This window comes from Strongylocentrotus purpuratus, unplaced genomic scaffold (genome assembly GCF_000002235.5).
Source record: "Strongylocentrotus purpuratus isolate Spur 01 unplaced genomic scaffold, Spur_5.0 spur5_scaffold_10, whole genome shotgun sequence".
NCBI lineage: Eukaryota > Metazoa > Echinodermata > Echinoidea > Camarodonta > Strongylocentrotidae > Strongylocentrotus > Strongylocentrotus purpuratus.
Window position 1 is genome coordinate 2,461,919 of NW_022145595.1, and position 109,430 is coordinate 2,571,348.

Genomic DNA, 109,430 nt, shown 5'->3' on the forward strand with positions numbered 1-109,430 from the left:
GAAGAATAAATATATGGAGTCAAATGAGCATTCGATTAGTGATAGAAGATAGGGTGATGAGTTTTGCCAGTGTAAATATGACAGTGAAAGCAAAAGAGGATAGTAGACACTCGGGGACAAAGAGGGAGAGAGGGTTGAAGTGAGAGATAGATAGAAATAGATAGAGGGGTGAAGAGAGTCAGACAGACAAAACAATTAGAAGGGGAGAGAGAGCGAGAGAGAGAGAGAGGAAAAAAATGAATACAGAGAGATGGAGAGGTGTGGAGAGAGAGAGAGAGAGAGACAGTCAGACAGACAAGAGAATGAGAGAGAGAGAGAGAGAGAGAGAGAGAGGGATAGAAAGTGTTGCAATGTTGAGGATCATAGTAATAGAGAGAGATTGAAAAAGAATTCAGACTTATACAACACACTTATGAGCGATTCCTATTTGCATAAAGATTAAAATGAAGTCCTGAACATTTTAACTTGATATTAAGCAAGCATGAATTATAAATTTTATGAGATACATGTGTAATAATGAGCTACAAGCAACAATCTGTCTCTCCTCTCTCTCTCTCTCTCTCTCTCTCTCTTCTCTTTCTCTCTTTTCTTCATTTTCTCTTTGCATTTCTTCCCCTCTTTTCTCCCTTTCCCTTTTTTTTTTTGGGGGGGGGGGGGGGGGGGAGGATTTCCGAATCCATGTACAATATAGTCTCGCTGGGAATTCCCACGCTATATTAATTTTGCTGGCACTTTGATCGTGTTATCCATGCGTATCAAAAATTAATGTTCTACACTATACTTCCACACATCATGATAGCATACATTCAGCCATACATTAAACAGTGCTAAAAATACAGTGTTACATTCTCAACAACGTAACTTTGTCGAGAACAGCACGAACAGACATTGCATGATGGCCAACAGTTTCAGATCTGGACTGTCTAAAAAGGTAAAAAATAATGCGTGTTTGTTTTTCACCGACATAGTTTGGTTAGTTGGCCTTTGAGTTTCTTATTATTATTTATTATTTATTATTTTCTTGATATTAGTGGTGGTTATTTTGTATTTTTTACCTGACTGCTAAGAAAGCATAAAATGCTTGGTAGTATTAAAGCAACCAGAGGACCGACGGCTTTAAGTACTCTCCGGTGAACCTGGTTATGAGGATTAATGCCTTATACCAAAGGGCACTAGCGCATTGACTTGGTTTCGAACCCTGGTCGCCGGATTACGAGACCACTGATCTACCGACTGAGCTATCGCGCCTCCACTATTGATAATGTCTGGACTTTTAAAATGTTGATTGGTATTGGTATTGGTATTTCACTGTTGATAGTAAATGCCCGCAAACGATGGACCTTTGGTCAAACACTGCACGATTTTGAGAGACAGAAGAAGAACAAAATCAAGTTTGTATGTTTTGTAGGCTAACATAAAATTACGTATAGGCCTACTGTATACATTATATATACAGTATATATCAATTTCTATGTATTATTCATACAAGTCGTAAGGAAGTAACAAGTAACCTGTTAAACATAGTTGGCAGCCCTCGTGGAAATAAATACAATGCTTAGAACGGTATTAGAACACCAACACCAGACACAGTGCTGACACTATGCAAGAATCCACCATCATTATCATCACCATTAAAAAGGATTATCCTACTCCCAGTAGTGGACCCAGGGGCATCGACCATAGGGGACACGTGTAGCCCCCCCCCCCCTCCCCTCCCCTACACACAAGCACACATAGATTAAGGGAAAGGGAGGGGGAAATGGCACCGCTAGCTGTTGACAATCTTTGTGCTGTTGTATTTTTGTTTGGGGCTTGTCAGTTTTCATTACAAATTTCGGACTTACGTCTTTTTTTTCCGGCAACAGCTCCCATTGGTAGGACAGGTGCTTCTTGATGATCTACGCTTCGCGTCAAAAGCAACCAAGGACTCCATTAAGGCTGCCGTTGTAGCATTGTTAGAAAAACGTGCCAAACCTTACAAGAATGCGGATCCCAAAGACATGGTCAGTTAAATAAGATTTGTATATCAATAGGTTTTTCAAATGTTTCTACCATACAATCGTTTTGTAAAGAAAAAATTTAGAAGGGATTCGTCTTCTCCATAGTCGGGAGAGATACAGATTTATAAACCTTGATAAGAATAATTCATGCCGTTCTATAGCAGATACTAGATGTTCTTTCATAGCACTTTAGATTCCATTACCGTAATAGCTTTATCTCAGGCACCCGTTGCGCTCAGTATAAATTCAAGGAATAAATCTTACCATATACTCACTACACCTGTGTCGAGTATGGCAGGCATAGATTATGTATTGTCAGGTGACGTTAGTGCTGTGGCAGAGATTTGAACCTCGTACCTTGTGGTTCACAATCTGGAAACTTATCCACTAGACCACCACATAATCTCTACATTTACTATCATGTACATGTCTGTAGGGGGGAGACTGGAGTTAGCACTGTCTAAACGATCCACACAGTAAATGCATTATTTCCTTCAGAATACGACTTTGCAGAAGAGCATGAATACTGAGTACTTAGGAGATCATGATGCTGCATTCGTAGATATGGTTCTTCAAGACCTTGATAAGATTCTTGATGTAAGAGACAGAGACGAGTGTGAGATCTTGATCACCAAACCTGACTTCCAAGAAATGACAGATGAATCTAAAATACCAGGCTATCGAGGAGTCATCCATCAGGTGAGGATAATTTCATCATGTTCGTATTGGTATCAAAGCAGTTATAGGTAAGCATAGCGTGACAAAAAAAACCATACAACTAGACGCAATTTGGCAGCGTGCATAACATGGGGTCCCTCCTGCCAGACGTGTAGCTCCCCACCCCCCCCCCCCCCCTCCGGAAAAAGCACAAGAAGAACAAACAAAAAAGAGATGGAAAAAAGGGGGGAAAGAGTGAATTTTTGTGAGTAAAAGGAGAAAGAAAAAAGATAATTAAACAACGATAGAAGAGAGGTGCGAGAGCATGAGGAATTGCATTTCTTTTAAAAGAACAATGGGATAACAACCAGGGGCGTCGCTAAAGGGGAGGGTGTGGGTGCGCGATACCCCCCCCCCCCCACCTGTCAGGATATTGTCGGTAAAATTGCGCTGCTGTCGGGAAAAATAAGAGGGGGAGAGGAAAAATGAGAGGGAAAAGAAAAGAAGGAAAAAAAAGGAAAAGAAAAGGGAAAGAAAGTAAAGAGAAGAGAAGAAAAGAAAGAAAGAAAGAGAAAAAAGAAAAAGAGGACGGAAAGGAAAGAAAGGAAATGGGAAAAGGAAACAAAAGAAACAGGGGATGAAAGAGAAGAGAGAGAGAGAGAGGAGTAAGAGCCTGAGAGAAGAGGGGTGGGAGTAAGAGAGAGAGGGGGATGTTGGATAGGGCAAAAAAGATAGGCATAGATAATAAGTTGCTGTGTCGGGTCCGCTGTGTCGGTATTATTACTCGATCCCCGTGCAGAAGTTTGTAGTTGGGGTTGCCATGTCGGCTTTATACTCATTAGGAAGCTTCGGAATTTCGGTGTTTTTTTTCTTCAATGTTGAGAGCCCGATCACTTGTGTCTTGAGGTGATTATTCAATATCCGACCTTTTTCGGTGCGTGGCGTTCGTTTCGTAACGAAGACCGTCGATTTTCTTGCAAAGTACGTCCGAGAGTCTCATACCGTCCTCCTTAAGCTCACCAAGAGTGGACTGGTCGGAGTGGGTGGTTCGGGCAGATGCATCAGCTGATACAGCAGTCTGTGTAGTAGCTCGGGTGTCAGCAGCATGGTGATAATTGTAGGTCGATTCAAGTCTTTCGAAAATACAGCTAAATCTCATGAAAATGCGCATGGAAAGATGTCCAATTTATACAATTATAATGTTCGCATGTACTATGTAGATTGACGTAATTAACCCGCTTATGTATCAGTTGTATGGAGAAAAGTGTGAAATTAATTGGCACCAGCCTTGATCTGTCAGAAAACACGTGTTTACCCAACGGCGTCCATGTAAGTTCAGATGTATACACTATGAATATGAAGGACAAAGAAAGCAGACACAATATACAGTTCCTCAGGTAGACAAAGGAACATCCCTTCACTGCTATTATGTAAAAATGTGTAGAACAGGTGTCACATGCATATTCACCTGTTCTACACATTTTTACATTATAGCAGTGAAGGGATGTTCCTATGTCTACCTGGAACTGAATATTTTGTCCGCTTCCTTTGTCCGTCATATTCATTGTGATATTACGCGACTGAAAGGTACACGCATGCAAGAATGTAAGCAAAGATTTGCCTAGTAGAGGTATAATGACTGCTATGAGAGAGTTGTTTTTATACGCTCAAGGGGACGTTACATCCTGTTATAACCCGAGGCAGGATGTAACGTCTCCGAGAGCCTATAAAAAAAATATGCCTCGAAGCAGTCATTATATCTTTTATACACCGAATTGACACAACAATCTACCAAGAATTCTTACCTTATCATTTTCTTGAGTAAAGATTGGTTAAAACATCACAGAAAATCTGAGACACTGTCTGTTAATCTTCGCTGGAAAGATGACTGAATCTTACAGTCATTTGGGAATCGCAGACAAAAAGCACTCTAGCGCTCGCACAAAGAAATTTTCAACACGTAAACCAATGGGGATCGCAGCATGAGGGCAATTTTGAAAAGACTATGGACCGGTAGGTGGGTATGAGGACACTTTTAAAAAGACTGTTGACTGGTAGGCGGGTATGAGGGCACTTTTTAAAAGACTATTGACTGGTAGGCGGGCATGGCTAAAATCACGACTCCAATTTCGACCAAACAGATGGCTAGATTTCTAAAGTGTGGTATATAATTTGAGTTAATGTACAAAGATGAGTAATTTGAGTGCATAATATGAGAAAGTTGGTTCATGGTTTATACAAAGTCATGTTTGATACATATTGATAGTTTATAGATGGTTAAGTTATAAAGATACATGCTGTAAGTATGAGCAGAAGTGATTTAAGAAGGATACAAAGGGTGTATGTCAGAAGTCTGACTTAGTTCAATTAAGCATGGTTACAGATATAGTTAGAATTGTATTTAGTTTATTTGCAGTACAAGTTAATGAGTGAGATTAGGAAAAGAGTTAAAGCAAAGGCTTAAACAAGGGGTTAACATTAATGAGAACACGTGAGGTGCATATTATTGATAAGAGTCACTAGGTTTTCTTTAATATCTGTATTCATGAACAGCTGACTTATGATCCGCTTGATCTATTTCAATTATACAGTTTTTAAGGAGCATTTTTGAGCAACGAGCAAATTGGAACGATAAAGAAACGACCAATGACAAATTCAGATATGCCTCAGCTACAATGATGGCATGCAACCCACTATCAACTGTCTTATGTGAGGAACTAGTGAGGAAGCCACACGAGAGAACTGCGATACGCAACGCTATTTCTCAAATCATTCTGGATGTTCTGAAGACAGGGCACTCTGGACTAAAGGTCATAAGTCATTTGAATTGCAGTACCGATATGTTGCCGATAAGTAGAGATGAAATCTGTAAATGTAACATACTTTATTAAATAGTATCTGTGAGAATAATTTGTCAAGGTTATACTTTGAGATAAGCTTAATTTTATTAATCGTACAGCGCCTAGGGCAAAGAATACAGGGGCTTCGGTAGAAGGGGAGAGGGGGTGTATAACTTTCCATGTTCCTTGCAAAGTGAAGGTCCCATATACGGATACACAGTCATTATTAAATTTGTAAGAGTGCAATCGATTTACGGAAATAAGGCCACCCCTCTATTTTGCCTAAACGTGTGTTTTTGTTTGTTGGTTATTCCGTAAATTAGTCATGATTTGATTATCATGATATTTAAGGGAAACTTCACAGCATACTAAATTTTAGCATTTCGCCGGTCACTGTAATCCGTAATCTGTAAATTTGGGGTTGATGCTACGTTTAGAATAAAACATCATGACTTGGTATTCTGGAAGGCTCTTTAAACTAAATTTAATATGTGATAAACACATGTGGGTTAGTTTTACTAACTCATTTTATTTTAAATAGGTAAACTTTGATTCCATGAAAAAGGGGGCTTTTGGGAGAGTTTTGGAAAACACCCGTCCTGAATGTTGGTAAATATTGTCCAAAATCTTAATAAGCATTTCATAAATATATCGATGGTTATTTATTTGTTAGATTTATTTTCGTTGTTTTTATATTTTGTCTAGGGTACCGATGTTTCATCGTATACAAGTGAAGTGGTAGACGACAGGATTTCCATACTTGTTGCTTTCTGGAACAGTAAGATAGTAAAGCTAGTTAATGTCGATGACGCCAACAATCGCATCAAGAAGTGTTTATTTCCTCTCAAACCAAAAAATATCAACAAGGCAAGTGAATTAAAAATATCTTTTAAATATACGTTTATTTTTATTTTTCATTTTCAGACACAAAGCATATTTACGGGAGTTCTTTACCAAATTGAATCCCTGGATTGGACAACATCAATTGTTATTTTGAAATAATAGATTTAAAAGGAAATTACAGAAATTTCTCTTATTTTCTGAATATTACCATATTAGTTATTTTGTTTGTTTCTAAACGTCTTTTTCCTTTTCATATATGGTTCTATTTTTAATTGCATATTTCAATTTCTGTTTCCATATTTATATAACCAAAAAGTTTAAATAACATTTCCTCTTACATTATTTTGAGCACTTTCTACTTTAATATAAGAGGACCGTCTTGGTATTTTACGATAAGTTCATAAGGTTCATAAGGTTCATCGTTATTGTCCATTAAACAATGGAAATTCATCGTGTTACATGGTATTGCGAAACACATATATTTATCATAATACACTCATACAAAAATCTTTTTTTGGGGGGGGGGGAATTGATTCCATGCATACTTATTTGCACCTGTCCCATCAAAATTACATTTCAAATGCTATTTTAACTTTATGATTGCTGCTTCTTTTTATTTTTGTCACAGAGGTAAGATTCAGATCCAGTGGTATAAACTCGGCAAGAAGACAAAACTGTATATATTCAACTATATGGCATTTCACCGTTGAGGGCATTATGATGATTCAACGTTGGAATACACATGTTACACTATGAATATGACTGACAAAGAAAACGGACAAAATATACAGTTCCTCAGGTAGACAAAGGAACATCCCTTCACTGCTATTATGTAAAAATGTGTAGAACAGGTGTCACATGCATATTCACCTTTTTACATAATAGCAGTGAAGGAATGTTCCTTTGTCTACCTGAGGAACTGTATATTTTGTCCGCTTTCTTTGTCCGTCATGTTCATAGTGTTACTTTCTTTTGTTATTTCGTTTATTTAAGTTCTCTTCACCTGGCCAAACACAACAACTACCAGTCTCGTACCTGTTTTTTTACACAGTCCTTCATCAAAAGCTAAGAAAATTGCAATACAATCATTTTCCTGTACAGAATTAAGAGGAGAGGACGTCGACAGTTGCGTTTGATCGATTAAAACTTCAAAAATGATTATTATCTGTGTCAAGACATTATGTATGGAAATTATTTCTTTAATTATTTGTATATGATATATGGATATACTGTATATGATGGAATTTATTTTGAAAATAAAGAACCCTTGGAAGGGGGGGGGGGAATTCTTCCTTATTTTTCAGGTTTTGCTCAAATATTCACCGATCTGCCTCGTTATTGTAATGTTTCTGTGTTTGCTGAAACCAACCTCATATTTAAATCACGGTTTTCACACTGTGTTAGATAATTTTTTATTAAATAAACGAAATTTTCTTTATGCAATTAATAATAATAAATTGGATAGGTGTATTTATGGATCTGTCAATTTAAAGGCTTTTGACATAGTTGGTCATGAAATATTATTATCAAAATTACATTATTATGGAATTAGAGGAGTGCCCTTACAATGGTTTAAAAGTTATCTTAACAATAGGGTCCAATATGTAATGTATAACAATAATCGTTCGGATGTATCTTGTATTACTCACGGTGTACCCCAAGGGTCAATCCTTGGCCCCCTATTATGTTTGCAATATATAAATGACATTAAGAAAGCTTCTGATGATTTTGAATATATATTATGTATGCAGATAATACTACTTTAATTTATACGCACCCAAATATTGTTCATTTAGAAAGTAATATCAATGATGAATTCGAAAGATTTCTTTATGGTTTAAATCAAATATACTATTGATAAACCTTAGTAAAAGAAATTATGTAACATTCCATAATAAGACGTGGAAAATAGCCAATACACTAAGTGGTCTCATTCTCAAAATTGATGAAATTAGATTGAAACTGTTAATTTTCTTGGTGTACTTATAAGTAGTAAATGCGTTGGGATACATAACAGGTACAGTTTCTAAATGTATTGGTATACTCTGTAGATTGAAAGATACAATTCCTGCATCCTCTTTGATACTGTTATATAATGCATTTATGATGTCACATTTAAATTATTGTATTGTTGTATGGAGTAATAGTAATCACACAAGATTGAATAAATCATTTAAACTACAAAAGAAGTCCCTCAGGATATGCTTAGGCTGTCATTATCGTACTCACTCTGCCCCATTGTTTTGAAATTGAAAACACTGAATATATTTGACTTGTATTTTTATTCAATTGCCGCAAAATATTTCGAGAATGTTCACTTTAAATAATAATGTTCATTATAATACTCGTGGGCGAGACTCGTTTCATTCTTGACCAGTAAAGACAAATATATATTTGAAATCTGTAAGAAACAACTCTATTCCTAATATCCTCATGCAAGTCTTTAACATTATTGAAAAGAAACTTGAAGCAGCATCTTATATCTAAAATATCAATGATTCTTGTACCAATAACTACATTATACAACGTTAGCTAATAACTGTTTTCAAACTTTTGTAAGGATTAATTCCATTTGTATTACCTGCCATGAACGATGTCTCTGTCATGTGTTGTCATGTATGTGTCTTTTTTCAGTTTTGTTTGTATAAGTAAATATCTTAACTAATCTACGGGAAACTATGCCTCCACAAGGCCGTTTAGCCTTTTTTGTTAATTCCCTATTTTCATTCTCTTATATATTGCAAATGGTTATTATTGTATATATCTTAGTCTTGTTTTTATTGAAAATGGAAATGAAAAAAAAACACGAATTGAATTGAAAAGATTCTTACTGCAAGAAATGGACGATGTAGTGACTCAAGTGAATACAAAGATAATGACTTTAATTGAATCTCATTGCCAAAAATTTATGATTGATATTGAAAGTTTAACTCAACACAATCTTGCATGATTGTGCTCCATATCAGAGGAGATGGTTTGACAGAAGAGTGCTTTGGTAGTTTAATAAAGAGAGCCATTCCTTTAATTCAGAAAAGTAAGCTACTATTAAATACAGGTGAGTATTGCTAAAGTGATACCTGTTGAATGTTGAGGAGTTTCATTTTCTGTATATTTGATATCATGTTATATTTTCATATGTTGCACAGAAACTCGTATGATATTGTTTGGCTTCTGCTTACCCTCTTAGATAGTGTCGGGTACTTGAAATGCAATTACATTGTGGGAAAAGACTGTCTGGAAGCTATTTCATGGGAAAGGTTAAAAGGTTCATGATCAGGCGCGGATCCAGGATTTCTTAGAGGGGAGGGGGGGGGGGCACAATTTTTTTTTTTTGCTCCCGCAAATTTGAAAATCGCGCCGTCCGAAAATTCGCTAAGTGGGGGGGGGGGGGGGGGGGGGGGGGGGGGGGGGGGGGGGGGGGTGGGGGGGGGGGGGGGGGGGTAGGAAGCACTATTTTTTTTTTGGGGGGGGGGGGGCTACCGAAAATTTGAAAATCGCGCCGGCCGCCTGTGTGCACACAGAAATGTGTGCATGGAACCAATCACACATGACAAGCAAGTTTGGTCCATGCAAACTCAGATATTTCTCGTCATATCCTGAATATGAGAGCATTTGAAGAACAATATTTTTTATTGATATAGGAACAAAGAAAAAGCTTAATAATTATTATTCAATATCTACCAGAACGCAAGTTACTCTCTACAGAATTTTGAAGAAATGAATAGGTGAAATTTTTAGTAAAATAATAATCTTCATGTAAGAATGTTGCCATTTTGTAATAAGCTGAGGTCACATTTTCATTTTCATCTACAGTAGAATCGGTTGTAAAACAAGCAAATTTTCGTCTGAAATTTTTGTACAGATATCAAAGTTGTATGGATTTAAAAGCAAGACGTATACTCTGTTTTGCTCTCATTCAATGTTTATTTGACTATGCTAATCATACATAGTATAGTAACAGTGGGTAGGTAGTATTGGAATTCGTTTATTACATTGCCATAACACATTGGAATTATACCTTCCTTAATTGATATAAAGGAAATAGAAAACTCGACTCATTTTAAGAGGAAATTAAAGGAATACCTAACACTTGAGAGTCAGAGGAGAGAAGCGAATGACATGGTATATGATTGAAATAGCCCGAATACAGATTTTTTTTCTTCTTCTGCCGGTTCATACTTTTTAATTTTGTATATACTTATGTTTGTGTACGTTATAGAAATTCAACATATTCATCATTATTATCCTCTTCTTCTTCCTCCTCCTCCTCCTCCTCCCCCTCCTTTTTTATTCTTCCATCTTTTTCTTCTTGAAGTTATTATCATTTCTATCATCAGTTTAATGTTATTATCATCATTATTTTTGTTATAGTACTTAATCTTTGTCATTATGATCTCACTATTACATGTTATTACCTATTTTGATTCGTGTAATTTTGATGTTTGCTTTTACTTTTGTACAAAACCTGTAATTTAGAGCCGCGATTTTATTTTTATTTCAATAAACCATTACTACTTATAAACCATTACTACTACATTCTATTTAATAATTGTTTGTTCTTCTTATTTGTTTTTAAATATTACTATTTTAACTTATTCATTTTGTACATGTATGTCGGGGACCCCACTGGAAATAAGCTCTCGAGCTTTCGTTGGGTTATCCTGTTCAAGCTGACTTAATTTTGATCTGTTATTGATCTGTTATTCTCAATCAATGAATCAATCTATAGAAAATGTCCTACATGTAATACTTTACAAGTAATTATTGAACTAATTGTGTGTAAAGTGAACACTGTCTATGTCATTGATATTTTGAAAATCACATGGTCTGTATTATTTTATTACAATGGGGCATGGATTATAATGCATATCTTGGGAATAAGCGTATACAAAGGGGGTAGGTTATTAGTATTAGTGCATGTATAGGTATGATATAACATGGAGGCTATTCGTGAGTTGTGCTTTTTTCTTCGTTGTTTAACAGAGATTATGTCTTTTAGCATTTGTAGAAACTTTTGGATTCGTATGATATAATTTAAAAATACCTAATAAATTTGTCTTTAAAATCTATTTCATGATGAAGAGTAAGTTGTTTTCTGTCCAATGATACCCGTGTTTTGAAAAAGTGCAGTCAAAATTACCCTGTACCAAGTTTGGGCAGATGCACAGAATGTTGGTCAGGCAACATTTATGTTTAACTGTAGTATTACATCATCTAAAAAGTTAAAGTCTGCTTTATGATTCAGTGCTTCATCATTTAAAGTGATCCAATGTATCTAAGCTTTCAAAAGACATAGTTTCAATCGACAGGATAAACTAAGATTATTTTAAACAGCTTACTAACATCTTGTCTCATTAGCTTAGATCTCTCTCAGGCTGTTCTCTTGTCCATTGCATCATTTCACATGCAAAAGATGTGTAAGGTGCATAAAGTTTTTGTTTCGAACTGCTCATGAAAACTCACAGTTTTTACTAACCTCGAGTATTTAGTACAGTCAAGAGAGAAACATTGTTGATAAAGATATTGACAGTTAGACTTTCATGAAAACATAAATGATCATAACAAGAGAATATCATAAATAGTGCTTGTAAATGACCATTTTCTTAAAGCTTATCTGCCATAGTTTACAGGAGGGATTAGAGCGCCCTGCAAGGTCACTGGACAGGTGGTTATCTCATCAACTCAGCTCTCAGTTAACATAAGAAAAAGAGGATCATGGGGGACCAATGGTCACCGATTAGGCATTGTTTGTTATATAGAGGGCGCAAGTAGCTACAAGTAGTGCAGTGGGCCTTTAAGCCCGACTTGATATTGTCACCTTTTCTCTTTAAAATCACAAAATCAATGCGAATATGTCAGCAATTGTTTTGAGACTCAAATAACAGTGCATAAAAAGGCTTTTTATCTACTTTCACTGCTTCAGCCTAAACTTGGTACAATAGGATTTTAACAATATTTTTTTTTAATGGCAGCTGCTCAGTCATGTGTGGCAGCAGAGTTATGAATAAGGTATCATTAAACAGGATATTAGTCATTCTTTAAAATGAAATATAATTGAAGGTCACACAGATTATAATTCTTAAATAAGAATCTGCCGAAGTTGGATATAATTATTGATACGCACTGTATAAATGGAGTTAATGGTGTTGGTGCTACGATGTACGCATTAAATTGGTGGGAGGCTGGATGGAGTAGATAGCTTGAATGAGAAAGATTGTCTCTGACTGATTTTTTTCTTCTTCTGAATAAACTTTGCATAATATCAATAGATTCATATCTTGAAGTCATTTATAGTTCCCTATAATCTTTCACTAATAGGCTGCTGCAATGCTGGAGCGAAAAATAATGAATGATAGTTTTACGAAATGGCGCATATAATAATTACGAAAATGATCGGTAATGGTGCTGATACACAATTATTATAACTCCCTTGGTCCGTTGCATTGCACAGCACAAGTTGAGCGATGTGGATGACGTATCATGACTTTATAGACTACGTCTATTCACTGGCGCGCCGGGAGCAGTTTGGGATTGGGGGGGGGGGGGCAAACATTCCAAGGGCAGTGGCGTAATGAACTAAAATATTATTATATTATATGCAGGCCCCACAGAAAGTTTTTCAAAGTGGAGTATTAACGATCAGGTAGAGCCCCGTGAAGCTCAGGCAAGGGTATTAGGTATTCAATTACGGTCAGATGAGCATCCAGGGGCCGCTATTAAGGGTCCTTGATGGGATCCAGGGGGCAGATCCCCCGGAAGCTCAGGGGTTTAAGTATTTAATTACGGTCAGATGAGCATCCAGGGGCCCTATTTAGGGCCCTTGATGGGGTCCAGGGGGCAGAGCCCCGTGAAGCTCAGCGGTTTTAGGTATTTAATTAGGGTCAGATGAGCATCCAGGGGCCCTATTTAGGACCCTTGATGGGTTCCAGGGGTTGGGGTCCCCGTAAGCTCATTGGTTATAGGCATTTAATTACGGTCAGATGAGCATATTTTGTTACCTCATTTGTAATATTGGCAGGTCACTTATTTTTGTTCTCTCTCTCTTTCTTTCTTTTTCTCTCTAACATACTTTTTCGAAAAAGTAAGGGGGCTCGAGCCCCCGAGCCCCGTCGTTCTGCAGGCCCTGACATGAAGGCTTCTAAATAAGCATATTTTTCGCCTGACTGTAAATTTGGGAATTTCTAATTTTCCAACAACCGCATAATAGTCCGGCAGCCAAATCCAGATTATTGGCCTAACCTTGTTTTGTGGTCTATAGTTTTTTTTTCAATGGATTTTGATTGCTTAGACCTTCTATTTCAAGAATCCGATTGCTGACACTCTGTCAGCCTTGAGCAATTTAAGATATATGACGTCATACAAAATGGCCGCCAAAGTACATGATTTTCCTTTAAAAATGAATAATAAATATATAATAAGGATTTTTTCTTCAATTTTTGGCAGCCAAATGTCTGTATCTCTCTAGGACCATCACTAAAAATATGTTTCGTGGTGTTGCATGGCCAGAGATGACCAGCTTATTTGCATATTTTGAAATAGCGCCCTCTATAAACATATTAATTTGAATAAAATATGTGTGCCAGCCAAATGCCAATTTCTTAAATCTATGTCACGTTGAAATCATATTAAATGCTTTTTTGGGGAAACAATTGCAGTTGTGCTGCATTAATCTTTCATCGTGTTTGGTACAAATTTAGATAGGGTAGGTGTGGGGAATGGAAGACCCTTAAGCACATTTGCATAATTTACATAAACATGAACAATGTTACACATACAGACATTTTTGCTTTCTCTTTAGTATTTTTTTCTCTTTATTTGGTAACGAAATTGTGGTGATGATGTAACTGATTAATAAGATAACAATGATTAATGACGTCATCACCAAAGGTCTCTCATTACCTACATGTGTAGGTAATAAGGGACAGTTACAAATCAAGACATTTTAAATACAATTTGAATGAAAATGGGATTGTTATAGTTAGTTCAAACACTTTTTGAATGATATACATGCAGCCAATGAACTTACTATAATTTTGAAACGATTTTAAAATAATGGGGCCCAAAATATTTCTGTAGTTTTTTGTTAACCGTAATAAAGGTGCTCTCAAATATGTTAAAATACTTTCAGAATAATTTTCTGGCAATATGACTTTTACATTTATCAAACTCACAGCATAGAAACAACTTCTTAAAATTAAATGCATTCAAATTAGAATGGTGACACGTACAACCAAATATGTTTCATGATAGTGCCTTTCAACATGAAATGAACAACTGGGGAGAAGTAGGCCCCCATCTTGGATCTGGTGTCCCCCATTACCTACACACATTTCTGATCAGACACCATTTATAATGTGAATCGAAACACCCATTCACAACACACAGTGGCCATAAACTTTCTGTGATGGTTGGCACATTTCATAAACTTCCTTTTAAAACTATTTTTTTAAGGGCCACCCCTAAATATCTGCATACACCACAACATTCAGTGAAAATTGTGTTTTTATATCAGAGCAAAATTTTACGATTAAAATTGCTTATCTTGGTCAATTTTGCCAATTTTCTCGTAAAGAGAACGCACTGTATAGTCTTCGAAATTGGATATATGCAGTAGTGTTGTTGAAGGCCACATATGTCGCTATATCAATATTGGATCCAACACGGACAGACAGTGATGGGTTCAAGCTTGGTGGTCTCCAATTCCCTACACCTACCCTACATATGTCAAGAAAAAAATGGCTATGAAAGAATTTATTTTTCCACAAATCGGTGAGAAGTGGTTTTTACGGCACACATTATTATTCAATTAATAGGCTTTGTTTAGACCAGCATTGCTCCAACGTCAGTGAATGTGGATAAAGCAGTTGACATCTATAACACAGATGCATGATTTTCAAAAGAAATTACCTTGTGGATTCTATGTCACAATTTCCAAGAATGTTCAAATTACCGTGGCAGGCATGAAGAAGTCAATGTTGGGGTACGAAAGTCTATGAAAAGTTGATCTACTCCAGAGTAATAGGACTGCAGACAAGTTCAAGAGAGGTCAATGTCAAGGACATTTTGTCATAAGAGCTTTCACCAGTCCCAACAGCACTTTTTGATGATTCTGGAAACGAGCACTCCCATGTCAAAGACGGACTAGAATTTGACAAAAGTTGAGATGTCAGCCAGGCATGAGACACTGGAACAACCTTGTACAGTCATTGATGGTTGTGCTCTGCTGTGAATGAAAATCTGATGATGTTTGCTTGGTGTTTGACAGATCCGAGAGTATTTAGAGGTCATAACGGGTCGAGAGTCTTCCAACTGAGTCCCGCGTCACTGCTGCCCTCCAAGAAACTATCTCTTACTGTTCGTCGTCGTCGTCGTTGTCATATAGATCATGGCTCACCCTTGTGACCCGTTTGATGAGACCTTTTGATCGGCATCTGTCTCCTGCAATCCGGTAGAGTGTCTTTAGTATTTAGAGGGTGGCTAGTGATTTCCCTAAGGTCGTCAGTCCATCTGAGCTTGAGTCTTCCTTTGTTACGTGTTTCTTCAAAGGTACCTTGAATGATAATTTGTCAAGGTTGTCTCCTGATCTTCTGCTAACGTGACCAAACTATTGTAGCTTGTACTTGTCAATCCTGGTAGCAAGTGGCGGTTGATCTTCGATGATGGACATTGTGTACATTGGTGTTGTAATCTCTTCATGATATCCCAAGTAGCTTCCTACAACACCACATTTCAAAGGCAGATTGCCGAGCTTCCACCCTCCTTGACAATCATTGACCCAAGAACATTATATAAACTTGTCCACTTGATCAACTTCTTCTCCATCAACCACCATGCTCTGTTGCATGTAGTTAATTTCCACCAATCATGATCTTGGTCTTTTTCACATTGAGGTAGGGTCCAAATTATTCACTTGCATCCTTTACTCTTTTTTAAGGAGTTCTAGTAGTTCTTCTGATGTTCTTGTTATAAGTGTTGTCAGTGGCATACTGAGCAAAAACACTTGGAGGGGCAGAAAAACAATCTGCATCACCACCACTCATACATGTTACATGCAGGCCCCGCGGAACTTTTTTTTTAAAGCGGGGTGGGGGGGGCTGAAGTATTTACGATCAGGAAGAGAGGAGCGCAAATTGGCGTGGTGTTCAAGGGGCACAGCCCCCGGAAGCTCAAGGGTTTCAGGCATTTATTAACTGTAAGATGAACATATTTTGATACCTCATTTCACCTCGGGTCACTTTCTTTCTTTCTTTCTTTCTAGTTCTCTTTAACATACTTTATACAAAAAGTGAGGGGGCTCGAGTCCCCTGAGCCCCGCTGTTCTGCGGACCCTGACATGTAGGCTTTTAAATAAGCATATTTTTTGCTTGACTGTGGATTTACTAAAAAGTGAGAAAAAACCCAGGAAAATCATGTCATTTCAGCAACATTTGTAAATCACTGGTATCGAATATATAAAAAAAAACAGTTTGAATTTTGTTTGGGGGTTCAACTGTCCCCAACCCCCCCCCCCCCATACCCTTCCCCATTAATACGCCAGAGAGTGTTGTATTGTCGGCGTATCTTAGGTTGGTGATCGTTCGTCCACCAACAGAAACTTGACCATAAAATGCCTTTCTCATGATGAATTCAGCATAGATGTTGAAAATTTATGGTGATAGGTTGCAGCCTTGACGGACAACTTGACCAATAGTGAACCTTTCGGTGTCGCCATTCTCTGCTCTTACTGTTGCTTCTTGGTATTGGTAGAGCGACTGGATGAGTTGAATTATATGTGCTGGAAAGCCCATCTAGCTCATAATCTTCCATAGGCGTTTATGTTGTACGCAGTCAAAAGCTTTGGAAAGATCAATAAAGCTAGGGAGAGAAGTTGTTGAAACGTGTCTCTAGTGTTGCTAACTTCACTATCTTTTCATGACAACAAACTACAGTTGATCGACATCATAATTATATGCGCGAGTCTGCAGGATGATTGGGTGCTCAGAAATAGGCAAAAGCACAAGCAGGCCTTTACCGTCAAGATGAGGTTCTTGTTGAAGTGATTCCAGGCAGTGATGTCATGCCAAGGAAAGGTCTGTCCACAACATAGTTATGATGAAGCAGGCAACATCAAAGAACAGCAAGCGATTGGAATTGATGCTAATGAGAAGATGTATGTTAGGGTCCTAGTGGATGACACAGACGTCTACGTACTACTTTTGCATCATTATCTACATGACGGACTTATAAACGCCAATTACCATGGAGACGACCCTTCACAAATCGAACTGTTATTGATGTTCCTGCCAATGTAGACAAGTTAGGAGATATCATTCCATCGATGTTGGCAGGACATGCGTTGACGGGATGCGACACTCTTGGGCATACTTTGGCATTGGATAGGGTACAATGCTGAAAGTGATGAAGCAGAAGATTCGACTCCCTTAGGACTGAGTTGGCAATGCTGATGCAGCATGGTCATAATTATGTCATCACTCAACCTACTCAATGCTTTGCTTCATGTTATGGACAGTCAACAACCAACTGAATGTCAGAGGCTCGTATCAACGTGTGGCTATCAAGGGTCCGAAGACTAGGAGCTCCAAATACCCCCAAACCTTGCCTCACTACCTCAAACTACTGAAGCGTTTGTAGAAAATGTTAAGAGAACTCATTTGCAAACATGCGTGTGGAAGCACGCATTACAGTCACGACCTTACTTTGCAGAATTAAGTGTTAAATGACACCCTCTTCCACATGGAATATTTTAGGGTTCCCAACACTTTAGAGAGCTTTTAAACAAATTTCAAGATTTTGAAGCAAACTTATAAACGGATATAGTCCTGTATCGTAGTGGTAGTTCGTAATTTTTAGGTTAATTTAAAAGAATCTAGTACCTTAGAATACAAATCTAGTTTCTTACGCTGTCACTGAAAATGGGCATTTATCACCATATGCCACCTCATATCTATGGGACAGAGAGCATAAAATTCAACCGTGTTTTGTTCGAGTATCAAATTACAAAATAAAAATAAATGTGCAGCACAATCTTTACTCACTGTATTCAGTGCATCTGACTCATGACATAATGATAATCTCATGTTAGAAATTGGTATTTGGCCATCATTTTGACCTATGCAAGTTAATGTGTCTATAGAGGGCGCCATTCCGAATTATGCAAATTTGCATATCATTTGTGATCATACAGCATTGCAATTTTTATTTAGTGATGATTCTAGAAAAAAATTAAGATATTTGACTGCCATTTAATGTAGTAAAATGCTGTTAAAACTTTTTATATCATTAATTTTGGTTAAAAAGGGGATTTTGGCGGCCATTTTGTATGACGTCACATATCTCAAATTGCTCAATGCTGACAGAGTGTCAGCAATCGAATTCTTCAAATTGATGGTCTAAGGAACTATAATCCGAAGAAAAAAAAACTATAGACCCTAAAACAAGGTATATCGAGATGGCTGCCGGACTATAAAAAGGTATGATTTACAAAATAGATGAGAAAAAAAAAATAACAGGCATTTCAGCAACACTTTTTCCGGGGGTAAGTTGTCCTCGGGGTATATGGTTGTACTTGGGGGTATTTTTCTGGGGTAGGGGGTAATCAGGGGCGGCCGAGCGACTTCCAAAGCGGGGGGGGGGCACCAAGAAAAAAGGGCACTTTCTGGGAAAAGGGCACCTACAAAGGGAAATCTCAACGCCTTACAAGATATTGTTTAAGCATCATGCTTTGCACTTGGGTTTGACTGTCTAAAATAATTGGTTGCGAACGAGCGAAGCGAGCAAGGAAAAAGAATAAGATGTGTGAGGTGGCAGTGCGAAAAATACATCTTATAAAGAGGAAAAACCCCAATCCTAATAGGGTTATAAGCACATTCTCATAACAGAAGACTGAAAAGACCTTTGATAAGTAACATAATATAATTTTTTATCATCTATAGATGCGTGAGAGCGTAGCGAGCTAGCTTTGGGGGAAATTACTGTTAGTCGCTTGAAATTAGCTAGGGCGCGTTTAATGATGAGGGGAAAAGGGGACACTTATCAGGAAAGAAAAGAGCATGTGCCAAAGTACAACGAGTAATTATCAGAGGTGAAAATGGGGCACTTCTTACACCCTCAAATAGAGGCACTCACCAGGGATAAAAAAAAGTCAGTCATCAGATTTTGATAGGGGCATTTATAAGAGGTGAAAGGGGGCACTTATCACACCTTAAAAGGGGCGATGCTCAGATATGAAAGGGGGCACTTATGTGAATGAAAAAGGGACACCTATAATAAAAGGAAAATGTTAATTAATTGAAAGAAAATGGGCACCGATCAGCTTTTAAAGGCGCTTTTATCGGAGGTGAGGGGGCACTGATCTGAAGTGAAAAGGAGTAACTTCTCGTACCTGAAAAGGGTCATTTACTAGAGAAGGGGCACTTATGAGAAGGGGAAGGTGTTCTTTTTTTAATGGGCATTTTTCATTAGGAAAAATATAAGGTGCGCTTATCCGAGTTGAAATGGGGGTGGTTATTAAAAGGGGAAGGGGCACTTCTTACAAAGGAAAAGGGGTACTTGTCAAAGTAAAAGAGGCACCTCTCAGATTTAAATAGGACAATTATCAGAGGTGACGGGGGCACTTATCAAAAGTGAAAAGAGGCACTTCGGCGTACCTAACTATATAGGGGCACTTACTAGAGATTAAACAGGGAACTTATGAGAATGGAAATGGACACTTCTTGCAAAGGAAAATGGGAACTTGTCGAAGGAAATGGGCACGTAGGTGTCCCAATAAAAAGGGCACTTATCAGAGTTGAAAAGGGAAGGGGCACTTTTACAAATAGGGGCTCTTCTCAAAGTAAAAGGGGCACTAAAATCCTATGTAAAAAGGGGTACTTCCTAAAAAGATAAAGGGGCACTTTCCTATGTACAAAAAGGGGCACTTTTCGGGTGCTTGAAAAAGTGGGGGGGGGGGGCATGTCCCGTTGGTATAATTGCCGGGGTATACGTGATTGTCCAGGGGTAGGCCTAATTGGCCTAGAACCGTGGAAATTCATGGTTGACATGAAATAAAAGATCCAGCTAGGCCCGGTGGATGTGTGATGTGTGCGATCGGCACTGAAGTAGGCCCAGGCGCGTACGCAGGGGGGGGGGGGGGGGTTTGGGGGTTAAACCCCCCCCCTTTGGAAATTTTTTGTGTGTAAACCCCCCTAAAAAAAACCTAAAACCCCCCCCCCCCCCCCCCCCCCCCCCCCCCCCCTTTTGGATTTTTTTTTTTTTTTTTTTTTTTTTTTTTTTTAATTATTAAAAAAAAAAAAAAAAAAAAAAATTATTCCCATGGCCGACCTAAAAAAGGTGACCTTACCCCCCCCCCCAACGGAGCAAAATGTCAAATTTCCAAATTTCGAGACCAAAAAAAAAAAAAAAAAAGTGTCCTCTTAGCCCCCCCCCCCCCCCCCCCCCCCCCCCCCCCCCCCCCCCCCCCCCCCCCCCGCTTATTCAGCGGCTGGCTGAGTCGTTGCGAAATTTTCGGACCGATTTATAAATGTTAAAACCCCCCCCCTTGAAAAAATCCTGCGTACGCGCCTGAGTAGGCCTATAACTTCTTTAGAATGGTACATTAATTGCAATACACATACGAAAATACATTTGTATTGCATTACATTAATTAATTCTAAAGTAGACTACTAATTAAAACAACACTTTATAAAGAAATGCTTTACAATTACGCCTACAGCCTAAAACCGAAACTTGTTAACCAAGGTCGAGTCTTCTATATATTGCTTTATATGTTCGTTTGACGACATGATCAACATGTACTCTTTTTTATTTATAGGCATGACTTTGTTTTGGTTTTGACTTTTTGGTCTCTTTTCAGATGTAATTATTCATTCCTGCGATATAGCTTGCTTTTACTTTACCGTTTAGACGTTTTTGAGCTTGATGCTGGCGATTTGAATTTTTTAGCTCTTGAGTAGAGACTAATACGTGCACCCACTGTGTTATGATTGCAACATGGCCTGTAACGAGAGCTCGAGAGCAGACGAACTATATAGATTAATATATAATAATGTGTTTTTTAAGCATGTATTTAACGGCCTGGGTAAATTGGTCGAATCAGACGGTGATTGTGCAAGGCTTGGAAGGTCGAAGGAGGCACATAGGATCTGTCATCCATATTTCATGTAAGTCTATTGAAAATTATTGAATGCTTTCTGAGTGGAGGCTGAGCTCTGAGCTAACTCCAGGGAGCTCCGATGCTGACGCCAAAGGCGTCGGAGCTCCAGAGCTCAGAGCTCGTACTACGGTACTTACTAGTATATGAAAACGATTCAAACAGCGGGTTGTATGTTGGCCGTTGGGTCACATTTTTTCGAAATGTAAAGAGGTAGTAATTACATTTTTGACTTAGAGTCTACAATGTTTTGGGGCATCTTTCCATCTTTCCAACCATTTGAAATTATAATTGAAGAAGTCTTTGGAAAAAGCGTGATTCTTATTCTGGGTGGGGGCGAAACGCGAGGGAGGAGGGTTGGCAGGTTTATTAACATAAATGTCATTATGTCAAGACATTTTTCAGACTTAAACGATTCAAACAGCGGGTTGGCCATTGAGTCACATTTTTTCAAAATGTAAAGAGGTACCGGTAGTAATTACAATTTTGACTTAGAGTCTACAATGTTTTGGGGCATCTTTCCATCTTTCCAACCATTTGAAATTATAATTGAAGAAGTCTTTGGAAAAAGCGTGATTCTTATTCTGGGTGGGGGCGAAACGCGAGGGAGGAGGGTTGGCAGGTTTATTAACATAAATGTCATTATGTCAAGACATTTTTCAGACTTAAACGATTCAAACAGCGGGTTGGCCATTGAGTCACATTTTTTCAAAATGTAAAGAGGTACCGGTAGTAATTACAATTTTGACTTAGAGTCTACAATGTTTTGGGGCATCTTTCCAACCATTTGAAATTATAATTGAAAATCAAAAATGAAAAGAGGCACTTCTAGTACTTAAAGGTACTTAGTAACATTGTGATGGTTGATTTCACAAATCTGTTGAACCAGGATGCAAAACACGTAAAATTATGTTTGTATGTAGGGATTATCCAACTACGATGCCCCAAATTTAAAATTAATTCATGCAATATGAAGATTTTTAACAAAGTTCAACAGGTTTTCGAACGGGCGTCGATGTGCGGCGCTTCTGAATCTAAATTCTCCCAACCATTTTTTGAATTTTACCAACCGTTTTTCCATGAAAAAAAAAACATAAAAACAGGCTATAAAAAATCTGTCAACACTTAAATGTCTGGAATAAAATGTAGAGCCATTTTATTGCTTTGTGAGATTCCATTCACCTAAAATGTAATTAAATTGTTATTATATAGTTGGGAGAATTAAGGAATCGATCGGATCAGTTTTCCCAATTTGTACCATGAATAATGGTCCGTGTTCGCTCAAATTTTCAGATTATCTTTAATTGTACATCTAGCATTGAAGTCACTGCCTTAGCACCACTATCTCTCATCTGAACAATGTTACAAAGTCCCTTTAACTATAGGGGCACTTACTAGAGATTAAACAGGGCACTTATGAGAATGGAAATGGACACTTCTTGCAAAGGAAAAAGGGAACTTGTCGAAGGAAAGGGGCACGTGTCCCAATAAAAAGGGCATTTATCAGAGTTGCAAAGGGGAAGGGGCACTTTTACAAATAGGGGCTCTTGTCAAAGTAAAAGGGGCACTATTCCTATGTAAAAAGGGGTACTTTCTAAAAAAGATAAAGGGGCACTTTCCTATGTACAAAGAGGCACATTTCGGGTGCTTGAAAAAGTGGGGGGGCATGCCCCCCCCCCCCCCCCCCTGGGAAGGCCGCCTCTGGGGGTAATTTTCCCGTTGGTATAATTGCCGGGGTATACGTGATTGTCCAGGGGTAGGCCAAATTGGTCTTAGAACCGTGGAAATTCATAGCTGACATGAAATAAAAGATCCAGGCCCGGTGGATTTGTGATGTGTCCGATCGGCACTGAAGCCCGCCCACCCCCCCCCCCCCGTTCCGAGAACGGACGGACCCCATGAGTGTTACCAAAATGTCCGGTAAAAGGGTAGCCCTACTTTACGTGCGACAAAGTCTGGCCCGAGAATTGTAAAAAAGGGGGTGTATTAACTTTTCACCCGGAGATTTCTTTAAAAAGGGGGTGTTTTCTTTTTCTTTCTCTTATCTCTTTGGACTCCTGAGAAATTATTCCGAATTTAGGGGGTACATTGAGCATTTTTCTGGATTTAGGGGGGTCTCCAAGGCAGGAAAAGCCCCGAAAATCCCGCGAAAGGGGGGTTCGGAAGTGTTGGCAGTCCTCAGATAGGGGGTGCTTTCAAAAAGAGGGAACAAGCATATGCGTACCTAGACCGAAAGCTTCAGTCTCTCTAATCGTCGGTTGTTCCACTGAGACTACGTCTGGCTCCACTAGACCTCCGATTATATGGGGAATGTCAACAAATGTCAGTTTTATTAAAGAAATGACCCATATCAGACGGTTATTTCTGTCTTTTTCCAAAGACTTCTTCAATTATAATTTCAAATGGTTGGAAAGATGGAAAGAAGTAGGCCTAATATAACTTCTTTAGAATTGTACATTATTGCAATATATTACTTAATTGTTTTACTAGATCGAAAATACATTTCTATTGCATTACACTAATTCTAAAGTACTAATTAAAACAACACTTTATAAAGAAATGCTTTACAATACGCCTACAGCCTAAAATCCAAACTTGATAACCAAGGCCGAGTCATCTATATATTGCCTTTATATCTTCGTTTGACGACATGATTAGCACGTACTTTTTCATAGCGCATGACTTTGTTTTAGTTTTGACTTCTTGGTCTCTTTTCAGATGTAATTATTCATTCCTGTGATATAGCTTGCTTTTACTTTACCGGCTAGATGTTTTTGTGCTTGATACTGGCGATTTGAATTATTTTAGCTCTCGAGTAGAGACTAAACAATGACATCATTGCCTAATACGTGCACCCACTGTGTTATGATTGCAACATGGCCTGTAACGAGAGCAGACGAACTATATATAATGATGTGTTTTTTAAGCATGTATTTAATGGCCTGGGTAAATTGGTCGAATCAGACGGTGATTGTGCAAGGCTTGGAAGGTTGAAGGAGGCACATAGGATCTGTCATCCATATTTCATGTAAGTCTATTGAAAATTATTGAATGCTTTCTGAGCGGAGGCTGAGCTCTGACTAGTCTGAGCTAACTCCAGGGAGCTCAGAGCTTGTACTACGGTACTACTAAGTATATGAAAACGATTCAAACAGCAGGTTGTATGTTGGCCGTTGGGTCACATTTTTTTCGAAATGTAAAGAGGTAGTAATTACAATTTTGACTTAGAGTCTACAATGTTTTGGGGCATCTTTCCATCTTTCCAACCATTTGAAATTATAATTTGAAGAAGTCTTCGGAAAAAGAGGGTGATTCATATTCTTTGAGGGGGGGGGGGGGACGAAACGCGAGGGAGGAGGGTTGGCAGGTTTATTAACATAAATGTCATTATGTCAAGATTTTTTTCAGACTTAAACGATTCAAACAGCGGGTTGGCCATTGAGTCACATTTTTTCAAAATGTAAAGAGGTACCGGTAGTAATTACAATTTTGACTTAGAGTCTACAATGTTTTGGGGCATCTATATCTTTCCATCTTTCCAACCATTTGAAATTATAATTTGAAGAAGTCTTTGGAAAAATGGTGATTCATATTCTTGGGGGGGGGGGGGACGATTGGCAGGGTTATGAATATAAATGTCAAGACATTTTTCAGACTTAACCTCCCGATTTAATTGTTCTGAATCTACCAAGTCAAGTGTACATAAAGCTATGGTCACAAATCAGAGCAGCGACCGACCGATCAGTAGCCTGCTCGGTCGCTGCTGGAATTAGGCATCGCCCAGCGATTACGTCGGTGCCCGGTCAGCGACCGCCCAGGCACCGAGCGTATTTTGGGCGGCGACTGGAAAGTGAGCAGGTGCCACCCAAATTTTAACTCCGCGCTAAAACTTCAGCGGCGACCGAGCGATGCCCTAAAAACGAGCGGTGCCTGGGCGGCCGCCGCTCGGTGGCCGGGCAGCCGCCGGACAGAATTGGTTAAAAACTCGCCGCTCGGCCGCCGACCAGGCTACTTTTGGGTTATGTGACCATAGCATTAGATTCAGTATTTCCAGTCAATGTACTGAATTCTCTCATCCCATAGGTACACCTGGCATGGGGAGTGTTTCACAAATATAAGATCCGACTTAAAGTTGAACTTAGATATGGCAGGCCATTCATGCCACTATTTGCTCTCACCATTATGATCTTTAGAAGAAAAAAATTCCCTTCAATAATGAATTATCAAAAAATATAAATTCTGTAGATTTGTGACCATGATTTGTACGTCCCTTGAGAGACAAGTGCCAGTAAATAGTGAGAGCAAATGGTGGCATGAACGACCTGCCATAGTTACATGTAAGTCCAACTTAAAGTTGATCTTAGTCTTTGTGAAACACTCCCCAGGGTTTCTTAGGAAATGGGTTAACTTGCTTATCATGGGTTAAAGTTTATAGGCCTCTTCATAATATATTTCTTTTTTTATTACACAGTACAACAGAAGATCAGCCAAGATGGCAGCAAGCCTCGGGAGAAAGAAGTGCATGACTCGCAGTGGGAAGACCCTGCGATACATCCAAAGGCAAGCTACCTGGGGCAATATGTCTGCCTTCAAAGGGCAGTATGCCATCCTCAAAGTGAAGAATGGATTATTCAATGCCAGCCATTCAATGGATTTTGAGGAGATTGTTCAAGATGGTGGATTGATGTCAAATTCAGGTGCGTAGTATTTCTGGGGTCTTTTCAATTTTGTAGGTTATTCCTGTTTATTAAATTTGTGGGTTTTCCTTTTGTCATCCTTGAAATTCTTCTTCCTCTCCTTCTTCTTCTTCTTCTTCTTTTTTTCTTCTTCTTCTTCTTCTTCTTCTTCTTCTTCTTCTTCTTCTTCTTCTTCTTCTTCTTCAAGATAATCTGCCTCCTTCAATACTGAAGATTCTTGCAGATGCCATATACTCGGCCTGGTTGGGGTATGCAGGTGGACCATTACACTACTCTTATACAAATAGTACAATGGGTTCTTAACGTGCAAGGGTGGTGACTCTCCTGAACACGGTGGGGCTCCATTTAACATCCTATCCGAGGGACAGAGTGTTTTCCACTTGACATAACCTGCATCTATGAAGAAGGGAAGGGCACGTTAACACACAACGCCTGGGTGGGAGTCGAACCCGGGATCTTTGCTTCGACAGGCAGACGCTTTACCGACTGAGCCAACTCGCCTCCTATTGCCTGAGCTTCAGTGCTAAATTTGTTACCCGTTATATAATTAAGTCTTTGAAAATGAAAATCACCCCTCTCATTTATGTGTTCTCAGAAATTGGTCGTCTTAATAGAGAGCTGGTCCTGTACTCTTTAAATAAGAAAAAGAGATGGTTGTTACCAGCCATGATTGCTGAGGGCATTGCTGACAGGGAATTCCACAAAGACTGTGATTACCAAGTCGTCATGGTGGAGCGGGAGATACCCAGCTTCAAGAATAACATTGGAAGCGAGTTTATCGAATGTTTTCAAAATACATGGAAGCCATCCTGTAAAGCTGTTCATCGGTCAAACCCTGCAGGAAGCAGCTGTAGGAGGGCCAGGAAGAACTGCTCTTACCAGGAAGATCTTCTATCCAACCCAGAGGCTGTTCGTAATCGCAGAGAGGAAAAGGCAGAGCGAAGAAGGGAGAGGGCGAGGACGGGAAAGAGGATTGCCATCCCCACGCTTGGTAACAGAGGTGCAGAACATGTGCCTAGGTTACCGGAGCTACGATATGAGGTGCTTCGTCCAACTCCCCTGCATCATTGTATCATGCAGTCAAAGTATAGACATTTTGATGAAGAGTGGGATAAGATTATTAAGAGACATTCAGCAGGTAAATCTGATTATTAATCCAAGTTGTGACTGACATCCCTTAAAGGTAATACAAAGTTTTGGGAAATTTTGAAAATTGGGTGGATAGTGAATCTTTACCATTTTGATATATTTGGATGCCCCTGTAGATGTATTATAAGCACTAAAAAAAATTAGCCCAAAAAACCTTTCTGTTTTCGAGAAAAATTGAATATAGCGCCTATGGTCGTACAATGGTAGCTGCGATCATGAAAATCTCAGAATATGTAGTTGGGAACATAATTTCCAAACAGGTCGATTTTAGTCAAAAAACATTGTTTCATAGCTAAATTAATATCTTGACCTTGAGAGGGGGCTATACAACATAAAGAGTTTATTATTTATAATTTCATAACTTTAGACTCGATTTCACCCGCGACAACGATCAATGTATATTGTAGGAACGCATATGCTTCCAATATGCTAATTTGAACCAAATTCATGACCCCATACCAAAACTTTGATATGAAGGTACATGGTATCAAAACACAGCCTAAGATCAATTTCCGAGTATGTAGTTCAAAGGTCATAGCTCATTAAATATGCAAATCTGGTTTCCGATCCATAACTTTAGTATAGTTTGACGGATTTTAATGAAATTTGATATGAAGGTTTGTGGTATCAAAACACAGCCTAAGTTCAATTTTGAAGTATGTAGGTCAAAGGTCATAGCTCATTAAATATGTGAATATGGTTTCCCTTCGATAACTTGAATAATGTTTGACGAATTTTCATGAAATTTAATATGAAGGTACATGGTTTCAAAATACATGTACAGCCTAAGTTCGATTTCTGAGTATGTAGGTCAAAGGTGAAAGGTCATAGCTCATTAAATATGCAGAAACACCTAATGTGAAAATGTGGTTAACTTCCTTGCTAGTAATATAATAGCATAGTCCGATGGAGGTAACTTGTTCTGACGTATATAGGCCATTTGTACCCTGCGAGGGGATGCTACGCTTTGCGTTGACTTGTTTGTCAATTATTTTTTCTGAGAACTTAATGGAGAAAAGCTTTAAGATATTGAATTTGAAAGCAGAAAACACTATGTAACTCTGTATTGCATGTCATGATTTGTTTACAGTATTATATTACAGATAAATTAAAGATCTGTCATCACTTTCAATTACTTTGTCTTGCAACCTTAGAAATGATGAAGCCACTGGTATATATATGTATACAGACCTGCCAACCAGTACGATTTAGTCGTATTTAGTACGATTTTTAGAAGCAAATAAGACAGTACGATTTTCCTTAATAAAATACGATTTTCAAAAAAAAAAAGAAAAAAAAGAAAAATGATTTTTTTTTTTTTTTTTTTTTTTTTTTTTTTTTTAATAATTTTTTTAAAATTAATATTTTGTGTGTGCGTCCGCCATTTTCAATGGCAAAATGTCCATTCTGTCCTGTAAAGTATCCTACAAGCATCTCACACTGACAATTTGGGGATGTTCATTGGTTCATCGAACACGCCAGTCATGACGAAATCATGCATATTCAACCAATGATCAATACAAAAATTCTTCCTGTAGGTAGAAACTGTAAGAGGCATTGAACCGCGTAACAATCCGTGTTTATTTTCAAGAATACAACTTTTGTCAGTAAAATACAACTTTTGGGATTACAGAATACAGTTTTTGAATTCCAGAGGTTGGCAGGTCTGTGTATAGGGTTACATGAAAAACATGCCCTTCTATTATTATCATTATTATTATTATTATTATTGTAACTGTTGTCGATCACGAAAACCCAATAAATTCAGTCAGACACAAGCTTTTACGGGAGTTGTCAATCTTTATTTTACGTCTCCGTATCCATCCGTGTAACTCCGTGAAAACTGTATGACAAAGACAAAAATTGCAAGCATAATAAGTAAATATGCAAATGAATCTAACCACAACTGCAATGCTTCAATACGTTATCAAATAAGGAAATGAGCATTTATATCGATTACAGCTTCGATCGATCACAGAATCATCTACGCAAAATAATCTTGGCTATAAACCCTTGCCAATCGTTATAATCATTATGTCATACAATTTATAAGGCTTCCATGGCTCCTTGTAACTTGACAGCCTAACTAAATTGAATCAACTCCAATGACGAAAGAATAATGACTTTTCATTGCCCCACATATGCCTTTCTATGTAAGTAGAAAGTGTAGATCCTTCCAGACCCTTCCTTGTAAACTTCATTTATCTTTGTCCTAAATTACCCTAATACAAGTACTTTCATAACTATGATAAATGAAACCTGTCTCATACAGTCATAAGTCATATATATCAGTCATTACTCTTCACTTTATCCAATATTTCATAAATGAATTTACCGTTCTACGTAAATTCCTACACAGTCGCACATTACACGTGTACATGAACGTATCGCTACATACAGCCAGACTTGGCTTTATATCCAAATTAATCTTCATAATCCTTTACATAACAGCACTTAATTGCAAGCAAACATCATATATATAAATATACTGACCTCTGTGCCCTTTTGTGAACTGAATATCCCTCAGAATACGATTTTTGACAAATCAAAACATTCGGTAACAAACAAACTCAGCTTGCTCCATCGAACCAAAAATCAGCTGCCACTAGAGGGCGACAAATTTCTGAGCAAGTCAACGTCATCTACATGGCTCCTTTAAATCAGTTGAAAAACTGAAACTAATTTACCCTCTATAGGTATTTCTTTGCCAGTTATTAACCGAAAAATTCCACAGAGATCAAAAAGTTGTACAGTACGTACTTCACATTATATACATGCATGATATTACATCAAGCCAAAGTATGCAAATTAATATATGGAATATCATTCAACAAGTAAATTTTCACATTTTAGTAAAAATAACAAGGTTCTGACCACTGGTCTGGAATATCAGATGGAATGTAATCTATGTCACCAATTATCAAGAAATAACATGTAAGTATTAAATTCCTATCAAACCGTTTTAAATGAGCACAAGCACATTTACAAATTCTTAGAGATCCGAACTGGTGTAAATTCACTGATTGCCCTGTAGTCATGAAAAAAACTATGACTTCCTTATACACACAAGTGAACATTGAAAATGACAAAAACAACTTATTGACCAATTGTCATTTTCATAGGCCAAAAAAACAAAACACTTGAATTCTTCTGATTTCTGGACACTATACCGGTACTCCTTTCAAATCAAATTGAAATACTCAAAAGTTAGCATCAACCTGCATAAATAATTTGCCGTTGACTTGACCGGGTATGACAAACTTACTGAATGCAAACTATCCAGAAATTCTACTCCTTCAGTGCGCAGAAGAATTTACAACTCTAAACCATGACAAATAATTGCATTCCCGATTGATTCTGAAATCAAAATCATACTAAGGGTTTCTTCAAAGCAATACATTTCTAGTCTTTACTTTCAGACTTCTTGTCAAGCCTAAACTGAAATAAAAAATTTCCAGTTACCGTAATTCAAAACCAGACAAAAAACAATATCATGCATAAATTAGTCTTAGTCTTTCCTACAGACCCTTCATGCAAAATGGACCATTTTTAAAGTCAGGCCCAACATTGCGCATAGCTTAATTTTGGATGTCAGACACAAATCGTACCAAACCCTAGTCTTTAAATTAAGACCCAGATCAAAGTAAAAAGTACTAGTCTCTCAATTCAGTCTCAAATGTACAAGAAATTAGTCTTTGAGTTCAGACCCAAAGAAAATGTGAGTCTCTAGTCTCTGAGTTCAGACCTTCATTTGGTCCAGTTCAAATAAATTCAGGAGTTCATGTATCATTTTTTAATGTCTCAATGTCATCTTCATCCATATATGATACAAACATGACTTCAGGTCATAAATTTCCTTTAAACGAGTGAAATTAAAAATAATCTTCGCAAAGTTACGCTATGGCTCCTTGTCCGGGAATTACTCCTGGTCTTCCTGTGGGACAAGTAATATTAGTTTATGAATCGGACGCTCAAGGTAAGAACATGGGGTAGTTCGCTTTCCTACTGCATTCAGTTTCTGTTCACCCATTGCGATCTTAACCTTACGAACATGCTTATCATCCGAGGGATAAGTTTCCGTAATCCTACCCATTGGCCATGCGTTTCTAGGAGCATTGTTATCCTTAACAACGACCACATCTCCGACTCTCAGATTTCGTTGTGGAGCAGTCCATTTCTGTCTCGTTTGCAGGTTGTGAAGGAACTCTTTCCTCCAACGGCTCCAGAATTCATTGAGTAGATGTTGAACCCTTCTCCATCGTCTCCTGGAATACAGGTCAACCCGCTGGAAGCATCCCGGGGGAGGAAGAATGATGCAAGTCTTCATAGTTAAGAGATGATTCGGGGTCAGCGGTACAGGATACATAGGGTCACTCAGATTGTCCGTCGTCAGTGGTCTGCTGTTGACAATTGCAGCTGCTTCATACATCAGAGTGCGTAGAGACTCGTCATCTAGTTGTCTTCCAGAATGATGCAGCAACGTATCCAGCACAGTGCGAACGGATCTGATCAGTCTTTCCCACGCTCCCCCCATATGGCTTGCAGAGGGAACGTTGAATTTGAACTCAACATAGTCACATCCATCATTCAGTAGAATGTTCTGGACCTTGGCATGGTCCATTTCCTTCCAGGCTCTCTGAAATTCAGATGCAGCTCCTACAAAGTTTGTGCCTCTGTCGCATCTCAGTTGGCGTACTGGACCTCTAATGGCTACGAAACGTCGATATGCCTGGATGAATGAGTCTGTGTTCATGCTGTTGAGGGTTTCAATATGCACAGCTCTGGATGCCATGCATGTAAATAAAAGTCCATATCTCTTTAATTCCTTCCTACCCTCCTTTATCAACCAAGGTCCAAAACAATCCATTCCAGAAAATGTGAATGGTGATTCTGGTGTGAGTCTGTCAGTGGGTAGATCGGACATCTTCTGAGTCAAAGTAGGACGGCGCAGTCTATTGCAGATGACGCATGAACGTATATACTTTGACACTCTACTGCTACCTCCAATTAACCAGAATCCATTTTGCCTGATCTGGTTAAGTGTCATACCCCTTCCTTGGTGTGCAGTCTGCTCATGACAATGACGTATTATGAGTTCAGTCATGTGATGTTTCCGAGGAAGGATTACTGGATGCTTCATCTCATATGGCTCATCGCATTTACGAATGCGTCCTCCAATTCGCAGGATTCCCTGGTCATCTAAGAAGGGGTCGAGCTGATGGAGTCGACTGCTTCTTTTCATCTGACGAGTTTTCTTTCTGTTAGTCAAGTCATTTCCTCTCTGAATGGTAGTTAGGGTCTGGATTTCATCTGGAAAGGCTTCCCTCTGTACCATTCTCACTATCTCTATTTCGGCCTTCTGCAGGTATTCTAGATTGATGCTCTTCTCCTCAGAAAGTTTGCACTGTCTTCTGGTACGTTTCTTATGGCAACGTTGTCTCAGGCAAGAGATAAATAGCAAACAATTAGCAACTGCTCTCTTAGCCTTGTTCCAAGTCGAAAATCGATTCAGTCTACTGGAATCAAGGCTATGCGTACTGGTCTGAGAAGTATGAACCTGAGATTTCTTCAACTCAGGATCGTCATCTTCTATGTCGAACATCTCTCCTTCATTGGACTCATTGGAAAACGTCTCCTTCCACAGAAACTCAGGACCGTGTAGCCACTTGGAATCTCTTAACTGGGGTACAAGCAGACCTCTCGAGCCTTCATCAGCAGGATTCTCCTTTGATTCCACATGTCTCCATTGTGATGCAGAGGAGTGACGTCGAATCTGATGAACTCTGTTTGCCACAAAGACATGGAAACGTTTCTCTGAGTTCTTGATATACCCAAGAACTACATTGCTGTCAGTCCAGAATGTATGCGTAGCCTCATCAAGTCGTAGTTCTGCATCCAAGAAGGTTTTGACCTTAACAGCAATGACTGCTGCTGTCAATTCTAAACGGGGAATTGTTACCAGTTTCAGCGGTGCTACTCTAGCCTTTCCAACGACGAGGGAGCAATGAACTCGTCCTTCAGCATTAGTGACTCTCAGATAAGTACACTGTCCATATCCACTGGTGCTTGCATCAGCAAAATGATGATATTCTACTGACTTCACCTCTCCAAATTCAGTTGGTTTGTAGCATCTGTTGATTGATATGGTGGGGAGTATAAGCAAGTCAGTTCTCCATCTATCCCATCGTTCCCTCAAATGGTCAGGAAGAGGGTCATCCCAGTCCTTTGATGAGTTGCATAGCTCCTGTAGAATTCGTTTGCCTGTCAAGACGACTGGAGCTATCAGACCCAATGGGTCATATATGGACATTACTGTAGACAATACTCCTCGACGGGTGAGAGGTTTATCTTGAAGGGTGAGTCTGAAATTGAATGTGTCTGACTCAACGCACCACTGGACACCAAGAGCCCTCTCAATGGGTAAGTCGTCACTTTGAATGTTGATTTCTCTCACATTCTTGGCTCTGTCTTTCTCTGGTACAGAATTCAGCACATCTCTGTCGTTGGATACAAACTTGTGCATGTGTAAGCCACCCTTTTCACACAGCAGCCTGGTTCTGGTGATCAATTGTATCACTTCTTGAGCTGTAGACATCGACTTGAGTCCATCATCAACGTAGAAGTCTCTATGAATGAAATTCTTGACGTCCTCTCCAAATTCAGCGGCATTATCTGTCGCTAGTTGTCGCAGCCCAAAGTTAGCACACCCAGGTGATGACCCAGCTCCAAAGAGATGCACTGTCATGCGGTACACACTTGGATCCTCTTCAAGGTTTCCACCTTTCCACCACAGGAATCTTAGATAGTCTCTATCTTCTTCGTTCACCTTGAACTGATGAAACATTTCTTGTATATCGCATATGAATGCAATATTCTCAAGTCGAAATCGACATAGCACCCCGGTGAGCTTGTTTGTGAGGTCCGGCCCAGTGAGTAGGTGACTGTTCAAAGAATGACTTCTGTATTGTGCACTGCCGTCAAATACAACTCTTAACTTGTTGGGTTGCACTACACCATGATGTGGTATGTACCAGGTAGCACCCACAGTATCAGTCATTGGAGCAGTCTCGGCATATCCTTTGTTGATAAGCGTCTCCATCACTTCTGTATACTTCCTTTGGTATTCTATGTTGTGTCTGAACTTCTTCTCCAGATGTACAAGTCTCGACCATGCTTGGGCTTTGTTGTTCGGGAGTTGAGGTCTTTCATCCTTAAAAGGAAGCGGCATCTCATAGTGACCATCACTCATGTGTATTCCTTTATTCATGATGTCAAGGAATTTGATGTCATTCTGGGAGAAAGCCGTCCCTTCTACACTTGTATCAGTGAAGTCAGCTTCCATTATACTCTTCACTAGTAAGGGTGTGATCTCTTCCTTGGTTGTCACCCTTTCAGAAAGGAAGACTTCCTTTCTGTCTATCACCAATGTCTCTGGAATTTCTCTTGTCATCAACCGGTGACTGATGCCAATACGGTCGTCATTCTTGCGGTTGTAGTCACTACGTATTGTTCCTACAATACTCCATCCAAGGTCGGTTCGTATGCCATATGGTCCATTGTTGAATGGTGCAGGAATCACATCTCTCGGCAACAAGGCTCTCGCACAGTCATAACCAATCAATAGGCCTATGTCACAATCTTGTAGTGGAATGAGCTTGCTGCTAAGATCACGCAGGTGAGGAATGGACTTAGCAGTCTCTGGAGTTGGTACATGTGTCCGGTCAGCCGGCATGATGTCACGTGTGTAAGTCGGTGGTAAAATTAATTTGTCCTTGCCATCATGTGCGCGTACACGCAGTCCATACACACGTTCACTGTTTATTCGTTGGTCCTTCATGGATAGCGTGGATAGCTGTAAGTTGACCTTAGTCCCATGTAGCCCCATTTCGTCCTTGATGGATGTGAGTAGGAAAGTTGTATCTGACTGAGTATCCAGCAGGGCGTATGTCAAAGTTTCACCAACACTGTCCTTATGTGACAACCATACAGGAACAATCATCGAGCTTTTGAGTGTTTCTTGTCCATTACTTTTCCTTGCAATGTGTGAGCTTGATGACCTCACTTCATCTTGGGTTGTATCTTGATTTGAAGGTTGAGCGTTAACCCTCACCCAGTCTTTAACATGGAGTGCTGTTGGGTGTCTCCTTTTACACTCCTTACAAGTGCTTCTCTTCTTGCACTCGTTTGATCGATGACCAACCTTTAGACACCCATAGCACAAGCCCTTTTCAACGATAAATTTCTTCTTCTCTGCCATCTCCCATGCTGAAAAGGTATGGCACTCTTCCAAGGAGTGTGGCTTCTTGCAGACCAAGCAGGATACAGTCTTTCTATCACCCATTCCTTTCTGATTCCTACTGCTAGTAGCATCAGTTGCTAATGTTCTGACTTCTGATACTGCTGCCTTTCCTCTCTCGTATCTTGATTCCCTCAATCCATAAACAGAGGTGATGGGACAACAAGCAATCTTTGACTCCTCCTCGATGAAACGTGCAAACAGCTTGAAAGGAGGAAAGCTGCCATTGCTGTCTGCCCATTGATAAGCCTTCCTGGACCAGCGTACAACTAACCATTCAGGTAACTTGGTCAGGATCTTACGAATTTCACAGTCGTCATTCAGATGATGAAGGTTCTGAATTTTGTCCATTGCTGTAACACACTGCCGTAGGAAATCAGAGAACTTCCTCAAACCAGGTGCATCCTTTGTGGCTATTCGAGGCCATCTCTCCATCTTGTCTCGAAAGGCTTTAGCTATGACAAAGGAATTTCCGTACCGTTCTTCCAAAGCCTTTCTGGCATCATGATATGCTGTTTCGTTGTCGATCAGAGCATATCCCTTTACTAGCTCTAGGGGTTGACCCTTCAGGTACTTTTCAAGGTAGAAGAACCTGTCCATAGGCGTGATGCCACTGCGATCAATTAGAACGTCGAAGGCGTGTTTCCAACCTGGATACAAGAGGGGATTGCCATCAAATGAAGTCGGTTCAGGTAGAGGCAATCGTGAGGCTCTCAACTGTTCTGCAAAGAGACTCAAAGGGTCAATGGGTGAAGTCTCATGAACAGGCGGATCAACAAGTGATGGTGGATCAACAGGTGATGGTTCATCGAAAGTGACTGCTTGCCTCAAAGATGCATCATCGCTCTTTTCATCTTCCTTTAGAACAATCATTCTGTCAAGAGTGCTTTTCATGATTGAACTGTGTTCTTTCTCAACTTCCTCTAATTTGTCCTCACTATCATCAGCTATCTCGGAGGACAATCGTAACTCTGTGAGGTTCTCCTGCCCATTGATGACAGTGTCCATCAGTACTTGTAACCCATCTCGAAGAGCCTTGACATCAGAAAAACCAACATCATCTATTAGTGCAGCTCTTAGCTTGTTGGCCTTACGTCGCCAGGAGGTCACACTGCTTCTGAAGTTCTTAGTCTTCAGATCGAGCTGGTATTCGATGCTCCTTTCTGTGGAGACTGACTGTCGCTTCTGCGGAGCAGGTTGTTCTTCAGTCATGATTAACAGGTGTCTCTGTAGCTTCCCAGTCTCGGCAGAAACAAGGAATCTTCTGGTAGGGATTCACTGTGGAAGAGTTTTCACTGTAACTGTTGTCGATCACGAAAACCCAATAAATTCAGTCAGACACAAGCTTTTACGGGAGTTGTCAATCTTTATTTTACGTCTCCGTATCCATCCGTGTAACTCCGTGAAAACTGTATGACAAAGACAAAAATTGCAAGCATAATAAGTAAATATGCAAATGAATCTAACCACAACTGCAATGCTTCAATACGTTATCAAATAAGGAAATGAGCATTTATATCGATTACAGCTTCGATCGATCACAGAATCATCTACGCAAAATAATCTTGGCTATAAACCCTTGCCAATCGTTATAATCATTATGTCATACAATTTATAAGGCTTCCATGGCTCCTTGTAACTTGACAGCCTAACTAAATTGAATCAACTCCAATGACGAAAGAATAATGACTTTTCATTGCCCCACATATGCCTTTCTATGTAAGTAGAAAGTGTAGATCCTTCCAGACCCTTCCTTGTAAACTTCATTTATCTTTGTCCTAAATTACCCTAATACAAGTACTTTCATAACTATGATAAATGAAACCTGTCTCATACAGTCATAAGTCATATATATCAGTCATTACTCTTCACTTTATCCAATATTTCATAAATGAATTTACCGTTCTACGTAAATTCCTACACAGTCGCACATTACACGTGTACATGAACGTATCGCTACATACAGCCAGACTTGGCTTTATATCCAAATTAATCTTCATAATCCTTTACATAACAGCACTTAATTGCAAGCAAACATCATATATATAAATATACTGACCTCTGTGCCCTTTTGTGAACTGAATATCCCTCAGAATACGATTTTTGACAAATCAAAACATTCGGTAACAAACAAACTCAGCTTGCTCCATCGAACCAAAAATCAGCTGCCACTAGAGGGCGACAAATTTCTGAGCAAGTCAACGTCATCTACAATTATTATCAACCTATGGGATAATGGGAACCAAGTGAATCCTGTGTAAAGTCTGTGGGTATATAAGAATTCAGTAGTCGATGGGTAAAATGGCCTGTGATATATTTTTGATTTAATTTGTTATCTAAATTACAGGTCGCCTGAAAAATGATTCCCACATTAAGTGTCAACTGGATACTGACCTCTATGAAGGTATCCACTTAGATTTTGATGTGGATGAGGAGTGGCCCATTTATACTGTTCCTGGTGGTGATGATTGGGTAAAACATCTTGAAGACAGTGCTCCGTTTGACCTTTGTTCGTTTATCACTTCAAGTCAACGGACAAAACCTTGCAAGAGAAATGGGCAGGAGACATTTGAGAAGGATGTAGCCAAGGACAAGGCAGAGTGCTTCACTGCATTGGCATCCCCAACAAGGAAGCGTTACGGCAAGGGCTGTGCAATCCATCGGCCTGACCTTGCGACCCTTGAACCTGAAACGGCGGAGTCCAAGTCGGACTTCAGTTATGTCGACACTATGGACAGCGGTTTTGAATCCAGTGGGTCATCTACAGTTGAGGATGACCACAGGGTGTCTTGGCTGGACCTAGGCAGTGTGGCCAAAGAAGCTGTCCATCCTGACAGACTGAGGATGGACTTTGGGCATGATTATGTAGATGGACGCTCTGTACCTAGGAGGTTTTCTATCAAGATGAAAGCAGTTTCAGCCAGTCAGGTTCCTGTATGTGCATCAGCTGTGTGTGCTGTAGAAGATGCTGGACACAATCCAGAAATGGTGAACATACGGTGAGTTTACCTGCGATATTCATTTAATGTTGTATCATGTCTGATAAGTATATCAATGAAGTGTATAACATCACTGATTTCATTATGATGAATCAGCAGCTTCATATTGGTTGTTCAGAGTACTTGTGAATTGGCTAGATTTGAGAATTTTTGTTTGAAATCAAACAAGAAAATGAGATCAATGTTCATGACAGGATAAAAAAAAAGGTTGAGAATCATTTCCTGAACTTGTTGAAGACCTGTCTCAGTTATTAACACATCCTATTAACCTCTGTTATGAATACTCTGTCAAGCAGTTACATACTGAACGAATTTACATTAAACAGAGTTACAAGGTCAATGCCAAACTCTCTGATGAACTATTGTACATTAAGTCTATAGGAGCTAAAGCTAGGGTAATAATTTCTAAAGCTCTTTGGAAGTGCATAGAGGTGTTATTTCATAACGTATTATGCACTATACAAGAACTGAATATTGTTGTTATTATTATTAACTTTCTTAAATTATAAATCCACATTTTTATTGTAAGGGAGAAGAGAACAAACAACAATATTGAAGTTTAATATGATTAAATTTTGGCAGGTTGAGGTGTTGCAGTGGTGACTCCCCAGTACAAGATCTACATCTAGTCATCAGAGAAGGCATCTCGACTCCTCCTCTAGACATCCTGTCCCTCGTAGACAAGCTGAAAGAGATTCTTTCTCATCATGCCAGGTTAGTGTGGTTTTACATTGATGGCATTGAGAGAGAAAGACAGATCATCTAGGCAAGCTTTAAAGACAGGGGGTGGTATTCTCATAAGTTAACCCGGGACTAAGTCTAGACTAAACAAGAATTTTAGTTCACACTTCTATGGAATGCTAGGTGTTATCTTCCTCCTTCAATATTCATGACACAAATAATCTACCAAAGACTTTGTTAAGATTCAGTTCATACTCATATTATCTTTCCTTCCCATTTCATTGCAAAATTAATTTTTTGGACACTTTTCATTGAAGGACTAAAATAATCTGTACAGGGTAAATGAGTTTGCAACAGGCACTCCATAATAGTGTGGACTAACTTAGTACGCGCTAACTTAGTACACGCTACCCCGGGAGGGATAGTAGTAGCCATAGCCTATTGAGAGGGATAGCTGTGACACGTGCACACGTACAAGATCAAAGGTCAATAAATGGAGCTCTAAATAGTTCTCCCCCCCCCCCCCTGGAGATTGTATGTGAGAGGGAACTATTTGAAGCTCCATGAATTGACTTTTAGATCAGGGTGCCTGTGCCTGTGCCTGTGTCACAACTATCTCTCTAACTATGCTATGGTAGTAGCCAGTTTTTTTTTTTTTTTTTTTTTTGGGGGGGGGAAGGGGACTTGACCACAGAATATACATGTAACTTGACTAATTATAAAGGGTGGAAGCGAATAAGCAAATAAGAAGAAAGTAAGGTAGGCTTTAAGAGAGAGAGAGAGAGAGACAGAGAGAGTTTGATGAAGAAACATAGGAGGGATTTCTTTGATGTATAACGTGTTTTTTTCTTCTCCTGAAGCGTATATAGTGGTACTGCAAAATATTCAGTAAATAATTAAATGAGCAACAAGACAATGTCCAATTAAAAATATATAAATGATTTAGAAATTCAGCAAATATAGCCACACAGTGTGCTAAGCACAATGCACTAATATATATATGTAAATTATATTTTTCTCTCTTTCCCTTTTACTCTCCACTTTCAAGAAAGGAGTGTCTTTCCTTTTCTCTTTGTTTTCATTTTTCTTTAAATTACAAATGAAAGGGTTGTAAAGATAATGTAATGGTACATGTTTATTGAAAAGATAAGTAACAAAATAATGAGATGTATTTAACTTTTCATTTTGTAATGTATAGTTGCCAGGAGATATTGGAATCTAACGTTTGTAAATCCAGGAGACCGGAAGTCACGCTGGAGACTGTGCAAAGCATGATGGGATGGACTTTCACATATGACACTCCTGAACATGTCAAAGCTCAGTTAGATGATGCGGAGGCTGGATATGAACAGGTATAAACCCATTACCAAGGTCCTAATGGTCAAATTAATTATAATCGGTTGTCATGTGAATTAGTACTTCACATTCTAGTTGGATTGTATTTTTACATTGCGGTTAAATCAGTCAAATTTAGATGTGCCAGTAGGCCCGTGCACACATAACAATTAGTGCGATTTGGATCACAATATAAAGATGGATTTTTTTTTGCGTCCATGCACACATGTCAATAAATAGTGCGAATTGGATCGCGATGCAAAGATTTAATTTTTTTTGCCGACCAATCACACGCGGACAATTCTCGCTCGAGGACAAGAATGTCCAAACTGCACATGCTTGAATCACAACGATGTACGCGTGCTTGCATTCCTGGGATTTAAATCAATCACTTTTTATGCCTCCGCCACCGAAGGTGGTGCCGGAGGCATCATGTTTTCGGGTTGTCCGTCCGTACGTCCGTACGTCCGTCCCGTTTGACGGTTATCACAATATCTCAAGAACCATTTAAGATTTAAACTTAAGACTCGGGAATAGTATTTATCACCATAGGAAGACGATCTGATAAGATTTTGGAGTACGTAGGTCAAAGGTCACAGGTCACAGGTGTCAACTTATGAAATTCCTTGTATTGAGTTTGTTAGAGCGATATCTCAAGAACCATTTGAGATTTAAACTTCAAACTTAAGGATAGTATGTATCACCATAGGAAGACGATCTGATTAGATTTTGGAGCACGTATGTCAAAGGTCAAGGGTCACAGAGGTCAACTTATGAAATTCCATACATTGAGATTGTTATCATGATATCTCAAGAACCACTGGAGATTTAAACTTCAAACTTAGTGATAGTGTGTATCACTATAGGAAAACAATCTGATTACATTTTGGAGCACGTAGGTCAAAGGTCAAGGGTCATAGAGGTCAACTTATGAAATTCCATACATTGAGATTGTTATCATGATATCTCAAGAACCACTGGAGATGTAAAATCTTCAAACTTAAGGATAGTATGTATCACCATAGGAAGACGATCTGATTAGATTTTGGAGCACGTAGGTCAAAGGTCAAGGGTCACAGAGGTCAACTTATGAAATTCCATACATTGAGATCGTTATCGCGATATCTCAAGAACCACTGGAGAATTTTCACTTCAAACTTAATGATAGTATGTATCACCATATCATAATATCTCAAGAACCACTGGAGATTTAAACTTCAAACTTAATGATAGTGTGTATCACCATAGGAAGACAATCTGATTAGATTTTGGAGCACGTAGGCCAAAGGTCAAGGGTCACAGAGGTCAACTTATGAAATTCCATACATTGAGATTGTTATCATGATATCTCAAGAACCACTGGAGATTTAAACTTCAAACTTAGTGATAGTGTGTATCACTATAGGAAAACAATCTGATTACATTTTGGAGCACGTAGGTCAAAGGTCAAGGGTCATAGAGGTCAACTTATGAAATTCCATACATTGAGATTGTTATCATGATATCTCAAGAACCACTGGAGATGTAAAATCTTCAAACTTAAGGATAGTATGTATCACCATAGGAAGACGATCTGATTAGATTTTGGAGCACGTAGGTCAAAGGTCAAGGGTCACAGAGGTCAACTTATGAAATTCCATACATTGAGATCGTTATCGCGATATCTCAAGAACCACTGGAGAATTTTCACTTCAAACTTAATGATAGTATGTATCACCATATCATAATATCTCAAGAACCACTGGAGATTTAAACTTCAAACTTAATGATAGTGTGTATCACCATAGGAAGACAATCTGATTAGATTTTGGAGCACGTAGGCCAAAGGTCAAGGGTCACAGAGGTCAACTTATGAAATTCCATACATTGAGATTGTTATCATGATATCTCAAGAACCACTGGAGATTTAAACTTCAAACTTAGTGATAGTGTGTATCACTATAGGAAAACAATCTGATTACATTTTGGAGCACGTAGGTCAAAGGTCAAGGGTCATAGAGGTCAACTTATGAAATTCCATACATTGAGATTGTTATCATGATATCTCAAGAACCACTGGAGATGTAAAATCTTCAAACTTAAGGATAGTATGTATCACCATAGGAAGACGATCTGATTAGATTTTGGAGCACGTAGGTCAAAGGTCAAGGGTCATAGAGGTCAACTCATGAAATTCCATACATTGAGATTGTTATCATGATATCTCAAGAACCACTGGAGATGTAAAAACTTCAAACTTAAGGATAGTATGTATCACCATAGGAAGACGATCTGATTAGATTTTGGAGCACGTAGGTCACAGGTCAAGGGTCACAGAGGTCAACTTATGAAATTCCTTGTATTGAGTTTGTTAGCGCGATATCTCAAGAACCATTTGAGATTTAAACTTCAAACTTAAGGATAGTATGTATCACCATAGGAAGACGATCTGATTAGATTTTGGAGCACGTATGTCAAAGGTCAAGGGTCACAGAGGTCAACTTATGAAATTCCATACATTGAGATCGTTATCGCGATATCTCAAGAACCACTGGAGAATTTTCACTTCAAACTTAATGATAGTATGTATCACCATATCATAATATCTCAAGAACCACTGGAGATTTAAACTTCAAACTTAATGATAGTGTGTATCACCATAGGAAGACAATCTGATTAGATTTTGGAGCACGTAGGCCAAAGGTCAAGGGTCACAGAGGTCAACTTATGAAATTCCATACATTGAGATTGTTATCATGATATCTCAAGAACCACTGGAGATTTAAACTCCAAACTTGATGATAGTACATGTATGTATCACCATAGGAAGACAATCTGATTAGATTTTGGAGCACGTAGGTCACAGGTCAAGGGTCACAGAGGTCAACTTATGAAATTCCTTGTATTGAGTTTGTTAGCGCGATATCTCAAGAACCATTTGAGATTTAAACTTCAAACTTAAGGATAGTATGTATCACCATAGGAAGACGATCTGATTAGATTTTGGAGCACGTATGTCAAAGGTCAAGGGTCACAGAGGTCAACTTATGAAATTCCATACATTGAGATTGTTATCATGATATCTCAAGAACCACTGGAGATTTAAACTTCAAACTTAGTGATAGTGTGTATCACTATAGGAAAACAATCTGATTACATTTTGGAGCACGTAGGTCAAAGGTCAAGGGTCATAGAGGTCAACTCATGAAATTCCATACATTGAGATTGTTATCATGATATCTCAAGAACCACTGGAGATGTAAAAACTTCAAACTTAAGGATAGTATGTATCACCATAGGAAGACGATCTGATTAGATTTTGGAGCACGTAGGTCAAAGGTCAAGGGTCACAGAGGTCAACTTATGAAATTCCATACATTGAGATCGTTATCGCGATATCTCAAGAACCACTGGAGAATTTTCACTTCAAACTTAATGATAGTATGTATCACCATATCATAATATCTCAAGAACCACTGGAGATTTAAACTTCAATCTTAATGATAGTGTGTATCACCATAGGAAGACAATCTGATTAGATTTTGGAGCACGTAGGTCACAGGTCAAGGGTCACAGAGGTCAACTTATGAAATTCCTTGTATTGAGTTTGTTAGCGCGATATCTCAAGAACCATTTGAGATTTAAACTTCAAACTTAAGGATAGTATGTATCACCATAGGAAGACGATCTGATTAGATTTTGGAGCACGTATGTCAAAGGTCAAGGGTCACAGAGGTCAACTTATGAAATTCCATACATTGAGATCGTTATCATGATATCTCAAGAACCACTGGAGATTTAAACTTCAAACTTAGTGATAGTGTGTATCACTATAGGAAAACAATCTGATTACATTTTGGAGCACGTAGGTCAAAGGTCAAGGGTCATAGAGGTCAACTTATGAAATTCCATACATTGAGATTGTTATCATGATATCTCAAGAACCACTGGAGATGTAAAAACTTCAAACTTAAGGATAGTATGTATCATCATATCATAATATCTCAAGAACCACTGGAGATTTAAACTTCAAACTTAATGATAGTGTGTATCACCATAGGAAGACAATCTGATTAGATTTTGGAGCACGTAGGTCAAAGGTCAAGGGTCACAGAGGTCAACTTATGAAATTCCATACATTGAGATTGTTATCATGATATCTCAAGAACCACTGGAGATGTAAAAACTTCAAACTTAAGGATAGTACATGTATGTATCACCATAGGAAGACAATCTGATTAGATTTTGGAGCACGTAGGTCACAGGTCAAGGGTCACAGAGGTCAACTTATGAAATTCCATACATTGAGATCGTTATCGCGATATCTCAAGAACCACTGGAGAATTTTCACTTCAAACTTAATGATAGTATGTATCACCATAGGAAGACGATCTGTTTAGATTTTGGAGCACGTAGGTCAAGGGTCACAGAGGTCAACTTGTGAAATTCCATGTCTTGAGCTCGTTTTCGCGATATCTCAAGAACCATTTGAGATTTTAAACTTCAAACTTAAGGATAGTATATATATCACCATAGGAAAACGATCAGATTAGATTTTGAAGTACATGTATGTCAAAGGTCATAGAGGTCAACTTGAAAAATTCAGACTACATGTATAGGACTTGTCATGATATGTCAAGAACCACTTGAAATATGTTCCGTTACTTAACCCTTACTTAACTGGGCTATTTTGAGCACCTCCCTGACTGGGGGGGGGGGGGGGGAGGGGCCGATTGCCTTGAAATTTGGCACGCGTCTTGAGAAATTGCGCAAAGGAAGAGACCTCACTATTATTTTGCTGAAAATTGCTTATTTTATCAATTATGCTAATTTATGCAAATCAAATTCATGAATAATGATTTTTATTAACAATTACATAAATAAGCTTTTACAGAGTTGATTTTGTGGCAAAAAGTTTCTAAAAAGCCTATCGGGCATTATCACATAAAAAAATTGTCCATGTCTATTTCAATTCTTATGTATTTCATTGTTTTATGAACTTCTTTTGTATTCTATTGTTATTAATTCTTAATCTTATGTATTGTATTGTTTTAGGACTTCTGATACTTGAGGTTATTACGTATCAATATTTTGCTTGAATAAATGATAACGAAACTCTAAAGAGTAAAATTATGCTGATTTATAGACCAAACTAGAAACTTCACTTTGCCATTCATTTTGTACACAAAATGACAAATTTCTCAATTTTCGGCTTGACCTTAGGTCACAATAGGTCAAGTAACTCTCTAGCTGAATGTCTGATTTTCAAAAACTTGGTGTCAAAAGATCCGTAAGACTTGAAAGAAAAAACTCATGAAGCAGCATCGCCGAAAACATGGCGGTTCATGCGCAACAAAATTTGTTTGGGTGGGGGGGGGGCCTCCGAGCTCCCTCCTCCCTCCCCCCCCCCCCCCCCAGTTAAGTAAGGGTTAAAAACTTTTTTATTTATCCTGATTTTCTCGATTTTCCCGATTTCCCTCTTATTATCTCTATTCTTCCCTATTTTTCCCCAATTTTCCCCCAATTTTTCCACTTTTGTCCCAATTTTCTTACTCGAAAGGGGGGGAATGTTGTAAGATGCCATTTTCACCCCGCGAATACTCTTTTTTCTTTTTTTTTACTCAAGGGGGGCGTGGTTGAGGGGAAAACAAAAACCAATTTTTTTTTAGTGCTCACTATCACCCCTGATGTATATGTATCTTGCAGAGCCAATGAACTGATTCGATTTTAGGGTCATCAGGTCAAAGGTCATGGGGCTCATTATGTATGCCTATAAATAGCTTGGGAGTGCATTATCATTGAAACCGACAGATGGATTACAATCAAACTTGAATTTTAAAAATTGCTCTATGGCGGAGGCATGCATTTTCGACTGCGCGCGGTCAAAATTCCATCTAGTTTATTCTTAGTACCATTCACACACACAGCGCCCGGCAAACTATCGCGATTATTCTGAAAAATAGTAAGACTTACTGCGAATCGCGAAGATTAGTAAAATTATTCTATCCACACACGCAAAAAGACAATTTTCAGATCACGATTTCTGTAGGTGTGAACTTCCCTAATTCATTCATGAAATTGTTTAACAGGTGAAATTTACATTTTTACCAGTACACTACACACACAAATACAATCTTTTATGATAACAAAGACATAACATACGGATACCACCTCTAACACGTAGAGGTGACATGGATACATGGTTTGAGTCTTGCCGCGGCTCTAATGTTATTTGGCAAGGCATTAATCTACATTTGCCAGTCTATACCCAGGTGATGTAAATGGGTACTTGGTAAGATGAAATTCCTTGATTGCCAGAGCACTAGCCTATTAGGGTAGGTTGACTAATGCCAGCTAACTAATAGGACATCGCTTACAAACATTAGTATAAAGTGCTATATCAATGTCAATACTATTATTATTATTATCATTATATTTTTACTTCTGCAAGCACGGATATCTTTAGAAGCAGCTGACGTGGGCAAAGCGCTAGTGCTACATTAAAAATTTATAAAGGCAAAGAAAATACAGTCAACCCTGTCTATAGCGACAGCCCGAGAGAAACACAAAACGTGGTCTTTATAGACAGGTTCCTTTAGTACATGTTTCAATGAGAAACCATTTTCAAGGAAAACAAAATAGGTGGTCTTTGTATTTAGGTTACTATTACCGAATTATGTTTAAATCATTGAATTACTTTTCAATGCCCTCTTAAGCATCTAAATGGGACCCCTGATTTCTCTGAATCGGAGATCAGCCTTGAGGGTGAGGACAGCTGTGGAATCTGCTTGGAGAGTCTAGCGCCCTCTGGTGATGAAGGTGAAGAGAAGGGGACTGCCCTGCATGGATGTAGCCATTTGTTCTGCAATGCATGCTGGGTACATCATGTAACCAGCAGGGTGCTGATGGGCGAGACCATCATCCATTGTCCAGTAAGTAATCTTTTTGTGCATGACTTTGGCTATTGAAGGGGAATCATAACATTTACAGCAAGTTTCTTGGAGTATGCGTGGACAAATCATCGAAAAATGTTATTTAACAATTTGAGAAACGTGGTGAAAGTAATGTGACGAAAATGTGTCTTTCGAAAAGAAGGAAAATGTATTACTTTTCTTTAATAGATCAGACCAGGTAATGAAACTCCCCAGTGAAGCAGGACTACAGTATTTCATTGAGAGCTGCAGTCTTCGTTTGTATGTCTTTGATTCTTAAAAAGGCATCACTACCTTTACCTGTGTAGTTCCTCGATCGTCATGATTTGATGAGGCTAAAGCTTAAAGGGATCCGGTAACTTTGTCTCAGATTCTGAAACAAAATCCTGGATTTAGCTCATGCTGCAATGATAATTATAAACCTTTAGGTCAATCAGGAACTCCTTGACTTTTACAAGCCGACAGCCTGTCTGATTATCAAGATGTTTATGATTTGAAATCGAAACCAACTTTCACGTTTGCCAAACGGTTTTCATTACACTACAGTCTATAGGGGAAAACAAGTATGGTAAAACCAGTCACTCAAAGATTTTTACTCTTTTTGAGTCACTTCTTGATCATTTTGAAGCGCAATTTTTTGATGGCTTCCATATTACACCATATCACAGACACTAGTGGCACGTAGGGCCATGCATCTCATATTTAACATTGTTAATGATGCCTTTAAGGTCCTTATGTCACTGTGAAACTGTGTGATGAGTGAAAATGAAGCAGTCTACAAGGACTTTTATCCAGTATGTAATATATTATATTCACTCCATCTTTTAGAACAGCATGTTGACAGTAGTTCATTTGTTAATGGTCATGTAAATGTAAATGCTAGATTTGTCAATGTTTCCCCCCATTTATTCTTGAAGGCATTCCAATGTGAATCCATGATTGACAAGACCACTCTACTGTCCGTCTTGCCTGATGCTCTCACCCACATCCATCTTACCCGTCTCCATGACAACCGCATCAACGGTCATCCCCAATGGAAATGGTGTCCCAATCCTAAATGCGGCCGGCTGGTCCAGGTCAAGGAGAAGGATCAGTCCAAGACCGGGTCCAAGACCGGTCTGGAATCAGGACCAGAGGCTTCTGAGAGGTTACTGGGGGTTCCTGTCCCCTGTGAGTGTGGTGTGATGTGGTGCTCCGAGTGCCAGAAGGCTGCTCACTGGCCGGCTACCTGTAAGGAAGCAGAGCAGCACATCCAGCATATAAAAGACACTGGTGAATAATACATGTTTAGGTCTACCATGCTTTCTGGTTTTGTGTTAGTCAAAAGATGCATGGCCCTTTGTGAATTGGTAGCTTCATCAATTTTAAATATATTTTAAATCTATCTTTTGCTCTAAATCCTTGGAAATAGAGGATAAATAGTCTAGTTTTCTTGGCAATACAATTAAAAGTGAGGAGCAAATAGACCAAAATTATATGTTACGCTTCTAAAAAAATGACCAGGGTTGCAGTCAAGTTACGCCATAACAGTAATGTCCATTCTCCACCAAGGTAGTATAGCTTATAGGAAGACCAGTGTGTTGGTTCAGTCAGTAGAGCATCCGCCTCACAACCGGGAGGTCGTGGGTTCAAACCCCGGCCGCGTCATATACCAAAAGACGTTAAAAGATGGGAGTTGCTGCTACCTTGTTTGGCGTTCAACATTAAAGGGATAGAGCAACATCGATCTGGCGCTGCTCAGTACGTGGCTGCCGGGCAAAAAGAATTTCCATTTTGGGTTTAATAAAAAATTTGGAGTGGACTTTAAAAGATTATTATGCCTTCGTTACGAAGTAGCCGGAGGCATTATGTTTTCGGGTTGTCCGTCCGTCCGTCCGTACGTCCCGTTCTCGTGATCGCGTTATCTGAAGAACCAATTGATGGATTCCTGCCAAACTTTGGTCATGTATGTATCTTGCAGAGCCGATAAACTGATTAGATTTTGAGGTCACGAGGTCAAAGGTCAAAGGTCACAGGGCTCATTATGTATGCAAAAACAGCTCGTGATCGCGTTATCTCAAGAACCGATTGATGGATTCCTGCCAAACTTTGGTCATGTATGTATCTTGCAGAGCCGATGAACTGATTAGATTTTGGGGTCACGAGGTCAAAGGTCAAAGGTCACAAGGCTCATTATGTATGCAAAAACAGCTCGTGATCGCGTTATCTCAAGAACCGATTGATGGATTCCTGCCAAACTTAGGTCATGTATGTTACTTGCAGAGCCGATGAACTGATTAGATTTTGGGGTCACGAGGTCAAAGGTCAAAGGTCATGCGGCTCATTATGTATGCAAAAAATAGCTTGTGAACGCATTATCATTAGAACAGATAGATGGATTCCTGCCAAACTTAGATCATGTATGTATCTTGCAGAGCCAATGAACTGAGTACATTTTAGGGTCATGAGGTCAAAGATCAAAGGGTCATATATGTATATGAGAAATTGCTTTTTGGTTTGTAAACTTGCTCTATGACGGAGGCATCATTTTCGACTGCGCGCAGTCGAAGTTCCATCTAGTTATTATTATTATTATTATTATTTATGTATTTCTTGTATGCTCTCAGCACCTTAGGGCATCTCAGCTAAAGCAATGCCATCATAATTACATTACTACACATGTATATAGGTACCTTGAGCATCCCCTGGGATAGATTAGTGCACAGTTTAAAAGAGTCCACATATTTCTTTATTTCTTGTAGGTGTTGATAATGAAAAATCCGAGAGAATCACATCCGTAAAGGTCAAACGGTGCCCTTCCTGTCGTAACCCCATGGAGAAGAAAGGCGGCTGCAATTCGATGTACTGTATCTGTGGCTTCAACTTCTGTTGGGAATGCTTAGCGGCATGGCAGGACCATGACCTCTCTCTTTGGAATTTTAAGTGCCCTCAGAAGCAGGAGAATCTCGAGGTAGGTTTCTTTGAAAGATGATATTACTGCAAACGCTGCTTTTTTTGCGCGTTAAATTTTTCACGCTGAGCGACCCCAAAACATAATCGCTGGTCCTTAAATTTGCGTTGCACCAAATTCAGCCCGTTCAAATCACGCGTAAGAAGTCTTGTTTATATTTTAGCGGGTTCAAAAATTTGCGGACACCGACTTTAGCGCGAAATCCGTGAAAATTAATGTACCGCAAATATTTCCACGTTTACAGTGCCTCATTATCAACGGGGTCATACACGATTGTTAATCAAGTATAAAGATTACCCCTTTTTGCTTAAAACAGGTACAAATTGAACATGAATATACCCCAAAACAAATACATGTAGTATCCCATTTTGCAGACTTTGCTTCATGTCATTTAAGTCGAAGCTAGGTTTCTCTTTGAAATATGTGACTCTGTTTCGTGAACTTTCTTGCTCTTTAAAACAAAAAGTGCCTTTTATAAATTCAAATCTGCAAACATCTCTGTAAAACACCCTTTTTGCTAAATTTCTATCCTTTGTACATAAAGTTAACATGAACTTATACCATCATGCTTTTACGGTTCAATGACACATGCTCCTGCGATAACTACTCTGCAGCAATGTCCTACATGAACCAAATTACTCCTAACTGAAACCCAAGTTTAAGCACTATACCTGACCCTAACCCTTAGCCTGAAGTTTTGACAAAATATAGCCTGTGGCAGATGTTGCCAGAGCGAATGTTGGGGCATCATTTTTATTTCCACAGTGGGTTAGGACGTATCCCGTCCATCATTAGAAGAAAAAAAAATGAGAAAAGCTTTATCGGCTAAATTTTTACATGATTACCAGAAATTATTGTATTATGGGAGGCATATATCCAAATGAAAATAACATAAAGCAATCTCAAATGGTCCAACTGTAAATTCACTGACTAAACACGTCTGCGATTGAATTGGGGAGATTATTCCAGAAACGACGAAATGTATATCAGCAAGAGTATCAACTCGTGATCAAATACAAGGACATGTTCCATTTGACGTCATAGCCAAACGTCATAAAAGGTAAAGACCAGTATTGGAAACGCCCCAATTTCAAAAAAATAAATGGAAGCTCTTATTACCAATCGTGTGAAAGAGTATGTTTTGACTAATACATGATGATAACAAATTTGCCAGGAAATCGCTACTAATTGATATATTTGGTAAATGAATTTATCTATTGGTGTGTGAGAGATAAACGCACGTGTCGCGCACGTGTGCGTAGTCCCATATACATCTTTCTGTGTAAAGTGCTCGTAACTTTACGAAGACTGGGCCAAATTTCTTATCATTTTGATGATTCCAGAACCTTGCAGTTCACACCAATACTTATATGCTAGATGATCAACCTTTTCTGATCGATTCCACAACGTTTCTTTCACAATGCAATCACATAGCCATAACTGGCCTTTATCTTTAAGCTGTCCCTTTGGAAATAATATTTAATTTTGTATTTCTTTTAGACTGTGTTACTGTCATCAAGGAGAAATCAATCCGTCTTCTTCACTGAGCTTGCCATTGAGAATCATAAGATGAGGAGTCATAAGGTCATCGTGAAGCACCACCAGCAAGCTGAGGAGCTCGCACGGAGAATGGTAGGTAGTCTAGTTTGTGAATCATAAGATCATCACCAAGCACCACCAGCGAGCTGAGGAGCTCGCACGGAGAATGGTAGGTAGTCTAGTTTGAGAATCATAAGATCATCACCAAGCACCACCAGCGAGCTGAGAAGCTCGCACGGAGAATGGTAGGTAGTCTAGTTTGAGAATCATAAGATCATCACGAAGCACCACCAGCGAGCTGAGAAGCTCGCACGGAGAATGGTAGGTAGTCTAGTTTGAGAATCATAAGATCATCACAAAGCACCATCAGCAAGCTCAGAAGCTCGCACGGAGAATGGTAGGTAGTCTAGTTTGAGAATCATAAGATCATCACAAAGCACCATCAGCAAGCTCAGAAGCTCGCACGGAGAATGGTAGGTAGTCTAGTTTGAGAATCATAAGATCATCACAAAGCACCATCAGCAAGCTCAGAAGCTCGCACGGAGAATGGTAGGTAGTCTAGTTTGAGAATCATAAGATCATCACGAAGCACCACCAGCAAGCTCAGAAACTCGCACGGAGAATGGTAGGTAGTCTAGTTTGAGAATCATAAGATCATCACGAAGCACTATCAGCAAGCTGAGAAGCTTGCACGGAGAATGGTAGGTAGTCTAGTTTGAGAATCATAAGATCATCACGAAGCACCACCAGCAAGCTCAGAAGCTCGCACGGAGAATGGTAGGTAGTCTAGTTTGTGCTCTTCGTTTTGAAGAAGAGAAGTTTCTTGCCTTAAATCCAACAGTTTTTATTAGGGCAAAGATTTTTCAAGTGCTTACAGCAAAAATTAAGAATAAAAATCCTTATAGCCCTTCCAAGACAACATGAAAATAGTTTAAAGTAAATAACAAGGTGCATTGCCTTTGAAAAGCTTTACAGCTCAAAGAAATATCTTGGTGAAAAGTTGGGAGTACGTCACAATTAAGTAAACAAAATGCACTTTACTGAAAATGCGGAGAATCACCTGCAAAGTAACCAACATATTCCTGCAGGTATTTAGCCCGATAGTAAGGGATGGAACTTGAGCTAGGGACCGGCTACCCATTGGAGAAGGGTGGGTGAAGGATGAAGAGGGAGAGTGTGAGAGAGAGAGAATGCAGAGTAGAGGAATAGAGAGAACACAAATACTGTGAGATACAGGTTAGCGCTCTGTATAAGGGGCCTCTCGCATAAAAGATATAATTGCCACAAGCCTTATATAATCATATATTTTAGGGTAGGGATACCCTGGTTTCATGCTATAGGATTTTTCCTATGTAAGAATCTCAATGTACCACTATATCTTTGATCACTCAGGGGCTGATCAAAGAATTTGAAAGGAGAACATGATTTCTTCTACCCATTGGGTCTTAACAGTTGTGGGGGGGGGGGGGGTGGAGGCGGCACAGGCCAGTTGATGTGGTCCCACCCCATGATCTGCCAGTAGCCATTATCATAGTTCATCTCAACGTTGTCTTCCTGCAGTTCTTTGTACCCGAGACTGCTTCTCAACTGCCTGATGATGATCTACTCCCACAAAGTACCTGGGATCATCAAGATACAATTCCTTGGAGCTATTCCTTCAGCCAGACTGACCAATCACGGCTGACTACATTGGTTGCTACGGCAACCAAGATGGCCGCCTTTGCAGCAGAGGTAAGCAAGGCATGCCCCTTTATTATTATTGATGATAATCATGATAATACAATATATTGATAGTCAACCTGTTTGAAACCACTCCTATATACTACCCATTCTCTCCAACCGGCGCTATAGTTCTCCTTAGAGCTATAAGCTAAGAAAGATAACGAACAGACTTTTTTAAGACTACCAAAACTCCTTTTCAGGAATACACACACTCAATAAAGAAAGATTACTGAGAGTCCTTTCCAGGTCTCCCCAATATATCCTCCCCCCCCCCCCCTCCCTCTCACACATGGTGCAACCGCAAGCCTACTGTACATCTACATCACCATGCAAGCCAATACAAATATAAAGCAGCATCTAAAATCTAGCATGTTCTCTATGATTAAACTGCTACTGGTATATATATACTTCAGCATTCACATACACTGTAAAATTATTTACAGAACAACACTGTTGTAAGGTATAAAAGTGATGATAATGGGTTTGAAATTATTCTAGAGATGGGTTTTCATAATGAGCCTCGTATTTTTACTTCCATCTGGACCTATTTTTGCAAGTTCAAAACTGTACTACATGTTTTACATGCAGGGAAAAAAAAGTATTTTTTTGGGGTCCACGTTTTGTCTTGTTTTTACTTTGATAACCTCTTCGACCCATAGCATTTTATAGTTTCCGAATGAATCATATTTTCCTCCTCAAATTGGCAGCGTTTATATGTCGCAGGTTTTTTACCACTCGTAGTTTAGAGAAGAAAAAAAAGGGTGTTTATTAAATGAAACAGTGTGAATGAATTTTTGGTTTGAATCAACCAGAAATGTTTAATTTTTACCAGAAAATGATGACTCAAAATTTTGCTCTGCATTGCCAATTTAAAGACTTCAATGATTATTTTCAAATAAATTACTCTCGTGAATCACAGTGTGGTTCACAAGAGTAATAAGAAAATAAGCGTTTCCCTTACCGAACTGAAGGCCTTCGCTAAGCAGTCGCATAAGCAGTCACAAGCAGTCGATATAAGCAGTCGCAAGCCTTCATTTGCAACATGCATGTCAATGTATTGCTGCAAGCCTTCGAAGGCTTGTAAGCAGTCGATAGGCCTTCCCACAGCCAAGTTAATATGCAAATTAGCTTCGACTGCTTATAATGAAGCTCTAAATAAGCAGTCGACTGCTTATAATGAAGCTCTAAATAAGCAGTCGACTGCTTATAATAAAGCTCTAAATAAGCAGTCGACTGCTTATAATGAAGCTCTATATAAGCAGTCGTGTTTAAACCTTCCTAAGCCTTCGAAGGCTTATAAGCAGTCCGTAGGCCTTCCCACAGCCAAGTTAATATGCAAATTAGCTAAGCCTTCATCATTGACTGCTTATACCTTCGTCGTTGAATCACCTAAACCTTCGTTGTCGACTGCTTATCCCCTAAACCTTCGAGCGTTGTCCACTGGGTACAAACCTTCGACTGCCTATATTACCTAAACCTTCCGTCATCAACTGCAGCTGCGCTAATTTGCTCAAATATATTTGTGAACAAGTATTTACAAAATCAATGACCATGCAATTTCCTAATCTGTACAGAAAGCAAACTCAATTTCGTATTGTGTAATTGTATTACTCACCTTCTGGACAAAATGAAGATGTTTAAAGTAGCTCCAGCAGCTAGCAGCAGGCGCGGATCCAGGATTTCTTAGGGGAGGGGGCCCAACTTTTTTTTTATTTGCTCCCGAAAATTTGAAAATCGCGCCGGCCGAAAAGTCGCTCAGGGGGGGGGGGGGGGGGGGAGGGGGGGGGGGGGGGGGGGGGGAGGGGGGTGGGGGGGGGGGTACAGAGCACATTTTTTTTTTTTTTTTTTTTTTTTTGCTCCCGAAAATTTGAAAAACGCGCCGGCCAAAAATTCGCTCAGTGGGGGGGGGGTAGTGAGCACATTTTTTTTTTTTTTTGATCCTCAAAAAAATTTCAATTTGCACCCCCCCTTGAGCGCCAGGGGGGGGCCCAACCCCCCAAAAAGGTAAAAATCACGTGATTTTACATGATTTTTTTTCTCAAGGGGGGGGGGGGGGCCAGGGCCCCCCGGGCCCCCCCCCCCCTGGATCCGCCACTGGCTAGCAGTCCAGTGCAAAGCAAAGTTGATCGTATTTCTCCAACACAAGAGTGCTTGTGTGGGACTGTAATCTTGGTAACAAAATTCGATCCTTTCTCATTTTGTTAAATTCTTGCTCTAGAATACTCTCAAAATTCTTCTTTCCTGGTGTAAATAATCTACCCCTTATTCCCTATACTGTGGGTTTTACAGGAAGACAAATCTGGCGAAATTGCAAAGTAATGATTGAAATATGCGCCGTTCAGCTCAGCTCAGAGTCTCAGTGAAGATTTGAATTTGAAAATTACCGGTTGGCCTATTCGCCTTCTACCACTAGATGGCAGCACACATTTGGAAAAATGAAGGCCTTCGCGGTCTTCTTTAAAAGTGACTGCTTATCTTTGAAGGCTTATTTTCAGCGACTGCTTATCTTGAAGGCTTATTTTCTACTGACTGCTTAATAAGCAGTCAACATTTTTGGACTGCTTATATGAAAGTCTTTGAAGGCTTAGCTCTCGCAAACTAATGAGCAGTCGAAGACTAAAACAAGCCTTCGAAGGCTTATGAAGTCTTTGAAGGCTTTGTGAAGGCTTAGCGAAGGCTTATCGAAGGCTTATTAAGCAGTTTTCTTTGGTAAGGGTTACCACACAATGGACTGCAACAGAAATGGACTCTAATTTCCCAGTGATTGTTGTACTTTCGACTCATGTACCATTTGTAATTTAGAGCATTCTAGATCAAAAGATAAAAATTATTTAAAAAATCTTTTAATTGTGAAAAGGTGACACTAAACCAAATGGTTTAATCCCGTTTAGGTCCGCATGCTTCTAGAGTATGTGAGCATCCTCATCGGACTAATGCCAAGGAAACAAAGGATGAAGAAGGGCTGGAAGATCATGATCCTCAGACTCATGTTCATTGCAAACAGGATGGAAGAAGTAAGTAGAACCCAGCCAGGTCCTAGTCTATCAAACGGTCTTGGTCCGGGGGTGGCGTCGCTCAATGTTGACTTTGTGTACTTTGTCTTAGAAAGAAGGGCTGATTTATGGGAATTTTTGCCAAACTTTTAATGTTCAGAGATTTAAGATTTTACTAATATTTTATCCCATATGCATATCTGTGTTTATGCTTTTTGGTGATATGCAGGGCTCAAATTAATTTTTTGTCCACGGGGGCTCTTCCCCCCCAAAAAGAGCCCCCATGAGCCTTCTCACAGGGGCTCTTTTAGTACTGACGGGGGCTCTTGTTTATACAAATATCCATACAAGCTACATAGCTGTTACTGACTTTCATCCCCTGATGACATTCTCTCTCGATTTTTTTCCCGTTCTGCACATTATTTCCTCCTCATTATTCGGAGCAACCTTTACATTCTTTCTTTACTGAGCCACGTAGCGGCGAGGGCGATTTTGTGTGTGTGCTATTTTGGACAGATGCGGATCCATGGACCCCCCCCCCCCCCCCCCCCAGCCTCACGAACCGGTAAAAAATAGGATAGTAATGTACATTTTACCTTAAGAAATAAAATAGAAAACGCCCCCCCCCCTGACCTGCCAGTAACACAAATGCGGCATCAAAATATTTGTGCTTCTCTGACCGTAATTAAATGCCTAAAACCTCTGAACCCCCCCCCCCCCCACCAATTTACGCTCGCTACCCTCTACCTGATCGTAAATACTTTAGACCCCCATTTTGATAAACGTTCCGCGGGGCCTGTGTATAATATATAGGCATACAACACTGATCTTTATGATGTCTTTAACGTGGCTTATCTTCTTCTCCCCTTTCAAACGAGAAAGAAAACAAGGTCATTAAAAGGGATTAAGCGACAAATAATGATTGTGATTCAAATTGTGCGAATATTTGTTTGAATAAGCACTGCTATTCACCCGAATCTTCTTTGTAAAAACGACTTTTACAAATCTCTGCCATGCTTACTGAGTTGAGACGTTCCATTCAATGTAAAATACTCATTAAAGAATACATTTCTCCTAATCTGAAAGTGATCTTACAACACACTAGTGGCAGATTTGCATGGCTGTGATTTGTAAAAGTCGTTTTTTAAAGAAGATTCTGGTGAAAAGCATTGCTTATTCAAAAAAATCCTTGCAACAATTTGAATCACAATGATTATTTGTCGTATGATCCTTTTATTAAATAACCTTGTTTTCTTTTTTGTTTGCAGGGGGAGAAGAAGCTATGTCACGTTAAGAAATCATAGAGATCAGTTGTATTATGCGTATATACATATGATACCAGAACAAAATATTGATTATCAGAATGTCATTTTGGAATACCTCTATACAAATACTTTAGCTCGTATCAGTATTAGTATGAGCCAATATAAAGCTATTATTCTTTATTCAGTTCAGTATAATGATTTTCCTCAAGTATAGTTTTGCTATTTTTTTAGGGTTGAGACGCTAAGAAATGGTTTCAAATGTACATTACACAAACCCTGATCCATTGCAAAATGATGGTGGTTCCCTCTCTCTCTCTTTATTTTAATCATGCATTATCAACTACATTATAAAGCAGCAACCAAAAACTTAGGGTTATCTGAGATAGGTGAAAGTAAGAGTTAAAAAGAAAGTCATGCTAATACGGCGCTTCACCCCCCCCCCCCCCCTTGAAAAAATAAAATAGATTAGTAGTCCTCCTCTCCAGCATCCCCCCGCTTTAATATTCACTGGCCGGCTGAGTCGGCCAAAAATGTTCCCAAAAAACTGGACCCCCCGAAACAAATATATGTGCATTTATCCAGCCCCCTCACATGTGACGTCCTTTTAAGCACTGGCAGTGCCTTAAAAGGAGGTCACACGTTGCAGTCCACATTCTCATCGTGCAAATCTAAAAGTCCCTAATATTGATTTACTGGTCGTGGTTCATTATTTGCTGGTCATTTAAAATTACCAGATTTTAGCGGGTTTACGCTTTCACAACGAAAAACTTCTCCATGACCATGTTTCTGCCCTTGCGCGATCGCCTCCAGCTCCAGCAGACATGGCGCGGCAGCGTGCACATGTACCTAATGGCGCAGTAGGCCTATAACCACTGCTGACGGCGGCACTGCACTGCAAGCTGAATCGGTAATAATTAATAGGCCTACTCATAGAACGGGAAGTTCCGTTTCATTGGTTTAAGGTTTGAAAATTGAAACTAATTTTATTCCTGTTCACCATTCTTGTTATAGCTCCTGGAGAGTCATCATGGCAAGTCAGCCGGGTTTGTATGGAGGAGTCTTATGGCACTGCTTCACCAGGGTCAACTCTGTCTGAGGGACATCACGAGGACAGTACCACTCCTGCACAAGGGACTTGAGAATGTCAAGGGTCAAGGGTAAAAGGACACTGTTGGAGGAGACAAGCACTGTTTCACCAGGGTCACCTCTGCCTGAGGGACATCACAAGGACAGTACCACTCCTGCACAAGGGACTTCAGAATGTCAAGGGTCAAGGGTCAAAGGACACCATTGGAGGAGACAAGCACTGCTTCACCAGGGTCACCTCTGCCTGAGGAACATCACAAGGACAGTACCACTCCTGCAAAGGGACTTCAGAATGTCAAGGGTCAAGGTTCAAAGGAAACCATTGAAGGAGACAAGCACTGCTTCACCAAGGTCACCTCTGCCTGAGGGACATCACAAGGACAGTACCACTCCTGCACAAGGGACTTCAGAATGTCAAGGGTCAAGGGTCAAAGGACACCATTGGAGGAGACAAGCACTGCTTCACCAGGGTCATCTCTGCCTGAGGAACACCACAAGGACAGTACCACTCCTGCACAAGGGACTTCAGTATGTCAAGGGTCAAGGGTCAAAGGACACCATTGGAGGAGACAAGCACTGATTCACCAGGGTCACCTCTGCCTGAGGGACATCACAAGGACAGTACCACTCCTGCATGAGGGACTTCAGAATGCCAAGGGTCAAGGGTCAAAGGACACCATTGGAGGAGACAAGCACTGATTCACCAGGGTCACCTCTGCCTGAGGAACACCACAAGGACAGTACCACTCCTGCACAAGGGACTTCAGTATGTCAAGGGTCAAGGGTCAAAGGACACCATTGGAGGAGACAAGCACTGATTCACCAGGGTCACCTCTGCCCGAGGGACATCACAAGGACAGTACCACTCCTGCATGAGGGACTTCAGAATGCCAAGGGTCAAGGGTCAAAGGACACCATTGGAGGAGACAAGCACTGATTCACCAGGGTCACCTCTGCCTGAGGGACATCACAAGGACAGTACCACTCCTGCACGAGGGACTTCAGAATGTCAACGGTCAAGGGTCAAAGGACACCATTGGAGGAGACAAGCACTGCTTCACCAGGGTCAACTCTGTCTGAGGGACATCACAAGGACAGTACCACTCCTGCACGAGGGACTTCAGAATGCCAAGGGTCAAGGGTCAAAGGACACCATTGGAGGAGACAAGCACTGCTTCACCAGGGTCAACTCTGTCTGAGGGACATCACAAGGACAGTACCACTCCTGCACAGGGACTTCAGAATGTCAAGGGTCAAAGGACACCATTGGAGGAGACAAGCACTGCTTCACCAGGGTCAACTCTGTCTGAGGGACATCACAAGGACAGTACCACTCCTGCATGAGGGACTTCAGAATGTCAAGGGTCAAGGGTCAAAGGACACCATTGGAGGAGACAAGCACTGCTTCACCAGGGTCAACTCTGTCTGAGGGACATCACAAGGACAGTACCACTCCTGCACAAGGGACTTCAGAATGTCAAGGGTCAAAGGACACCGTTGGAGGAGACAAGCAGAAGTCTGGACCATCATTGGTGTAAACAAAAGAGCATTTCAGAAGGAATTCAATGAGGACAGTACACAAAGAGAAATGCTTATCCTGATCCAAAGACTTTTGGAGATCAATTGATGAATTTCAAAGGACAATGTGCGAGCCATTACAAAAATTAATATTTTTTGTCAATCCATTTTGGAAGAACTTGAAAGAAAGTACTGTTCCTACATCTAGAACAGGGACTCTAGTAATGTCTTTAGGATGGAGGAGAAGTCTATAAAGACAACATCTTCTTGCCACCATGGAAATGGTTCAGTGAGGACACCATGAAGACAGAGCCATTCTTTTGCCAGAGACTTAAGGATATCATGGGTCAAAGGTCGATGATTGAGTAATGTATAAAGCACATGTATAGACTCTAGACTAATATTACGATGAACTGTTTCTTGTCAATAGAACTCAAAAGGAAAATCTGTTGCTTCTATGTGGCCTGACAATGTGTAGTCAAAATTCAATATGCTTATAAAGCAAATATGACACTTCCTTTTCAATTCTTGCCTGAAGGAGTACTTTAAACTATTTGCTGCAAAGACTGGATGTAGTAGGGTTGAACATGTGCAATCGGGATATGATGCACAAGTCTGTTCTTAAATTCATGTCTTTCAGTATTCTATATTTGTGTAGTTAAGAACTTACGTGTATGTGTTAAAAATGGACTTTAAATTACATGAAAGGTATTACAAAGTTTTGGTATGGGGTCATGAATTCGGTTCAAATAAACATATTTGAAGCAAATGCGATCGTACAATATTCAGTGATCATTGTCACGGTTGAAATCGAGACTAAAGTGATGAAATTGTAAATATTAGACTCTTTTCGTTTTATAGCTCCCTCTCAAGGTCAAGATATTAATTTAGCTATGAAACAATGTTTTTTGAATAAAATTGACCGATTAGCTATTCCTGTTTGAAAATTATATATCCCAACTACATATTCTGAGATTTTCATGATCGCAGCTACCGTTGTGTGGCCGTATTAGGCGCTATTTGAAAATTATTGAAATTTACCGGGTTTGATATTCAATTTTTCTCGGAAGCAAAAGTGTTTTAGGGGCTAATTTTTTTAGTGCATATAATACATCCACAGGGGCATCCAAATATTTCAAAATGGTAAAGAATCTTTATCCAGCCAATTTTCAAAAGTTCCCAAACCTTTGTACATGTATTACCTTTAACAAACTAGTTTTGATAAGTGTTAAGATTTTGCCAAGAACATGTGGTATGGAAATTATTAGTGTAATTGGTGATTGTATCAAAGAAACCCATTACATATTAGGCCCTGTCTACAGTCCAGCTATCCCTAAATGGTTAAAGCTGAGTTTCATTTTTGAACAATATCCTGATCACATATATAATTTGTTTTCACATATGTGATATAAGTCTTTTTTCCTTCAAAGTACATGCATCTTTATAGCTAATCTTGAGCTCTGGTATGGTAATCGTATTTTGAGAGAAAATTGCTATGATTTATTCTGGATTGTTTCCTGCAGTAGATTGGTTGTTTGCTCCAGTGAAACAAAAATAAATGCGGACAAACTTACTGGGAATCATCTTCGATGGCACGTCCCTGTTTTTCAGTACATTTTTGGCGAATTTAGGGCTGATTTTAACATTTTTGGGGGGGACGGGGGGGGGGGGGCACGTGCCTCCCCCCCCCCCCCCCCCCCCCCCCCCCCCCCTCTGGATCCGCCACTGATATTGGTATCAGTGTATGTGATAAACATTTCTTGTGAAAGTTTAATGACTGATCATCCAGCACTATAATGCAACTCTTTAAAAATATACACTGCAACAACTCTACATGTATATTTAAAACGAATCAGACACTGCACTTCAGATATGCAGATAGACCTATATCTTTATGTATGATATTTATTTTAATAAAATAAATTTTATTTTGCAAAAAATTATTTTTGTTTCTGGTTTTGATATGTTTTGTTAAAAACTGTATAACTTTCCTTAGGAGGCCATAGATCATTAATGTTGCCTTACAGCGTAAATAATAAATTTTACCCCAGGGTTGACGTGTCTTCAGTGGCATTTTAAATCAACTATGATTATTATTTTAATTTTAACCCATAGCAGTACAGTGTCTCCTCAGGGCGTTTCTTCTTCTTCTCCTTCTTCTTCTTCTCCTTCTTCTTCTCCTTCTTCTTCTTCTTCTTCTTCTTCTTCTTTTCTTCTTCTTCTTCTCCTTCTCCTTCTCCTTCTCCTTCTCCTTCTTCTTCTTCTTCATTCTTCTTCTTCTTCTTTTTCTTCTTCTTCTTCTTCTTCGTTTTTTCTGGTCTTTTATATTTTCCCGTTTCTATATGGGTAACTTGTTATTAGAAGTTTGTATTTTTTCCTTTCAGATAATCAACAAAACCAAAAAAAATGTGAAATATATTTCTCCAATAACCAGCCGCGGTATTAACAACCAGGTATAACTTCTTTAGAATTGTAAATCATTGCAATAATCATTACTTAATTGTTAGATCGAAAATACATTTCTATTGCATTACACTAATTCTAAAGTACTAATTAAAACAACACTTTATAAAGAAATGCTTTACAATTACGCCTACAGCCTAAAACCCAAACTTGATAACCAAGGTCGAGTCTTCGTTTGACTACATGATCAGCATGCACTTTTTCATAGCGCATGATGACTTAATTTGTTTTGGTTTTGACTTCTTGGTCTCTTTTCAGATGTAATTATTCATTCCTGCGATATAGCTTCCTTTTATTTTTTCCGGCTAGATGATTTTGTGCTTGACACTGGCGATTTAAATTATTTTAGCTCTTGAGTAGAGACTAAACAATGACATCATTGCCTAATACGTGCACCCACTGTGTTATGATTGCAACATGGCCTGTAACGAGAGCAGACGAACTATATATAATGATGTGTTTTTTAAGCATGTATTTAACGGCCTGGGTAAATTGGTCGAATCAGACGGTGATTGTGCAAGGCTTGGAAGGTCGAAGGAGGCACATAGGATCTGTCATCCATATTTCATGTAAGTCTATTGAAAATTATTGAATGCTTTCTGAGTGGAGGCTGCAGCTCTGAGCTAACTCCAGGGAGCTCCGACGCCGACGCCAAAGGCGTCGGAGCTCCAGAGCTCAGAGCTCTATGAAAACGATTCAAACAGCGGGTTGTACCTTGGCCATTGCATGGGTCACATTTTTTCGAAATGTAAAGAGGTAGTAATTACAATTTTGACTTAGAGTCTACAATGTTTTGGGGCATCTTTCCATCTTTCCAACCATTTGAAATTATAATTGAAGAAGTCTTTGGAAAAAGGGTGATTCATATATTCTTTGAGGGGGGGGGGGGACGAAATGCGAGGGATGAGGGTTGGCAGGGTTATGAATATAAATGTCAAGACATTTTTCAGACTTAACCTCTCGATTTAATTGTTCTGAATCTACCAAGTCAAGTGTACATAAGATTCAGTATTTCCAGTCAATGCATGTACTGAATTCTCTCATCCCATAGGTACACCTGGCATGGGAAGTGTTTCACAAATGTAAGATCCGACTTAAAGTTGGACTTTATAAATATGGCAGGCCATTCATGCCACTATTTGCTCTCACCATTATGATCTTTAGAAGAAAAAAATATAAATTCTGTAGATTTGTGACCATGATTTATACGTCCCTTGAGAGACAAGTGCCAGTAAATAGTGAGAGCAAATGGTGGCATGAACGACCTGCCATAGTTACATGTAAGTCCAACTTAAAGTTGATCTTAGTCTTTATGAAGCACTCCCAAAGGTTCTCTTAGGCAATGGGTTAACTTGCTTATCATGGGTTAAAGTTTATAGGCCTCTTCATAATATATTTCTTTTTATTACACAGTACAACAGAAGATCAGCCAAGATGGCAGCAAGCCTCGGGAGAAAGAAGTGCATGACTCGCAGTGGGAAGACCCTGCGATACATCCAAAGTCAAGCTACCTGTGGCAATATGTCTGCCTTCAATGGGCAGTATGCCATCGTCAAAGCGAAGACTGGATTATTCAATGCCAGCCATTCAATGGATTTTGAGGAGATTGTTCAAGATGGTGGATTGGAGTCTAATTCAGGTGCGTATTATTTCTGGGGTCTTTTCATTTTTTAAAGTTATTCCTGTTTATTAAATTTGTGGGTTTTCCTTTTGTCATCCTTGAAATTCTTCTTCTTCTTCTTCAAGATAATCTGCCTCCTTCAATACTGAAGATTCTTGCAGATGCCGTATACTCGGCCTGGTTGGGGTATGCAGGTGGACCATTACACCGGGGTTTCCTTCTACTCTCATACAAATAGTGCAATGGGTTCTTAACGTGCAAGGGTGGTGACTCTCCTGTACACGGGGCCTCCATTTAACATCCTATCCGAGGGATGGAGTGTTTTCCTCTTGACATAACCTGCATCTATGAACAAGGGAAGGGGCCCATTAACACACAACGCTGGCTTCAGTCATCCGCCTGGGTGGGAGTCGAACCCGGGATCTTTGGACGCTTTACCATCTGAGCCAACTCGCCTCCTATTGCCTGAGCTTCAGTGTTAAATTTGTTACCCGTTATATAATTAAGTCTTTGAAAATGAAAATCACCCATATTTCTCACTTATGTGTTCTCAGATATTGGTGATTTTTATATAGAGCCGGTCCTGTACTCTTTGAATAAGAAAAAGAGATGGTTGTTACCAGCCATGATTGCTGAGGGCATTGCTGACAGGGAATTCCACAAGGACTGTGATTACCAAGTCATCATGGTGGAGCGGGAGATACCCTGCTCCAAGGACAGTTGCAAGTTGGTCAGATGTCATCACAAGAGAGGAAAGCCATCCTGTAAAGCTGTTCATCGGTCAAACACTGAAGGAAGCAGCTGTAGGAGGGCCAGGTCGAACTGCTCTTACCAGGAAGATCTTCTATCCAACCCAGAGGCTGTTCGTAATCGCAGAGAGGAAAAGGCAGAGCGAAGAAGGGAGAGGGCGCGGACGGGAAAGAGGATCGCCGTCCCCCCCGCGCTGGGTAACAGAGGTGCAGAACATGTGCCAAGGTTTCTACCGGAGCTACGATATGAGGTGCTTCGTCCAACCCCCCTGCATCAGTGTATCATGCAGGCAAGGTGTAAACCTTTTGATGAAGAGTGGGATAAGAGACATTCAGCAGGTAAGTCCGATTATTAATCCAACTTGTGACTGACATCCCTTAAAGGTAAAGACCAGTTCTGGTCATGCGATTGCATTGTGAAAGAAACGTCGTGGAATCGATCAGAAAATGCTGATCATCTAGCATATTAGTATTGGTGTTTACTGCAAGGTTCTGGAATCATCAAAATGATAAGATTTTTGGCCCAGTCTTGGTAAAGTTGAAAGCACTGTACACAGAAAGACGTATATGGGATTACGCAACACGTGCAGATAGATATATAATAATTTACCAAATATATCAATTAGTAGGCGGTATCATCACGTATTAGTCAAAACATATTCTTTCACATGATTGGTAATAAGAGCTTTCATTCCATTTTTTGAGAGGGGGCGTTTCCAAAAACTGGTCTATACCTTTAAGCAGATCTAAACTCATCTATAATGATTTGATGTTCAGTTCATCACAATGTGAATTCTTAATTATTAAAAGGTGTTATTTTTCTAGGTCTGCTATTCGTTAGAAAGTCATTTTAATTTTTCAATCATTTTTTATGAGTTCTAAATGGAGAAATACTTTAAGATATTGAATTTGAAAGCAGAAAACACTATGTGACTTTGTATTGCATGTCATGATTTGTTTACAGTATTATATTACAGATTTATTAAAGATCTGTCATCACTTTCAATTACTTTGTCTTGCAACCTTAGAAATGATGAAGCCACTGGTATATATATGTATAGGGTTACATGAAAAACATGCCCTTCTATCAACCTATGGGATAATGGGAACCAAGTGAATCCTGTGTAAAGTCTGTGGGAATATAAGAATTCAGTAGTCAATGGGTAAAATGACCTGTGATATATTTTTGATTTAATTTGTTATCTAAATTACAGGTCGCCTGAAAAATGATTCCCACATTAAGTGTCAACTGGATACTGACCTCTATGAAGGTATCCATTTAGATTTTGATGTGGATGAGGAGTGGCCCGTTCATACTGTTCCTGGAGGTGATGATTGGGTGAAACATCTTGAAGACAGTGCTCCGTTTGACCTTGGTTCGTTCATCACTTCAAGTCAACGGACAAAGCCTTGCAAGAGAAACCGCCAGGAGACATTTGAGAAGGATGGAGCTGAGGACAAGGCAGAGTGCTTCACTGCATTGGCATCCCCAACAAGGAAGCGTTACGGCAAGGGCTATGCAATCCATCGGCCTGACCTTGCAACCCTTGAACCTGAGACGGCGGAGTCCAAGTTGGACTTCAGTTATATAGACACTACGGACAGCGGTTTTGAATCCGATGGGTCATCTACAATTCAGGATGACCACAGGGTGTCTTGGCTGGAGCTAGGCAGTGTGGCCAAAGAAGTTGTCCATCCTGACAGACTGAGGATGGACTTTGGGCATGATTATGTAGACGGACGCTCTGTACCCAGGAAGTTTTCTATCAAGATGAAGGCAGTTTCAGGCAGTCAGGTTCCTGTATGTGCGTCAGCTGTGTTTGCTGTAGAAAATGCTGGACACGATAAAGAAATGGTGAACATACGGTAAGTTTACCTGACATATTCATTTAATGTTGATTCATGTCTGATAAGTATATCAATGAAGTGTATAACATCACTGATTTCCTTATGATGAGTCAATATCTTTATATTGGTTGTTTAGGGTACTTTTTTAATTTAAAAATAAAAGGAAGAAGAAAATGAGATCAATGTTTGTGACAGGATAAAAAAAAAAGGTTGAGAATCATTTCCTGAACTTGTTGAAGACCTGTCTCAGTTATTAACACATCCTATTAACCTCTGTTATGAATACTCTGGCAATCAGTTGCACACTGAACGAATTTACATTAAACAAAGTTACAAGGTCAATGCCAAACTCTCTGGTGAACTATTTATTGTACATTAATTCTATAGGAGCTAAAGCTAGGCTAATAATTTCCAAAGCTCTTTGGAAGTGCATAGAGATGTTATTTCATAACGTATTATGCACTATACAAGAACTGAATATTATCGTTATTATTATTAACTTTCCTAAATTATAAATCCACATTTGTATTGTAAGGGAGAAGAGAACAAACAACAATATTGAATTTTAATATGATTACATTTTGGCAGGTTGAGGTGTTGCAGTGGTGATTTCCCAGTACAAGATCTACATCCAGTCATCAGAGAAGGCATCTCTACTCCTCCTCTAGACATCCTGTCCCTCGTAGACAAGCTGAAAGAGATTCTTTCTCATCATGCCAGGTTAGTGTGGTTTTACATTGATGGCATTGAGAGAGAAAGACAGATCTAGGCAAGCTTTAAAGACAAGGGGTGGTATTCTCCCGGGACTAAGTCTAGATTAAACAAGAATTTTAATTCACACTTCTTTGGAATGCTAGGTTTTATCTTCCTCCTTCAATATTCATGACAAAAATAATCTACCAAAGACTTTGTAAAGATTCAGTTCATGCTCATATTATCTTTCCTTCCCATTTCATTGCAAACTTAATTTTTTGGACACTTTTCATTGAAGGATTAAAATAATCTGTACAGGGTAAATGAGTTTCAACAGGCACTCCATAATAGTGTGGACTAACTTAGTACGCGCTAACTTAGTACACACTAACTTAGTACACGCTATCGCTGGAGGGATGGTAATAGCCATATCGTATTGAGAGGGACAGTTGTGACACGTGCACATGTACCTGATCAAAGGTCAATGAATGGAGCTCTAAATAGTTCCCCCCCCCCCCCCCCGGAGATTGTATGTGAGAGGGAACTACATGTATTTGAAGCTCCATGAATTGACCTTTGATCATGTGCAATTGCGCGTGCCACAACTATATCTCTAAATACGCTATGGAAGTAGCCAGTATGGGGAGGGGGGACCTTGACGTCAGAATATAACTTGACTAATTATAAAGGGGGGAATGAGAATGAGCAAATAAGAAGAAAGTTAGGTAGTCTTTAAGAGAGAGAGAGAGAGTTTGATGAAGAAACATAGGAGGGATTTCTTTGATGTATAACATTTTTTTTCTTTCTCCTGATGCGTATATAGTGGTACTGCAAAATATTCAGTAAAGAATTAAATGAGCAACAAGACAATGTCCAATTGAAAATATATAAATTATTTAATGAAACATCTTAATCTTCAAATTGGTGTCCATATGGCGTCATCCTTAAATGAAATTCAGCAAATATAGCCACACAGTGTGATAAGCAGTATATGTGAATCATCTTTTTCTCTCTTTTTCTTTAACTCTCTACTTTCAAGGAAGGAGTGTCTTTCCTTTTCTCATTGTTTTCATTTTTATTTAAATCACAAATGAAAGGGTTGTAAAGATAATAATAAAAATAATAATATGACAAATTTATATAGCGCTTGTGACAAAAGTTTCAAAGCGCTGTACATGTACACAATCAAAATTACTTATTTAATGGTTTATGTTTATGAAAAGACCAGTAACAAAATAATGAGATGTATTTTAACTTTCCATTTTGTAATGTATAGTTGCCCGGAGATATTGGAATCTAACGTTTGTAAATCCAAGAGACCGGAAGTCACGCTGGAGACTGTGCGAAGAATGATGGGATGGACTTTCACATATGACACTCTTGAACATGTCAAAGCTCAGTTAGATGATGCAGAGGCTGGATATGAACAGGTATATATCAACCATATAAGAGAGTTTAGCACATGGTACAAATGACCCCAAATATCAACAGATCTTTTACACACGGAGAAGTTCTACTTTGAGCATCTTAATATAATAACTGCCAAAGTCCTAGATGTGCTTCATGAATACCTTTTGTTTGACCTCTTGAAAAGAATACTTCCACCTGCGTATCATAGAATGTACCGTTGGTGCATAAATGAATAATGTTACATAACTTTCATGAGCGCATATCCAGTATTCATTTCTGTGGGTTTTACCATTTTTGTACAAATGACCTTTATTTGCCCATGCGCAGATTGTATCTGTAAACTCCCTTATTACCAAGGTTCTAATGGTCAAATTGATTCTAATCTGTTCTCATGTGAATTAGTGAAACTTTGATACAGTGAATAATAGTACATCACGTTCTTGTTGGATTGTATTTTTACATAATGGTTGAATCAGTCAAATTGAGATGTGTCAGTAGACCCGTTCACACATATCAATTAGTGCAATATTTATTTTGCGTCCGTGCACACATGTCAATAAATAGTGCAAATTGGATTGCGATGCAAAGATTGAATTTTTTTGGCGACCATTCACATGCGGAGAATTCTCGCTCGACGACAAGATTGTCCAAACTGCACATGCGTGAATCTCAAGGATGTATGCCTGCTTGGAATCCTGGGATTAAATAAATAAATTTTTGATTCTCAATACCATTTACACACATTGCGCATGGCAAACTATAGCGATTATTCTGAAAAATAGCAAGACTTAATGCGAATTGTGATGCAAAAAAAATGGTTTTCGAATCTCACTTTTTCTTGTAGGTGTGAACTCCCTATTGAAAATTGACCTCATTCATGAAATTGGGTTTCACAGCTGAAATTCACATTTTTACCAGTACACTACACACACAAATTCAATCTTTGATAAGAAAGAAAAAACATAACATGACACCTCTAAAACTGGTCTTGTGGATATGTGGTTTGAGTCATGCCGCAGCTCTAATGTTATTTGGCAAGGCATTAATCTACATTTGCCAGTCTTTACCCAGGTGATGTAAAGGGATACTTGGTAAGAGGAAATTCCTTGATTGCCAGAGCACTAGCTTATCAGGGTAGGTTGACTAATGCCGGCTTACTACACATAATTGCGACTTAATCAGTATTTTCCTATTGACATTACTGTTGAACTAGGTTAATGATATGTGTTTATTTTGCAAACGAGTATTATTTTTAACTGTTCTGTATAAACGTTATGCTTTTTGATCATGTTTATTCAGGGCCCCACGGAAGACCACTACTTATTGGTGAATGGGCTACCCTGTCAAAAGATTAGAAATAAATAAATAAATAAATAAATAGTACAGCGCTTACAATCATTAGTACAAAGTGCCATATCAATGTCAATATTATTATTATTATTATTATATTTTTACTTCTGCAAGCATGGATATTTTTAGAAGCAGCTGTGTGTGGGCAAAGCGCTAGTGCTACATTAAAAATTTATAAAGGCAAAGAAAATACAGTCAACCTGTCTATAGCGACCGCCCGAGGGAAACACAAAAAGTGGTCTTTTTATATATATATATATATATATATATATAATATATATATATATATATATATAGGTTCCTTTAGTACATGTTTCAATGAGAAACCATTTTCAAGGAAAACAAAAAATGTGGTCTTTGTAGACAGGTGGTCACTATAGCAGGTTTGACTGTATTTAGGTTCCCATTACCGGAATTATGTTTAAATCATTGTATCACTTTTCAATGCCCTCCATGCACAGCCTCTAAATGGGACCCCTGATTTCTCTGAATCGGAGATCAGCCTTGAGGGTGAGGACAGCTGTGGAATCTGCTTGGAGAGTCTAGCGCCCTCTGGTGATGAAGGTGAAGAGAAGGGGACTGCCCTGCATGGATGTGGCCATTTGTTCTGCAATGCATGCTGGGTACATCATGTGACCAGCAGGGTGCTGATGGGCGAGACCATCATCTATTGTCCAGTAAGTAATCTTTTTGTGCATGTCTTTGGCTATTGAAGGGGAATCACAACATTTACAGCAAGTTTCTTGGAGTTTGCGTGGACAAATCATCGAAAAATGTCGTTTAACAATTTGAGAAACGTGGTGAAAGTAATGTGATGAAAATGTGCCTTTCGAAAAGAAGGAAAATGTATTACTTTTCTTTAATAGATCAGACCAGGTAATGAAACTCCCCAGTGAAGCAGGACTACAGTTTCTCATTGAGAGCTTACATAAGCAGTCTTCGTTTGTATGTCTTTGATTCTTAAAAAGGCATCACTACCTTTACCTGTGTAGTTGCTCGATCGTCATGATTTGATGAGGCTAAAGCTTAAAGGGATCCAGTAACTTTGTCTCAGATTCTGAAACAAAATCCTGGATTTAGCTCATGCTGCAATGATAATTATTAACCTTTAGGTCAGTCAGGAATTCCATGACTTTTACAAGCCGACTGCTTGTCTGATTATCAAGATATTTATGATTGGAAATCAAAACCAAATTTCGCATTTGCCAAACGGTTTTCATTACACTACAGTCTATTGGGGAAAAGGAGTATGGTAAAACCGGTCACTCAAAGATTTTTACTCTTTTTGAGGCACTTCTTGATCATTTTGAAGTGCGATTTTTTTATGGCTTCCATATTACACCATATCACAGACACTAGTGGCACGTAGGGCCATGCATCTCATATTTAACATTGTTAACGATGCCTTTAAGGTCCTTATGTCACTGTGAAACTGTGTGATGAGTGAAAATGAAGCAATTTACAAGGACTTTTATCCAGTATGTAATATATTATATTCACTCTATCTTTTAGAACAGCATGTTGACATTAGTTCATTTGTTAAAGGCATCATTTAACAATGTTAAATCTAAGATGCACAGCCCTACGTGTTACCAGTGTTGAAGCCCTAAAAAAATCGTGTTTCAAAATAATCAAGAAATGCCTCAAAAAATTAAAAATCTTTGAGTGACCGGTTTTACAAAATTTGCAATTCCAATCATAAATATCTTGATAATCAGACAGGCTTGTAAAAGTCATGTGGTTCCTGACTGACCTAAAGGTTTATTATTATCATTGCAGCATGAGCTAAGTCCAGGATTTTGTTTCAGAATCTGAGACAAAGTTACCAGATTCCTTTAATGGTCATGTAAATGTAAATGCTAGATTTGTCAATGTTTTCCCTCATTTTATCTTGCAGGCATTCCAATGTGAATCCATGATTGACAAGACCACTCTACTGTCTCTCTTGCCTGATGCTCTCACCCACATCCATCTTACCCGTCTCCATGACAACCGCATCAACGGTCATCCCCAATGGAAATGGTGTCCCAATCCTAAATGCGGCCGGCTGGTCCAGGTCAAGGAGAAGGATCAGTCCAAGACCGGGTCCAAGACCGGTCTGGAATCAGGACCAGAGGCTTCTGAGAGGTTACTGGGGGTTCCTGTCCCCTGTGAGTGTGGTGTGATGTGGTGCTCCGAGTGCCAGGAGGCTGCTCACTGGCCGGCTACCTGTAAGCAAGCAGAGCAGCACATCCAACATATGAAAGACACTGGTAAATAATACATGTTTAGGACTACCATGCTTTCTGGTTTTGTGTTAGTCAAAAGATGCATGGCCCTTTGTGAATTGGTAGCTTCATCAATTTTAAATATATTTTTCATCCATCTTTTGCTCTAAATCCTTGGAAATAGAGGAAAAATAGTCTAGTTTTCTTGGCAATACAATTAAAAGTGAGGAGCAAATAGACCAAAATTATATGTAACGCTTGTAAAAAAAATGACCAGGGTTGCAGTCAAGTTACGCCATAACAATAATGTCCATTCTCCACCAAGGTAGTATAGCTTATAGGAAGATGCATGTATTTCTTGAATGCTCTAATAATAATAATAATAATAACGTTTTATTTTCTCAGGGTAGCCACTTCAGTTATGAAACTGTTCTTCCAGCGGGCCCTGCATAACATAATATGTTATTACTACCCTTCTCCAATCTAATATGCTGAACGCCTAGCTAGAAGGCAGAAGGTCCCATTGTTATAAGTCTTTGGTATGACTCAACCGGGTATCGAACCCACGACCTCCCGTTCATAAAGCGGCGCTCTATCCACTGAGCCATCATGTCCGGCTCTCAGCACCTTAGGACATCTATACTAAAGTAATGCCATCATAATTACATTACTACACATGTATAGAGGCACCTTAATCTTCCCTTGGAAAGATTAGTGCACTATTTAAAATAGTCCACATATTTCTTTATTTCTTGTAGGTGTTGATAATGAAAAATCCGAGAGAATCACATCCGTGATGGTCAAACGGTGCCCTTCCTGTCGTAACCCAATGGAGAAGAATGGCGGCTGCATGTCGATGTCCTGTATCTGTGGCTTCAACTTCTGTTGGGAATGCTTAGCGGCATGGGAGGACCATGACTTCTCTCTTTGGATTTTTAAGTGCCCTCAGAAGCAGGAGAATCTTGAGGTAGGTTTCTTTGAAAGATGATATTACTGTAAACGCTGCTTTTTTTTTGCGCGATAAATTTTTCGCGCTGAGCGACCCAAAAACATAATCGCTGGTCCTTAAATTCACGCTGCACCAAATTTAGCCTGTTCAGATCACGCATAAGAAGTCTTGTTTATATTTTTGCGGGTTCTAAAATTTGCGGACACCGACTTTTGTGCGAAATCCGTGAAAATTAATGTACCGCAAATATTTCCACGTTTACAGTACCTCATTATCAACGGGGTCATACACGATTGTTAATCAAGTATAAAGATTACCCCTTTTTGCTTAAAACAGGTACAAAATGAGAAAAGCTTTATAAGCTAAATTTTTACATGATTACCAGAAATTATTGTATTATGGGAGGCATATATCCAAATGAAAATAACATAAAGCAATCTCAAATGGTCCAACTGTAAATTCAATTAACACGTCTGCGATTGAATTGGGGAGATTATTCCAGAAACGACGAAATGTATATCAGCAAGAGTATCAACTCGTGATAAAATACAAGGACATGTTCAATTTGACGTCATAGCCAAACATCATTAAAGGTAAAGACCAGTGTTGGAAACGCCCCAATTTAAAAAAAAATGAAATGGAAGCTCTTTTTACTAATCGTGTGAAAGAGTATGTTTTGACTAATACATGATGATACAAAATCTGCCAGGAAATCGCTACTAATTGATATATTTGGTAAATGAATTTATCTATTGGTGTGTGAGAGATAAACGTACATGTCGTGCACGTGTCGCGCACTTGTAGCGCACGTGTGCGTAGTCCCATATACATCTTTCTGTGTACAGTGCTTGTAACTTTACAAAGACTGGGCCAAATTTCTTATCATTTTGATGATTCTAGAACCTTGCAGTTTACACCAATACTTATATGCTAGATGATCAACCTTTTCTGATCGATTCCACAACGTTTCTTTCACAATGCAATCGCATAGCCATAACTGGTCTTTATCTTTAAGCTGTCCCTTTGGAAAATAATATTTAATTGTGTATTTCTTTTAGACTGTGTTACTGTCATCAAAGAGAAATCAATCTATCTCCTTTACTGAGCTTGCCATTGAGAATCATAAGATGAGGAATCATAAGATCATCACCAAGCACCACCAGCAAGCTCAGAAGCTGGCGAGGAGAATGGTAGGTAGTCTAGTTTGTGCTCTTCGTTTTGAAGAAGAGAAGTTTCTTGCCTTAAATCCAACAGTTTTTTATTAGGGCACAGATTTTTCAAGTGCTTACAACAAAAATTAAGAATAAAAATCCTTATAGCACTTCCAAGACAACATGAAAATAGTTTGAAGGAAATAACAAGGCGCATTGCCTTGGAAAAGCTTTACAGCTCAAAGAAATATCTTGGTGAAAAGTTGGGAGTACGTCACAATTAAGTAAAGAAAATGCACTTTACTGAAAATGCGGAGAATCACCTGCAAAGTAACCAACATATTCCTGCAGGTATTTAGCCCGATAGTAAGGGATGGAAATTGAGCTAGGGACCGGCTACCCATTGGAGAAGGGTGGGTGAAGGATGAAGAGGGAGAGTGTGAGAGAGAGAGAATGCAGAGTAGAGGAATAGAGAGAACACAAATACTGTGAGATACAGGTTAGCGCTCTGTATAAGGGGCCTCTCGCGTAAAAGATATAATTGCCACAAGCCTTATATAATCATATATTTTAGGGTAGGGATACCCTGGTTTCATGCTATAGGATTTTTCCTACGTAAGAATCTCAATGTACCACTATATCTTTGATCACTCAGGGGCTGATCAAAGAATTTGAAAGGAGAACATGATTTCTTCTACCCAATGGGTCTTAACAGTTGTGGGGGGGGGGGGTGGGGGGGGGGTGGAGGCGGCACAGGCCAGTTGATGTGGTCCCACCCAATGATCTGCCAGTAGCCATTATCATAGTTTATCTCAACGTTGTCTTCCTGCAGTTCTTTGTACCCAAGACTGCTTCTCAACTGCCTGATGATGATCTACTCCCACAAAGTACCTGGGATCATCAAGATACAACTCCTTGGAGCTATTCCTCCAGCCAAACTGACCAATCACGGCTGACTACATTGGTTGCTACGGCAACCAAGATGGCCGCCTTTGCAGCAGAGGTAAGCAAGGCATGCCCCTTTCTTGTTATTGATGATAATCATGATAATACAATCTAGCATCTTCTCTATGATTAAACTGCTATATACTTCAGCATTCACATACACTGTAAAATCATTTACAGAATAACACTGTTGTAAGGTATAAAAGTGATGATAAGGGGTTTAAAACTATTCCAGAGATGGGTTTTCATAATGAGCCTCATATTTTTACTTCCATCTGGACCTATTTTTGCAAGTTCAAAACTGAAAACAAAATGTCTTGTTTTTTTGGTCCACGTTTTGTCTTGTTTTTACCTTGATAACCTCTTTGACCCATAGCATTTCATAGTATCCTAATGAATCATCATTCCTCCTCAAATTGGCAGCGTTTATTACATGTCGCAGGTTTTTTACCACTCGTAGTTTAGAGAAGAAAAAAAAAAAGGTGTTTATTAAATGAGACAGTGTGTATTAATTTTGGGGTTTGAATCAACCAGAAATTTTCAATTATTACCAGAAAATGTTGACTCAAAATTTTGCTCTGCATTGCCAATTTAAAGACTTCAATGATTAGTTTTCAAATAAATTACTCTCGTGAATCACAGTGTGGTTCACAAGAGTAATAAGATAATAAGCATTTACCACACAATGGACTGCAACAGAAATGGACTCAAATTTCCCAGTGATTGTTGTACTTTCGACTCATGTACCATTTGTAATTTAGAGCATTCTAGATCAAAAGATAAAAATTAACACTTTTTTTAATTGTGAAAAGGTGACACGTAACCAAATGGTTTAATCCTGTTTAGGTGCGCATGCTTCTAGAGTATGTGAGCATCCTCATCGGACTAATGCCAAGAAAACAAAGGATGAAGAAGGGCTGGAAGATCATGATCCTCAGACTCATGTTCATTGCAAACAGGATGGAAGAAGTAAGTAGAACCCAGTCAGGTCCTAGTCTATCAAAAGGTCTTGGTCCGGTGGTGGCGTCGCTCAATGTTAACTTTGTGTACTTTGTCTAGAAAGAAGGGCTGATTTATGGGAATTTTTGCCAAACTTTTTGTGTTCAGAGATTTAAGATTTTACTAATATTTTATCCCATATGCATATTTGTGTTTATGCTTTTTGGTGATATGCATTTATGAGTAAATTTCTGTTGTAATTTAGTTGATGTTTTACTGTTCTTGAACCCATATTACGTTTTCTGGATTGTTTTTCCTAACAAATTCCACTATTAAGAATAATTCAAAGTACATTTTGTTGTTTATATATAATAGGGATTCCTTGTTGCTATACTACATTCAAAATATAAGCTTGGAAATTCTACTTCTATAAGGAAGGATTAACAATAAAGTGACTTGTGATAACATTACATGATTGCATAGAATAAGGTCAACATGGCACCCAAATTGGACTTTGGTTGTTATTCTTTATCTCATTCTTTATCCTTGCCATTTAGGCCATAGTTGAAGTTGTTTTATTTAGGTTAATGTTATGGATTAAAGCTGTGTACCTTCATTTTCTTACATGATTGATACTCTTTAGGGACACTTTCTCATGATTTGTATGTACAACTTGTACATTGTTTGAATAAATTCAGTGATTCATTTTATTTCTTGTCACCATTCTTGTTATAGCTTCTGGAGTGTCATCATGACAAATCAGCAGTGTTGGTATGGAGGAGTCTCATGGCACTGCTTCACCAGGGTCACCTCTGTCTGAGGGACATCACAAGGACAGTACCACTCCTGCACAAGGGACTTCAGAATGTCAAGGGTCAAGGGTCAAAGGACACCGTTGGAGGAGACAAGCAGAAGTCTGGACCATCATTGGTGTAAACAATAGTGCATATCAGAAGGAATTCAATGAGGACAGTACACAAAGAGAAATGCTTATCCTGATCCAAAGACTTTTGGAGGTCAATTGATGAATTTCAAAGGACAATGTGCGAGCGATTACAAAAATTGATATTTTTTGTCAATCCATTTAGGAAGAACTTGAAAGAAATTACCATTCCTACATCTACATGTACAACAGGGACTCTAGTATGTCTTTAGGATGAAGGAGAAGTCCCAAGATATACAACATCTTCTTGGAAATGGTTCAGTGAGGACGCCATGAAGACAGAGCCATTCTTTTGCCAGAGACTTCAGAATATCATGGGTCAAAGGTCGATAATTGAGTAATGAATAAAGCACATGTCTAGTCCAACATTACAATGAACTGTTTCATGTCTTCTCAAAAAGGAAAATCTGCTACCATACTTTTATTTGGCCTCACAAAGTGTAGTCAAAAGTTTGCACCCATATGATTGTAAGTCAATATGCTTATGAAGCAAAAATGACACTTGCCTTTCCCAATCTTGCCTGAAATATACTATCAATAGCTGTCTCAAAGACTCGATGTAGGGTTAGTAGGGCTGAACATGTGCAATTGGGATATGATGCACATTGTATAATTGTTCTTAATTTCATGTCTTTCAGTATTCTACATTTTTATAGTTAAGAATTAACATGTACCGTTATGTGTTAACATGGACTTTAAATAAAATTACCAAACAAGTTTTAATAAGGGTTTAGATTTTGCCAAGAACATGTGGTATGGAAATAATTAGTGAAATTGGTAATTGTATCAAAGAAACCCATTACATATTAGGCCCTGTCTACATTACAGCTATCCCTAAAGGGTTAACCCTTACTGTACTGGGGGGGGGGGGGGGGGCCTAGGAGGCCCCCCCCCTCGACATTTTCGGAGATTGCGCCGCAACCGCTCGGAATTTTGAATTGTCGTTTCATGACTTTTTTTCCCTCAAGTCTTACGCACATTTTGATACCATTTTCGTCAAAATTGGATATACCTGTTAGGCGTTACATAACAATTAGTATGCGCATGTCATCAACAAAAAAAAAAAAAAATTAAAAATCCATCAAAATTTGCATAAATTATCATTATTAATTACATTAAAATAACTTTTTTGTGTTAGAAAAGAAGTTTCATATGAATAATGAGTTTCAACATTCAAAAAGGTGAGTTTGACACGTTTTCTGTAAAATGCATAAAATTAGTGCATTTTGCATAATTAATTAGGCTAACGACAAAAATTTGCATATTCGGAAAAAACTAATTATACCATCTTGCTCCTTACGTAAATATCTACAAACATGCAAATTTTCGTGTTCATCGGAAAATCGACGGCCGAGATCATGGGGGGGGGGGCCTCCCAGGCCCCCCCCCCCCCCCCCCCCCCCCCCCCCCCCCCCCCCCCCCCCAGTCAGTGGGTGCTCAAAATAGCCCAGTACATTAAGGGTTAAAGCTGAGTGTAATTTTTGAACAATATCCCAATCACATATATAATTTGTCTTCACATATATGATATACCAATACCAGTAAGCCTTTTTTCCTTCAAAGTACATGCATCTTTAAAGCTAATCTTGAGCTCTGCTATGAGAATCGTATTTTAATAATTGAGAGAGAATTGCTATGATTTATTCTTGATTGTTTATCCTGCTGTAGATTGGTTGTTTGCTCCAGTGAAACAAAAATAAATGTGGACAAACTTACTGGGAATCATCTTCGATCAAAACCATAACTCTCATTTGCGCGTACATATAGTGACCTGTGTATAAGCACATGATGTCGGGTCTACTTGCCCTCATTTCCTGATCTTTCTTCCCTCATTACTCAGCCACTATACATTATAATCTTAAACATTCAGTGTAAGTTTGGTTGGATTCTGTGAGAATTTATTTTTTATATTTACCATAACTCAAGCTTATCTTTTAAGTCCTTCCCTTTGCTCCATACAATATAGAACAGATCAATTAGGCCTAAAATAAAATTGTTTGTTGTATTGCCCTTTGCGTGCAAACATGGGTCGGTCGGACGGAAAAGTTTTTATTTTTTTTTACCTGTTTTTTTTTTGTCGCCCTCTTTGGGCCGATATTTTTCAAATTTAATGTTATTGTTGTGTTTTTTCCTTCTTTTTTCCCCGCCCTCTTTTGGCTGATATTTCTCTGTTTTTTTAGTGCTTCATTACATCGTCATCATTCCATTAATATCTTTTTCATCTCTTAATTATACATGGTTTGCAGGAGTGAGAATTTTGGAATAATTTGATTTTATGCATTTATATCCCAGAGGACACTTTTTTCTTCTTTTTTGGTCATGAAATTTTTAGATTTGACATTTTGTTCCCTTGGGGGAGTAAGGTCACCTTTTTAGGTCAGCCATTGTCAATTTTTTTTGTTTAAATATTTTTTTTTAAATAAATACAATTTTTAATAATTTTTTTGGGCCGGGGGGCGGGGGGGGGGGGGGGGGGGACCCCTCTGGATCTGCCACTGATATTGGTATAAGTGTATGTGATAAACATTTCTTGTGAAAGTTTAATGACTGATCATCCAGTGCTATAATGCAACTCTTTAAAAATATACACTGCACAACTCTACATGTACCTGTATATTTAAAACGAATCAGGCACTACAATTCAGATATGCAGATAGACCTATCTTTATGTATGATATTTATTTTAATAAAATAAATTTTATTTTGCAAATAATTATTTCTGTTTCTGGTTTGATATGTGTTGTTGAATACTATATAACTTTCCTTCGGAGGCCGTAGATCATGAATGTTGCCTTACAACGTAAATTATAAATTTTACCCCAGGGTTGATGTGTCGATCATCAGTGGCATTTTAAATCAACTTTGATTATTATTTAACCCATAGCAGTACAGTGTCTCTTTAGCATTTCTTCTTCCTCCTCCTCCTTCTCTTCCTCTTCCTCGTTTTCGTCTCATTCTTTTTATGCCTCCGTTACGAAGTAGCCGGAGGCATTATGTTTTCGGGTTGTCCGTCCGTCCGTCTGTACGTACGTCTGTACGTACGTCTGTACGTACGTACGTCTGTACGTACGTACGTACGTCCCGTTCTCGTGATCGCGTTATCTGAAGAACCGATTGATGGATTCCTGCCAAACTTTGGTCATGTATGTATCTTGCAGAGCCGATGAACTGATTAGATTTTGGGGTTACGATGTCAAAGGTCAAAGGTCACAGGGCTCATTATGTATGCAAAAACAGCTCGTGATCGCGTTATCTGAAGAACCGATTGATGGATTCCTGCCAAACTTTGGTCATGTATGTATCTTGCAGAGTCAAAGAACTGATTAGATTTTGGGGTCATGAGGTTAAAGGTCAAAGGTCACAGGGCTCATTATGTATGCAAAAACAGCTCGTGATCGCGTTATCTCAAGAACCGAGTAATGGATTGCTGCCAAACTTAGGTCATGTATGTTACTTGCAGAACCGATGAAGTGATTAGATTTTGGGGTCACGAGGTCAAAGGTCAAAGGCTACAGCGCACATTATGTATGCAAAAACAGCTCGTGATTGCGTTATCTCAAGAACCGATTGATGGATTGCTGCTAAACTTAGGTCATGTATGTTACTTGCAGAGCAGATGAACTGATTAGATTTTGGGGTCATGAGGTCAAAGGTCAAAGGCCACAACGCACATTATGTATGCAAAAACAGCTCGTGATCGCGTTCTCAAGAACCGATTGATGGATTCCTGCCAAAATTAGGTCATGTATGTTACTTGCAGAGCCAATGAACTGAGTAGATTTTTGGTTCATAAGATCAAAGGTCAAAGGTCATGGGCTCATTATGTATGCAAAAATAGCTTGTGAACACATTCTCATTAGAACTGACAGATGGATTACTATTTAACTCAGGACATCTTGCAGAGCCAATGAACTGAGTAGATTTTAGGGTCATGAGGTCAAAGATCAAAGGGTCATATATGTATATGAGAAATTGCTTGTAATCACGATATTCTGAGAACCTGTTAATGGATTACAATTGAACTTGAATTCGAAAAATGTCTTCTGTTTTGGTTTGTAAAATTGCTCTATGACGGAGGCATCATTTTCGACTGCGCGCAGTCGAATTCCATCTAGTTTTTCTTCTTCTTCTTCTTCTTCTTCTTCTTCTTCTTCTTCTTTTTCTTCTTCTTCTTCTTCTCCTCCTTCTTCTTCTTCTCTTCTTCTTCTTATTCTTCTTCTTCTTCCTCTTCTTCTCCTCCTCCTCCTCCTCCTCCTCCTCCTCCTCCTTCTTCTCCTTCTTCTTCTTCTTCTTCTTCTTCTTACTCTTCTTCCTCTTCCTCTTCCTCTTCCTCTTCCTCTTCCTCTTCCTCTTCCTCTTCTTCCTCCTCCTTCTCCTCCTCCTCCTCTTCTTCTTCTTCTTCTTCTTCCTCTTCCTCTTCCTCTTCCTCTTCCTCTTCCTCTTCCTCTTCCTCTTCTTCCTCCTCCTTCTCCTCCTCCTCCTCTTCTTCTTCTTCCTCTTCCTTTACTTCTTTATTCTGTTGTTTTGTGTGCAATATCTTATCCAGAATGCTAGAAATTAAACATTGTTAATGAGCAGAAAGCAAAATTCACAGAAGAATTTAAAGACTATTTCTAAGCATTGAGCCATCCACAAATAAGAGTGATTGAATCGTCACCAATCTAAGTCTAAAAAATAACAAGACAGTGTAATATATAATCACGATTTTCAAGTACATTTTGGCATTTTTTGTTTAGATTTTCATTCAGAATTGGGGTCAAATTTTCATCAATCTACTTCTTTGGTGTTCTGCTTTCTTTCGTAGCAACTTGGCATACTTGCTATTATAAGTTTGTATTTTCCTTTCAGATAAGAAACAATTAAAACTAACCACATAAACACAATGTGAAATATTCTTCAAAAACCAGCTATTTATCAAACAGGTAGTTGAGGGATTCTCCAATACTCTTCTAAAATGGGAAAGCCCCAGCCAATACCCCCAAAATGGTGCAGCTGCTAGGTGCATTAACACCCTCCCCCTATTTTTCTCTCTCTTCCCCAGCCACCTCCCTATAATAAAGTTTCCTTAACAAGTCTCTTTAATTCCTCTTAATGTTGTTATCTCCTGTACTTATTTCATCTCTTTCTGTCTTCTTTTCTTGAATCTCTCCTCATGTTTCTTTACTTCAATTTCTCTCTCTCTCTCCCTCTGTCTCTAATTCTCATTTCTCCTCCCAGTTTCTCTCTCTCTCTCCCCCTCTTCTCTCTCTCTCTCTCTCTCTCTCTCTCTCTCTCTCTCTCTCTCTCTCTCTCTCTCTCTCACACACTCTTTGTTTGGGGGCTGTAGACAATTGGGATCGAGTATATAGGCCTACATTTAGTATACAGCAGTGACTTTTGTGACCACAGGATTTTTAAACAGTTTTTTCGGAACATCTGCACCAGCAAAGTTTAGGGTTGCTATAGTAGACCAAAATACTAGCCTCCGAAATTTAATTTAATTTAATTTAATTTAAAAAAATTAATGGAGTTATCTCTTGATATTATAATTAGTGCTGTCGGGTACGTGTTTTTTGATTTAATGATATTCAGGTTTCCTTTCCTAAGGATGGGATCATCCTTAAATAGTTCTTAGCTTCCTGCCAAATGCGGGTGCTTTTGAAATCATTATCGCCACCCTCGGGTGCTTATCCGTAATATATATGTATATATTATATTTAAATAATAAATAAATAAATAAACTGTAGCGACTTGCCCATTTTGGGGTCGATGTTGATAGAGCGAGGTACGTGAACGTACGTGGGACGATGTAAGAGATTGTACGGAACCTAAACACGTGGGGCTTGTGTTCAAGATTTCGTCGTTGACATTGAGATTTGGGCCATTATTTGTGTCTTTATAAGTAGACTGGTATAACTGCACAAGGTCAGTATGATTTTAAATAATATTGTTATCTAGAATTATTATTGCCTTGTTTCAAAGTATACTCAGATATGTTCTTTAACATCATTAAGTTACAGATAACAACTGAACAAGCACGCGTACGCGGACTACGGTACTCGAAAATCCCGTATCACCGGCCGTACCGGTCGGCTGGCGCTGGCTAAGCCGTGGCATGGAGCTCCATGGCCATGGGTGTGACGTGTGACTGTGAGATCTTGTGCCTGTCATTGCGCTTGATTTGTTAGACTGTCTATTGACTAGATCTAGATCTATGTCACATTTTTGTTCAGAATGTGGAGAAAACAGAAGGTAGACAATGGTAGATGAGAAAAGGAGAAGCATTTGTTCAAGGGATGGGAAAAAAAGAACGAGGAAAGAAGGGGGAAAAAGAAAGGAAAGCAGATGACAAAAAGATGTGAAGTTGAAGAAAAAACGTGTTTGCGTTAAATATTAAAGGGTCGAATAAGCCAGCTCCAGCTTAGCGATATATTAAACGGTGGCCATACACAGTCAGTAGGGGCGCTGGTCTGAGAATGAGGATCATTCGCTTAGGATATCCTCGTAAATGCTGCCAAAATGCGTCGTAATAAATAAGGATTTTCACGGTCGTTTTTTTTCTCGGGCGTGCTTGTGTGTACATATGGGGGCCACTTATTTTAACATGTAGAGTAGTAACTCCGGGAAGCTCCAACACCGGCGCCGCAGGCGTCGGAGCTTCGGGTGGTTTCCTTGGTTTCTCTTGGGGGCTAGTAAAACAGCCGATTGGGTGATATTATCGTGAAATCTGCAAAGGGAGTACTTACAATTTTTACATCATAGGGTGCATGACTCCTCAGGGCTCAACTCCAATCACTTGAATGTATAATTTGAAGAAGTCTTCGATGGGAAAAAAAGGTTAATTCGGGGTACTACACCAACGATTCTTCCATGTCGCAGCGTTGATTCAAATTTTTTTTTTAATTTAAATTTATTTTTTACAAGTATTACAAGTAATTTGATGAATTTTTAATACCATACCTGCCAACCCTTACGAATAATTCAGAATATTCTGTTTTGGGGGATTTCTAGGACCAGAAAATCCGGAATTTTCTGATTTTTCAAAAAAAAAAAAAAAAAAAAAAAATTGATTTTTTTTTTTTTTTTTTTTTTTCAAGAACGCGTGGCGCTAGGTCGGGCCGATCAGGAACGCGTGGCGCGCGCGCCACGCGTTATCTGTGTACGCGAGGGCCATGGCGATGAGAAGGTACGCATGCGCGGCAGTGGCGAAGAAAATATGAATATTCAGGCTATCGAGCGCCGATCGCTCGAAATCGCTGAATATGCACGAGATTGAGAAGGGCTCTGTTTGTTCGAGTCGTGCATATTCAGCGATTTCGAGCGATCGGCGCTCGATAGCCTGAATATTCATATTTTCTTCGCCACTGCCACGCATGCGTACCTTCTCATCGCTATTTTGAATCAACGCTGCGACATGGAAGAATCGTTGGTGTAGTACCCCGAATTAACCTTTTTTTCCCATCGAAGACTTCTTCAAATTATACATTCAAGTGATTGGAGTTGAGCCCTGAGGAGTCGTGCACCCTATGATGTAAAAATTGTAAGTACTCCCTTTGCAGATTTCACGATAATATCACCCAATCGGCTGTTTTACTAGCCCCTAAGAGAAACCAAGGAAACCACCCGAAGCTCCGACGCCTGCGGCGCCGGTGTTGGAGCTTCCCGGAGTTAGTAGAGTAGTGGCTCCGGTCTGCGGCCGATCGGCGGGAACTGCCGATTCTATTTTTATTGGAATACTCACAGAATACTTCAATACCCTCAATAAAGAGTCCATATACTTACTTATTAAATAGAAGTCACAAATAACCTAACTGACCCACAGCATGGTCAGCATTGACCACGTTTCGAAATGCTTCGAGTTCCCCGGTTTGCGGGCACGCATTAGCGGTTTGCGGCACGCGTACGTCACAAAGCTTTATGCGCTACGTCACGATGAAAGCATGTACCAAATTACTACGGGTAACCCAAATTCTCATGTTTATCTGTTGCTACGGTAAATTTGTCAAGTTTTAAACAATTTCACCTTTTCCTCGAATGGATCATCCCATCCGGGGGTAAGTACTACTAGAAACTATCGGGTCATAGCGGGTACACACATCAGCACACATACCATCATACACGATCCCGCATGTTATGTGTGTATTAGGGCAGGTCCAAGCTATTGTCCCCTCTGGGGGTCAAATTTCATCTTTATATATATTTAACAAACTATACCTCATTTTAAAGCTGAAACTATGAATTTTATGAATCTGATAAAAAATTAAAAAAATTATCAAAATACGAAGAGTGCCAAGGTCACGAACTTCGATTTGTATTAATTAGCGTGACGTACGGGACATTACATTTTTATTTTTGTATCTCATTTGAATTATTTGTTTAAAATTAAATATCTCAGGACATGAAGACCATCATGCTATAAAATAGGAAAAAAATATAAAAACTTTCAAAATGAATTAATTATGCAAATGAGGTAGGTTCCAAAGTGTGATGTCCCGTACGTCACAATTTGATCATAATTTGTTTAATTTTAATTATGAAAATAATTTTTTTTTTTAAAGATATTCTAGGAAGTTCTAATTTAGATGAATACCTAACAAAAAATAGGTTTAACAAAAATTTCAAAAATTCTGTGTTGATTACATAATCAAATTAAGAAATGTGACGTACGGGACAAGTGTGTGACGTACGGGACAACTGCATATAAAACCAATGCGAGATGTGAAAAAGGAAATGACCAAAAATGAGAATATATACTGGGCAATTCCACGGTAACGGAAGGACACTCAGACAAGATTTTTGAACTTCAGGTTCATACTAAAAGAAATGTTTTATTAGTATGTGGTCATTTTCACGGTAAAGGGTGTAACTTTGAAATTTGGACATTTTTTTCTCCAGTGATCTTATAAAGCTACAGAATTCAAAGATATTTTGGCATATGAGTAACCTACTTGGGTGCTACCTTGGGTAGCATAAACTTCTTCAGGGATTACTTCGTTAAATTTTGGCAGGCACATAAGTACCCTAAATGTGACCCTTTTGATGTACACAAAATACATAGACATTTTTGTAAAGCCCTGCATTTTTTTCAGGAACAGCGAGGATTGTTTTTGTTATGCAGAATGTGAAGTTAGATGTTCAATAAAAAGTGCCAAAGAAGTTGTAACTGTAACTGCTCCTCTATTTTTGAGAACAGAGAGTTGTTATTTGTCGTTTCGGAGACTTCATTTTCCGTTAACAATAGTTAACAAACTTCATAGCAAGAGCTCTGGTTTGAAAAGTGCTTTCTACCATTTCATTTGTTCTTGATATAACACTTGATATCTATACTTCCAACTAATGACAAAATTTGTCTGATCATGTTGCTTGTAAGAATTTTTTAAACGCTTGACTGAGTCGTGCCATTTTTCCGTTAGCTGAATTGAAGCCTCCGAAACAAACTATTCAGACAGCTTGTACAAATATGAATATAGGAACTTATCCAATCATTATATCAAAATGTAGCATTAGGACCCCTAAATCACTTGTCAAAAAATAGCTGAGATATTCCCCACTGTTAAAGAATAACAGACAATACAAACTTTCCGTTAGCACTTGAAGCCTCCGAAACACTTGAAGCCTCCGAAACAGCCAAAAGATTATTTTTCATTTTTTAAATACCTAGACCGATGTGTTTCATGTTAAATCTGCATGGCAATCATAGGTTAGGATGTGCAGGCTCCCTTGAAGTTGAAAGTAAATAGATATCCAGTTAATTTTTTTCAAGACTTACTAATAACCAAAAAAACTTGTTTCGGAGGCTTCAAACTGTAGTTAACACCATATTTTTGGCTATTGTGGTTTTATAGATAGGGGATTGTTTACAGTTTTCCTATTGAATGTTTGGTTTTGGTCTATTAAAGGACAGGAATGTGTTAGATGTTATTGGCTCTTTATTTTTTTAATGATTTACAAATAGTCAGTATTTCAGAAAGAAATTTTACACCAGTACTAGGAGTATTCACCTGTTTCAAACCTTGATAATGTAAGAATCATTCACCAAATAATAAAAAAAGTTTATACATATAAATCTTCCAAGATTTATGAATATTTTAATATATAAAGTATTAAAATGAATCACTGTATTTTCCCAAATTATAAGACATCCATAATATTTATCCAATTTGTTTCGGAGGCTTCATTTAGTGTTAACAACATGTATCATGGTCTTTGCCAACCCCTTATGATCAAATGGCAAAGGCCATGCCATCCAAAGACCATTTGTAACAGTAGGAGAGAAATTTGGTGGGCAAAGAACCCTCTAGAAATGTTTGGGTAGCAGTGTGTACAACCCCTTTTAAGACAATGGAATAATAATAATAATATTTAGTTCTTGTGTAGCACATATTGAACGTCTCTATGCGCTTCCAAATTTGGAAATTATTACCCCGGCTTTAGCATGGCTTCCATTACGGCGCTTAAGCATTTCAAGGAATTAATTCCTGCCAGGTACCCAATTTACCTCACCTGGGTCGAGTGTGGCAAATGTAGATTAGTGTCTTGCCAAAGGACATTAGTGCCGCGGCAGGACTCGATCTGCGGACCTTGTCCACAACAATAGACCATGAAGATCATGAAGATATTGACAAGGTTACAGCAACATGTGCTAGCAACATCTGATACTAGATAGCATCTCTTCCAGACAGGCATGAACACTACAGGCAGTTCTCTCATTTCCTTACTGTTATCCACAGGAATATAGAGGTAAGAACTGTATATTTTGTCCTTAAATTACTTAACTTGTACTTTTTGTTTAATGGGTCATTGTAATGGAACTGATGTGTGAAAGTTTTTGAAGTTTAGATTTGTCACTAAAAATATAGTGAGGCCTAGTAACGATCTGTATTGTACATTGTACATGTACCTTTATCATACTCAATGTTTGTGGTTTTAAAGGTCGGTGACATCCAAATATAGTTTGATTCCTGTTGATGTGCAGCCTAGAAAAATGCTCCAAATCTCATTCATCTTGTGACATCATCTGTAAATCATTAGTGAGCTAACAAGAGACAGTGGTATGTATAATAGCTTAACCAGAGCTGATCACCTGTTTACAATAGACCATACAATACCAACTTACGAGTTGCTATGTCAGAAGTGGTGTAGCATCACCAGGAAAAGAAAGGTAACGTGGAGGTATTTGTGAGCATGTGCTGAGCTGGAGAAAGTTACATAACAATTTCTCTTGTTAGCTCACTAATGATTAATAGATAGATAAATGAAATCTGGAGCATTTATTTAGGGTGGAGCTTAGCAGGTCTGAGAAAATTATTGTAAAATATTTAAAAATCTATGAAATATATTTATAACAAATTATGAGTTGTATGCAGCCCTGCACATAAACATGAATCAACTTATATTTGGATGTCACCTGACCTTTAAAGTTTGCCTCAGTACCGAATGTTTAAATTAGACTCCTGATATACATGTGTGTACATAAACAGGTCTATGGCTATGCACAATGGTAAACCAGTAATAAGGAATGAAATCCTTGTGCAAATTACAATTTTGAACAGGTTATTCCTGCAAATCCATGGTCAAAACAGATAAAAACAAGTCTGTCATTAATTAGTACTTAAAGGTTTGTGTAATGTACACATTAAGCATACTTAGTGATGGTGCCCGTATAGACTACTAAACTAATTCTTAAACAACACATGGATAAATAATAAATTATTATGTAATGCACAAACAAAATTATTGTTTTTTAGTGTCCAAGCTCAGATATATGTATTAACATTGTTCTGTGCAGTACAAACTGCTAATTTCCTATTTTCTTCTCCAATTGCAGGATCAATGTGAGCGATTATGTGGCCATATATTTTGATGCACCTTCATCTACATGTAGCAGCAGGACTACAAATGGGGTGGTTTTCATGGCTCTCGTAAGTATTACCCATGTTAGATCTCGGATTATTAAAAAAACATTTAACAGGATCAACTTTCTTTATTTGAGAAATACATAGACAATAAGATCTTTCTAAAATATATATGAGCAGATGCTGTGGTACTGAACAAAGTTAACAGGGTGAATGAAATCAAATAAGGGACTGTGAGATATTTCAAGGAAGTGAAATGCATTCTGAAAGCTGTTTTTCTGTGTTTTAATGAAATTTTGTATTTGCTATATATTCTTATTTTGCTACTAGGTAAAAGCTGTGATTGATGACAATGTCAAAGTCAAATTCATGCGCCGGAACAGCAATGGTCTGTATTAATTTACAGAGGACTGTGAAGCCCATCAGCCTAAAAAAAGATGTAATACAGAAGCTGACTCTACCAACCAGGACCCCTACCCCAGCCGGCAGAGCTTACCTTTATAATTTTTAAGAAGGAGAACTGGACATGTTGGCAGATAAATTTCTTTGAAATAAGAAGTAGAACACAATTGTGTTCCAGGACAAAAACCTGTAAATACTTACTATGCTATTGGTTTCACAAATATGAATGTCAGTGTAAATGTTATAACACATAACAAACAAGTTTGTGGAAGCCACTGTGCGGAAATTTAATTCTTTGCACTAAGAATAAATGATGACAAAGACGCAAGTGAAGGGTAATGATACATTGCTATGAATTAACATAAATGGTTTCTATGTGAACAATTATTTTAAGTACTTTACTTTCAGTTCAACATTTTATCGAATCTTCAAAAGTACCGGTAAGGTTAAATTTCGCTTTGTATATTGCCTTTGTAGTTGACAATATAGTGTGTTAACATGTTTGAAGCCTCCGAAACACTACTTTGAACTGATCCTATACATGTATATGTTTCCTGAATGTTTCAACTTTGATATGAGAAAAGTGATTTCCTTGGAAATTACATACTTGACAATATATTTCCCTGAGTATCAGCACAGATTTGAAATCCTCATGGATGCTATTAAGTGACTTTGCAATGTTTGCGTACTGAACAAAAAACTCATTGTATTAAGTAAAGATAATTTGTAACATACATGTACCGTACTTTATATTAACAAGTATTTTTACACTGTAAACAAATGTTTTAGGTGTTATATTAGTAATTTAACATATCATTAACAGTTTAAGTTGAATTTTTCTTAATATGTTACCTAAGTAATGGACAACATTTTATGTTAACATGATTGAAGCCTCCGAAACAGGCATTTTGTTAACCTGAAGCCTCCGAAACACACACATGAGAAATTTTCAACTTCCTCATTTGAAATGCGATTTCTTTGGAATTTGCATGGTAATTAGCCTTCACTGAATGGTATTTGTATAATAATTTGTATTTTGCTTCCCCTCTTGGAAGATAGGTAAATTTGAAAAATTAAATGTCAAAGTCATATTTTATCTTGAATTTGACAAACGCATTGAATTTTTTTAAAGACCAAATAAGTTTGACCAAAAAAGCTTTATAAGCCTTTAAGTACATTAGAATAGCAAATGAAAAATAGCAATTGAATTATGTTTGGAGAACAAATGTTGTCATTTAAGTTGATAGAATTAAAATGTTGTTTTTGTTCAAATTTATCATATTTGTCACAGTTGTTCATTATTTTTTCAGGTTTCTCATGTAGTTTAAGCTCCAGAACCAAAAAAAATCCATAATTTAGACACTTATAGTACTAATTTTAGTAGAAATTATTATGAAAACATATTTTGAAATTTTGACCCTGTTTGAGAAAAGTTACACCTTTTACTGTGAAAATGACCATGTATTAAACCAGGGATATGTGAGTTAAATGGATATTCCGTCTCGAAAGAATTTCCCGAGGGAAAGATATTCAAGATTAACTTGGCTTAACAACAAGTAATGTAACCCTCTTCAGCCATCAAATCCATCAACAGCCGCCCTTATCAGACCACAGATGCCCTCTGGCAATCCAAATGTTACGAAATGTTACGCAACACGGTCTGCTTCCCTGAGCTCTCCAAACACTTGGTCGTAAAAAAAAGGCTTTGAAGCCATGCGAGTCACCGAGAAAATGACGTCATACTCATGGAAGATGTATATAGCTATAACATATAAAATACAAAAATCGACAACTTATGGCACAATACAACCTTCTATTGGTTATCAAATGCTTTCGCTGTGCTCGGATAACTCTACTGAAGACGTAGCCATCTGAACCAGCGAAATCGACCAAGGAAATCGTGAGTTAGAGTGAATGCAAGTTTCTCATCATCATCGTGTTCTCTTCTAATTATTGACATTTTCCGAAAGTTTCCGAAATTTTTACATAGCTAGGAAGGTAGTCCATAAGTTTATCTCTTAAAATAACTAAATGAAATTGTGTTGTATATTTGCGCATTTGGTTTAATGAGGGTTAGAAGTTGTCAATTCATCACCACTTTTCACCCCGAATACGGGCAGGCGACGCGCAAGCCACCGTGCTCGCTGGGCTGTACATGCTGCATGTTGTGGGAGGAAACACACATAGCTGCATTACTACCCTGGCCGTATATTAAAAATTGTGCTATTGATTCTCAACATTTCAAACTCCACTGTACAAAACTCAACTGATTTCACTCAAAGTCAGTACTTAAGTGACGATTGATGACACCTAAAGAGCATTAAAATACAATTTGTTAAACTTTCCGATGTTAGAAAGAATAATTGAAAATTAAAATCGTGAGTCTACTGTCAAACTTGCCGATCAACCGCATCGGTATAATTACGTGCATTTGTATGTCGTGAGTGTATTGACTATTCATGTATTCAAATGCTGCCTATTTACACGTACTGCAGTGCTAGTAGTCAATACGCATCAACTATCTATGTTTTGCTGGAGTGGCCTACGCATTCACGATGAAACCATTTAACCATACGTTCTGGTTTCCTGCAACGATTAAGATTTTCCGTTGATGGAATTTCACACGTGCATATTAAACTTGTGTTGGTCTCCAACTTCCCATAAATTAAATCTTCCTCAAAACCAGTCAGAAAGTCTAAATCGTCGCCTAGCAAATACTCATCCCTACTGTATGCCGCCATTTTTGTTGATAGCAGCCGATGTGTATTTCCAACAATGCATTTCGCGAGCCCTATGTCACTCAGTTTCGGGAGTGAGATTTACGAGCTGTGCGGTCCGGGAGGGGGATTAAGGGGATTATGATAGGGGAAAAAAAGACTCTCGGTGCCTCGCAGTGCTTCAAAGGGCCCTCTTAGATGGGGTATCCATTTAAACTCACATATCCCTGATTAAACTATGGGGAACAAAATGTGTTTCAGTCAAGTGGAAAGCTTCATCAACTTCACAAAGTTTGGATAAACACTAATTAACTGGAAAAACCATGTCCATTTTTATGTCCTTCCGTTACCGAGATAATTAATATGCACATTCTTAACTACTTAACTATAATGACAATTTTTTGGGGGAGAATTAAAGGCACTTATATAGGTATTATATCTGTACTGTTTCACATCTTATACTAATAAAACAGTTCTTTTAGTATGAACCTGAAGTTCAAAAATCTTGTCTGAGTGTCCTTCCGTTACCGTGGAATTGCCCTACTGTGTTAGGAAACTTATTGTATACAGGGATATATGAACATTCCAACTGGGTCCCTTCTAGGAATTTACTTGTTTGTACTTTTGTTGTTGTTTTATGTAATTGTTGTTAATGTAATAATTGTAATTAGTTTTCAAGCCAGACCCCTGGTATTATCAACTTTGGTATTTTGCCAGTTGATGTCTCCAACATTGGCAAGATGCTAAATATGTTTATCATAATAGTGTACTAGTTCCTGGAATGAGTCTAATGAAATTACATGTATATGGTAGTGGATGCACCAGAAGCTGGCTTTTACAACTCATAGATGCTGCACATAAGAATAGCACATGTATGCTATCAAGCTCTCCATGTGAGGTTTTTTAATATTCTATTTAAATGTCATATACATGTATGATGGTAAAGGATTACAGCATGCACTGTACATGTTATGGAGCCAGCTCGGGAATTCTGATCTCCTAATAACTAAATCATAACTTTTAAGGAAGGATAGCCTTTTTGAGTATTTCACACTCTCACCCACTTACGATTTTTATCACTTTTAAACCCATGCATTTTTGTTGAGTTTGCTTTAAATTAATCTTTTGAATTGTGGAAAAGGTCACCCAAACCTTTAGGGTTTTAATTTCTTATATCTGGTGGTGTTAATAAGATGTTTTAATCAATACGGAATACATTCAAGATTTATATTTTTGTATCCATCTTTCACAAACATGTAGGCTACATTAATGTACATCAAAATTCTTGAATATATGACAGCAACATTATTCATGTTCTAATCTGTGATAAAAGGATATAAAAAAGACAATATGTCCAGCCTTATCTTTGAATTCCTTCAAAATTCTATGATATTACTATCAAATAATTCAAACAAGCTACTTCATATTTTTAATGTATCTTTGTTCACAAGCACTTAGAACATAAGAAATGTTCTTTGACAAAATATGATGTGCCGAGTGTGCCCCTGTGTTTCAAACAAGTTGAAATAAAAGTTTTCAAGTTCAAGTTCATCTTCTTCATTAATTATTGTTTAAAAATATTTTGCAATGTTGAATGGAATGGATTAAAGAAATGAGAAAAGAAGCATGGCTGCACATGATAGATGGGTAAATGGAATAAAAATGGTAATATAGTGTGTATGAATATTAATTATTAATTGTTTTCTTTGTTAAAGTAATATTTGTATTGATTTACCTCATAAATTAACACAGATGATATTAAGTGATGGTCAGAGGATCTAATTGGGTTCTAAAACACTCTAATTGTCACTGATTTAAGTTAAAATTGTTCACATTTAACAAATTTTGACGAAAATTCTCCATTTCAATGCATTTTCCCATAGGGAAAAGTTGTCCCGTACGTCACGTGTCCCGTACGTCACATGCACACATTTATGTTTTGGTATATTACATAATAACGAAAGGTAATAGTTGTGATTAATGCTTGATTCCATAATGAATTAAGATATCATTACCATAAATCTCATAACTTAATAAATTCAGAGAACTTTTATGATGAACTTATTTTTGAAAAAGTCAGAAATTCTCTGGTCCCGTACGTCACGCAGCACATTAATTGCATTAAAAATTAATTTATGAATTGGTCAGAACTAAAACTTTCCACAAATGAACTAGCCCATAATAGCCACAGACTCATACCAAAAGATAGTCATACAAATAATGTCATCCATTGTTATTTCTTGTTTAAAGTCTCTGAATGTCCCGTACGTCACAAAGCAAATAGCTTGGACCTGCCCATTAACACCCCCCGCCGCAAACCAGAAAAAACACGTAATTACGTGCCGGTTTGCGGCCACCCCATGCAACTGGCCATGCGGTGGCACAATCAAAATATCTGCGATAGGAGACAGACCACAGCCATCATACTTCCACAAAAACATCAAATTTCACCTCCAATCGGACAAATATCGGACAAATAGAGCTACAATATTGATCTAGTCATGCCTCGATCTCTTAACTTAAAAGTTAGCACCTGCTGGAATTTTCATCGGCGACTGGTGCCGTAGATTTCCAACATCGCTGACGGATACTCCGTACCGACAGGAGCACCTGCTACGGACGTTTTTGGCAAAGCAGAACTTACCGTGAAATCCACGGTAGGTTTCAATGATTATTATCGAGTCATATTCATTTTGTTTTTAAAACAAATACCCCTGGCCGCAAACCGGGCGATGCCGCAAACCGGAGACTCTACTCTAGAGTAAAGGAGCCGGTTTTCGGCCACTTAAGACAAAATCCTATTGTTTGGACCCTTTACTTCCTATTTATTATCATTTTTTGTTCAAATCATGAAGCAAATATTATTATTATTTAAACAAAACAAGAATCCCAGAAAAAAATCACGAATTGCCATGACAATATTCATTTCAATTTTCACTGTTTCGGAGTCAGTTTTCGGCATAGCGTACCAGTTTTCGGCCGCATGTACAAAGTCAATAGGAAGCGCGCACGCGCCGTGCGTTTCCGCGCTGATCTATAGCACTTGCGGGCGGAGCAGATATCCCACGCCGGAGCTCTCCGGAGCTCGCCAGGCCGAAAACTAGTACTGCGGTGATCGGATATTGGAATCTGAATTAGACAGAGATATTGTGTGTGCGGCTGCATTGATTTAATACATGCGATGAGATACTTTTGAGCTTGCGACTAGCACAAAATCGGGCTCTAAATCTGAAAAATACTTGAAATAAAGCTCATTTTATGGTACCCATATTTCTTACAGACACGCGTAAGATACTCGATTTTTCGGATTCGGGTAGCGGGACCGGCGATTACATCGCTAAAATGTGATATTTTAGGATATATTTTCCATTGCAAATGTGGTTCTTCAGTGACACTGGCATGGTATGGTATGTGTGGGATATATGTGTTATGCTATTATGCGCTGTATTTTAGAGGGATTTTACCTTGCATCCAACCAATCGGCCGAAAACTGGAGCTGGCCGATTACCGGCTCCTTTACTCTACGTAACATTAAAAAATGGAGGTACAGAGTTGAGTATGATGGACCCAATCGGCAGAAGACTTGCAAACTGTTGCTTAATTACTGGACACTCAAGTAAAATTTCATTAACGAAACCGGTAAATTTTATTTGTTTGTTATTTATCATCAATATTGAGTTGTTAATGATATGTATGATAAAAGTTAAGTACGGTAGCTGCAGAAGGTTTTACAAAATGTTGCATCATGAATGCGCTACAGTACAGTGTTGCCCAACTTTATACACAGCCAGGATAGTAATGCTGCTATGTGTCCTTTCTTCAGCATGGTCAGAACTATAGATTTTATTAAAATGTTTCAGAATGGTCACTTTCTACATTGTTAATTCAATTTAAATAGGTCTGTAATTTTGACTTGTTTCTAAAAAATACTATTACATGTCATTTCTTCCTACCTGTAGATGTCTTGGAGAGGTGGTAGAGGAGGAGGAGGAGGAGGCAGTTTCAGAGGTGGAGGTGGAGGACGAGGAGGAGGATTTCGGGGAGGGAGAGGAGGAAGGGGAGGCAGAGGAGGAGGAGGAGGTGGTGGAAATTATTATAACCAAGGTCCACCTGATTATGTCACAGGTAAAAATGTTAATCAAAATATTCTTCAGTCCATGACAAGGACATCAAGACTTCTTGAACTTATTCTCTTGTTCTTCCACCTGTTTCACTTTCCTAAGATCCAGAGATTATCACGTTTCCTCCAGTGTCCCGAAACCGTCTTGAGTCTAAGTTCTTGGACATCCCCTAGAAACATGTATTAATTCTATAGTTTAAATGGGATGTCCAAGAAGTTAGACTTATGATGTTTTTTAGAAACAGCCCCCAGATGTCACTTGCTGTTTTCATTACACTGATTGTAAGGGGAGTGTCATTGCAAGCCACTGGCTTTTTAATGCAATTTTCCGAGGCACAATTTTATTTTTTATTATATCTTTGTATTTTATGAAATTAATATATTGAATTGAAATTTAATAAATTACATTGTACTAACCCTGTAAGTTGGGGCTCTGATCGGATCGGAAGATCGGAGCGGAAGATCGGAGCGACACCCTCGCACCTTTGATCGGTATTGGATCGGAAGAGCGACAAAAAAAATCAGCCGATTTTTTTTTTTTTTTTTTTTTTTTTTTTTTTTTTTTTTTTTAATGACGAAATTTTTCAAGTTTTTGGCTATCAAATGCTCAAAAAAAGTTCATGGCTGGGATTATTTTGTCATTTGGAGTTCTTGTAGACCATGTTTGTTGATATTTAGTGCCTTTTCATGACTTTGAAATTAATAATATTGGTCTAAGAGCAGAGGCAAAACATGCGGCCGCCATCTTGGATTATAATGTAGGTTTTTTTTTGTTGTTTTTTAATGACGAAAATTTTTAAGTTTTTGGTTATCAAATGCTCAAAAAAAGTTCATGGCTGGGATTATTTTGTCATTTGGAGTTGTTGTAGACCATGTTTGTTGATATTTAGTGCCTTTTCATGACTTTGAAATTAATAATATTGGTCTAAGAGCAGAGGCAAAACATGCGGGCCGCCATCTTGAATAATAATGTAGGTATGCATTACAATCCAAGATGGCGGCCCGCATGTTTTGCCTCTGCTCTTAGACCAATATTATTAATTTCAAAGTCATGAAAAGGCACTAAATATCAACAAAAGTGGTCTACAACAACTCCAAATGACAAAATAATCCCAGCCATGAACTTTTTTTGAGCATTTGATAGCCAAAAACTTGAAAAATTTCGTCATAAAAAAAAAAAAAAAAAAAAAAAATCTGCCGATTTTTTTCCCGATCATTTTAATTGATCGGCGATCAGAAATTATTCCTTGATCACCCCTGATCGGATCGGTATCGGCGGCCGATCCGATGATCGTTTACAGGGTTACATTGTACATCATACATTTGTTTTATGTTTCAATTTTGGAGAAAGGCTTTATAGCAGAGAATTGTTAGTGTCTTTGTACTTATTGAAACATGAATTCATCAGTTGATTTATGTGTGTGTGTTCGCTTTTTAGAGGTTGGCTCCTTCGTGCACCCTTGCCAAGATGATCTGGTCGTCCAAGGCACCAATGAAAAGATCCCCTACTTCAACGCCCCCATCTTTTTGGAAAACAAGCAGCAGATCGGCAAAGTGGATGAAATATTTGGACATCTCACAAAATATGTATCCTTTTCCACATAATTAGAGCTCTGTTTTTATAAAGTATTGCGTTTTGTAATGCGTTGGTGAAATAACTTCATAGGAATTTACAGACGATTCTCTGTGTTTTATATTTTGTGATGTGAAAGGAGTGCTCATACACTCTATATCTAGATGCTCTTTTCTAAGATAAAAGCACACAAGTTTCGGCTTTTCTATGCCATTGGTACCTTTTGTGCAGTCAAAATGATCCAAGGAGATTAGCTTCAGTATAACATATTACATTCAGATGCAATGTAGTGTAGACAGTCAACATTGTTTTCATTAGAAGAGAACCGAAATAGCTGGAATGTGTGAATTTCTTTTGTTATTTCCTTAATTTCTCTTTTCACAACAGTTTTTCTCCATCAAATTATCAGATAACATGTCAGCATCATCATTTAGTAAAGACCAAAAGGTGAGTTATTACTTTCAGTGGGTACCTCACCTGGGGGATGTTTCACAAAGACTAGTAAGATCGACTTTAAGTTGGACTCGACTATGGCAGGCCGTTCATGACACTGTTAGCTCTCATCATTTTCTGGCTTTGGTTTTGGGACCTGTTTTAAATAACTGTAATAAGTTTTTGAAATTGTGGCATTTGATTGGCTGAGAGCATATTTGTCATAGAAATTTAGCATTTGTTATCAATAACAACTAAACAGATCTATGACAAATCTGCTCATAACCATTCGAATGCAAGAATTTCAGTAGCTTATACTGATTACATGGCACAAGTCGTGAAAAGAAAGATCGCAAAGTATGGGCACTGGAAAAAAAAGAGAGAAGAGTGTTGTACTAGCTACCGGTACTATCCAAGGCAAAGTTGAATGGAAGTGTCAAGTTGGTAGATGCCTGTGGGATGGATGGATAGACAACATCAAGAATTGGGAAGGTGGAATAAGAGTAGCAAGAGTGAAGGGGCTGCAGTGAGGGGCTACAGTATCACATAGTAGTATTACAATTATCATAACTTATTATTGATAACGAGTTTTACGAAACGGGGGCCTCAGGGCCTGGTATATATGTTAGAATATGTTAGGCAACGATGCATTGACGTCATATTCATATTCATTCATTTGTCTTTGATCTTTCACAGTTCTTCATCGATCCCATGAAGCTGCTTCCATTGCAGAGGTTTCTCCCCCAGGCTGGAGGGAGGGTCGCCAAGAGGGGCGGTGGAAGGGGTGGATTCAGAGGGCGTGGCGGAGGAAGAGGTGGTGGATTCAGAGGTAAAAGACCAGGTTTTTTTTTCCCTCTTGAAACAAAAATGTGCCTACCTTCTAAGGCTGCGATGGGTAGTCGAATGCTCGAGTACCCGCACGGTTGACAACTACTCTCTAAAAAAAAAAAAAAAAAATCTGTCCAGGCCGACGCTTACCCGTGCCAGGGAGAGAGGCAACCGCTGGCATGGTACCGTCGGTAAAAATGTTCCCAAACTCAAGCACAGTCAAACTCATATAAACATTTATGGCCTCGATGAGAAATCGTTGAACAATAATGTACTCGGGAACATCTCTTGATGGTATCATTGTTCAAAGTAACAGGTTATTCTACATTGATGTCTTTGTTTAAGCAATCTGAATTCATATCTGAATTCAAAATGACACTCCTCTTTAACAAAACTGAGGTGTAACATATGAACAAATCAGTTGTAGTTGAAGATGTTTCCTTCTTTAAATCACGAAGTTGAAAACATTCTGGAATAAAATTTGAGGTATGAAGTCTCTTGAATTTGTGATTTAGGTAGGTAGAAGAAATGAGTATTCAAATAATATAGTTTAACTTGAAAGATTATAAATACTTTTGTAAATGATTCTGAATAAAAGTTTTGAAGTTGACAAATTTTAGGTACAATATTTCAGATAGGGAATGTATTGAAAGTCTACGGTATTCAGTATGTCCTTGGAAGTCTTTTAGGCAAACAAAAACACAGAGAAAAAATGATCGTTAACAGAATTAAACGTGTAGGATTATACCGACGCTTGGAGATTTTTCGTTCTTATTATCTTTCTTTTTGAATCTTTTGACAATGAACAGGTGGACGAGGCGGTGGGTTCAGCCGAGGTGGTGGTCGAGGCGGTGGCTTTAGAGGGGGTCGTGGTGGGGGTGGTTTTAGCAGAGGAGGAGGAGGAGGCTTCAGCAGAGGTAAGAACACTAGAATTTGGAATTGCCTACTTCCCAATTAGTCTATTCCCATATGGTCTACAAACAGCCGGTCTACTCATCACAAGGTCCAATAATCATTTTGTCTAATTATCCTTTGGTCTAATGGCCATTTAGGCAAATAGCCATTTGGTCTAATCTTCAACTAGCCTACTACCCATTTGGTCAATTGTTCATTTGGTCTAATACGCAGTTAGTCTAAGTCCCAGTTTGTCTAATGCCCATATTGTGTACCATCCATAATATCTAATACTCCTTTAACGATTGTTATTAGTAGGCAAAATGCATATTAGACAAACTGAGAATTAGACCAACTTGAAGTTAGACTAAATGATTAATAGATTAAACGAGTAGTAGACTTATTGGAGACTATATCAAATGACTATTGGCCTTAATGGTCATTAGACCATGTGGATAGTAGACAGGCTGGGTGTACACCATATATGGAAAGAGACCGATTGGGTAGTAAATTAACTCATTTGTGATTGTAATACAAATTTGGTTTTAAAAACTGTTCTTGTGATGAGAAATATCTACTTAAAGCTGTTTTAAACTAACAATCTTTTTTAATCAAAGAAATATGCATTGTGTAAGGCCAGTCAGTGTTTAAATTAGACTCTTGTAAGGTGATAAACATCTTTGGATTTATAATATTAGTTCCCCATAAGATCTATTGCTAGGATAACTCCATGTTTACTGAGTTAATGTTATTTCTGTTCTTTCTAGAAATCATTATGGAAATCTTTTTTGTTGATCACTTTTAAAACAGAACTGCATCCTAAAAGTTAAGTTTGTTAAAGAAACCTTTTTGCTTTTTACCCTTATTATTGATTTATTTATTCATGTCTTCTTCTATCATTCTGTTTTTTCATTCATGCAGGTTTCCGAGGAGGAAGGTGATGAGAGATTTAGCTGGAGGATTTTAAAACCTTTTTTAAAAGAACAATCGCCACTGTTCAATTTGCATCACATAGGAGTCAGGATAATGTTGCATCCAAACGATGTTCCCTTTCATACATCAAGGTGCTTGCAGTACTATGCATACTAAATCTTGCACACATGCTTAATGTATAGTACTGCTTTGTGCAAATTAAAGGGAAGTTTCACTTTGGACACAGTCAATGACAATAATGCGATGTACAGGTATTTCAAGAATATTGTTGAGTTTGATTCAAAATGTTAATTGAAGTCAAGGGTAGTCTTATATAGCCATTCACAAACAGGGAGGAGTGTCCTGTAAAAAATGGACAGTTGACAACTAAATTATTCATACCCGTACCTAGTTTATAATTCTGCAAGTGTGTGAAAATTTGATTTTTCCAATATTTGTTTCTAGAGGATGTGACATAGTAAAGTCTACATCTAAAAGTTTTCAGCAAAGGCCCTGATTCAACCAGTCCATAATTCATTCTTGAGTTGCCCCCCCCCCCCCAAAAAAAAAAGAATCGTCAAATTCACAAGCGGGATGAATAATTCAGTTCTTAATTGTATATGTGCATCGGAATGCTAATTATTCAGAGGTGATTGTAGTGTAAATATGTATATGAGGATTCTGAGGACTGATCTCTAGTTGTACATAGGTTAACATTCATATATAATGGTTCAAGATTTTAGTTTGTTTTGACCTCTACTACTTTTTAAAGATGCATTTATCTATTGGAAGTACATGTATTTGTATCCCATTTTATTTAGTTTCTTATTTTACCTTTCATCATTTTGTGTACTCTCCTTTCATCATGAATAAGATCTTTTTGAGAAATGTGGATACACACTCCATACAAGGTCTTCGGGATAATTAGGATATCATTTCTTTTCTCACATCCATGAAGTACAGTCAAACCTGTCTTAGTAGCTACCTCTCTATAAAGACTACCTGTCTACAGTGGTCATCTATCATGTTCCCTTCTGTGTGGCCTTTATAGACAGGTTTCACTGTACTGTCTAATTCTAGAGAGATAGAACTCTACCTGTTATTCCAGTTTTTATGTACTTCAAAATTTGCTTGTGCCTGAATGTTTCAAGAAAGATTTTTCCATAAGTAAATACATGTAGTGATACTTGTATTTTTTAAAGGAGTTCCTTGGATTGCCATGCTTAATTATTTATGCTTATTGTATCAGGAAACCAAGTTATATGGGAACACTTCATGCATGGATTGGAGGTATAATGGCTCAGTGGTAGAGTAGAGGTCTCCTAACCAGGAGGTCCCGGGTTCAAAACCAATGCACTAGTGTCCTTTGGCAAGAGAGAGGACTTTTAAGTCGTTGGTCCATCGCTAGCTTACTTTCAGCATACAGATGCTTCTTAGCAGTCAGATAAAAAACAAACATTTTAGGTTTTGTCTGAATGAGGGTGATATAATGTAAAAGCTGCACGATGGATGACTTGGTAGTACCCATTAGGCCTGGGACAAATATCTTTTTTACTATTCAAATACATGTATTTGTGCAAACACGTATTCAAATAGTTTGAAGTCCTCGTACCTGTTTGACTTGCTTTGGTAAAGTTCTGTCTTGGGGGCAAAGATTATTTTGCATTCAAGTCCTCAGTATGTATTTATTCTAATACATGATGATGTCCATTTACTACATATTATATACATGTATGTAGAATATTGTATTTTCATCAGATTCAATTAAGTGACTCAAAGAGTTGTGTTATTGAGATTTTTTCAAAAAGACTTTCCTTTACTCAAACATCATGTTTTATACATATTTTCTTGTATTTTTAATAAAACTAATGATGTATCCAGTATGCCAAAAATATGTGCAGATCTATTTTCTTTTAATTTTTGTGTTTTGTTGATTTTTATTTAATGAGGTATGATAATTTTCAAGACAAATTTGGTGTTGGCCCTAATGTGCTTGGTGTAGGCTGCTTTCTGTGCATTTTTTTAAAGAATATGTATGTTATATAATTTATTTGTACAGATTAGGTGAGGTTAGATTGGATCAATTTACATGTAAATTTGCAGTTACTTTTAGATAAGAAATGTATTTCCAGAATATCACATTGGGTCAGGTACCATTAAATCTGTACTTTTACACCTTTGATAAATATAATAATAGATAATAATAACTGAATTTTTATACCGGTAGTGCTTTTTCCATGGGTATCGAGGTAAATTAAGAATTCTAGAGGTAAGTTTTTAGTCGAGTGAAGTAGAATTTCTTAGAAATACAGGAAGGCGTGGGGGAAGGGATTGAAAGTATTTGAAGCCAGCCTGTTTTCGGGACTTAAAAAGAGTGAAGAGATGTATTAAAGCCCCACTGTCCTACTTGTAGCTACTTGCTCCCTCTATATAAAAAACTTCCTCAATCGGTGCCTGTTGGTCCCCCATGATCCTCTTTTTCTTATGTTAGTTGAGAGCTGAGTTGATGAGATAGCCACCTGTCAGTGACCTCGCAGTGTGGTTTAATCCCTTCTGTCCTAGTAGTGGTGACGGTCTTTAAGGAAGTGTGCTTGACAGGGATTGAAAAGTTTTTAAGTAGTATCCGCTATAGTATTCTTTTGAAAAGTATCCTTATGAGAACAGAAAGAGCCATCGGATACGCAAGATGTGTGGTGTGGTGTGAAACTGTCCAATAGAAAGAACGCAAGGGAGCTCAAAGAAAAGTTGGGTCTGGAAGAAACTGATGAAAGTGGTAAAGAGAAGTGGATCGAGATGAATGGGTCATGTGTTGAGATAAAGAAAGACCAAAAACGTCTTGGAAAAATATGGTGAAGAAAGAAAACGTTGGAATTGGTCTAAATGAGAAGGTTACTCGAGACAAGAAGTGGATAGAGCTAGGTAGTGTCATCATGGCGCAAAGTCAATAACCCCTCGTAAGAGGGAAAAGGTTAACTTCAGTAAATGATGATGACCACGATGGAATCCAGTAAATAATTCGTTGTGATAACTGCGAGATTCACATTTTTTAATCACTGAATTGTCATTCAATGTAGAGCCCCACCCCCTCCCCTCCCCCACACACTTTTCAATTACCCCAAAAGTGCCCTTTTTTACATAGGACAAGTGCCCCTTTTCCTTTGTAAGAAGTGCCTCTTCCCTTTTTTTTTATGCATGTCCCTTTTCCTCTCCTAGGGAGTGTATAATCATGGCGCCAAGTCAATAACCCCTTGTAAGAGGAACTATGTAACTGGAAGCCAGTAAATAATTTGTTGCGATACCTGCAAATTGTCATTCAATTATGCCAAAAGTGCCCCTTTCCTTTGTAAGAAGTGCGACTTCTTTTTCTGATAAGTGCCCCTTTTATTTAGAAGCATGTCCCGTTTCCATTCTAATAATTGCCCCTTTCCTTGAAATAAATGCCCCTCACCTCTGATATAATGCCCCTATCAAAATTGTACAGGCACCCCTTTTCCTTTGCAATAAGCGCCCCTATACCATTCATATAATTGCCCCTTTTTAGGTACAAAGAAGTGGACCTTTTTACTTCTGATAAGTGCCCCCCCCCCCTGACACCTCTAATAATTGCCCCATTCAAATCTGAGAGGTGCGCATTATACTTATTATAGTTGCCCTTCCTCTTCCAATAAGTGCCCCTTTTTTTTAATAAATAAGAACCCCTTCCTTTTCTCTTAAATGTCCATTTTGGTGTCTGATAAGTGCCCCTTTTCCTTTTTTACAAGTACCCCATTTTCTTCTGATTAAGGGCCTTTTTTTTAAATGAGCCCCTTCCCCTTTTCACCTCTGACAAATGCCCCAATTAAAATCTGATAGGTGCCCCATTTTCACCTTTGAAAGTGCACCTTTTCTTTTTCCCTTCTGATAAGTACCCCCTTTTCCATAACATGTGCCCGTAATTTAAAGTGAATTTTCTATAATTCCCCTCAAATATATTTGAATTTGTAATCAATCAAAACTAAATTGGCAACTCTGAATTACATTTCAAGGTCCTCTTCTGCTTGCTATAAACTGAACAGTTCATGTACCATGGATGCATGCATGCCATGTACATACCGGTACTGTATTGCCATATTCCTAATAATTGATGAAGGAATACATGTAGATATGTTTCATACAGGGGTTCTGTAGAAATATATGTGCGATAATTTTATCTGGGATGCATGTACATGTATGAATGAACATTTTCTTTGGAGAAATAAATCAGTGTGATTTTTTTTTTTATGTAGAGAAAATTGGAGAGGGACCAAAATGCCAGAGTTGCCAACTTGCATTTGATCGAGTGCACAATTAGTTCATGGTTTGATTAGATTTTGCTCAAACCTTTTTCACTGATCCCTTTCATTTTTCTGCTTCTATAAAAACCAACGTCATATCAGAATAGACCTCCCCCTTTAAAGTGGAAGTAGGATATCCTATCATAAGACTGCATACCGGATTTGCCTTCAAGAGGGTTGGGCAATTTATGTGCATACCGGTAGCTCATGTTTGCTTTTTCCTGTATTCATGTACATTTATGATGTAAAAGTATTGTACATTGATAGATAGCAGTTCCACCAATAATATAATGGAATCTGTCCCTTTGTCCCTTCACCAAAACGGAGGCAACGTAATTCTTTGGCGGTTTCATGAACCGGCGAATCCGCCATATATATGTGTATCAATGTACAGATTTGTAAGTTCAGAATGACAAATTATTGTATAAGCTTCAAGGTATGTACAAGTAAAAGTTTTTCCGAGCACATTGTGATAAATTGCTTAGACAGGTACAATACACATGTATATTATAGACTCAGAAGTGAATGCTTGATATCGATCACTCTCTATTTCTGTAAAACCAGAAACTATTGTAAATTGTAGGACAGCAGTTTCTTCTTAAGTTCAGTGTCATGTCAGTTGCGATTCAATTAGTTTGCAGCATGAACATTTCATGAATCACAACTACTTGCAAAATTTACAAACATTTCATGTGCAAGAAAAGTTTCTGGTTTTACAATATTCTTTCTCTCACTTTTATACAGCAATACAATAGAAATAGAGCAAGCACCAACTATTTGCACACATGTACAGTGAAACCTCGTTAAGATACTAGAACTTATATGAGGTAAAGCTCGTTTTGCCAGGCCCACTATGAAAACGAGGCTTGCTACCTGCAATTCTTGGTCCCACAGGTTTGTTTATAATGAGAGTCCACTGTACAGTGAGAGTCAAAAAACAGTTTACACCTATAAAATTGCTAATTATTTTAAAAATCATCTATGAACATTAAATTATTATACATGTTATGAAAGAGTGTTTTATCCCAAATCATTTGGTATTATTTTTGTGTGGTATGTGTTCACGTTTGGATGAACAGGAGGTATTGATTGCAAGAGTGCAAAAATCGACTAGCGCCAAAGTGATGCCTACAGCATGTATTATGTTTGGATTAGTGGAGTGAGAGAATAAATTGCATATGCTTTTTGCACAAGCGAACACACGCACACACACATACGCGCACAAATGTTCATTGATATTTGTTATGTGTGGCATGATTAATGTTGTTAGTGGTTTTATTTGGATCTGCAATGACCGAATTAATACCCAAATCCCAATTGTTTCATTCAAACGTCACATGAGCAACTTTGGCGCAAGTCGATTGTTGCACTCTCGCAAACAATGCCTCCTGTTCATCCAAGCGTGAACACATACCACACAAAAATGATATTTAATCATTTGGAATAAAACACTCTTTCATAAGATGTTTAATTCTTTACTGTTCATAGATTTATAAAATAATTTTCTAGGTGTAAACTTTCTTTGACTCACACTGTATATAGATCTTATCTTCTCTAGAGCAGTCATGGCCATGTAATAAATAAGAATAATGGATTCCACACTCATTCTCAGGCTTTCCGATATGATGCAATGGCAAATTAACAAGATCGAAATTTTTGGAAGCCATGTAACGCAATGGCATAGAAAACAGGGCGTGCCTTGCTAAAGGGCACAACAGGTGAATTCCTAATACCGTACTTTAATCAGAAACTTGTATGGCATGCAACTTTGCAATTTGTAAATGACAGTGATTTTTCACAAGATAGTCCCAAAAATTCAGTATCGGTACTGCGGAATATGTGATTCAATATTTCATTGTATGAAACTTCCACAAAAGTTGGCCAGTAACGAAATATGCGAGCATTTCATCCTCACATGTTTCCGGTTTCAAAGTGCTAGCAGTCTAGTAATCTCCAAGTTAATGCCTTACTGCTAGGCACACATTGTTAACAGTAATTAAAACCATACCATATACACGCACTGCACTTGAGATCACTCTCTCTCTCTCCTTCTGCAAAAGTGAACAGTGGAACCATGATTACAAGCTACATGTACCGTTTAAACAATAATTTTTCCTTTGTAGAATAACCCGTTTTTGATAGCGACCACCTGTATACATTTTTCATTTTCCTTGAATATGGTTCATTAATGAAACCTGTACATTAAGACCACCTGCCTATAAAAGATATAAACAATTAATGTTTCCTGTGAACGGTCTTTATATACAGGTTTCACTGTATTTTGTTTTTGTTGTAGTTTTAAGGCCCCCAATAAAACAAAGTCTGAATATAACAGGGCAATATCCCTGATTCCAGGAAATTTGTTTTAACATGGTTCCACTGTACCCGTGTATTTACTACAAATATGTTAATGTTGAACATACACGAGCACGCAACTCTCATTTGGACCTCACACAGGTTGCACACATAACCAACAGTCTTACAATTACTAATGCATGTATTGTATGTTTGTGTTCCAGTGCAATACAGTGAAATATTGAAGCATGTACAAACAATGATACATGTGTAGATGAATATTATTACTATTCATTTGTTTATAAAGAAGAGACCATTGTTTTTAGCACAGTATTGTCTTCAACAATGGATTTTTTTTTTGGGGGGGGGGGGGCATTTTTCCATACAATTTTTCACTGTATTTCATCACATGTGTCTGACTGTTGATGTATTTGAGTGTAGAGCAAGTGAAATGTGTTCTAAATGTAGTTTTAATTCTATCATAAGTTTAATTATTAGCAAAATTATAATGAACATACCTGTATAGTTTACCTACTATCCCTACATAAATCTTAGTTCTTCCTATCAAATTACATAAATGCCTCTTTACTTGGAACCTATATCTTATCTATTAAATTGTATGGGCCCTAAACCCCCTACTTTACAGATCTAAAGATAACCCTTGTGAATGGCAGAGAGGGCCTGGGTGTTAATATAGAAGTACAAACTTTGGTGAAACTTTGGTGAATTGCTTCACATCTTCTACCAACCTAACTACACTACCCTGAAGAACAAAACGTTCGGGAAAAATGGGTACGACACTGACTCCATTGTGGATATTTGATAGAGAAAACTCTATGGTTACATGAGAGCTTGATGCTCAAACCTCTCAGAGAAAGATCTGGCTGGCTGGCTGGACCTACTGAGAGAAGCAACCATAGATCAGATTCATACACTCCACTTTCAAGGACAAACGACCGTTCAAAAAAACAAAATGTCTTCAGAGCACAAGTTTCACATTTTCATTTTTTTTCATGTTTTTCCACTTTTGTATAAAAAATTGATAAGAAAAAATCAGTCAATAAAAAATAACATAAAATTTTGGGCAGTCGCTTCGTTTGGCAAATTGCATCGTATTCACTCGACAGTGCACCACGGCCCATTTCACATAAATACTGGAATGTGGTGAGCTACTCCTCAATCAAAGAAGACATTCAACCCACACATCATGTAC

At 38.4% G+C, this 109,430-nt stretch overlaps 3 protein-coding genes and 1 long non-coding RNA gene across 5 annotated transcripts; 3 read left to right on the top strand and 1 right to left on the bottom strand.

The window, feature by feature from the left end:
* The first annotated feature begins 23,935 nt into the window (after positions 1-23,935).
* On the top strand, positions 23,936-60,468 carry LOC100889560. 2 transcript variants are annotated; one of them, XM_030979081.1, is made up of 14 exons: positions 23,936-24,516; positions 25,960-26,185; positions 26,781-27,323; positions 37,978-38,629; positions 39,212-39,343; positions 40,509-40,662; positions 47,341-47,556; positions 48,474-48,828; positions 50,298-50,506; positions 52,007-52,138; positions 53,606-53,776; positions 56,659-56,781; positions 59,037-59,418; positions 60,363-60,468. In XM_030979081.1, exons 2-13 carry the CDS (start codon positions 25,981-25,983, stop codon positions 59,184-59,186), a joined length of 3,042 nt encoding a protein of 1,013 aa, XP_030834941.1. In that variant the 5' UTR covers positions 23,936-24,516; positions 25,960-25,980; the 3' UTR covers positions 59,187-59,418; positions 60,363-60,468. The 2 variants fall into 2 exon arrangements, with proteins under 2 accessions (XP_030834941.1, XP_030834942.1); XM_030979082.1 differs by lacking the exon at positions 52,007-52,138.
* On the bottom strand, positions 36,977-37,847 carry LOC115921554. Its single transcript, XR_004062991.1, has 2 exons — positions 37,690-37,847; positions 36,977-37,039 (listed from the first exon to the last, which is right to left on the bottom strand). It is a non-coding gene; the product is annotated as an uncharacterized LOC115921554 (long non-coding RNA).
* A 2,907-nt stretch (positions 60,469-63,375) lies between the features above and the next one.
* Positions 63,376-78,398, top strand: LOC105437580. Its single transcript, XM_030979080.1, has 13 exons — positions 63,376-63,661; positions 64,506-64,731; positions 65,268-65,801; positions 66,677-67,328; positions 67,899-68,030; positions 69,280-69,433; positions 71,225-71,440; positions 72,661-73,015; positions 73,729-73,937; positions 74,978-75,109; positions 75,903-76,073; positions 76,862-76,984; positions 77,690-78,398. The coding sequence occupies exons 2-13, from the start codon at positions 64,527-64,529 to the stop codon at positions 77,888-77,890; spliced, it is 3,084 nt and encodes a 1,027-aa protein (XP_030834940.1). The 5' UTR covers positions 63,376-63,661; positions 64,506-64,526; the 3' UTR covers positions 77,891-78,398.
* Positions 78,399-83,673: 5,275 nt separating this feature from the next.
* LOC592267 (H/ACA ribonucleoprotein complex subunit 1) lies at positions 83,674-102,180 on the top strand. Its single transcript, XM_030979083.1, has 7 exons — positions 83,674-83,801; positions 96,810-96,975; positions 98,409-98,557; positions 98,931-98,990; positions 99,672-99,804; positions 100,613-100,720; positions 101,619-102,180. Exons 2-7 carry the CDS (start codon positions 96,810-96,812, stop codon positions 101,636-101,638), a joined length of 636 nt encoding a protein of 211 aa, XP_030834943.1. The 5' UTR covers positions 83,674-83,801; the 3' UTR covers positions 101,639-102,180.
* The last annotated feature ends 7,250 nt before the right edge of the window (positions 102,181-109,430 follow it).

What these genes read in the sequence shown, in the direction of transcription:
- LOC100889560 (XM_030979081.1), top strand. Translation starts at nt 25,981, where the DNA reads ATGGCAGCAAGCCTCGGGAGAAAGAAGTGCATGACTCGCAGTGGGAAG. An exon ending in TGGATTGATGTCAAATTCAG is followed by an intron (nt 26,186 to 26,780) that starts GTGCGTAGTATT and finishes ATGTGTTCTCAG; the next exon opens with AAATTGGTCGTCTTAATAGA. An exon ending in AGACCATCATCCATTGTCCA is followed by an intron (nt 47,557 to 48,473) that starts GTAAGTAATCTT and finishes TTATTCTTGAAG; the next exon opens with GCATTCCAATGTGAATCCAT.
- LOC105437580 (XM_030979080.1), top strand. Translation starts at nt 64,527, where the DNA reads ATGGCAGCAAGCCTCGGGAGAAAGAAGTGCATGACTCGCAGTGGGAAG. An exon ending in TGGATTGGAGTCTAATTCAG is followed by an intron (nt 64,732 to 65,267) that starts GTGCGTATTATT and finishes ATGTGTTCTCAG; the next exon opens with ATATTGGTGATTTTTATATA. An exon ending in CAGAGGCTGGATATGAACAG is followed by an intron (nt 69,434 to 71,224) that starts GTATATATCAAC and finishes CTCCATGCACAG; the next exon opens with CCTCTAAATGGGACCCCTGA.
- LOC592267 (XM_030979083.1), top strand. Translation starts at nt 96,810, where the DNA reads ATGTCTTGGAGAGGTGGTAGAGGAGGAGGAGGAGGAGGCAGTTTCAGA. An exon ending in TCCACCTGATTATGTCACAG is followed by an intron (nt 96,976 to 98,408) that starts GTAAAAATGTTA and finishes TTCGCTTTTTAG; the next exon opens with AGGTTGGCTCCTTCGTGCAC. An exon ending in AAGAGGTGGTGGATTCAGAG is followed by an intron (nt 99,805 to 100,612) that starts GTAAAAGACCAG and finishes GACAATGAACAG; the next exon opens with GTGGACGAGGCGGTGGGTTC.